The following is a 127,056-nucleotide window of genomic DNA, read 5'->3' as shown; positions in this document are numbered from 1 at the left end:
AAAAATTATTTTTATAATGATTTCTATGTGCTCCGCAGGTGGACCATGGATTTCAGCTAACTTTTTATTCACCAAACCAAAAAGGGGGACTTAGAGAAGCCAACAATAAGCTTAGGAGATTAAACCAAACCAACTGTTACTGAGAATAATAACTATGTTAGGAATTAAAATGCGGGAGAGCTTCTACAGGAGGTCCTCATAGCCACCTCATCAGCCAAAATGCAATGCAGTATTAATTTTGCAGGAGCCAGTTCACTGTGACTGGACTTTCCGTTATTCATGAAAGCGTATCAACATTGTATGCTTCACAAGAGTTGGCCTCTTGTTTTAAAATAATTTCTGTTAAATATCATTTCTGTCAAAAGAAGTTGTAATAAATATTGACATATGATAGGTGAGGACGCTCTGTTTAACAAAATATATTTCAAGACACATGTAGCCTAATTGCGTGAGTCTCAACTTGTATGAGCCCCTCCAGTGCGATCTGGCTCTTCCTCCTTCACCAAACTTTATTTCTATAATGCATTTTAGTGGATCTAATTTTTTTTTTTTTTTTTTTTTTTTTGGTGGTGGTGGTACTGGGGCTGGAACCCAGAGGCTTTCTACCTCCGGGCTATACTCCCAGACCTTTTTTATATTTTATTTGGAAACAGGGTCTTGCTAAGTTGCTGAGAGCCTCACTAAGCAGCTGAGGCTGGCTTCGAACCCATGCAATACTCCTGTCTCAGCCTCCCAAGCGCGAGGATTACAAATGTGCGCCACCATGCCCGGCTCTAGTGGACCTAATTTTTATAAAAGATCTTTTAAAATATTACTTCTACCCACATAAAAATGATAACTATTGGTGGTATCTCAGCTAGTATCTGGAGTCCAGCACCTTTCACGGTGGTCATTTTGGTTATACGCTGATACTTATCATGCACGTGGTGGGGATCCTGCCCTTTTGTGGCCCTGAGACTGAACAGAACATCTTTCTCTGAGGAAGGTCATCCTATCTTCCCAGAATTCAAGCCCAAGGAAACTCAGTCTGGGGCCAGGACATTTTTTAGGAAATTATTTTGAATCTGTTCCACATTAAAAAAAAAATGCCGGATTGAGGCCCCAAATTGCTACTGCTTTTAGCATGGCTCAAAGAGTTTACTAAAAAAAAGTAATTTTACAATACTTGGGATGCTGAGGATCACGGGTTCATGGCCAGCCTCAGCACCTTAGTGAGACCTTGTTTCAACTGAACATAGGTATGAGGGACATGGGCCTGAGACGGAAGGTCCAGTTACAGGTAGACCCTGAGTGCTGCCTGCCTGCCCAGCACAGATCACACTTCCCTCGCAAACACAAGGTTCAGTTTTGAAAGATATGCGTGTCATGAGAGTAAGGCCTTTTCTGTTGAATACTGTTGAGGAAGACCCTCACCTCCCTCCCCTTACCCAGGGTGCTTTGGTGCGGTACCACCACCCTCGAGCAGCCACTCTTCTGAAACTGTTCTCTCTCAAGACGAGCATGTCATCCTTATCCTCCTGAAAGGGAGGGCCTTACCTAAGAGGGTCTGTCTCTCTCTCTGCCCTATCCTACTGTCTGGGTTAAGGGCAAGGAATAGCCTGCTGTCTTGAGCACACCTGGCAAGACTGCACAACATCTCCCATTGCTGGGTCTGCATCAAGCTACTGGTAGAAGCAGCCAAAGGTCTCCCATGGTGAGTCCCCTCCACCACTGCAGACGACTGGACTGCCTTTCGAACCTGAAGCCACAGCAGCACAGAATGGGGTGAACGACGTCATGCCATAGAGGACTTGTGCTAAGACCATTGCTGTCCCCCCTGCCGGAGTATGCTATAGAAAATGGGTGGGGCTGGCTAACAGGAGAACATGGAGAGCTTGTAACATAGCATCGTTTTACAGAGGACAGGCAAACCAGTCTGACCAAGAGAAACACTGCATGTTGGCCCCAAGAAATATGTCAGAACTGTAAAGATTGGAAAGGTTTGGGAGATTACGAAGGAGGCAAACCACCAGCGTGGTAGCAGAATCTACTTTTTTTTTTTTTTTTGGTGGTACTGGGGTTCCTGGAAGCCCTTCTATCTCTGGGCTACACTTCCAGACCTGTTTTATACTTTTTATTTGGAAACAGGGTCTCTTAAGCCAGCGAGGCTGGCTCTGAACCAGCGAGATCCTCCTGTCTCCGCCTCCTAAGCGTGGGGATTACAAGCGTGTGCCACCACGCCCGGCCAGAATCTACTTTTAATCAGAAGAATCACCTCAGCACCTTCGGGGTTCAGAGCAAAGTCAGCAGGTCGTGGCCAGGGGGCAGGGAGGGACCGAGGAGCCATTTGCTTGGAGAGTCCTGCCCAGTAGTCCCTGATCTGCCCGCTGAGTCGTCCACGTGGTGGGCCAGAAATGATCTTGCTTTAAGCGGGTATTTTGGGGGGTGGGACTAAGTGTGGGAATGCAGATTCTCTCACGATATCAGTGGACTCGCAATCTCAACTATGTCTGGGGCACCTGGACTCTCCCAGTATCTCCGCTTCCAGGGCTCCATTTCCTGTCCCTGCAGTGGTCACTTCTGGAGACCCGACCAATCAAGGACATTACTCATTTATCAGATACTAACGGATGGTGGCATGGGTAGAAACGAATAGGGCCCAACCCACTGATTTTCTCCCACATGGTTCTCTCCGGGTTTGCAGACATTATGGCTGGCCAAACCTCTCTGCCCATTGGACAGGAAGGTGAAGCTGAGGAAGGCTGTATATAGGGGACAAATACTCCTCCCGCCTCCAATAAGCCTAATAATTGGGGCCCTGTATGTCACTGCTGGCACTGTGTGCCCTGGACCACATGGTGGTTTCACCCTTTAGCCTTGTTCATTCCAGGAGGTGGAAGCCTCAATCAGCATAATTTCTGAAGCTTTATATATGTCCCATCCGGCTCTGTCCCTTCTGATGGACAAAACCACCCAAATGTGGAAGGGGGTTTTGCAGAGTAGAATGGATTTAGGCGCGCTCACTGCTGCCCAGGGGAGCATGTGCTCTTCTTCATGTGCAGTGGTGTGTGTAAGTTACAGATCACCAGCGGTGGGTACGTAAGCCTAGTGGAGGTAGAGGCGATACAAGCCTGCTAGGAGAGCCCACTTGACAACTTAGTGAAACTCACGGGACGACTCCTAGAGATCGGCATTGACCATCTTCCTGTGTGGCTGGAGGGCTAGCAGCCTCCTCCTGTGCCCTCTATTGTGGTAGTGGTCTTTGGGCCCAGTGTATCGCTCTCTGGGTCAAGGTGTGCACCACCACCCCGTAGGGGGTAGAGTGAGGGGCCCAGGAAAGTGCCGGCCAGGAGTGAAGACCTGACCCTGCTCACCCCACACAGCCCCAGATCAGCCTGTCCATCCTGCACAGCCGCGGATGGGAACTTAGATATGTACAGAGGAGCAGGCAGACAATGCCATGCAGCCGCAGATGTGTATATAATTACATAAGCATGACTTACAACACGCATATGCAGGGGACACTGACATAACATGCGCCTCCTCGTCTGGAGTCCCACAGAAGGGGCAGGTCTGTAAAACAAAGCTGCTGTTCTTTTCTTCTGGATGGCAACTCCTCTTGTTTTCTTTTCTTTTTTTTCTGTTTCTATAGATTTATTATTTTTTTTTAAATTGGTGCATTGTAGTTCTCACTGGGATCTCACCACCAAAACCTCCCTTGCAAACACAGCTGGATTGCACGAGCCCAGAAGTCCAGGGGTAGGAATGGCAGTAACACTCACCAAGACCCTTAAGGACCCATTAGCAAAATATTTGCTTCCAGTTCCCATGCCTCTGTGTACCATGAGGAAACACACCGCGATTCTGCTGAACCGGACATTAAGATGCCACCTGACTCCTCTGGGTTCTTCATCTCTGAGCCAACAGGCTAGGAAGGGCGTTATGGCGCTGGCTGAAGTGTGAGACCAGATCACCAGCTGGGAATTGCAGAGAAGAAAGGGCGTGCCTAGAGTTCAGGAGATTCCTTGGGGCATGTCTTAGCATCACCACGCCTTCTAATCAAAGTCACTGGGAAATTACAACCCAGCCTGGGCCAGACCTGAAGTGGCCCAGACCTTTCAGGAAACTGGTTTGGGTTAACTCACCGGGTAATGAGCCATCCCCAGCTGGCATTCTTGTTGACGGAAAGGAAACATGGAAGGGGCAGCTGAATTGCTCAGAGCCGCCAGAAGAAGCAGTTCTGCTGCACTCCTCCAACCAAATGGGCCCTGGTCCATGGCCTGACCACCCCACCCCGCCCACCCTGACTCTCACCACCCTAAGCAGTACAGCACAGTAAAGCTACTCCACAGGGGACACTTTCAGCTGACCAGTGATGGGTCGTGAGAGAGGCCTGTGGCTGCCGTGGGCCTCAGCTCCCCATCTACTTGAAAGCCGCTGCTGGGATCTGCCCTTTGGAGATTTCACACCAGGAGCCTGTGAGCACCTGCTACACACCAGGCACTGGAATTCAGACAAAGAAGTGCTGCTCTCCTAGAGGGCATGATCCCAAAGCAGACAGGAGGACTGCTCGGCCCTGGTAACTGAAGCCATAAGTGAGCAAGGCCAGAGGGCTGGGAGCCGGGTGATGAGCTTCCCCACCCAAACCTGGCCTCAGCCATTGGCCTAACAAACTGCAGCCGCCCTTCTCTGCCACCTACAGGGCCCAGTGGACAACATGGACTTCTCACTCCAACATGGGTGACCAGCCCACACCCTGTCACCACCTGGTCTTCACTGCACAGCAACCCACTCTGCTTCTTAGAAGACTCGACCAGCCACCAGGCCATAGGCCTCACCATGATGGAGGGCTGCTCATGGCCCTGGGGAAGGCCTCCCAGAAGCCTGCCTTTGCTGTGCATGGCTTCCCTATGTGGCTGGCATCGGAATGCTCAGCTCCAAGGACAGGCAGTCATGGAGGGCTGGGTGAAGGCTCTGTCGGGCCAGGTGAAGGCCAGCTCCGCGTATCTGTGGTAAGGCCTGAGGGGGCTCAGGTGGAGTTTGTGACCACTTGTGGGCAGGAAAGCTGTCATAGCTCCAGGCTGGCCCTATGGCCTCTCTAAGAGTAGCTGGGGAAGGCAGCTCAGAGGCAGCAGAAGAGGAGAGAGGCGGGCCTTAGAGTGTGCCCATCAGTGAGTCATCTGGCCCCAGGGGTCCAGGCAGGGAGTGGGACAAGGCAGAACACTGACCAGCACCCTGCCAGGCCTTGGGGTACTTCACTGGGCTCAGCCCTCGCACGGGCTCTCCTGACACCCTTTCATTACATCCATCAGTAACCTTGTCCTAGAGCAAGCCCTTCAGCCCCAGTGAGGGGCAGGACTTCATGGGAGCTCATCTGACCTCCCAGGCTAGGCATCCGTGTCTTACGCTCACATCCAACAGGTTTGTACAGGAAGGGGAAGCCATGACCTGACTCCCTGCCATCTAAGTGCCCTGGTACTGACTTTATTGTCTTAGATATTTTATTGTGGTGATAGAAACTAAGGGGACTTGGCAGCCCTGGCCACTGTTGCTTGGCTAATTGCGATGGGCAGTAAAATGCCTCCCCAGCTTGGCTCCATGGGGGGCTGCTAGAAGCATTCCTTTCCAATGTCTACATCATTTCTTTCTTTTTTTAGTTGATTTTGTATTATTTTTATCATTTGAGACTGGACACAGAGGCATTTTGCTTCCTAGCCAACCCCAGTCCTATATTTATTTATTTATTTATTTATTTACTTATATAAAATCATTTTGTTATTATTTTTAATTGGTGTACTGCAGTCATACATCTTAAATGGGATACAAGATGGTAGAGGCATACATACACGCATCATTGAATTCGCCCTTTCCCATTTCTGACCCCATTCTTTCCCCTCTCCCTCCTTCTCATGTTTGGTTTAGTGACTGACCTTGATATGTTTGTGAATTGCATCATGTACATTAGGAAATTTTCCTCCCCCCTCCCATCACTCTCAGTTAGGTCACCTTATTTGCTCATCTATGAAAAGCTTCTCATTTTAGACTCTTGCTTACAGTTGTTCTACATTTCTGGTGCTTCTAAATCTTAGAGTTTTTTTTTTTTTTGCAATGTTGCTCTAATATGTAGAAACTAGAAAGAAAATGGATCATAGGAGGAAGTCTAGACTAAGAAGAATAAATCATAGAGGAGCAAATAAGGCAACCTAACTGAGGACACAGAGACTTCTAAGGGGAAGCCTCTATGGCCCCCTTTTTCTAGAAAAGCCAGCATTATGTGGGCTTCAAGATGGGCCAACAACAGAAAAGGTAGACACGCCCTTCTTAATAACTTCGGCCTTTCAGCCACTACGGCCTTTCAGCCACCCTTGGGCCCAATCCATCCAGAGGTCACTGGTCCCAAGTCCATCTACTGCCTCCATCACAGCCATCACTGTCCCTATCCCGTCACAGACACCACTTCATCCTTCCCTTCAACCATCTCCCTTCCCTTCGCAACATCAGATATGCCTTTCTGGCCAAACTTCACATACAGTCAGCTCTACTTCCCACTCCCAAAATTTGGTGTACAGTTCACAAAACATAGACACCAATATCCATAATGCAGTCTGGATATTTTTGCTGTTTTCAGATTTCCTCCACCAGTTTGTTAGTCAATCTATCATTAAATTCATACTCACACAATATTTTAGGACATGGGTAAAATACAATAAGTTCTTTGCCAAACTACGCAAGTGGCTCTGCTCCATTTTCCCATGGAGTCCTTGTTGCCCTTCCAAATCTCCTGAGCACAGTCTCTACCATCTGTCACATTCTGGCTTTTCCAATTTCCTCTCACAAACCAATTCCAAAGGGTCCCAATCCACATGTTCAGACTTAGATAAAGCCATGACCCCACTTTCCTGGCACCAAATTCTGTCCTGGTCAACATTCTCCACAGCTTCAAAGACTTGACCACATAACTTAGAGAAAATAAGATGTATTTTCTTACGGTTTGGGATTCAGTCAATGTGAGGCTGGGGAACATGGGTCTCAGGACATGGTGGCAGGCGGTAGAGAGCACATGCATGAACTGTGCTACTGATATCATGGAGTCTAGGAGAGAGAGAGAGAGAGAGGGAGAGGGAGAGGGAGAGAGAGAGAGAGAGAGAGAGAGAGAGAGAGAGAGAGGGAGAGAAAGGGAAGAGGAGAAGAGAAAAGAAGAGAGGCAGGCACTGAGAGACTGATAGTGGCCTATACAGATAGGCCACAAATTTTAGCTTAAATTTCATTAATCAAGCCAAAGAGGGAAACTCAGATAAGCAAATTACAGGACTTATTCAAGGAAAGCACATCAACTGCTAAGGAGAAAAATAACTGTGTTAAGTACTGAAACAAGACCGGATCTACAGTGATGCTTATAGGCAGGGACACTCTATTAAAAAAAAAAAAAAAAAAAAAACATCTTTTGAAACACGGGTAGCCTAATTGTGTAAGTCCCAAGATGCACATGCCCATTCACTGTGATCTGACTCCCCATCTTTGACCAAACTTTATTACTAAGAAATGTTTGAAAATAATGGACCTAATATCAACAATCTTTCAGAAATATTACTTCTATCCACATAAAATCTGATCAGTATTGGTAGTGTGGTCTCCGCCAGTGTCTTGAATCAAGCACTTGTTAGAAGGGCCATTGTGATGGCAGGTTCTGATACCCTAGCATGCATGGAGTGGGGCTCCTGCTCTTTTGTGGCCCTGAGGGAGCTCTTCTTACCTGCCCAGGATCTGAGCCCCAGGGGACTCAATCTGGGGCCAAGACAATTTTAATAAGTTATTTCAAATCTGTTCTGCTCAGAAAATGGCTTTGAGACCATGAAACTCTTCTGCATTGAACATGGCCAAAATTTTCATCTGAAATAATATATATCAAGGTTCCCAAAGACTTCATTTTTGTACATCCTATTGTACCATTTAAGGCAAACTATGAAATATACCCTACTGCCAGTCATATCCTACAGTTAGTGAGCTCATTTGTTGGGAAACATTACAACTCGCAAGAGAGTTGAAAGTGAGAAACTTCTATCAAAAGCTGGACTTGGTCACTTTTTTCATAATGAGACTCAACCTGCAGGGTCACATATATATTTAGTTCTCTCGAGTCTCAAGCTCTTTAAAACACATTGCCTATTTAAATAAAAAACAGATGATAAAAAGTAGAGAGGAGTGGAGATGTGGAATAACTCTAGTGGTCCAGGCTCAGGACACATTCTGGGAAAGACCGTGGCTTGGCTTGGCTGCTCTCACTCTGCCCTTTGACTTACACACTCAGAGGGCCAAAGCTTTAGAAGTTCACAAGGCCTGTATTTTTTCTTGAAAGGTAGAATTCATTTCTATAAAAAGCATCTTCAAAATCTGCCAGCCACAATGGTGTATGCCTGCAATCTCAGTACTTGGAAGGTTCAGACAGGAGGATCATGGGTTCAAGGCCAGCCTCAGCAGCTTAGCAAGGCCCTGTAGCTCAGAGGTAGAAATGCCCCTGAGTTCAATCTCCGGTACCTCCCATCACATTGACCCCCCAAATAGACTATTTCTGTGTGGACTAAAAGTTCGGCAGTAATAGCCCAGTCTTTCTCCAACGTGGATGCCATAATAATGACATCAAGGGAGAGCTACGTCCTATTGGCCCTGTGTTGCATTTGGAATCCTCAGTGGGCTTCATTCCAGGAAGGCAAGGCTGGTTCAGTACATAAATATCTACATATAATTCACCACTCAAATAGAACTAAGGACAAAATCACATGATCATCTCAATATAAGTTGAAAAAGCATTTGACAAAATCCAATACCTCTTCGTGTTAACAAAAATCACCGAAGAAAAAAGAATAGAAGAAACTTACCTCAACATCATAAAGGCAGTATACAATGACCCAATGCCAATATCACATTGAATGGGGAAATTGCAAGAATTCCCTTTAAAGTCAGCAACAAGACAAGCATCCACATTATCACCACTCCTTTTCAATACAGTACTCAAAAATTTAACCAGAGTGATGAGACAAGAGACAATAATCAATAGAATACAAATTGGAAAAGAAGGTTTGAAATTATCTCTATTTGCAGATGACATGATCCTATCATTAGAGGACTCAATGAACTCAGCCAAAAGACTTCTAGAGTTGATTAGAAATTCAGCCACGTAGCAGAATACAGAAATCATTACCTTTTCTATGAGCCTGCCAGCTGTGTACCAGCAGAGCACAGGATGACGAGATGAAAAAAAATGTTCTTGAGACTTTATTCCTGGTCTCCAAGAGGTGAGAGGACAGAAGGCAAGAAAGTCAAGCTCCCAAATAAAACTCAGCTCTTCTTTTTAACACAAATTAAAGGGTTAAAGCTGGATCATTAAATCACTAATTTTCTCTGCCTAAGGAGTAGAATTCTCATCAAGGATTCTTCTAGAATTCTTTAGAAGGTAAGTTCTTATATAGCAGGTTTGCAAGAGCAGAAGAGGTTGCTATCTTCAGATCTCTCCTTTGGGGTATTCAGCCCTTAAACAAAGCAAGCAAAAGGCATAATAAAACAGAAGGAAATATCCTAGATGGCAAGGGGGCATCAATCACTGTCATTAGCTCCCTCAGGAGAAGCAGTCTTCTGTTAAAGCAAGCAAGAGACTATAAGTCCTTAAGCCAATGGTTTTTACACTCAGAATAGATCCCCACATATGCCAACTGTGAATCCTCTAAAAATAAAATCTGGAAGCCTCCACTAGAGACTCACGTCTACTCTCCGGTCCCTTCTGGAGTGTGGGGAATGACACTCACTGGGCCACACTGTCCTGGATCCACAGCGCTTTAGAAAATTCATCCGAAATTAGAAGAACAGGGACCCTTCACTGCTAAATAAGAATTACTAGGATCTGGATGTGGGACCATCAATTCCCAATCATACTTCTCTATGAATTCTGCCAGCAACCCACCCTTGAAGGTAGGTGGTCAAGTTTACTAGACAGAAGTCTGTCATACTCTACTACCCTTAGGAATCCCAGGCCAGAAAAGGTAAGATTCCAGTGATTCTTCTTAAATACTTCAAAAATTAAGTTCATGGGTCCATGAAAACACATCGAATGTTTCCTTAGAAATCTGTGGGTGCAGGACAAGACTACAAGGTATCTGGCTCAAGGTCTCAGGCCACTGAAAGAGGATGCCTACAGCCCAAAAAAATCACAGCCTTTGAGCATGAAACAGAACTTAATGATCGATTCCTCCTAACATGAGACAGAGCTAGGGCACAGTACAAACACCTCAAGAGCGGCCCTCGCTGCAAGCCTTCTGGGGAGCAGCACGGCACCTCCAGAGAAAAGATAGATTAAAACCCGCCTGCAATGGTGGTGGCCTTGTAAGTGTGTCTCAAGCCCGAACAAAACTCCAACTTTTCCCATCAGCCCCTCTCACAAAGAGGTGGAAAGTCAGTCCTCTGCCATTGGCAGATATGGGGAGGGGTGGGTGAGTCTCCATCCCCATGACTAGGAGTGGGACAGGCTGCCCCAGAGTAAGGGAGGTGGGGATGAAGAGAAGTATCACGTTGAAACCACTGTGTGCTCATCCTCCAAGAACCCAAAGAAGACCAGTAGATGAAAAGATCTCCTAGTCCTCCACGAACAACCAGAAGGCCAGCAGAGTATGACCAGAATGTCACACATAGGATTGTCACTGGAGCAAAAGGTAGCATGAGTTGGGTTCTCTGGCAAGAACAAGGAGAAAAGATATATCTGTGTTTGGTGGAACAGCTTTGGAGAAGGTTGAAATCAGATACGCCCTCTAGAATAGCATTTGAAGCAGTGCACTACACCCGACTGCAGGCAGAGCCACTGAGCAACGCATGACTGTGCCGTGTGGACGGCCCTATGTGAAGGGGTAGAGGGCAGCCTATTGTGCAAGCCTCATCCACTCTAGTGCAGACTCCTTCTCTAACTAAGTGTCATGCATATTTACAACAGCATCGTCCCCCACGGCATATTGACTCCCGAGCCATAGATGGAGTAGGTCCAGTGGACATGGCTGCAGGTGGCATACCTGTCCTTCTGCACTGACCACTGGGCAGTACCAAGTCCGTGGGTCATAGATGGCACAGTGGCAAGGTGCCAGGCCTCACACAGTCTTTTCTAGCAAGGGTTAGCCACACTGCCACTGCTGAATGTGGAGGCAACGGTGTCCATACTGGGTTTCAGTGACCAGGCACCGACAATATAATATATGCTGTCCAGGAGCAAGCACAAACATACGTTGTTTTGTGCTACCTTCATCTGCCGTGAAGCATCAGAGTTGATGGAAAGGAAGATGGGTTCAATAGACCCTGTTGGCAAGCCTGGACCAAATAGACCCTGGGCTGGCTGGGCCAAACTCCCAGGAGAAGCATTAATAAATTCAAATACTTGAATGGATGGCAAGCCTCTACTGCCAGAGTGAAACTCGGACAGGGATCCAAGCCTTTCCACACACAACAAGTATTAACCCAGGGGAGGGAATGATTTCGGGGGTTCAAGGGCTCATTCCTCAGATTGGCCTGGTATTTATGGCTACAGGGTGAGGTTATTCCCGCCCTTATACTTTGATTTCCACTGATTTTGCTGGACTCCATACCTATGATCACAGCTTATGCTCAAGAGGAAGAAGGAAATGTCCTTGAAGTGCTACAGATATGTGGTTTCTAGCACAACACCTGACTGCAGGCAGAGCCACTGACCAACGCATGACCTGTGCCATGTGGACGGCCCTATTGTGATGTCGGTGCCTGGTCACTGAAACCCGGTATGGGCACCCTTGCTTCCACATTCAGCAGTGGCTAGAAATGTGGCTTTATCATCAGTTTGGGGAACTACACGTGTCCCCATCCTCTTGACAAACACACGTAGTTCTCCATCACACGGACCCAGCAACAGCTGTTTCACCATGACATCCCAGTACTGCTCTGCGGGATTCTGCAGGCTTTCAAAGCCTACTACACACATATTCTGTCTGTAGCTTTTTCTGGTTCTTTTCTAAATTTTTATTTCTGGAAATTTGCTGATTTTAAGTCCGCATTAATGTCTCAATAGATTTTGTTTCTTCTAGAGGAGAGACAGATGATCAGGGGTTGTGTTGTTTTTATTTGCATATGTTCTCTGCCTCCCTGGTCCAGGTGCCTCTAATTTTGCTGAGGACTCTGCTCTCAAGTCAAACAAACGGCCCCATAGCACACAGCCTGCGCGATGCTAAGACCCCACACAAGCTCAGAAAGGAAACACAAGAGATTGCAAGAACTGGTCTAAGGGGAACGATGGATTTAGCTCGAGCCACCTTTATACTTAACCACTGTGACTGCCCACAAGCAACACTGGTGGGTTTTCTCTGCACAATTTCCCAGCATGTGATCTACTATAAATAGGTGGTATGTAGAGCTTTGTGACTAGATCATGGCGCCCACCTCGTTGACATTGGCTTGAGATAAACCAGAGGCATTGAGTCTTGGATGAAGTCATTTCCCTCCTGATGACTTCCTAAACCTCTGTCTTAGTACCACGCTCACAGGGATTGGCTTGGTTTTGCTCCTGCTTCAGACCACGTTTCTGCCTATAAGTTCTCTAGGAATCATACTTGTGAGATCTCGGGTGTGTCTGCCTCTCATCCTCAGTCTCATGGAACACTGGGATAGTCTGTTCCAGAACGCACCACAACCTTGACCTCCTGGAAAACTGCCTTCAGGTGATGGCAGCTGTGCTCAGCCCTGGGTCCCTTCCTTCCTTCTACCTCTGGTGAGCCCAGGGCTTCGGGAAATATGGTTGGATGGTATCTGCAATCAGAGCTTTACCATCTCATGGAAACCAAGGCTTTGGTATGAAATTTATTTTTAAATATCTTTAGTGTTTTCCTCTAGTGGAAAAAAAATGGTAGTCCAAGAAAGTAGCTATAGATACCAACTCTAACCATGTAACCAGTTAAAATAGTACTGTGGTTTATGAATATTTATTCCTCGTTTTGTTAAGAATATGTTGGTTTGGCCGGGCGTGGTGGCGCACGCTTGTAATCCCCGCGCTTGGGAGGCAGAGACAGGAGGATCGTGCAGGTTCAAAGCCAGCCACGCGCGCTGGCTTAGGAGACCCTATTTCCAAATAAAAATGTAAAAATAGGTCTTGGAGTGTACCCTGGAGGTAGAAGGGCTTCCAAGAACTCCAGTACCACCAAAAAAAAAAAAAAAGAATATGTTGGTTTTGGAAACTAGAGAGGGGAAAGATGACATCATGAAAAGAAGGGAATCTGATGATGGTAGAAAAGGGAGATTGGGAGGAAGACGTGTTAGAAATAAAGTTGAACAAATATGTTATATTCATATATGAATGTGCCACTCTATATTTAATATGCACAGGAAAAAAGAATATGTTGCTACTGATGTTGTTTCTGGTGTGTGCATGTATGAATATATATATACATACATATAACATAGTAGTATACTTATTTTTATACGTCTTATAACATTATTGTATACTATAAGATTTGTTCTTTTTATACTTTTATGGATACATTATAAACTCACATCATAATGAATTTCATAATGACAATGACATCCATGCACACAGCACTTGGCGAGTTTTTCCTCAGCTCCCTCCCCACTCCGCCTCCATTTATCCATTTTTTGGTAATTGTCAATAATTCTTTTTTTTTTAATTTATTTTTTATTGGTGCAATGTATTCATACATCATAGTGGTATAAAGAAAATACTTTTGTAGACATACATGCACATCTCGTCCAGTCAGCCCCTACCACGATCCCCACCCCATTCCCTCCCCATCCCTCCTTCCCACGCTTGGCTTACTGGTTGACATCTAGTATTATAGCAATTTATACAATATTAACATTGATAATCTCACATACCAGTTTCATTTGTCTGGTACCAAACTTTTGATGACTTAAAGATAACATTTCAATATTTCTTTTTGCTTTCTTTCTTACCAGAGAATATTTTTTTCTTTTTTTTTAGGTGAAACTATCATACATTTATTTATTTATTTTTCAGAAAAAATCTATCCTGATATGGAATATGGACTCTAGATACCCAAAACAGTCTCAAAGAAGAACAAAGCTAGAAGATGTATATTTTCTGATTTCAAACCATATAAAGCTACAATAATTGAAACAGTGAAGTACTGTTCTAAAGGCAGATATATAAACCATTGGAGCTAAATAAAAGCCTAGAGATAAATTCTTCCATACATTGTCAAGTTATTTTTGACAAGGTTTCCATGAACTTTTGGTGGAGGAAATACTAGTCTTTTAACTAAATATTGTTGAAAAATAATAATAAATGAAAAAGAATAAAATTGGACCCTTACCTAACACATATACAATATTAACTCAAAATAGATAAAAGACCTAAATATAAATCTTAATACTATAAGCTTTTAGAAGAAAATCTGGGTCATAAAACCTCACAACATTGAAATTGGAAGTGATTTCTTGGATATGATTTCAATGGCACAGGCAACAAAAGAGTAAATAAACTCCCTAAAAAATAAAAAAAAAATATTGTATATCCAAAGACAATGTAAACAGAGTTAAAAGTTACTGATCCTCTTCCAAGAGTTCCTCCTATGACCCATTTCTCCCTAACTCTCACATATTAGGGAAAGCATCTGATTTCTTATTTTTTGTGCCTGACTAATCTCACTTAGCATAATGTCCTCCAGTTCCATCCATTTCCCTGAAAATGATGTAATTGAGGTTTTTTTGATAGCTGAGTAAAATTCCATTGTGTACATATCCCACAGTTTTGTAATCCATTCATCTGTTGATGGACATCTTGGCTGGTTCCATAGTTTGGCTATGGTGAATTGTGCAGCTATGAACATAGATACACATGCATTAGTTTGGTAGTTTGGTTTCTTTTCTTTTGGGTAGATACCCAACAGTGGTACTGCTGGATCAAATGGAAGATTTGTTCCCATTCTTCTGAGGATTCTCCATACTGCTTTCCAAAGTGGTTGCACTAATTTGCAATCCCACCAACAATGTCTTAGAGTTCCCACTTCTCCACATCCTCACCAGCATCTGTTGTTGTTTGTGTTTTGAATGATGGCAATTCTAGTTGGAGTTAGGTGAAATCTCAGGGTAGTTTTGATTTGCATCTCTCTGATTGCCAGTGATGTTGAGCATTTTTTCATGCATTTATTGGCCATTTGAATTTCTTCTTTTGTGAAGTGTCTATTTAGTTCATTTGCCCATTTTGTTATTGGATGCTTTGTTTTCTTAGTGTTGAGTTTCTTGAGTTCTCTGTATATTCTAGATATTAGTCCTCTATCAGTGGTGTAGGTGGCAAAAATCTTCTCCCATTCTGTTGGCTCTCGATTGAGGTTCTTGATAGTTTCCTTTGCTGAACAGAAGCTCTTCAGTTTCATGCAATCCCATGTATTGATTCTCCTTTTAATTTGTTGTGCCTTTGGGGTCTTGTTGAGGAAATGTTTGTCTGTGCCTATGTGTTGTAGTGTTGGACCTATGTCCTCTTCAAGGAGCTTCAAGGTCTCTGGTTTAATTTCCAAGTCTTTGATCCATCGTGAGTTGACTTTTGTACAGGGTGAGAAAGTGAGATTAACATCCAATTTTCTGCATATGGTGAACCAGTTTTGCCAACACCATTTGTTGAAGAGGCTATCTTTTTTCCAGTGTATGTTTTTGGCCCCTTTGTCAAAAATCAATTGGCTGAAAGTGTGTGGACTTGTTTCTGGGTCTTCTATTCTGCTCCATTGGTCTATATATCTGTTCTTTTGCCAGTACCATGCTGTTTTTATTACAATGGCTTTGTAGTATAGTTTAAAGTCAGGTATTGTGATTCCTCCTGCGTGGTTTTTGTTGCTGAGAACTACCTTGGCTATTCTGGGCTTTTTGTTATTCCAGATAAATTTAAGGACTGATTTTTCTATGTCTGTGAGGAATGATCTTGGTAGTTTAATGGGCATTGCATTAAATCTGTAGATCACTTTTGGGAGGATGGCCATTTTAATGATATTAATTCTGCCAATCCATGAACATGGAAGGTCTTTCCATCTTCTAAGATCTTCTTCGATTTCTTTTTTCAGTGTTTTATAATTTTCTTTGTAGAGATCTTTTATTCCTTGGTCAAGTTTATTCCTAGGTATTTTATTTTTTTGTGGGAGATCCTAAGTGGAAGTGTTGTGCACTGCAGTGCTTGAGTTTGGGGACATCAGGAGATGAATAAAAATCACCAAGGATGTGGGCTCCTCTCATGAAGAGGGATTACTTGCTCCTCAGGTGTTTGCAAGATGGTATCAGGTTGGGTGGGATTACGATGTTTTTATTACCTGAAGAATAATTATGGCTTAGAGAGTCAGGCATAGGTGCCAAGCTGACAAGATGTGGATTTGTGATGTGTGGTTTTAGATGTCAGCTTGATAGGATTAATTCATATGCAGATATCTGACAAGGCATTAATTACCCTCGACGTTTAATGCATGTGGAACCCCATCCTCTTCTGCAGGAAAAGAACCATAGGTGGTTTGAACATCAGGCCTCCCAGGTGTGCAAGGTGTGTCTGGAAAGGTGTTTCCAGAGGAGACTTGCCTGTACTCAGGGGACAGGGTGGGGAAGATCCACCCTCAGTGTGGGTAAGCTCCTTCCAAAGGACTAGAGAATATAAATAGAACAAAAAGCAGAGGCAAGGAGTTTTCTCTCTGCGTCCAAGAGCAGGGGCACTCTCCTGTCCTTGGACCTCAGAACTCAGGCTTTCCAGCTTCAGACTCCAGGACTCGCACCAGAAATCCCGTGTTCTCAGGCCTTTAGCTCCAGACAGTTGCACCACCAGCTTCTTGGTGCTGAAGCCTCTGCACCTGGACGGAGCCACATAGCCAACATCCCAGGGTCTTGGGCTTGTACACAGCCTGCTGTGGGTCTTCTTGAGCTTCACATCAGGTGAGCCAGTTTCTCTACCCAAGCCCTCTCAGAGATCTGAGTCTCTGTGCATACTCATTTCCTGCTGAGTGCCTCTCTCTGGGGAACCCAACTAAGCATGAGGCCGTGGACGCATCGCTTTGGAAATGAGGGTGGTGCTCTGCCTTGGAGATTCTGAAAAGACTGGTGGAAAGTATTTCTCTTGCTCCCACAGCCACCAACGTAAGACCTCCAAAAACCTCATCTCAATTTACCAAAGGGAGAAGAGAAATTGTAGTTCAATGTTTCTGTTCTTTTTCCTGGATTAGTGCTAAGGTATACTCCATCTGAGTTTTTGGATAGAAATGTAGTAATGTCCGGGAAAGGTCAGCTCGCATTTTTTACCTGAAGACTGAACACAACATTTCTATGCACATTTCTGACAACCCTGAGTAACAACTTACGTTGTAGTCACCTTCATTATATAAATAACTATCCTGAAGTCAATTTTTAAATATATGAAAAGTCTAGAATTCTTCTATTTAGAGAAGTCTTTAATCATATGGAAAGTCTTGCAAATTTTGTTTTCTTTAAAAGAGGCAAATATTTTATAATTCTAATAAAATGACTAAAGATCTGGTTGTTAAGTGAATGTTTTGTGTTACACTTTTAATCATCTCTATATCACTTATAATACTTAATACACTCAAAATTCTAAGTAAATAGTTACACAGTGCTGGTGTTGTTGTTGTTGTTGTTGTTGTTGTTGTTCTTTGGGGGTTTTGTTTTGGTTTGGGTTTTGGTGGTACTGGGGTTCCTGGAAACCTTTCTACCTCCGGGCTACACTCACAAACCTATTTTTTATTTTTTTATTTAGAAACGGGGTCTCTTAAGCCAGTGAGGCTGACTGCGAACCTGCATGATCGTCCTGTCTCCGCCTCCCATGCATGGGGATTACAAATGTGCGCCTCCACGCCCGTCACACTGTGCTGTTTTAAGAATAGGAGAAAAAAAGTAATTTCCCATACAGTCTGTAGACTTATAATTCTTAAAGAATATTTTCAGCTGGACGTGGTGGCACACACTTGTAATCCCTGCGCTTAGGAGGTAGAGGCAGGAGGATTGGGCAGGTTTGAAGCCAGCCTACCTGGCTTGGGAGACCCTGTTTCCAAATAAAAAAATATAAAAAAATAGGTGTTCGGGAGTATAGCCCGGAGGTAGAAGGGTTTCTAGAAACCCCAGTACCACCAAAATAAAATATTTTCAATGTACTGATGCTTGACCATAGTACACGATCATCTGATAGAGGGCTGACTGTATATACATGTACAAGTGTGTCAATGTATGCTTGAGCCTGTGCATGTTTCAAGGTGAGATAACAGAAGTTACGATAGAAGAAAACAGTTTCGTCCAAAGGGAATGACAGGCACCAGGCGCGGTGGCAAATACCTATAATCCTGGTACTTGGGAGACTGACACAGGGGGACTCCAGGTGTAAAGCCAGCCCTGGCAACGTTGCAAGGCCCTCAGCAACTCTGGGACCTTTTTCAAAGTGAAATAAGGCTGGAGGTGTAGCTCAGAGGTAAAAGCCCCCTGAGCTCAAGCCCTGAGCTGACAAACAATAAAGAGATCTTTTTAAGGGTGGAATGCTAAGATAAAGGGGAGGCACCAACATGCCATGGTCCTTGACTTTGTTTCTCAAAACAAAACTGAAATAATTCTTCTTTATTCAAGAGACCATGACTGTAAAAACAGTGGCCGTGATTGGTGCCGGGGTCAGCGGACTGGGGGCCATTAAGAGCTGCTTGGAGGAGGGACTGGAGCCCACGTGTTTTGAGAAAAGCAGTGACATTGGAGGGCTGTGGAGATACCAGGTAATTTCACAGGCATCCCAGAGAGCGTGAGGTGATCACTGTCCAGAAGAGTTTTGTGCTTTCCACTAGGAAATAGAACTCTGATTACATATAAATTATTTATTCCTTAAGCATTCTTTCTGAAGGATATAAATTCAAATAAACATGAAACTTCTCAGGTACACTTACTGGGGTTTCGGCTTAACCTAATTCCCTTAAATAGGAGGTTGATTTTACACTTTGGAAGTTTCTCTTCCCAAACCCTTTTGCTTTTGATGCAAATCTTTGTTTGGTTTGATTTGTGCTATTGGGTTTGAGCATCTGGGGTCATTTTCCTGTAATGATGTCACTCCTGGCATTACTTGGGTCCATCCCCATGAACACGATTCCACCTAGAGATCCCTTCATAAGGAATGGAGTCCAGTAGCACCTTCCTATGCACCCTAATGTTGGAGCCCATGTTCTGTTTGTTTTCTGCAGGAGATACCTGAGATTGGAAGTCCAGGGATCTACAAGTCCTTGACCTGCAACACCTCCAAGGAGATGACGGCCTTCAGCGACTACCCCATCCCCGACCACTACCCCAACTACATGCACAACTCCAAGATGATGGAATACCTCAGGATGTATGCCAGGCACTTTGGTCTCAGGAAGCACATCCAGTTCCTGGTAAGGAGGAGAGCCTGCTCCTCACCTCACACAGGAAAAGGCAAGGTGTTCACAAGTCAGTGGGGGCAGGGCACAGTCCCAACGTGCATTTCCACCAGAGTCCTCAAAGAAATGTCATGTCTCCTCATTCTTCACGTTAACCAAGTATTTGTTTCTGTTTTATTTTTTTCCCTAAGAGGAAAGGCATTGTCTCATGATTTGTGCCTAAAATCTAGTTCTCACTTAGTTTTGTTAAATGTAGAAGATGGATTATAGGAGAAAATTCAATGTACTATGTTCTCCAACGTACCCTGATCCTTAGGAAGCAATGCTTTTAGGAAGTTATTATTCATAAAACACTAAAGAACCAGGAGCTATGAATGCAGAAGTCACCATAGCATCCTAGAGGAGAAAACAAGACCGAGAGCCCTGCGCTAGCTGAGGCTGACTCCGTCCCTTGTTTCCCAGTCAAAGGTGTGCAGTGTGAGGAGGCGCCCCGATTTTGCCTCCTCTGGCCAGTGGGATGTCGTGGTGGAGGCTGAAGGGAAGCAGAGCACCTACATCTTTGATGGAGTCATGGTCTGCAGTGGCCATTACACTGAGAAGTATCTGCCCTTGCAGGACTTTGCAGGTATTTAACTGAAGAGCGTGAAGGCACATCTCTGGATTTCAAGGATGCCAAAGCCTGTGCTCTCATGAGAATTGCAAGGTAGTTTATGTGACCTAGGGGATACAGAAAAGATGTGGTGGCCTTCCAGGGTGGTCAGGAAAGAGCTAATGATGAAAAGGTTGATGACAGAACGATCTGATGGTAGGTGATAAAGGTCTGATGATAGTTCCACTGGAACTGGAAATCAGGAGCTCTCGGGTGAATGAGGTTGGGCTCCAGCCTTCTAGGAAGAGAAGAAGTGTGGCCATGATGGGAGTGAGGCAAAGCTGGGGGAGGTCAGGAAGGACACATGCTTGATAAGGTCGGACCAGGTGAGTGGGTAGGAAGGCATGGAAATGCCAATGGGTGTGTGTGTGTGTGTGTGTGTGTGTGTAAGAGAGAGAGAGAGAGAGAGAGAGAGAGAGCATGTGATTTATCCAAGTTGTATTTTATCAAGATCGGTCTTGCAGAGGCGTGTAGCACTAATTGACGGGAAGAGACCAAAGCATGGCATGTTACATCATTGATGGGGAAGAGATGCAAAGCAGAGACGTCTATAGGAGGGTTTTTCACTAGTTCATTAAAGAGATGGTGGCAGAGACTTTGACTGGAAAATGACAGCAGGAAACAGAGGAGGAGGAGGAAATGCAGGAGTTGCCTCCATGGTCAGGACTCCACTCAGCAAGAAGAGCACATGCCAGACACAGGTCTACATCTGTGACAACACACGTGATGCCAGACACAGGTCTACATCAGTGACAACACGCGTGATGCCAGGCACAGGTCTACATATGTACAACACACGTGATGTTTTTATTGTTACCAACTTTTTGTTCAGTATGTTTTGAAACCTCTAATACTTGAGACTTGTACTATTAAACAGAGTAGGCAGGAGTCAAAATAAGTGGCTAATACAGACGATGATATGCTATTCCAAATACACACCCAATTGTAAGACATAGAAAAATGTATAAAGTGTCCCACTGGTACCTTTGTTTATTGATTATATGTTTACATTTAAGAATATATCATAGAAAGTACATTGTTGATATGATTACCACTTTTACACATTTTTGTATCACTACCATAATCTTCATAAGTTTCATACATGGTTTGCATCTAATCTCTTGAACACTATTGCTGTATATTGTTAAGAATCTTTACATATTTGTAAAACCTACTCACAGAGTCACAAACCAAGGAAGAGTTCCTCTTACATAGAGAATAAGACAATAACTTCCTACAGTGGTGGATCATCACACTAGGCAAAATTGGATTTTTTCTTTATTTTTTTTGGTGTTACTGGCGGTGGTACCCAGAGGCTTTCTACCTCCAGGCTACCCTCCCGTACTCCCAGACCTATTTTATATTTTACTTGGAAACAGGTTATCACTAAGGTGCCGCGAGCTTCCCTAACTAAGTAGCTGAGGCTGGCTTCAAACCTGCGTGATCCTCCTGTCTCAGCCTCCCAAGCGTGGGGATGACAAGCGTGCACCACCACGCCCAGCTTAGAATTGGATTTTTAAGAGAAGCACTAGTACGCTTTTACTTTAGTCTCAGCCATACTGTCACTGCCATGGGTGTTTTGTCCCCTGCATAATCGTCTTCTGTAGTATTGGCAGTCACTCACCAGCAAAGAAGAATAGGGCTTAAACGCATACATGTCAGGTTTAGAAATAAATTTTGCAAGCCTTTCCGATTTTGTTTGTGATTGGGGGATTTGGCCCTTTCCTCACAGGGATCGAGAAGTTCCGAGGCAGCTATCTGCACAGTTGGGAGTACAAGAACCCAGACAATTTCACGGGGAAGAGAGTGGTCGTGGTCGGCATTGGGAATTCTGGAGCAGATGTTGCCGGTGAGATCAGCAGAGTAGCTGAACAGGTTTGAGATTACGCACTGATTTTTTTCCTTGTTCTTTATATAGTGTAACTTTGACATCTGTGGAGTGTGGACCACGGTGAACCTAGACCTTGGCTATAGGTTTAGCAGTAGAATCCCAATTTTGACTGCCAGCGATATCAGAAAATTACATTTTTTTATTTCTGACTATATATAAATAAAAGAACAGAGAACACTAAAATAAATAATAGCCTCCTTTCATACCATAAAGCATCAGAGTTGTGAAAGAAGGCAGTCAAACTAGAGTCAGATAACACAGAATAATCTGGATGTGCCTACAATAGAGAGTGGGGAAAGCAAATTGAAGTGAATTTTACAAGCCAGGCGTGGTGGTGCATGTTGCAATCCCAGCATTGGGGAGACTGACGCAGGAGGATCGCGGTTCACAGACAGCCTCAGCTACTTAGTGAGGCCCTCTGCAACTCAGTGATTGCCTGTTTCAAAATAAAGAATAAAAAATTGGGCAGGGGCTGTACCTTGGAGGTCAACTGCATCTGGGTTCCATCCCCAGACCCACAAAGAAAAAGAAATGAATTTACATAAAATACCAACATTTTCATACTGGACATAAAGCTTCAATGGGGAACATCAGGCACGAGCATGAGTAAGAAATGTGAGGTTGATCTATAAATAAGTTACTCAAAGAAGAGAAGAGATCTGTGGGTCCCACTGTCACTGAGAGTAACATTTTCTGCAGACAGTGTTGTAGACTCCAAAGAGTACAGAACAATCACCTCCACAAAGCAAAATATTTTTAATTTTGATTCGGATTTCCCTCAAGAAAAACAAACCAAAACAATGTGTCTCTTGTTTCTTTTCTAAAAGAACTTCTTAAAGAGACAGGAGGATCACGCTGGTTCGGAGCCAGACTCGCTGGCCTAAGAGACTCTGTTTCCAAATATAAAATAGGTCTGGGAGTATAGCCTGGAGATAGAAAGGCTTCCAGGAACCACAGTACCACCAAAAAAAAAAAAAAAAAAGTTCTCTGTAGAGATGATTATCAGCCACCCAGGTCGGGTACTACCTACCCTTGTGGACATTCTATACTAGACACACGGACTTGAGTCATGGACCTCTGTCTCTAAGGACCACACAAGTGATTATTTTCATTAGGAAGTAATCTGAATTAAAATCTGAGGCTTCTTTCTTAGGTCTCAATCAATGGTATAAATTGAAATCTGAGGCCTTTCTTAGGTCTCAGTTCAATGCTATAAAATAGGAAAAATTTTTACATTTTCTCCAAAATATAACCTCTGATTTTCACGCGCTTTCACAGACTTCTAGCACAGCTAGAGGAAATGTTAAAGTGAAAGTAGGTCCATGACACAAACTAAGGATATTGAAAGGACGGCAGGTACCTGGGACTGTGTCCGGGGGAGCCAGAGGAGGGAGGCAGTGAGGCAGGGCGGCAAGGTGAGAGGGGAAAGCAGACCTATTCCCTGGACAAGTGACGCAGTGCTCTGAGTGTCTGAGATGAGAGTGATAGGACCAAGCCGGCGCTGACGCCCCGCTCCTCTCTCCCAGGTTTTCCTCAGCACGAGAAGAGGGGCCTGGATATGGAACCGGGTCTGGGATAACGGAGCGCCCATGGACGCCACACTCTTCACCCGTTACAATAGAACAATCCAAAAATTCTCCCCCACCTTCCTCATCAACAGATGGGCAGAGAATAAATTAAACGCAAGGTTTAACCATGCCAATTATGGGCTACAACCTGAACACAGGTAAGGCCTAGGATTTCAAACAGGCAACCATATTTTTAAGCTACTGGTCAGCAGAATCTATAAACTATATTCATGGAATAAGAATTAAAAAGCGCCATTTCTGTATCTTAGTAGAATTTGGGGGAGGGTGCCTGGGACTGAACCCGGGGACATTCTACCTCTGAGCTACAGCCCAGGTCTTTTAATTTTGAAATAAGGTATGGCAAAGTTGGCTGGCTGGCCTTAAACCTGCGATCCTCCTGAATCCACCTTCCATGTTCTGGGATTACAGGCATGCACCACCACACCTGGCTTGGTAGAAACTTTTTATTGGGAATGGCCACATACTTTCTTCCTACTGCTAGGAACAGAGAACTTTTTTTTTTTATTCTCCATGTATGCATTCTTGGTCCTCTATCCTTCTCAGCCTAAGAGCTCCCTGTATTTAAAAAAAAAAAAAAACTAGGTAAAAAAATCATACAGGCTTAAACTAGAGGCAACTAAGAGAATGAAAACAAAAAGTTAGTTTTCACAAATATCTGCAAGGAAAGTAGCTGAAGTTTCATAATAACTTTTATGATGTAGTTGTGTGATTCCAGGATCTTTCATAACAAAAAGTTATTCAGATATAGAAGGTCAACATATTAACAATGAAGTGCACCCTCCAATGTGGCTTTCTGCAGCTACCTTGCAGTTCAACCCTTATATTTGCAAAGGCTTGTGTGCCACTGACCATAGATGTCCCTGTTGGATTCACTTTTTCATTTTTCCCTTGCAACATTCTTAGTATGTCTTTTTTTTTTTTTTTGGCCTGGTGAGAAGTGTTCTTCAGCAAGAATGCATAAAAGAATATATATGTGTTAATAATTATAATGAAACAAGAAAAAAGAACAAGATTTGGGGAAGTTTCTGCTATTATTTCGCCGAATTTGTTTTTATTTTTCTTCTTTACTTCATTTTGTTTTATTTTGCTGTTGTTGGTGGTGGTGGTATGGTATGGGGATTGAACCCAGAGGCATTCCTCCTCTGAGCTGTGTCCCCAGCCATTTGTTGTTGTTGTCGTTTGTTTTGAAACGCTAATTTTCTGAGGATATCCTCAAACCTGTGATCCTCCTGTCTCAGCCTCCCAAGTACTGGGATTTCAGGCATGTGCCACCACACCCAGCTACTGAAGTTTTCTATGCCTGCAGCCCATGCCTCTTTTACCCTCCTCTATTTTTATTATACATACCATTCTTTCTTTAATGATCTCCAAGAGACTGTATATGTTTATTCTTTTTCTTTAATGTGATAATTCATCATCCTTGTCTTTATGCCCTGATATTCTCTGTTCTGCTTGATCTAGCCTATTGTTTAAGATTTCAATGGAGTTTTGTTTTGTTTTTTTGTTGGTTTCGGGGGGGGGGTGGTGGTACTGGGGTCCCGGGAAGCCCTTCTACCTCCGGACTATACTCCCAGACCTATTTTATACTTTTTATTTGGAAACAGGGTCTCTTAAGCCAGTGCGGCTGGCTTCGAACCTGTGCGATCCTCCTGTCTCCACCTCCCAAGCGCAGGATTACAAGTGTGTGCCACCAAGCCCAGCTCAATGGAGTGTTTTATCTGACATAATGAGCTATTTTTCCAGACCCTCTATTTGGCTCTTTCTCTCTTCTATAGATTTATAGAAACTCTTATGGAGATTTCTCAAAATTTCTCCTTATTGACGTCCTCATTCATGTCTGGCATGATCTTCCTTAATTCATTCAGTTACTTTTCTATATCCCTTGCACGTCATTGAACTTTTTAACACTGGTTCTTTTGCATTACCTACGCAATCCTTAACCCCTTCATGTCTTTGCTCTCTAACATTTGCACATATCTATGACTGTGGAGAGTGTCCTGCTGTCTTGCTTTCCTGCTTCTTGTGCTCCTGTGCTGAGGGATGTGCTCTGGTGAGGTGGGTCTTCTTCCCCTTAGTGAGGGCCTCCTGCTAAGTCGCCTTCTGTCGATGTGTCTTAGACTACTCATCTGTTGTGCAAATTGGGTTTAACTCCAATTTGACTTCACATCGCAATCCCTGTGGCTCCTTCAGCTGTGAGGAGAGCATTTCCACATGAGGTATTCTGGGTTTTTTGTTTTGTTTTGTTTTGTTTGTGGTACTGGGGGAGGAACCCGGGGGCTTTTTACCTCTGGGCTACACTCCCAGACCTATTTTATATTTTATTTGGAAACAGGGTCTCACTAAGTTGCTGAGAGCCTCACTAAGTAGCTGAGGCTGGCTTTGAACTTGTGTGATCCTCCTGTCTCAGCCTCTCACGCACAGTGATTACATGTGTGAGCCACCACGCCCGGCCACACAATGTATTCTGTATGAAAGCCTTGAGACTCTCTTTCTCTTTAGGTCTTGCTAGAGCCAGGTAATTTTTTTTAAGATTTAAAGAAGTTTCTTAAAAAGATAGAAATACAGAGGATAGAAATACAGCCCCATACCCGAGTGGCATGGAGGGGTGACTCGAATGAATACACCCAAGAGTCAGGTAATTCGTGATGGTGTGATACAGAACACAGAGGGCATGGGGTGCACCTCTATGGTTTACCTACACCAGGGGTGGAAGCCTTATTAGATGGTGGGGGTTTCCTTAGACACTATAGAAATTGACTCTTGTTTGGAGAGATTCTGATATTGGCTCTTTCAATCACCCTAAAGATCTGGGAGGGCTGGGGGTATTTATTCTCCTTTTATTTAAGTTCAAGCAGGATGGGGCTTTGGCCAGAGGGAAGCTTAATTACTATTGGTTGAGGTAGAATGGAGCTCAAAGGTGGAGCATCTACCCAGTGCATGTGAGGCTCTGGACTTAATCCCCCAACACTGAGGGGAAAGGAGACTGAGAAAGAGAAAAAAGTAATAATTACAAACAAAGAATAGAACTGGGCATTGTGGCACATGTTGGTAATTGCAGTGACCGAGGCTGAGACAGGAGGATCACAGGTTCAAGGACACCCTCAGCAAGTCCTGAGACTCTTGTCAACCTAGAGTGACCTTGTTTGAAAATGAAAATAAAATACAGCTCGGGGTGTAGCTTAGAAGTAGAATACCCTTGGGCTCAATCCCCACAACAATCAAAGAAAAAGAAATCTTAATAGAGAAATTAAAAAGAAGATATTAAAGGGAGAAAATGAAAAAGAATAAATGAGAGGGGGAAACCCAATTAAAGGATAGAAATAAAAGTAAAACTGAGAAATAAAAAATAATAACAAAAAATAGATGGAGAAAATAAGTGGAATAAATTAATGCTAATCTGTCTTACAGCTTTTCTGAGGTCTCACAGCTGGTAATAGGACCAATATAGAGGCCAATTTATGACTCTAAAAATAATTCTTTTTTTTTTCAGTACTAGGGATGGAACCCAGGAGCATTCCATCTCTGAACTACACCCCCAGCTCTATTTTTTTATTTTTTATTTTTTATTATTTTATTCCTTATTTATTTTGAAACAAGGTCTCACTAAGTTGTAGAGGACCTCACTAAGTATCTGAAGCTGTCTGCGAACCACGATCTTCCTGTCTCAGCCTCCCAAGTACTGGAATTATAAGCATGCACCACCATGCCCAACTGAAATATAAAATTTTAACCAAAAAAAAAAAACTATCGCCTTTCCAGGGATGTCAATAAGAAATACTAAAATTAATAAAATAATGCAGTTAATTGCTCAGAATTTACTACCACAATTTCTTTATGAAAAACATCACGCTCATGTCTTGGTATTACACTCCCAATCACGCAGATTTCTCAGCCATCAGTCTACTTTGAGTGATGACCTGCCAAATCGCATCATTTCTGGAAGAGTGCTGGTGAAGCCCAATGTGAAGGAGTTCACCGAGACGGCCGCCATCTTTGAGGATGGGTCTGAGGAGAACGTTGATGCTGTGGTCTTTGCCACAGGCTACACCCTCTCTTTCCCCTTCTTGGATGATGACTCCGCCATCCTGGACACCCAGCACTCCATGTTTAAATTTGTCTTTCCTCCTCGCCTGCAGAAGCCAACGCTAGCTTTCATTGGTATCCTCCAGCCAGTGGGGGCCACCATTCCCACGTCAGAACTCCAGAGCCGATGGGCAGTACGTGTATTCATGGGTATGTACTGGTCTACATAAGTAATGTGGGCTCCTAACTCTGCACTGAGATGATAGGGTAGCCAGGGTCTTCTGTTCAATTTATCTGCTATCAAAGCACCTAAAATTTCTTCATGAGAAATCACTTGCTTTTGGACTCTCAAGAGTGTTCATATTTTTTTTATTTTTTTTATTTTTTTGGAGCCATTTGCATCTGAGAGGCCCTAATGCCTAACTAGGCTTTGGCTCAGAGTGCATGCTTAATAAATGTTTATTGAAAGAACAACCTAACATTTGCACAGTCAACAAAGCTCTTTGTTATACATTAGCTTGTCCTATCCTTAAAGAACCCCCGTGGTGGTCAGGGGCAAGCATTAACATTCTAACCTTGGAAAGTGAACTTAGCAAAGTGGCCTGCCTGGTAAAGTCTCCTGGAACTAGTGGTGGTGCTGGCATTCAAACCCTAAGTCTCTGGCTCCAAAGTCAGTGCTTGTATAACTATGACATTTTGCCTACCTTTATAGCCTCCGAGAAGGGAAAGGAGTAGGACCTTACAAATATTCTTCCCTCGTTTTTTAGGGTATTTATTACTAAAAATATCTAGGAACTGGACTACCAAGTCACTCAATCTTCCCCATGGCTCCTACACGGTGCTTGATAATTATTTGCTGACCAGCAACTGAGACCTATCTCGGGTGGCTGCTGGGTGACATGGTCCAGAGCCAAGCCTGGACAGCCTGCTGTGTGGCGCAGTGCTTACAAAGTGAGCCCTGTGGTGGTGACTCCCAGGAGCCTTTGCTGGATGCCCGGTGCCCTTGCATTCCAAGGGCATCATGTTGCAGAGCTTGGCAGTGGCTGGGCCACCTTGCCACTGACCCCTGCCAGGCTAGGAGTGACCTGTCTGCTGTGAGGCTGGACTTGGACCCCGGAAGTGGTGTGGATGATGGTGGAATGACATAGGCTTGCATTTCAATGCCCTCTGTCTCTGCTGCTTCTCCCTGTGGGATTGTGGGATGGTGCTTTAACATCCCTGAGCAAATGTCCATTGGTCTGCCAAAGGACACGGTACGGTCTCTGTCCTAGACCTAGTCAGTGTCTCATTCCCCATGACCACTGGATGATGATGATGATGATGACGACGATGATGATGATGGTGATGATGATGGGGATGGTGACGATGATGATGATGATGGTGACGATGATGATGATGATGGTGGTGGTGGTGGTGGTGGTGGTGATGATGGTGATAATGACAATGACGATGATGGTGATGATGATGATGATGGTGATGGTGATGACGACGGTGGTGATGATTGTGATGATGATGGTGATGACGATGATGATAATGATGACAGTGATGATGATGATGATGATGGTGGTGATGATGGTGATGATGATAACAATGATGGCGATGATGATGATGGTGACGATGATGATGATGATGGTGGTGGTGGTGGTGATGATGATGACCATGATGGCAATGATGATGATGATGATGGTGATGGTGATGACGATAGGGATGATGACGACGATGATAATGATGATGGTGGTGATGACGACGATGATGATGATGATGATGACAGTGATGATGATGATGATGGTGATGGTGATAATGACAATGATGGTGATGACGATGATGATGATGATGGTGGTGATGATGGTGATGATGATGATGATGATGGCAATGATGATGAGATGATGGTGATGGTGATGACGACGATGATGATTATGACGATGATGGTGATGGTGATGGTGATGATGGTGATAATGACAATGATGATGATGGTGATAACGATGATGACGATGATGACGATGATGATGATGACAGTGATGATATGACAATGATGGTGATGATGATGATGGTGGTGATGATGGTGATGATAATAACAATGATGGCGATGATGATGAGATGATGGTGATGGTGATGAGGATTTTTGCAGTACTGGGGATGGGACCCAGGGGCGTTCTACCTCCCAACTACACCCTCAGCCCTATTTTTTTCATATTTAATTTTGAAACAAGGTCTCATTTAGTTGCAGAAGGCTTTACTAGGTAGCTGAGGCTGGCTGTGAACCATAATCCTCCTGTCTCAGCCTCTCAAGTAGTGGGATTACAAGTGTGTGCCACCACGCCTGGATTTTGAGTTTTTCCTTTTTTAGGTACTGGGGATGGAACCCAGGGGCATTCTACCTCTGAGCTACACCCCCAGTCCTATTTTTTATTCTTTATTTTAAACAGAGTCTCACTGAGTTGCAAAGGGCCTCACTAAGAAGCTGAGGCTGTCTGCGAACTGCCATCCTCCTGTCTTAGCCTCCTAAATGCTGGGATTACAAGCCTTCACCACCATACCCTGCTTGGGTTTTATTTTTATTTAAAACTTAAAATGATGAAATGGGGTATGAACCATAAATTGTAATATTTTTGTTTATTAACTGTATAATTTAGTTTTTTAAATTTTTATTGGTGCATTATATTCATACATCATATTGGGGTAAAAAACTTGTGTGTACATACATGTAGACATCACTGATTTAACCCCTACCCAATTCCCACCCCATTCCCTCCCCATCCATCCTTCCCTTACTTGGATTAGTGGTTGACTTTAATATGTTTAAGTACATTTTGTGTTTTAGAGATTTTCCTCTTCCCCCCCTCCTTTCTCCTCCTTTAGGTTGTCTTGTTTGCTCCTCTATAGGATTTCCTTTTTCATCTAGAGTTCCTCCTATGACCCATTTCTCCCTAACTCTCACATATTAGGGAAAACATCTGATTCCTTTTTGTGTGTGTGACTGACTAATCTCACTTAGCATAATGTCCTCCAGTTCCATCCATTTCCCTGAAAATGATGTAATTGAGTTTTTTTAAATGGCTGAGTAAAATTCCATTGTGTTCATATCCCACAGTTTTGTAATCCGTCCATCTGTTGATGGACATCTTGCCTGGTTCCATAGTTTGGCTATGGTGAATTGTGCAGCTATGAACATAGATACACATGCATTAGTTTGGTAGTTTGGTTTCCTATCTTTTGGGTAGATACCCAGAAGTGGTATTGCTGGATCAAATGGTAGATTTGTTCCCATTCTTCTGAGGATTCTCCATACTGTTTTCCAAAGTGGTTGCACTAATTTGCAATCCCACCAACAATGTTTTAGAGTTCCTACTTCTCCACATCCTCGCCAGCATCTGTAGTTGTTTGTGTTTTGAATGATTGCCATTCTAGTTGGAGTTAGGTAAAATCTCAGGGTAGTTTTGATTTGCATCTCTCTGATTGCCAATGATGTTGAGAATTTTTTCATGTATTTATTGGCCATTTGAATTTCTTCTTTCATGAAGTGTCTATTTAGTTCGTTTACCCATTTTGTTATTGGATGCTTTGTTTTCTTAGTGTTGATTTTCTTGAGTTCTCTGTATATTCTAGATATTAGTCCTCTATTGGTGGTGTAGGTGGCAAAAAAACTTCTCCCATTCTGTTGGCTATTGATTGAGGTTCTGATAGTTTCCTTTGCTGAACAGAAGCTCTTCAGTTTCATGCAATCCCACATATTGATTCTCCTTTTAATTTGTTGTGCCTTTGGGGTCTTGTTGAGAAAGTGTTTATCTATTCCTATGTGTTGCAGTGTTGGACCTATGCCCTCTTCAAGGAGCTTAAAGGTCTCTGGTTTGATTTCCAAGTCTTGAATTGACTTTTGTACAGTGTGAGAAAGTGGGATTAATTTCCAATTTTCTGCATATGGTTAACCAGTTTTGCCAGCACCATTTGTTGAACAGGCTATCTTTTCTCCAGTGTAAGTTTTTGGCCCCTTTGTCAAAAGTCAATTGGCTGCAAGTGTGTGGACTTGTTTCTGGGTCTTCTATTCTGCTCCTTTTCCTTCTTCTAACAAGTACATATTTTCTTTACTAAATTCCACCATGAATTTATATCTAAAATATGAGCACAAACATACATCACTAGTGCAGATTTGACCAATGACCAGAAGGTGGTATGTGAGGCTAGCCAAGAGAATAGTTGAGCGATCCCTTATCATGCTTCCGCCTTCTCAGCTCTCCACTCTTCCTGTCAGTAAGGTGATTTTTCTAAATACTACAGTAGTATATATGCAAATAATATGCACATATCATGAACTTTCAAAAATTTAAAACATTCTCATACAACCGTCCTTTTGAATGAAAAACAAGAACACCGTCAGCACTAAGGAGCCTCCCTCGTACTGGTTTCAAGCCTCAATATCCCCAGCACCACCCAGGGCAACTACTATGCCTATTTCCAATTGCAGAACTCTTTGCATTTTCTTCTTTTCATAAATGGAATTGGAGAATGTACACTAAGTTGTGTTTGGCTTCTTCCTCTCATCCTGGAATTGAAATTCACCCCTATTTCGAAGCCATTTATTTTAACTACTGTATAATATTGCATACACTTTTCCATCGGATGTGTGGATCTAGATTTATATTTCCTCCACCTGCTCATTATGTGAAGAAGGGCACTTAGCGAGATTAAAGCAACGGGGCCACGAGCAACCTCGCACGCGTCATCTGTTGAACTGTACACACGCTATCTTGGGTGTGTACTTAGAGGATAACTGATACCTCAGCAGGTATGCACGTAGTGAAATGACATTTTAACCTTATACATGGCCCGTCTACTCTACAAGTCGGTTCCTTTCATGTTTTGTACACGTCATCCCCTAAAGCATGCTTTGAACGGCATCTCATAGTATTCATGAGTAGATCGTACTTTTGTCCAATGTGAAGCATCGTGACTGTTCTGAAGGCCCCCAGGTAAATTGGGGTTCCAGTACCAGAACAGCTAGCAACCTTGCTCTAACTAGAAATGATTAAGAGCTGGCCTGGGGATTGACTGTCTGCCTTCCACAGGACTCTTCTTTTACCTGAGGGATGTCTACTGACCAGGGAGTCCTCCCAGGAAACTTGTCCACATGGCAGATACCCTGTGGCTCTCACCACTGCCATCCACTGATGCTGGCCTGACCATCATGTGGGTGCTGAGAGCCCAACATCCTTTTCTCCCTGGAAACCCAGGGACTGATGATCAGGGCTGAGGTTGTCCCTCGTTCTCCAGATAGAAGTTCAAAGCATTACTGCTTACAGATGCTGGGTAGAGGGTGCCATGAGGGCGAAGGCAGTACTTGGTCTCCAGGTCACTGGAGGGGTCACCGGTCAGAGTTCATGAGAACTAGCAGTATATAGGAGAACAAATGGGCAGCAGGTCACATGAAGGTTTCAGAGCAGCTGCCTTGCAGGAGGGCAGGAAAGCAGGAGCCCAGTGTGCTGTGGGAGAGGTGTCTCTGCGTGTCCATGTATTTCTACATCTGAGTGCCTTCCTGACAAACCGAGAATTATGGGAAGGAAATCCTCCTCCCTAGGGCCTTGTGAAGGACTCCGAAGATGAGTTCCATAAACTGACTCTTAGAAATGTCATTTTTTAAAATCCACTCTTTTATTTGCATTTCCCTCTCTTTCAGTCTTCCCAACTGTCCTCACATTTCTGTCTTTCTTCCTTAGGACTGAAAAAATTACCTTCAGAGAGTGACATGGTCTCTGCCATCCACAAGAGGAAAAAGAAAATGGAGACAGAGTAAGAAGCCTAATTATTAGCTGAAGGAACTTAAGACAGGTCTTTCAACAGCCCTCACATATAAGGTTGCAACTGAACAATTCCTGCTAATTTTAGCTCAGTGATACCACAGCTAAAAATACGCATGGGGTTTGTGTGTAGAAAATGCCTGGCTGTGGAACACGCACCTCACTTACAGGAGAACAGTAGAATGTCAGGTTCAGACTGTCAGCAGTGTCCACAGAGAGGACCCCAGACACCCTGGAAGTCTGCCTGCACCCATCCTCAGACTGAGGTCAGAAAGCAGCTTGAGGCTGGGCGTGGTGGTGCACGCTTGTAATCCCCACACTTGAGAGGTGGAGACAGGAGGATCGTGCAGGTTCTAAGCCTGCCATGCTGGCTTAAGAGACCTTGTTTCAATATATACATATATATTAGGTCTGGGAGTGAAGCCCAGAGGTAGAAGAGTTTCCAGGAACCCCAGTACCACCAAATTAAAAAAAAAAAAAAGCATGAAAACGTGGCTAAATCTGAATCTAAGGGAAAGACAAACACTTTTCAAGTCTACAATCAAGTACAGAGCATCTTCTGAAGATGCTCATTTATTTCAGCTTGTTAAAGCCCTACCCTGTGCTCTTGTGCAATAAACCCACACTCAAGGGCACGCTTAGGGGAACTCGGTGGCCCCAAGCCTGGCATCGGTGGATTTTAAGTGTCTGTAATTCCAATTGTGTTTTGCTTGGCCCTAGTGTGATTCAGCAAAGTGCATGGAACAAAGGATGAGTATCTAGGGACTTCCAGGGACATACTCGATGTTCAGAATTAACACATGGAAAGTTATTTCACGAAGCTTGGAAGTGCGAGCTGAGAAATTCAGTTCAACACAACTGAAATGGGCTAACATTCCCCCCTGTTCCAGGTTTGTGAAAAGCCCAAGAGGCGCCCACCGCGTGCAGTACATCGACTACATGGACGAAATCGCCTCTGAGCTGGGCGTCAAACCCAACCTGCTCTCTCTCCTCCTCTGGGACACAAAGCTGGCCAAGGAGATCTTCTATGGGCCCTGCACCCCGTACCAGTTCCGCCTGCAGGGGCCAGGGAAGTGGGCCGGGGCGCGGGCAGCCATCCTCACTCAGAGGGCCCGGATCCTCAAGCCCCTGAGGACGCGCGTGCTCACACCCTCTGGGTCTCCTGCCTCTGCTCCGCTCGGGGTCAAGGGCGCCTGTGCCGCCCTTTTCCTCTTGGTTCTTGTGTTAGTCGTCATGCAAACGCTGTGACACTGAGCTCACGGTCACATAGATGTTCCTGGGACTACACATGAACAAGCCGTTGTGATGTAAATATACACCTTAGGATCAGTTGATTTGTGGGGAAAGAGGATGATTAGACTAGCTCACATATGAACACTTAAGTAAAAAAGTAGAATAACTCCCAGGTCATAATTTTCCCAAGTGCTTTGTGTGGAGAGAGGTTTACAAGTGCATAGCCTATTTCAAATTCATTGCAGAAGTTATTTGTAGTGTCCTAGATGTTTACGTAATATATATGTCAGTGGAGAGTAGTTAAACGTGGGGGCAATAAATAAACAAACGTAGAGGTAACCTGAAATGTTGCGACTCGTATAGGATGCAGTAAGAATATCACCTGTCTAGAATTGTATATGAGTGTTTAGTTTGGATTTAATCATGAGGAAGAATCAGAAAAATGAAGAAAGTGCGACCTGCACAAAACATCCTGCTTGTCCCTTAAAGGAAAGTCAAGGTCACTAAAAATAAACTGAAGACCGGGAAATGTGTCTACAATGACGAACACTAGAAAGACATAATGACTAAATGCAGTATTTAAACATGGATTCACGGTTTTCAGACAATTGAAGGAATTTCATATGCATTGATTATTACATGATCTTATTGAATTGATGATAATATTACCTGGTAGAATAAGGGTATTATGGTTATGTAATAAAACATCCTTTTTAGAACATGTGTGCAGAATGAGAAGTAACATGGTATTGTGATAGGTACAATTTATTTATAAGCGGTGCAAGAAGCAATGTGCATGGGCGTATGCATAGAAGCAAGAGAGCACCGGCAACCAGTGATTCTGTGTAAAGGCATAAAGGTGCTCCCTGTGCTACTCCTTCAGTGTTTTTGTGAATTTCAAAATAAAAATTTTAGGAACAATACTGGTCTCTATAATAATTTTTTTGTGGTACTGGGGATTGAAGGCAGGGACATTCTAAGTCCGAGCTACACTCCCAGGCCTATTTTTTAAAATTTATTTTGAAACAGGGTCTCACTAGTTGCAGAGGACCTCACTAAGTGGCTGAGGCTGGCCACACACCTGCGGCCCTATCTCAGCTTAACAAGTACTGGTATTACAAGCGTGCGCCACCACGCCCGGCCGGGAATGCTCAGTTTAACAAAACATCTTTCAAAACACGAATCGCCCAATGGCGTGAGTCTCAACTTGTATGAGCCCCTCCAGTGCGATTTGGCTCTTCCTCCTTCACCAAACTTTATTTCTATAATGCATTTTATTGGACCTAATTTTTATAAACAAACTTTTAAAATATTACTTCTATCCACATAAAAATGATAACTATTGGTGGTGTCTCAGCCAGTATCTGGAGTTTAGCATCTTTCACAGTGGTCATTTTGGTTATACGCTGATACTTATCATGCACGTGGTGGGGATCCTGCCCTTTTGTGGCCCTGAGATTAAACAGAACAGCTGTCTCTGAGGAAGGTCATCCTATCTTCCCAGAATTCAAGCCCAAGGAGACAGTCTGGGGACAGGACATTTTTAGGAAATTATTTTGAATATGTCCCACACATAAAAAATGCCTGATTGAGGCCCCAAATCGCTACTGCATTTAGCATGGCTCAAAGAGTTTTAAAATTGCTTTTTTTAGTAAAAAGTAATTTTACAATACTTGGGATGCTGAGGATCACGGGTTCATGGCCAGCCTCAGCACCTTAGTGAGACCTTGTTTCAACTGAACATAGGTATGAGGGACATGGGCCTGAGACGGAAGGTCCAGTTACAGGTAGACCCTGAGTGCTGCCTGCCTGCCCAGCACAGATCACACTTCCCTCGCAAACACAAGGTTCAGTTTTGAAAGATATGCGTGTCATGAGAGTAAGGCCTATTCTGTTGAATACTGTTGAGGAAGACCCTCACCTCCCTCCCCTTACCCAGGGTGCTTTGGTGCGGTACCACCACCCTCGAGCAGCCACTCTTCTGAAACTGTTCTCTCTCAAGACGAGCATGTCATCCTTATCCTCCTGAAAGGGAGGGCCTTACCTAAGAGGGTCTGTCTCTCTCTCTGCCCTATCCTACTGTCTGGGTTAAGGGCAAGGAATAGCCTGCTGTCTTGAGCACACCTGGCAAGACTGCACAACATCTCCCATTGCTGGGTCTGCATCAAGCTACTGGTAGAAGCAGCCAAAGGTCTCCCATGGTGAGTCCCCTCCACCACTGCAGACGACTGGACTGCCTTTCGAACCTGAAGCCACAGCAGCACAGAATGGGGTGAACGACGTCATGCCATAGAGGACTTGTGCTAAGACCATTGCTGTCCCCCCTGCCGGGGTATGCTATAGAAAATGGGTGGGGCTGGCTAACGGGAGAACATGGAGAGCTTGTAACATAGCATCTATTTACAGAGGACAGGCAAACCACTCTGACCAAGAGAAACACTGCATGTTGGCCCCAAGAAATATGTCAGAACTGTAAAGATTGGAAAGGTTTGGGAGATTACGAAGGAGGCAAGCCACCAGCGTGGTAGCAGAATCTACTTTTAATCAGAATCACCTCAGCACCTTCAGGGTTTGGGGTGAGGTCAGCAGGTTGCGGCGAGGGGGGGGTGACGGGGGAGGGACCGAGGAGCCATCTGCTTGGAGAGTCCTGCCCAGTAGTCCCTGATCTGCCCGCTGAGTCGTCCACGTGGTGGGCCAGAAATGATCTTGCTTTAAGCGGGTATTTTGGGGGGTGGGACTCAGCGTGGGAATGCAGATTCTCTCGCGACATCAGTGGACTCGCAATCTCAACTATGTCTGGGGCACCTGGACTCTCCCAGTATCTCCGCTTCCAGGGCTCCATTTCCTGTCCCTGCAGTGGTCACTTCTGGAGACCCGACCAATCAAGGACATTACTCATTTATCAGATACTAACGGATGGTGGCATGGGTAGAAACGAATAGGGCCCAACCCACTGATTTTCTCCCACATGGTTCTCTCCGGGTTTGCAGACATTATGGCTGGCCAAACCTCTCTGCCCATTGGACAGGAAGGTGAACCTGAGGAAGGCTGTATATAGGGGACAAATACTCCTCCCGCCTCCAATAAGCCTAATAATTGGGGCCCTGTATGTCACCGCTGGCACTGTGTGCCCTGGACCACATGGTGGTTTCACCCTTTAGCCTTGTTCATTCCAGGAGGTGGAAGCCTCAATCAGCATAATTTCTGAAGCTTTAAATATGTCCCATCCGGCTCTGTCCCTTCTGATGGACAAAACCACCCAAATGTGGAAGGGGGTTTTGCAGAGTAGAATGGATTTAGGCGCGCTCACTGCTGCCCAGGGGAGCATGTGCTCTTCTTCATGTGCAGTGGTGTGTGTAAGTTACAGATCACCAGCGGTGGGTACGTAAGCCTAGTGGAGGTAGAGGCGATACAAGCCTGCTAGGAGAGCCCACTTGACAACTTAGTAAACTCACGGGACGACTCCTAGAGATCGGCATTGACCATCTTCCTGTGTGGCTGGAGGGCTAGCAGCCTCCTCCTGTGCCCTCTATTGTGGTAGTGGTCTTTGGGCCCAGTGTATCGCTCTCTGGGTCAAGGTGTGCACCACCACCCCGTAGGGGGTAGAGTGAGGGGCCCAGGAAAGTGCCGGCCAGGAGTGAAGACCTGACCCTGCTCACCCCACACAGCCCCAGATCAGCCTGTCCATCCTGCACAGCCGCGGATGGGAACTTAGATATGTACAGAGGAGCAGGCAGACAATGCCATGCAGCCGCAGATGTGTATATAATTACATAAGCATGACTTACAACACGCATATGCAGGGGACACTGACATAACATGCGCCTCCTCGTCTGGAGTCCCACAGAAGGGGCAGGTCTGTAAAACAAAGCTGCTGTTCTTTTCTTCTGGATGGCAACTCCTCTTGTTTTCTTTTCTTTTTTTTCTGTTTCTATAGATTTATTATTTTTTTTTAAATTGGTGCATTGTAGTTCTCACTGGGATCTCACCACCAAAACCTCCCTTGCAAACACAGCTGGATTGCACGAGCCCAGAAGTCCAGGGGTAGGAATGGCAGTAACACTCACCAAGACCCTTAAGGACCCATTAGCAAAATATTTGCTTCCTGTTCCCATGCCTCTGTGTACCATGAGGAAACACACCGCGATTCTGCTGAACCGGACATTAAGATGCCACCTGACTCCTCTGGGTTCTTCATCTCTGAGCCAACAGGCTAGGAAGGGCGTTATGGCGCTGGCTGAAGTGTGAGACCAGATCACCAGCTGGGAATTGCAGAGAAGAAAGGGCATGCCTAGAGTTCAGGAGATTCCTTGGGGCATGTCTTAGCATCACCACGCCTTCTAATCAAAGTCACTGGGAAATTACAACCCAGCCTGGGCCAGACCTGAAATGGCCCAGACCTTTCAGGAAACTGGTTTGGGTTAACTCACCGGGTAATGAGCCATCCCCAGCTGGCATTCTTGTTGACGGAAAGGAAACATGGAAGGGGCAGCTGAATTGCTCAGAGCCGCCAGAAGAAGCAGTTCTGCTGCACTCCTCCAACCAAATGGGCCCTGGTCCATGGCCTGACCACCCCACCCCGCCCACCCTGACTCTCACCACCCTAAGCAGTACAGCACAGTAAAGCTACTCCACAGGGGACACTTTCAGCTGACCAGTGATGGGTCGTGAGAGAGGCCTGTGGCTGCCGTGGGCCTCAGCTCCCCATCTACTTGAAAGCCGCTGCTGGGATCTGCCCTTTGGAGATTTCACACCAGGATCCTGTGAGCACCTGCTACACGCCAGGCACTGGAATTCAGACAAAGAAGTGCTGCTCTCCTAGAGGGCATGATCCCAAAGCAGACAGGAGGACTGCTCGGCCCTGGTAACTGAAGCCATAAGTGAGCAAGGCCAGAGGGCTGGGAGCCGGGTGATGAGCTTCCCCACCCAAACCTGGCCTCAGCCATTGGCCTAACAAACTGCAGCCGCCCTTCTCTGCCACCTACAGGGCCCAGTGGACAACATGGACTTCTCACTCCAACATGGGTGACCAGCCCACACCCTGTCACCACCTGGTCTTCACTGCACAGCAACCCACTCTGCTTCTTAGAAGACTCGACCAGCCACCAGGCCATAGGCCTCACCATGATGGAGGGCTGCTCATGGCCCTGGGGAAGGCCTCCCAGAAGCCTGCCTTTGCTGTGCATGGCTTCCCTATGTGGCTGGCATCGGAATGCTCAGCTCCAAGGACAGGCAGTCATGGAGGGCTGGGTGAAGGCTCTGTCGGGCCAGGTGAAGGCCAGCTCCGCGTATCTGTGGTAAGGCCTGAGGGGGCTCAGGTGGAGTTTGTGACCACTTGTGGGCAGGAAAGCTGTCATAGCTCCAGGCTGGCCCTATGGCCTCTCTAAGAGTAGCTGGGGAAGGCAGCTCAGAGGCAGCAGAAGAGGAGAGAGGCGGGCCTTAGAGTGTGCCCAGCAGTGAGTCATCTGGCCCCAGGGGTCCAGGCAGGGAGTGGGACAAGGCAGAACACTGACCAGCACCCTGCCAGGCCTTGGGGTACTTCACTGGGCTCAGCCCTCGCACGGGCTCTCCTGACACCCTTTCATTACATCCATCAGTAACCTTGTCCTAGAGCAAGCCCTTCAGCCCCAGTGAGGGGCAGGACTTCATGGGAGCTCATCTGACCTCCCAGGCTAGGCATCCGTGTCTTACGCTCACATCCAACAGGTTTGTACAGGAAGGGGAAGCCATGACCTGACTCCCTGCCATCTAAGTGCCCTGGTACTGACTTTATTGTCTTAGATATTTTATTGTGGTGATAGAAACTAAGGGGACTTGGCAGCCCTGGCCACTGTTGCTTGGCTGATTGCGATGGGCAGTAAAATGCCTCCCCAGCCTGGCTCCATGGGGGGCTGCTAGAAGCATTCCTTTCCAATGTCTACATCATTTCTTTCTTTTATTTAGCTGACTTTGTTTTATTTTTTATCATTTGAGACTGGACACAGAGGCATTTTGCCTCCTAGCCAACCCCAGTCCTATATTTATTTATTTATTTATTTATTTATTTATTTATTTATTTACTTATATAAAATCATTTTGTTATTATTTTTAATTGGTGCACTGCAGTCATACATCTTAAATGGGATACAAGATGGTAGAGGCATACATACACGCATCATTGAATTCGCCCTTTCCCATTTCTGACCCCATTCTTTCCCCTCTCCCTCCTTCTCATGTTTGGTTTAGTGACTGACCTTGATATGTTTGTGAATTGCATCATGTACATTAGGAAATTTTCCTCCCCCCTCCCATCACTCTCAGTTAGGTCACCTTATTTGCTCATCTATGAAAAGCTTCTCATTTTAGACTTTTGCTTACAGTTGTTCTACATTTCTGGTGCTTCTAAATCTTAGAGGTTTTTTTTTTTTTTTTTGCAATGTTGCTCTAATATGTAGAAACTAGAAAGAAAATGGATCATAGGAGGAAGTCTAGACTAAGAAGAATAAATCATAGAGGAGCAAATAAGGCAACCTAACTGAGGACACAGAGGCTTCTAAGGGGAAGCCTCTATGGCCCCCTTTTTCTAGAAAAGCCAGCATTATGTGGGCTTCAAGATGGGCCAACAACAGAAAAGGTAGACACGCCCTTCTTAATAACTTCCACTACGGCCTTTCAGCCACCCTTGGGCCCAATCCATCCAGAGGTCACTGGTCCCAAGTCCATCTACTGCCTCCATCACAGCCATCACTGTCCCTATCCCGTCACAGACACCACTTCATCCTTCCCTTCAACCATCTCCCTTCCCTTCGCAACATCAGATATGCCTTTCTGGCCAAACTTCACATACAGTCAGCTCTACTTCCCACTCCCAAAATTTGGTGTACAGTTCACAAAACATAGACACCAATATCCATAATGCAGTCTGGATATTTTTGCTGTTTTCAGATTTCCTCCACCAGTTTGTTAGTCAATCTATCATTAAATTCATACTCACACAATATTTTAGGACATGGGTAAAATACAATAAGTTCTTTGCCAAACTACGCAAGTGGCTCTGCTCCGTTTTCCCATGGAGTCCTTGTTGCCCTTCCAAATCTCCTGAGCACAGTCTCTACCATCTGTCACATTCTGGCTTTTCCAATTTCCTCTCACAAACCAATTCCAAAGGGTCCCAATCCACATGTTCAGACTTAGATAAAGCCATGACCCCACTTTCCTGGCACCAAATTCTGTCCTGGTCAACATTCTCCACAGCTTCAAAGACTTGACCACATAACTTAGAGAAAATAAGATGTATTTTCTTACGGTTTGGGATTCAGTCAATGTGAGGCTGGGGAACATGGGTCTCAGGACATGGTGGCAGGCGGTAGAGAGCACATGCATGAGCTGTGCTACTGATATCATGGAGGCTAGGAGAGAGAGAGAGAGAGAGAGAGAGAGAGAGAGAGAGAGAGAGAGAGAGAGGGAGAGAAAGGGAAGAGGAGAAGAGAAAAGAAGAGAGGCAGGCACTGAGAGACTGATAGTGGCCTATACAGATAGGCCACAAATTTTAGCTTAAATTTCATTAATCAAGCCAAAGAGGGAAACTCAGATAAGCAAATTACAGGACTTATTCAAGGAAAGCACATCAACTGCTAAGGAGAAAAATAACTGTGTTAAGTACTGAAACAAGACTGGATCTACAGTGATGCTTATAGGCAGGGACACTCTATTAAAAAAAAAAAAAAAAAAACATCTTTTGAAACACGGGTAGCCTAATTGTGTAAGTCCCAAGATGCACATGCCCATGCACTGTGATCTGACTCCCCATCTTTGACCAAACTTTATTACTAAGAAATGTTTGAAAATAATGGACCTAATATCAACAATCTTTCAGAAATATTACTTCTATCCACATAAAATCTGATCAGTATTGGTAGTGTGGTCTCCGCCAGTGTCTTGAATCAAGCACTTGTTAGAAGGGCCATTGTGATGGCAGGTTCTGATACCCTAGCATGCATGGAGTGGGGCTCCTGCTCTTTTGTGGCCCTGAGGGAGCTCTTCTTACCTGCCCAGGATCTGAGCCCCAGGGGACTCAATCTGGGGCCAAGACAATTTTAATAAGTTATTTCAAATCTGTTCTGCTCAGAAAATGGCTTTGAGACCATGAAACTCTTCTGCATTGAACATGGCCAAAATTTTCATCTGAAATAATATATATCAAGGTTCCCAAAGACTTCATTTTTGTACATCCTATTGTACCATTTAAGGCAAACTATGAAATATACCCTACTGCCAGTCATATCCTACAGTTAGTGAGCTCATTTGTTGGGAAACATTACAACTCGCAAGAGAGTTGAAAGTGAGAAACTTCTATCAAAAGCTGGACTTGGTCACTTTTTTCATAATGAGACTCAACCTGCAGGGACACATATATGTTTAGTTCTCTCGAGTCTCAAGCTCTTTAAAACACATTGCCTATTTAAATAAAAAACAGATGATAAAAAGTAGAGAGGAGTGGAGATGTGGAATAACTCTAGTGGTCCAGGCTCAGGACACATTCTGGGAAAGACCGTGGCTTGGCTTGGCTGCTCTCACTCTGCCCTTTGACTTACACACTCAGAGGGCCAAAGCTTTAGAAGTTCACAAGGCCTGTATTTTTTCTTGAAAGGTAGAATTCATTTCTATAAAAAGCATCTTCAAAATCTGCCAGCCACAATGGTGTATGCCTGCAATCTCAGTACTTGGAAGGTTCAGACAGGAGGATCATGGGTTCAAGGCCAGCCTCAGCAGCTTAGCAAGGCCCTGTAGCTCAGAGGTAGAAATGCCCCTGAGTTCAATCTCCGGTACCTCCCATCACATTGACCCCCCAAATAGACTATTTCTGTGTGGACTAAAAGTTCGGCAGTAATAGCCCAGTCTTTCTCCAACGTGGATGCCATAATAATGACATCAAGGGAGAGCTACGTCCTATTGGCCCTGTGTTGCATTTGGAATCCTCAGTGGGCTTCATTCCAGGAAGGCAAGGCTGGTTCAGTACATACAAATCTACATATAATTCACCACTCAAATAGAACTAAGGACAAAATCACATGATCATCTCAATATAAGTTGAAAAAGCATTTGACAAAATCCAATACCTCTTCGTGTTAACAAAAATCACCGAAGAAAAAAGAATAGAAGAAACTTACCTCAACATCATAAAGGCAGTATACAATGACCCAATGCCAATATCACATTGAATGGGGAAATTGCAAGAATTCCCTTTAAAGTCAGCAACAAGACAAGCATCCACATTATCACCACTCCTTTTCAATACAGTACTCAAAAATTTAACCAGAGTGATGAGACAAGAGACAATAATCAATAGAATACAAATTGGAAAAGAAGGTTTGAAATTATCTCTATTTGCAGATGACATGATCCTATCATTAGAGGACTCAATGAACTCAGCCAAAAGACTTCTAGAGTTGATTAGAAATTCAGCCACGTAGCAGAATACAGAAATCATTACCTTTTCTATGAGCCTGCCAGCTGTGTACCAGCAGAGCACAGGATAACGAGATGAAAAAAAATGTTCTTGAGACTTTATTCCTGGTCTCCAAGAGGTGAGAGGACAGAAGGCAAGAAAGTCAAGCTCCCAAATAAAACTCAGCTCTTCTTTTTAACACAAATTAAAGGGTTAAAGCTGGATCATTAAATCACTAATTTTCTCTGCCTAAGGAGTAGAATTCTCATCAAGGATTCTTCTAGAATTCTTTAGAAAGGTAAGTTCTTATATAGCAGGTTTGCAAGAGCAGAAGAGGTTGCTATCTTCAGATCTCTCCTTTGGGGTCTTCAGCCCTTAAACAAAGCAAGCAAAAGGCATAATAAAACAGAAGGAAATATCCTAGATGGCAAGGGGGCATCAATCACTGTCATTAGCTCCCTCAGGAGAAGCAGTCTTCTGTTAAAGCAAGCAAGAGACTATAAGTCCTTAAGCCAATGGTTTTTAGACTCAGAATAGATCCCCACATATGCCAACTGTGAATCCTCTAAAAATAAAATCTGGAAGCCTCCACTAGAGACTCACGTCTACTCTCCGGTCCCTTCTGGAGTGTGGGGAATGACACTCACTGGGCCACACTGTCCTGGATCCACAGCGCTTTAGAAAATTCATCCGAAATTAGAAGAACAGGGACCCTTCACTGCTAAATAAGAATTACTAGGATCTGGATGTGGGACCATCAATTCCCAATCATACTTCTCTATGAATTCTGCCAGCAACCCACCCTTGAAGGTAGGTGGTCAAGTTTACTAGACAGAAGTCTGTCATACTCTACTACCCTTAGGAATCCCAGGCCAGAAAAGGTAAGATTCCAGTGATTCTTCTTAAATACTTCAAAAATTAAGTTCATGGGTCTATGAAAACACATCGAATGTTTCCTTAGAAATCTGTGGGTGCAGGACAAGACTACAAGGTATCTGGCTCAAGGTCTCAGGCCACTGAAAGAGGATGCCTACAGCCCCAAAAAATCACAGCCTTTGAGCATGAAACAGAACTTAATGATCGATTCCTCCTAACATGAGACAGAGCTAGGGCACAGTACAAACACCTCAAGAGCGGCCCTCGCTGCAAGCCTTCTGGGGAGCAGCACGGCACCTCCAGAGAAAAGATAGATTAAAACCCGCCTGCAATGGTGGTGGCCTTGTAAGTGTGTCTCAAGCCCGAACAAAACTCCAACTTTTCCCATCAGCCCCTCTCACAAAGAGGTGGAAAGTCAGTCCTCTGCCATTGGCAGATATGGGGAGGGGTGGGTGAGTCTCCATCCCCATGACTAGGAGTGGGACAGGCTGCCCCAGAGTAAGGGAGGTGGGGATGAAGAGAAGTATCACGTTGAAACCACTGTGTGCTCATCCTCCAAGAACCCAAAGAAGACCAGTAGATGAAAAGATCTCCTAGTCCTCCACGAACAACCAGAAGGCCAGCAGAGTATGACCAGAATGTCACACATAGGATTGTCACTGGAGCAAAAGGTAGCATGAGTTGGGTTCTCTGGCAAGAACAAGGAGAAAAGATATATCTGTGTTTGGTGGAACAGCTTTGGAGAAGGTTGAAATCAGATACGCCCTCTAGAATAGCATTTGAAGCAGTGCACTACACCCGACTGCAGGCAGAGCCACTGAGCAACGCATGACTGTGCCGTGTGGACGGCCCTATGTGAAGGGGTAGAGGGCAGCCTATTGTGCAAGCCTCATCCACTCTAGTGCAGACTCCTTCTCTAACTAAGTGTCATGCATATTTACAACAGCATCGTCCCCCACGGCATATTGACTCCCTAGCCATAGATGGAGTAGGTCCAGTGGACATGGCTGCAGGTGGCATACCTGTCCTTCTGCACTGACCACTGGGCAGTACCAAGTCCGTGGGTCATAGATGGCACAGTGGCAAGGTGCCAGGCCTCACACAGTCTTTTCTAGCAAGGGTTAGCCACACTGCCACTGCTGAATGTGGAGGCAACGGTGTCCATACTGGGTTTCAGTGACCAGGCACCGACAATATAATATATGCTGTCCAGGAGCAAGCACAAACATACGTTGTTTTGTGCTACCTTCATCTGCCGTGAAGCATCAGAGTTGATGGAAAGGAAGATGGGTTCAATAGACCCTGTTGGCAAGCCTGGACCAAATAGACCCTGGGCTGGCTGGGCCAAACTCCCAGGAGAAGCATTAATAAATTCAAATACTTGAATGGATGGCAAGCCTCTACTGCCAGAGTGAAACTCGGACAGGGATCCAAGCCTTTCCACACACAACAAGTATTAACCCAGGGGAGGGAATGATTTCGGGGGTTCAAGGGCTCATTCCTCAGATTGGCCTGGTATTTATGGCTACAGGGTGAGGTTATTCCCGCCCTTATACTTTGATTTCCACTGATTTTGCTGGACTCCATACCTATGATCACAGCTTATGCTCAAGAGGAAGAAGGAAATGTCCTTGAAGTGCTACAGATATGTGGTTTCTAGCACAACACCTGACTGCAGGCAGAGCCACTGACCAACGCATGACCTGTGCCATGTGGACGGCCCTATTGTGATGTCGGTGCCTGGTCACTGAAACCCGGTATGGGCACCCTTGCTTCCACATTCAGCAGTGGCTAGAAATGTGGCTTTATCATCAGTTTGGGGAACTACACGTGTCCCCATCCTCTTGACAAACACACGTAGTTCTCCATCACACGGACCCAGCAACAGCTGTTTCACCATGACATCCCAGTACTGCTCTGCGGGATTCTGCAGGCTTTCAAAGCCTACTACACACATATTCTGTCTGTAGCTTTTTCTGGTTCTTTTCTAAATTTTTATTTCTGGAAATTTGCTGATTTTAAGTCCGCATTAATGTCTCAATAGATTTTGTTTCTTCTAGAGGAGAGACAGATGATCAGGGGTTGTGTTGTTTTTATTTGCATATGTTCTCTGCCTCCCTGGTCCAGGTGCCTCTAATTTTGCTGAGGACTCTGCTCTCAAGTCAAACAAACGGCCCCATAGCACACAGCCTGCGCGATGCTAAGACCCCACACAAGCTCAGAAAGGAAACACAAGAGATTGCAAGAACTGGTCTAAGGGGAACGATGGATTTAGCTCGAGCCACCTTTATACTTAACCACTGTGACTGCCCACAAGCAACACTGGTGGGTTTTCTCTGCACAATTTCCCAGCATGTGATCTACTATAAATAGGTGGTATGTAGAGCTTTGTGACTAGATCATGGCGCCCACCTCGTTGACATTGGCTTGAGATAAACCAGAGGCATTGAGTCTTGGATGAAGTCATTTCCCTCCTGATGACTTCCTAAACCTCTGTCTTAGTACCACGCTCACAGGGATTGGCTTGGTTTTGCTCCTGCTTCAGACCACGTTTCTGCCTATAAGTTCTCTAGGAATCATACTTGTGAGATCTCGGGTGTGTCTGCCTCTCATCCTCAGTCTCATGGAACACTGGGATAGTCTGTTCCAGAACGCACCACAACCTTGACCTCCTGGAAAACTGCCTTCAGGTGATGGCAGCTGTGCTCAGCCCTGGGTCCCTTCCTTCCTTCTACCTCTGGTGAGCCCAGGGCTTCGGGAAATATGGTTGGATGGTATCTGCAATCAGAGCTTTACCATCTCATGGAAACCAAGGCTTTGGTATGAAATTTATTTTTAAATATCTTTAGTGTTTTCCTCTAGTGGAAAAAAAATGGTAGTCCAAGAAAGTAGCTATAGATACCAACTCTAACCATGTAACCAGTTAAAATAGTACTGTGGTTTATGAATATTTATTCCTCGTTTTGTTAAGAATATGTTGGTTTGGCCGGGCGTGGTGGCGCACGCTTGTAATCCCCGCGCTTGGGAGGCAGAGACAGGAGGATCGTGCAGGTTCAAAGCCAGCCACGCGCGGCTTAGGAGACCCTATTTCCAAATAAAAATGTAAAAATAGGTCTTGGAGTGTACCCTGGAGGTAGAAGGGCTTCCAGGAACTCCAGTACCACCAAAAAAAAAAAAAAGAATATGTTGGTTTTGGAAACTAGAGAGGGGAAAGATGACATCATGAAAAGAAGGGAATCTGATGATGGTAGAAAAGGGGGATTGGGAGGAAGACGTGTTAGAAATAAAGTTGAACAAATATGTTATATTCATATATGAATGTGCCACTCTATATTTAATATGCACAGGAAAAAAGAATATGTTGCTACTGATGTTGTTTCTGGTGTGTGCATGTATGAATATATATATACATACATATAACATAGTAGTATACTTATTTTTATACGTCTTATAACATTATTGTATACTATAAGATTTGTTCTTTTTATACTTTTATGGATACATTATAAACTCACATCATAATGAATTTCATAATGACAATGACATCCATGCACACAGCACTTGGCGAGTTTTTCCTCAGCTCCCTCCCCACTCCGCCTCCATTTATCCATTTTTTGGTAATTGTCAATAATTCTTTTTTTTTAATTTATTTTTTATTGGTGCAATGTATTCATACATCATAGTGGTATAAAGAAAATACTTTTGTAGACATACATGCACATCTCGTCCAGTCAGCCCCTACCACGATCCCCACCCCATTCCCTCCCCATCCCTCCTTCCCACGCTTGGCTTACTGGTTGACATCTAGTATTATAGCAATTTATACAATATTAACATTGATAATCTCACATACCAGTTTCATTTGTCTGGTACCAAACTTTTGATGACTTAAAGATAACATTTCAATATTTCTTTTTGCTTTCTTTCTTACCAGAGAATATTTTTTTCTTTTTTTTTAGGTGAAACTATCATACATTTATTTATTTATTTTTCAGAAAAAATCTATCCTGATATGGAATATGGACTCTAGATACCCAAAACAGTCTCAAAGAAGAACAAAGCTAGAAGATGTATATTTTCTGATTTCAAACCATATAAAGCTACAATAATTGAAACAGTGTAGTACTGTTCTAAAGGCAGATATATAAACCATTGGAGCTAAATAAAAGCCTAGAGATAAATTCTTCCATACATTGTCAAGTTATTTTTGACAAGGTTTCCATGAACTTTTGGTGGAGGAAATACTAGTCTTTTAACTAAATATTGTTGAAAAATAATAATAAATGAAAAAGAATAAAATTGGACCCTTACCTAACACATATACAATATTAACTCAAAATAGATAAAAGACCTAAATATAAATCTTAATACTATAAGCTTTTAGAAGAAAATCTGGGTCATAAAACCTCACAACATTGAAATTGGAAGTGATTTCTTGGATATGATTTCAATGGCACAGGCAACAAAAGAGTAAATAAACTCCCTAAAAAATAAAAAAAAATATTGTATATCCAAAGACAATGTAAACAGAGTTAAAAGTTACTGATCCTCTTCCAAGAGTTCCTCCTATGACCCATTTCTCCCTAACTCTCACATATTAGGGAAAGCATCTGATTTCTTATTTTTTGTGCCTGACTAATCTCACTTAGCATAATGTCCTCCAGTTCCATCCATTTCCCTGAAAATGATGTAATTGAGGTTTTTTTGATAGCTGAGTAAAATTCCATTGTGTACATATCCCACAGTTTTGTAATCCATTCATCTGTTGATGGACATCTTGGCTGGTTCCATAGTTTGGCTATGGTGAATTGTGCAGCTATGAACATAGATACACATGTATTAGTTTGGTAGTTTGGTTTCTTTTCTTTTGGGTAGATACCCAACAGTGGTACTGCTGGATCAAATGGAAGATTTGTTCCCATTCTTCTGAGGATTCTCCATACTGCTTTCCAAAGTGGTTGCACTAATTTGCAATCCCACCAACAATGTCTTAGAGTTCCCACTTCTCCACATCCTCACCAGCATCTGTTGTTGTTTGTGTTTTGAATGATGGCAATTCTAGTTGGAGTTAGGTGAAATCTCAGGGTAGTTTTGATTTGCATCTCTCTGATTGCCAGTGATGTTGAGCATTTTTTCATGCATTTATTGGCCATTTGAATTTCTTCTTTTGTGAAGTGTCTATTTAGTTCATTTGCCCATTTTGTTATTGGATGCTTTGTTTTCTTAGTGTTGAGTTTCTTGAGTTCTCTGTATATTCTAGATATTAGTCCTCTATCAGTGGTGTAGGTGGCAAAAATCTTCTCCCATTCTGTTGGCTCTCGATTGAGGTTCTTGATAGTTTCCTTTGCTGAACAGAAGCTCTTCAGTTTCATGCAATCCCATGTATTGATTCTCCTTTTAATTTGTTGTGCCTTTGGGGTCTTGTTGAGGAAATGTTTGTCTGTGCCTATGTGTTGTAGTGTTGGACCTATGTCCTCTTCAAGGAGCTTCAAGGTCTCTGGTTTAATTTCCAAGTCTTTGATCCATCGTGAGTTGACTTTTGTACAGGGTGAGAAAGGGGGATTAACATCCAATTTTCTGCATATGGTGAACCAGTTTTGCCAACACCATTTGTTGAAGAGGCTATCTTTTTTCCAGTGTATGTTTTTGGCCCCTTTGTCAAAAATCAATTGGCTGAAAGTGTGTGGACTTGTTTCTGGGTCTTCTATTCTGCTCCATTGGTCTATATATCTGTTCTTTTGCCAGTACCATGCTGTTTTTATTACAATGGCTTTGTAGTATAGTTTAAAGTCAGGTATTGTGATTCCTCCTGCGTGGTTTTTGTTGCTGAGAACTACCTTGGCTATTCTGGGCTTTTTGTTATTCCAGATAAATTTAAGGACTGATTTTTCTATGTCTGTGAGGAATGATCTTGGTAGTTTAATGGGCATTGCATTAAATCTGTAGATCACTTTTGGGAGGATGGCCATTTTAATGATATTAATTCTGCCAATCCATGAACATGGAAGGTCTTTCCATCTTCTAAGATCTTCTTCGATTTCTTTTTTCAGTGTTTTATAATTTTCTTTGTAGAGATCTTTTATTCCTTGGTCAAGTTTATTCCTAGGTATTTTATTTTTTTGTGGGAGATCCTAAGTGGAAGTGTTGTGCACTGCAGTGCTTGAGTTTGGGGACATCAGGAGATGAATAAAAATCACCAAGGATGTGGGCTCCTCTCATGAAGAGGGATTACTTGCTCCTCAGGTGTTTGCAAGATGGTATCAGGTTGGGTGGGATTACGATGTTTTTATTACCTGAAGAATAATTATGGCTTAGAGAGTCAGGCATAGGTGCCAAGCTGACAAGATGTGGATTTGTGATGTGTGGTTTTAGATGTCAGCTTGATAGGATTAATTCATATGCAGATATCTGACAAGGCATTAATTACCCTCAACATTTAATGCATGGGGCACCCCTTCCTCTTCTGCAGGAAAAGAACCATAGGTGGTTTGAGTATCAGGCCTCCCAGGTGTGCAAGGTGTGTCTGGAAAGGTGTTTCCAGAGGAGACTTGCCTGTACTCAGGGGACAGGGTGGGGAAGATCCACCCTCAGTGTGGGTAAGCTCCTTCCAAAGGACTAGAGAATATAAATAGAACAAAAAGCAGAGGCAAGGAGTTTTCTCTCTGCGTCCAAGAGCAGGGGCACTCTCCTGTCCTTGGACCTCAGAACTCAGGCTTTCCAGCTTCAGACTCCAGGACTCGCACCAGAAATCCCGTGTTCTCAGGCCTTTAGCTCCAGACAGTTGCACCACCAGCTTCTTGGTGCTGAAGCCTCTGCACCTGGACGGAGCCACATAGCCAACATCCCAGGGTCTTGGGCTTGTACACAGCCTGCTTGTGGGTCTTCTTGAGCTTCACATCAGGTGAGCCAGTTTCTCTACCCAAGCCCTCTCAGAGATCTGGGTCTCTGTGCATACTCATTTCCTGCTGAGTGCCTCTCTCTGGGGAACCCAACTAAGCATGAGGCCGTGGACGCATCGCTTTGGAAATGAGGGTGGTGCTCTGCCTTGGAGATTCTGAAAAGACTGGTGGAAAGTATTTCTCTTGCTCCCACAGCCACCAACGTAAGACCTCCAAAAACCTCATCTCAATTTACCAAAGGGAGAAGAGAAATTGTAGTTCAATGTTTCTGTTCTTTTTCCTGGATTAGTGCTAAGGTATACTCCATCTGAGTTTTTGGATAGAAATGTAGTAATGTCCGGGAAAGGTGAGCTCGCATTTTTTACCTGAAGACTGAACACAACATTTCTATGCACATTTCTGACAACCCTGAGTAACAACTTACGTTGTAGTCACCTTCATTATATAAATAACTATCCTGAAGTCAATTTTTAAATATATGAAAAGACTAGAATTCTTCTATTTAGAGAAGTCTTTAATCATATGGAAAGTCTTGCAAATTTTGTTTTCTTTAAAAGAGGCAAATATTTTATAATTCTAATAAAATGACTAAAGATCTGGTTGTTAAGTGAATGTCTTGTCTTACACTTTTAATCATCTCTATATCACTTATAATACTTAATACACTCAAAATTCTAAGTAAATAGTTACACAGTGCTGGTGTTGTTGTTGTTGTTCTTTGGGGGATTTGTTTTGGTTTGGGTTTTGGTGGTACTGGGGTTCCTGGAAACCTTTCTACCTCCGGGCTACACTCACAAACCTATTTTTTATTTTTTTATTTAGAAACGGGGTCTCTTAAGCCAGTGAGGCTGACTGCGAACCTGCATGATCGTCCTGTCTCCGCCTCCCATGCATGGGGATTACAAATGTGCGCCTCCACGCCCGTCACACTGTGCTGTTTTAAGAATAGGAGAAAAAAAGTAATTTCCCATACAGTCTGTAGACTTATAATTCTTAAAGAATATTTTCAGCTGGACGTGGTGGCACACACTTGTAATCCCCGCGCTTAGGAGGTAGAGGCAGGAGGATTGGGCAGGTTTGAAGCCAGCCTACCTGGCTTGGGAGACCCTGCTTCCAAATAAAAAAATATAAAAAAATAGGTGTTCGGGAGTATAGCCCGGAGGTAGAAGGGTTTCTAGAAACCCCAGTACCACCAAAATAAAATATTTTCAATGTACTGGTGCTTGACCATAGTACACGATCATCTGATAGAGGGCTGACTGTATATACATGTACAGTGTGTCAATGTATGCTTGAGCCTGTGCATGTTTCAAGGTGAGATAACAGAAGTTACGATAGAAGAAAACAGTTTCGTCCAAAGGGAATGACAGGCACCAGGCGCGGTGGCAAATACCTATAATCCTGGTACTTGGGAGACTGACACAGGGGGACTCCAGGTGTAAAGCCAGCCCTGGCAACATTGCAAGGCCCTCAGCAACTCTGGGACCTTTTTCAAAGTGAAATAAGGCTGGAGGTGTAGCTCAGAGGTAAAAGCCCCCTGAGCTCAAGCCCTGAGCTGACAAACAATAAAGAGATCTTTTTAAGGGTGGAATGCTAAGATAAAGGGGAGGCACCAACATGCCATGGTCCTTGACTTTGTTTCTCAAAACAAAACTGAAATAATTCTTCTTTATTCAAGAGACCATGACTGTAAAAACAGTGGCCGTGATTGGTGCCGGGGTCAGCGGATTGGGGGCCATTAAGAGCTGCTTGGAGGAGGGACTGGAGCCCACGTGTTTTGAGAAAAGCAGTGACATTGGAGGGCTGTGGAGATACCAGGTAATTTCACAGGCATCCCAGAGAGCGTGAGGTGATCACTGTCCAGAAGAGTTTTGTGCTTTCCACTAGGAAATAGAACTCTGATGACATATAAATTATTTATTCCTTAAGCATTCTTTCTGAAGGATATAAATTCAAATAAACATGAAACTTCTCAGGTACCCTTACTGGGGTTTCGGCTTAACCTAATTCCCTTAAATAGGAGGTTGATTTTACACTTTGGAAGTTTCTCTTCCCAAACCCTTTTGCTTTTGATGCAAATCTTTGTTTGGTTTGATTTGTGCTATTGGGTTTGAGCATCTGGGGTCATTTTCCTGTAATGATGTCACTCCTGGCATTACTTGGGTCCATCCCCATGAACACGATTCCACCTAGAGATCCCTTCATAAGGAATGGAGTCCAGTAGCACCTTCCTATGCACCCTAATGTTGGAGCCCATGTTCTGTTTGTTTTCTGCAGGAGATACCTGAGATTGGAAGTCCAGGGATCTACAAGTCCTTGACCTGCAACACCTCCAAGGAGATGACGGCCTTCAGCGACTACCCCATCCCCGACCACTACCCCAACTACATGCACAACTCCAAGATGATGGAATACCTCAGGATGTATGCCAGGCACTTTGGTCTCAGGAAGCACATCCAGTTCCTGGTAAGGAGGAGAGCCTGCTCCTCACCTCACACAGGAAAAGGCAAGGTGTTCACAAGCCAGTGGGGGCAGGGCACAGTCCCAACGTGCATTTCCACCAGAGTCCTCAAAGAAATGTCATGTCTCCTCATTCTTCACGTTAACCAAGTATTTGTTTCTGTTTTATTTTTTTCCCTAAGAGGAAAGGCATTGTCTCATGATTTGTGCCTAAAATCTAGTTCTCACTTAGTTTTGTTAAATGTAGAAGATGGATTATAGGAGAAAATTCAATGTACTATGTTCTCCAACGTACCCTGATCCTTAGGAAGCAATGCTTTTAGGAAGTTATTATTCATAAAACACTAAAGAACCAGGAGCTATGAATGCAGAAGTCACCATAGCATCCTAGAGGAGAAAACAAGACCGAGAGCCCTGCGCTAGCTGAGGCTGACTCCGTCCCTTGTTTCCCAGTCAAAGGTGTGCAGTGTGAGGAGGCGCCCCGATTTTGCCTCCTCTGGCCAGTGGGATGTCGTGGTGGAGGCTGAAGGGAAGCAGAGCACCTACATCTTTGATGGAGTCATGGTCTGCAGTGGCCATTACACTGAGAAGTATCTGCCCTTGCAGGACTTTGCAGGTATTTAACTGAAGAGCGTGAAGGCACATCTCTGGATTTCAAGGATGCCAAAGCCTGTGCTCTCATGAGAATTGCAAGGTAGTTTATGTGACCTAGGGGATACAGAAAAGATGTGGTGGCCTTCCAGGGTGGTCAGGAAAGAGCTAATGATTAAAAGGTTGATGACAGAACGATCTGATGGTAGGTGATAAAGGTCTGATGATAGTTCCACTGGAACTGGAAATCAGGAGCTCTCGGGTGAATGAGGCCGGGCTCCAGCCTTCTAGGAAGAGAAGAAGTGTGGCCATCATGGGAGTGAGGCAAAGCTGGAGGAGGTCAGGAAGGACACATGCTTGATAAGGTCGGACCAGGTGAGTGGGTAGGAAGGCATGGAAATGCCAATGGGTGTGTGTGTGTGTGTGTGTGTGTGTGTGTGTGTGTGTGTGTGTAAGAGAGAGAGAGAGAGAGAGAGAGAGAGAGCATGTGATTTATCCAAGTTGTATTTTATCAAGATCGGTCTTGCAGAGGCGTGTAGCACTAATTGACGGGAAGAGACCAAAGCATGGCATGTTACATCATTGATGGGGAAGAGATGCAAAGCAGAGACGTCTATAGGAGGGTTTTTCACTAGTTCATTAAAGAGATGGTGGCAGAGACTTTGACTGGAAAATGACAGCAGGAAACAGAGGAGGAGGAGGAAATGCAGGAGTTGCCTCCATGGTCAGGACTCCACTCAGCAAGAAGAGCACATGCCAGACACAGGTCTACATCTGTGACAACACACGTGATGCCAGACACAGGTCTACATCAGTGACAACACGCGTGATGCCAGGCACAGGTCTACATCTGTACAACACACGTGATGTTTTTATTGTTACCAACTTTTTGTTCAGTAAGTTTTGAAACCTCTAATACTTGAGACTTGTACTATTAAACAGAGTAGGCAGGAGTCAAAATAAGTGGCTAATACAGACGATGATATGCTATTCCAAATACACACCCAATTGTAAGACATAGAAAAATGTATAAAGTGTCCCACTGGTACCTTTGTTTATTGATTATATGTTTACATTTAAGAATATATCATAGAAAGTACATTGTTGATATGATTACCACTTTTACACATTTTTGTATCACTACCATAATCTTCATAAGTTTCATACATGGTTTGCATCTAATCTCTTGAACACTATTGCTGTATATTGTTAAGAATCTTTACATATTTGTAAAACCTACTCACAGAGTCACAAACCAAGGAAGAGTTCCTCTTACATAAATAGAGAATAAGACAATAACTTCCTACAGTGGTGCATCATCACACTAGGCAAAATTGGATTTTTTCTTTATTTTTTTTGGTGTTACTGGCGGTGGCACCCAGAGGCTTTCTACCTCCAGGCTACACTCCCGTACTCCCAGACCTATTTTATATTTTATTTGGAAACAGGTTATCACTAAGGTGCTGCGAGCTTCCCTAACTAAGTAGCTGAGGCTGGCTTCAAACCTGTGTGATCCTCCTGTCTCAGCCTCCCAAGCGCGGGGATGACAAGCGTGCACCACCACGCCCAGCTTAGAATTGGATTTTTAAGAGAAGCACTAGTACGCTTTTACTTTAGTCTCAGCCATACTGTCACTGCCATGGGTGTTTTGTCCCCTGCATAATCGTCTTCTGTAGTATTGGCAGTCACTCACCAGCAAAGAAGAATAGGGCTTAAACGCATACATGTCAGGTTTAGAAATAAATTTTGCAAGCCTTTCCGATTTTGTTTGTGATTGGGGGATTTGGCCCTTTCCTCACAGGGATCGAGAAGTTCCGAGGCAGCTATCTGCACAGTTGGGAGTACAAGAACCCAGACAATTTCACGGGGAAGAGAGTGGTCGTGGTCGGCATTGGGAATTCTGGAGCAGATGTTGCCGGTGAGATCAGCAGAGTAGCTGAACAGGTTTGAGATTACGCACTGATTTTTTTCCTTGTTCTTTATATAGTGTAACCTTGACATCTGTGGAGTGTGGACCACGGTGAACCTAGACCTTGGCTATAGGTTTAGCAGTAGAATCCCGATTTTGACTGCCAGCGATATCAGAAAATTACATTTTTTTTATTTCTGACTATATATAAATAAAAGAACAGAGAACACTAAAATAAATAATAGCCTCCTTTCATACCATAAAGCATCAGAGTTGTGAAAGAAGGCAGTCAAACTAGAGTCAGATAACACAGAATAATCTGGATGTGCCTACAATAGAGAGTGGGGAAAGCAAATTGAAGTGAATTTTACAAGCCAGGCATGGTGGTGCACGTTGCAATCCCAGCATTGGGGAGACTGACGCAGGAGGATCGCGGTTCACAGACAGCCTCAGCTACTTAGTGAGGCCCTCTGCAACTCTGTGATTGCCTGTTTCAAAATAAAGAATAAAAAATTGGGCAGGGGCTGTACCTTGGAGGTCAACTGCATCTGGGTTCCATCCCCAGACCCACAAAGAAAAAGAAATGAATTTACATAAAATACCAACATTTTCATACTGGACATAAAGCTTCAATGGGGAACATCAGGCACGAGCATGAGTAAGAAATGTGAGGTTGATCTATAAATAAGTTACTCAAAGAAGAGAAGAGATCTGTGGGTCCCACTGTCACTGAGAGTAACATTTTCTGCAGACAGTGTTATAGACTCCAAAGAGTACAGAACAATCACCTCCACAAAGCAAAATATTTTTAATTTTGATTCGGATTTCCCTCAAGAAAAACAAACCAAAACAATGTGTCTCTTGTTTCTTTTCTAAAAGAACTTCTTAAAGAGACAGGAGGATCACGCTGGTTCGGAGCCAGACTCGCTGGCCTAAGAGACTCTGTTTCCAAATATAAAATAGGTCTGGGAGTATAGCCTGGAGATAGAAAGGCTTCCAGGAACCACAGTACCACCAAAAAAAAAAAAAAAAAAGTTCTCTGTAGAGATGATTATCAGCCACCCAGGTCGGGTACTACCTACCCTTGTGGACATTCTATACTAGACACACGGACTTGAGTCATGGACCTCTGTCTCTAAGGACCACACAAGTGATTATTTTCATTAGGAAGTAATCTGAATTAAAATCTGAGGCTTCTTTCTTAGGTCTCAATCAATGGTATAAATTGAAATCTGAGGCCTTTCTTAGGTCTCAGTTCAATGCTATAAAATAGGAAAAATTTTTACATTTTCTCCAAAATATAACCTCTGATTTTCACGCGCTTTCACAGACTTCTAGCACAGCTAGAGGAAATGTTAAAGTGAAAATAGGTCCATGACACAAACTAAGGATATTGAAAGGACGGCAGGTACCTGGGACTGTGTCCGGGGGAGCCAGAGGAGGGAGGCAGTGAGGCAGGGCGGCAAGGTGAGAGGGGAAAGCAGACCTATTCCCTGGACAAGTGACGCAGTGCTCTGAGTGTCTGAGATGAGAGTGATAGGACCAAGCCGGCGCTGACGCCCCGCTCCTCTCTCCCAGGTTTTCCTCAGCACGAGAAGAGGGGCCTGGATATGGAACCGGGTCTGGGATAACGGAGCGCCCATGGACGCCACACTCTTCACCCGTTACAATAGAACAATCCAAAAATTCTCCCCCACCTTCCTCATCAACAGATGGGCAGAGAATAAATTAAACGCAAGGTTTAACCATGCCAATTATGGGCTACAACCTGAACACAGGTAAGGCCTAGGATTTCAAACAGGCAACCATATTTTTAAGCTACTGGTCAGCAGAATCTATAAACTATATTCATGGAATAAGAATTAAAAAGCGCCATTTCTGTATCTTAGTAGAATTTGGGGGAGGGTGCCTGGGACTGAACCCGGGGACATTCTACCTCTGAGCTACAGCCCAGGTCTTTTAATTTTGAAATAAGGTATGGCAAAGTTGGCTGGCTGGCCTTAAACCTGCGATCCTCCTGAATCCACCTTCCATGTTCTGGGATTACAGGCATGCACCACCACACCTGGCTTGGTAGAAACTTTTTATTGGGAATGGCCACATACTTTCTTCCTACTGCTAGGAACAGAGAACTTTTTTTTTTTATTCTCCATGTATGCATTCTTGGTCCTCTATCCTTCTCAGCCTAAGAGCTCCCTGTATTTAAAAAAAAAAAAAACTAGGTAAAAAAATCATACAGGCTTAAACTAGAGGCAACTAAGAGAATGAAAACAAAAAGTTAGTTTTCACAAATATCTGCAAGGAAAGTAGCTGAAGTTTCATAATAACTTTTATGATGTAGTTGTGTGATTCCAGGATCTTTCATAACAAAAAGTTATTCAGATATAGAAGGTCAACATATTAACAATGAAGTGCACCCTCCAATGTGGCTTTCTGCAGCTACCTTGTAGTTCAACCCTTATATTTGCAAAGGCTTGTGTGCCACTGACCATAGATGTCCCTGTTGGATTCACTTTTTCATTTTTCCCTTGCAACATTCTTAGTATGTCTTTTTTTTTTTTTTTTTGGCCTGGTGAGAAGTGTTCTTCAGCAAGAATGCATAAAAGAATATATATGTGTTAATAATTATAATGAAACAAGAAAAAAGAACAAGATTTGGGGAAGTTTCTGCTATTATTTCGCCGAATTTGTTTTTATTTTTCTTCTTTACTTCATTTTGTTTTATTTTGCTGTTGTTGGTGGTGGTGGTATGGTATGGGGATTGAACCCAGAGGCATTCCTCCTCTGAGCTGTGTCCCCAGCCATTTGTTGTTGTTGTCGTTTGTTTTGAAACGCTAATTTTCTGAGGATATCCTCAAACCTGTGATCCTCCTGTCTCAGCCTCCCAAGTACTGGGATTTCAGGCATGTGCCACCACACCCAGCTACTGAAGTTTTCTATGCCTGCAGCCCATGCCTCTTTTACCCTCCTCTATTTTTATTATACATACCATTCTTTCTTTAATGATCTCCAAGAGACTGTATATGTTTATTCTTTTTCTTTAATGTGATAATTCATCATCCTTGTCTTTATGCCCTGATATTCTCTGTTCTGCTTGATCTAGCCTATTGTTTAAGATTTCAATGGAGTTTTGTTTTGTTTTTTTGTTGGTTTCGGGGGGGGGGGTGGTGGTACTGGGGTCCCGGGAAGCCCTTCTACCTCCGGACTATACTCCCAGACCTATTTTATACTTTTTATTTGGAAACAGGGTCTCTTAAGCCAGTGCGGCTGGCTTCGAACCTGTGCGATCCTCCTGTCTCCACCTCCCAAGCGCAGGATTACAAGTGTGTGCCACCAAGCCCAGCTCAATGGAGTGTTTTATCTGACATAATGAGCTATTTTTCCAGACCCTCTATTTGGCTCTTTCTCTCTTCTATAGATTTATAGAAACTCTTATGGAGATTTCTCAAAATTTCTCCTTATTGACGTCCTCATTCATGTCTGGCATGATCTTCCTTAATTCATTCAGTTACTTTTCTATATCCCTTGCACGTCATTGAACTTTTTAACACTGGTTCTTTTGCATTACCTACGCAATCCTTAACCCCTTCATGTCTTTGCTCTCTAACATTTGCACATATCTATGACTGTGGAGAGTGTCCTGCTGTCTTGCTTTCCTGCTTCTTGTGCTCCTGTGCTGAGGGATGTGCTCTGGTGAGGTGGGTCTTCTTCCCCTTAGTGAGGGCCTCCTGCTAAGTCGCCTTCTGTCGATGTGTCTTAGACTACTCATCTGTTGTGCAAATTGGGTTTAACTCCAATTTGACTTCACATCGCAATCCCTGTGGCTCCTTCAGCTGTGAGGAGAGCATTTCCACATGAGGTATTCTGGGTTTTTTGTTTTGTTTTGTTTTGTTTGTGGTACTGGGGGAGGAACCCGGGGGCTTTTTACCTCTGGGCTACACTCCCAGACCTATTTTATATTTTATTTGGAAACAGGGTCTCACTAAGTTGCTGAGAGCCTCACTAAGTAGCTGAGGCTGGCTTTGAACTTGTGTGATCCTCCTGTCTCAGCCTCTCACGCACAGTGATTACATGTGTGAGCCACCACGCCCGGCCACACAATGTATTCTGTATGAAAGCCTTGAGACTCTCTTTCTCTTTAGGTCTTGCTAGAGCCAGGTAATTTTTTTTAAGATTTAAAGAAGTTTCTTAAAAAGATAGAAATACAGAGGATAGAAATACAGCCCCATACCCGAGTGGCATGGAGGGGTGACTCGAATGAATACACCCAAGAGTCAGGTAATTCGTGATGGTGTGATACAGAACACAGAGGGCATGGGGTGCACCTCTATGGTTTACCTACACCAGGGGTGGAAGCCTTATTAGATGGTGGGGGTTTCCTTAGACACTATAGAAATTGACTCTTGTTTGGAGAGATTCTGATATTGGCTCTTTCAATCACCCTAAAGATCTGGGAGGGCTGGGGGTATTTATTCTCCTTTTATTTAAGTTCAAGCAGGATGGGGCTTTGGCCAGAGGGAAGCTTAATTACTATTGGTTGAGGTAGAATGGAGCTCAAAGGTGGAGCATCTACCCAGTGCATGTGAGGCTCTGGACTTAATCCCCCAACACTGAGGGGAAAGGAGACTGAGAAAGAGAAAAAAGTAATAATTACAAACAAAGAATAGAACTGGGCATTGTGGCACATGTTGGTAATTGCAGTGACCGAGGCTGAGACAGGAGGATCACAGGTTCAAGGACACCCTCAGCAAGTCCTGAGACTCTTGTCAACCTAGAGTGACCTTGTTTGAAAATGAAAATAAAATACAGCTCGGGGTGTAGCTTAGAAGTAGAATACCCTTGGGCTCAATCCCCACAACAATCAAAGAAAAAGAAATCTTAATAGAGAAATTAAAAAGAAGATATTAAAGGGAGAAAATGAAAAAGAATAAATGAGAGGGGGAAACCCAATTAAAGGATAGAAATAAAAGTAAAACTGAGAAATAAAAAATAATAACAAAAAATAGATGGAGAAAATAAGTGGAATAAATTAATGCTAATCTGTCTTACAGCTTTTCTGAGGTCTCACAGCTGGTAATAGGACCAATATAGAGGCCAATTTATGACTCTAAAAATAATTCTTTTTTTTTCAGTACTAGGGATGGAACCCAGGAGCATTCCATCTCTGAACTACACCCCCAGCTCTATTTTTTTATTTTTTATTTTTTATTATTTTATTCCTTATTTATTTTGAAACAAGGTCTCACTAAGTTGTAGAGGACCTCACTAAGTATCTGAAGCTGTCTGCGAACCACGATCTTCCTGTCTCAGCCTCCCAAGTACTGGAATTATAAGCATGCACCACCATGCCCAACTGAAATATAAAATTTTAACCAAAAAAAAAAACTATCGCCTTTCCAGGGATGTCAATAAGAAATACTAAAATTAATAAAATAATGCAGTTAATTGCTCAGAATTTACTACCACAATTTCTTTATGAAAAACATCACGCTCATGTCTTGGTATTACACTCCCAATCACGCAGATTTCTCAGCCATCAGTCTACTTTGAGTGATGACCTGCCAAATCGCATCATTTCTGGAAGAGTGCTGGTGAAGCCCAATGTGAAGGAGTTCACCGAGACGGCCGCCATCTTTGAGGATGGGTCTGAGGAGAACGTTGATGCTGTGGTCTTTGCCACAGGCTACACCCTCTCTTTCCCCTTCTTGGATGATGACTCCGCCATCCTGGACACCCAGCACTCCATGTTTAAATTTGTCTTTCCTCCTCGCCTGCAAAAGCCAACGCTAGCTTTCATTGGTATCCTCCAGCCAGTGGGGGCCACCATTCCCACGTCAGAACTCCAGAGCCGATGGGCAGTACGTGTATTCATGGGTATGTACTGGTCTACATAAGTAATGTGGGCTCCTAACTCTGCACTGAGATGATAGGGTAGCCAGGGTCTTCTGTTCAATTTATCTGCTATCAAAGCACCTAAAATTTCTTCATGAGAAATCACTTGCTTTTGGACTCTCAAGAGTGTTCATATTTTTTTTATTTTTTTTATTTTTTTGGAGCCATTTGCATCTGAGAGGCCCTAATGCCTAACTAGGCTTTGGCTCAGAGTGCATGCTTAATAAATGTTTATTGAAAGAACAACCTAACATTTGCACAGTCAACAAAGCTCTTTGTTATACATTAGCTTGTCCTATCCTTAAAGAACCCCCGTGGTGGTCAGGGGCAAGCATTAACATTCTAACCTTGGAAAGTGAACTTAGCAAAGTGGCCTGCCTGGTAAAGTCTCCTGGAACTAGTGGTGGTGCTGGCATTCAAACCCTAAGTCTCTGGCTCCAAAGTCAGTGCTTGTATAACTATGACATTTTGCCTACCTTTATAGCCTCCGAGAAGGGAAAGGAGTAGGACCTTACAAATATTCTTCCCTCGTTTTTTAGGGTATTTATTACTAAAAATATCTAGGAACTGGACTACCAAGTCACTCAATCTTCCCCATGGCTCCTACACGGTGCTTGATAATTATTTGCTGACCAGCAACTGAGACCTATCTCGGGTGGCTGCTGGGTGACATGGTCCAGAGCCAAGCCTGGACAGCCTGCTGTGTGGCGCAGTGCTTACAAAGTGAGCCCTGTGGTGGTGACTCCCAGGAGCCTTTGCTGGATGCCCGGTGCCCTTGCATTCCAAGGGCATCATGTTGCAGAGCTTGGCAGTGGCTGGGCCACCTTGCCACTGACCCCTGCCAGGCTAGGAGTGACCTGTCTGCTGTGAGGCTGGACTTGGACCCCGGAAGTGGTGTGGATGATGGTGGAATGACATAGGCTTGCATTTCAATGCCCTCTGTCTCTGCTGCTTCTCCCTGTGGGATTGTGGGATGGTGCTTTAACATCCCTGAGCAAATGTCCATTGGTCTGCCAAAGGACACGGTACGGTCTCTGTCCTAGACCTAGTCAGTGTCTCATTCCCCATGACCACTGGATGATGATGATGATGATGACGACGATGATGATGATGGTGATGATGATGGGGATGGTGACGATGATGATGATGATGGTGACGATGATGATGATGATGGTGGTGGTGGTGGTGGTGGTGGTGATGATGGTGATAATGACAATGACGATGATGGTGATGATGATGATGATGGTGATGGTGATGACGACGGTGGTGATGATTGTGATGATGATGGTGATGACGATGATGATAATGATGACAGTGATGATGATGATGATGATGGTGGTGATGATGGTGATGATGATAACAATGATGGCGATGATGATGATGGTGACGATGATGATGATGATGGTGGTGGTGGTGGTGATGATGATGACCATGATGGCAATGATGATGATGATGATGGTGATGGTGATGACGATAGGGATGATGACGACGATGATAATGATGATGGTGGTGATGACGATGATGATGATGATGATGATGACAGTGATGATGATGATGATGGTGATGGTGATAATGACAATGATGGTGATGACGACGATGATGATGATGGTGGTGATGATGGTGATGATGATGATGATGATGGCAATGATGATGAGATGATGGTGATGGTGATGACGACGATGATGATTATGACGATGATGGTGATGGTGATGGTGATGATGGTGATAATGACAATGATGATGATGGTGATAACGATGATGACGATGATGACGATGATGATGATGACAGTGATGATATGACAATGATGGTGATGATGATGATGGTGGTGATGATGGTGATGATAATAACAATGATGGCGATGATGATGAGATGATGGTGATGGTGATGAGGATTTTTGCAGTACTGGGGATGGGACCCAGGGGCGTTCTACCTCCCAACTACACCCTCAGCCCTATTTTTTTCATATTTAATTTTGAAACAAGGTCTCATTTAGTTGCAGAAGGCTTTACTAGGTAGCTGAGGCTGGCTGTGAACCATAATCCTCCTGTCTCAGCCTCTCAAGTAGTGGGATTACAAGTGTGTGCCACCACGCCTGGATTTTGAGTTTTTCCTTTTTTAGGTACTGGGGATGGAACCCAGGGGCATTCTACCTCTGAGCTACACCCCCAGTCCTATTTTTTATTCTTTATTTTAAACAGAGTCTCACTGAGTTGCAAAGGGCCTCACTAAGAAGCTGAGGCTGTCTGCGAACTGCCATCCTCCTGTCTTAGCCTCCTAAATGCTGGGATTACAAGCCTTCACCACCATACCCTGCTTGGGTTTTATTTTTATTTAAAACTTAAAATGATGAAATGGGGTATGAACCATAAATTGTAATATTTTTGTTTATTAACTGTATAATTTAGTTTTTTAAATTTTTATTGGTGCATTATATTCATACATCATATTGGGGTAAAAAACTTGTGTGTACATACATGTAGACATCACTGATTTAACCCCTACCCAATTCCCACCCCATTCCCTCCCCATCCATCCTTCCCTTACTTGGATTAGTGGTTGACTTTAATATGTTTAAGTACATTTTGTGTTTTAGAGATTTTCCTCTTCCCCCCCTCCTTTCTCCTCCTTTAGGTTGTCTTGTTTGCTCCTCTATAAGATTTCCTTTTTCATCTAGAGTTCCTCCTATGACCCATTTCTCCCTAACTCTCACATATTAGGGAAAACATCTGATTCCTTTTTGTGTGTGTGACTGACTAATCTCACTTAGCATAATGTCCTCCAGTTCCATCCATTTCCCTGAAAATGATGTAATTGAGTTTTTTTAAATGGCTGAGTAAAATTCCATTGTGTTCATATCCCACAGTTTTGTAATCCGTCCATCTGTTGATGGACATCTTGCCTGGTTCCATAGTTTGGCTATGGTGAATTGTGCAGCTATGAACATAGATACACATGCATTAGTTTGGTAGTTTGGTTTCCTATCTTTTGGGTAGATACCCAGAAGTGGTATTGCTGGATCAAATGGTAGATTTGTTCCCATTCTTCTGAGGATTCTCCATACTGTTTTCCAAAGTGGTTGCACTAATTTGCAATCCCACCAACAATGTTTTAGAGTTCCTACTTCTCCACATCCTCGCCAGCATCTGTAGTTGTTTGTGTTTTGAATGATTGCCATTCTAGTTGGAGTTAGGTAAAATCTCAGGGTAGTTTTGATTTGCATCTCTCTGATTGCCAATGATGTTGAGAATTTTTTCATGTATTTATTGGCCATTTGAATTTCTTCTTTCATGAAGTGTCTATTTAGTTCGTTTACCCATTTTGTTATTGGATGCTTTGTTTTCTTAGTGTTGATTTTCTTGAGTTCTCTGTATATTCTAGATATTAGTCCTCTATTGGTGGTGTAGGTGGCAAAAAAACTTCTCCCATTCTGTTGGCTATTGATTGAGGTTCTGATAGTTTCCTTTGCTGAACAGAAGCTCTTCAGTTTCATGCAATCCCACATATTGATTCTCCTTTTAATTTGTTGTGCCTTTGGGGTCTTGTTGAGAAAGTGTTTATCTATTCCTATGTGTTGCAGTGTTGGACCTATGCCCTCTTCAAGGAGCTTAAAGGTCTCTGGTTTGATTTCCAAGTCTTGAATTGACTTTTGTACAGTGTGAGAAAGTGGGATTAATTTCCAATTTTCTGCATATGGTTAACCAGTTTTGCCAGCACCATTTGTTGAACAGGCTATCTTTTCTCCAGTGTAAGTTTTTGGCCCCTCTGTCAAAAGTCAATTGGCTGCAAGTGTGTGGACTTGTTTCTGGGTCTTCTATTCTGCTCCTTTTCCTTCTTCTAACAAGTACATATTTTCTTTACTAAATTCCACCATGAATTTATATCTAAAATATGAGCACAAACATACATCACTAGTGCAGATTTGACCAATGACCAGAAGGTGGTATGTGAGGCTAGCCAAGAGAATAGTTGAGCGATCCCTTATCATGCTTCCGCCTTCTCAGCTCTCCACTCTTCCTGTCAGTAAGGTGATTTTTCTAAATACTACAGTAGTATATATGCAAATAATATGCACATATCATGAACTTTCAAAAATTTAAAACGTTCTCATACAACCGTTCTTTTGAATGAAAAAGAAGAACACCGTCAGCACTAAGGAGCCTCCCTCGTACTGGTTTCAAGCCTCAATATCCCCAGCACCACCCAGGGCAACTACTATGCCTATTTCCAATTGCAGAACTCTTTGCATTTTCTTCTTTTCATAAATGGAATTGGAGAATGTACACTAAGTTGTGTTTGGCTTCTTCCTCTCATCCTGGAATTGAAATTCACCCCTATTTCGAAGCCATTTATTTTAACTACTGTATAATATTGCATACACTTTTCCATCGGATGTGTGGATCTAGATTTATATTTCCTCCACCTGCTCATTATGTGAAGAAGGGCACTTAGCGAGATTAAAGCAACGGGGCCACGAGCAACCTCGCACGCGTCATCTGTTGAACTGTACACACGCTATCTTGGGTGTGTACTTAGAGGATAACTGATACCTCAGCAGGTATGCACGTAGTGAAATGACATTTTAACCTTATACATGGCCCGTCTACTCTACAAGTCGGTTCCTTTCATGTTTTGTACACATCATCCCCTAAAGCATGCTTTGAACGGCATCTCATAGTATTCATGAGTAGATCGTACTTTTGTCCAATGTGAAGCATCGTGACTGTTCTGAAGGCCCCCAGGTAAATTGGGGTTCCAGTACCAGAACAGCTAGCAACCTTGCTCTAACTAGAAATGATTAAGAGCTGGCCTGGGGATTGACTGTCTGCCTTCCACAGGACTCTTCTTTTACCTGAGGGATGTCTACTGACCAGGGAGTCCTCCCAGGAAACTTGTCCACATGGCAGATACCCTGTGGCTCTCACCACTGCCATCCACTGATGCTGGCCTGACCATCATGTGGGTGCTGAGAGCCCAACATCCTTTTCTCCCTGGAAACCCAGGGACTGATGATCAGGGCTGAGGTTGTCCCTCGTTCTTCAGATAGAAGTTCAAAGCATTACTGCTTACAGATGCTGGGTAGAGGGTGCCATGAGGGCGAAGGCAGTACTTGGTCTCCAGGTCACTGGAGGGGTCACCGGTCAGAGTTCATGAGAACTAGCAGTATATAGAAGAACGAATGGGCAGCAGGTCACATGAAGGTTTCAGAGCAGCTGCCGTGCAGGAGGGCAGGAGAGCAGAAGCCCAGTGTGCTGTGGGAGAGGTGTCTCTGCGTGTCCATGTATTTCTACATCTGAGTGCCCTCCCGACAAACCGAGAATGATAAGAAGGATATTCCTCCCTAGGGCCCTGTGAAGGGCTCTGAAGATGAGTTCCATAAACTGACTCTTAGAAATAATCATTTTTCAAATCCACTCTTTTATTTGCATTTCCCTCTCTTTCAGTCTTCCCAACTGTCCTCACATTTCTGTCTTTCTTTCTTAGGACTGAAAAAATTACCTTCAGAGAGTGACATGGTCTCTGCCATCCACAAGAGGAGAAAGAAAATGGAGACAGAGTAAGAAGCCTAATTATTAGCTGAAGGAACTTAAGACAGGTCTTTCAACAGCCCTCACATATAAGGTTGCAACTGAACAATTCCTGCTAATTTTAGCTCAGTGATACCACAGCTAAAAATACGCATGGGGTTTGTGTGTAGAAAATGCCTGGCTGTGGAACACGCACCTCACTTACAGAAGAACAGTAGAATGTCAGGTTCAGACTGTCAGCAGTGTCCACAGAGAGGACCCCAGACACCCTGGAAGTCTGCCTGCACCCATCCTCAGACTGAGGTCAGAAAGCAGCTTGAGGCTGGGCGTGGTGGTGCACGCTTGTAATCCCCACACTTGAGAGGTGGAGACAGGAGGATCGTGCAGGTTCTAAGCCTGCCATGCTGGCTTAAGAGACCTTGTTTCAATATATACATATATATTAGGTCTGGGAGTGAAGCCCAGAGGTAGAAGAGTTTCCAGGAACCCCAGTACCACCAAATTAAAAAAAAAAAAAAGCATGAAAACGTGGCTAAATCTGAATCTAAGGGAAAGACAAACACTTTTCAAGTCTACAATCAAGTACAGAGCATCTTCTGAAGATGCTCATTTATTTCAGCTTGTTAAAGCCCTACCCTGTGCTCTTGTGCAATAAACCCACACTCAAGGGCACGCTTAGGGGAACTCGGTGGCCCCAAGCCTGGCATCGGTGGATTTTAAGTGTCTGTAATTCCAATTGTGTTTTGCTTGGCCCTAGTGTGATTCAGCAAAGTGCATGGAACAAAGGATGAGTATCTAGGGACTTCCAGGGACATACTCGATGTTCAGAATTAACACATGGAAAGTTATTTCACGAAGCTTGGAAGTGCGAGCTGAGAAATTCAGTTCAACACAACTGAAATGGGCTAACATTCCCCCCTGTTCCAGGTTTGTGAAAAGCCCAAGAGGCGCCCACCGCGTGCAGTACATCGACTACATGGACGAAATCGCCTCTGAGCTGGGCGTCAAACCCAACCTGCTCTCTCTCCTCCTCTGGGACACAAAGCTGGCCAAGGAGATCTTCTATGGGCCCTGCACCCCGTACCAGTTCCGCCTGCAGGGGCCAGGGAAGTGGGCCGGGGCGCGGGCAGCCATCCTCACTCAGAGGGCCCGGATCCTCAAGCCCCTGAGGACGCGCGTGCTCACACCCTCTGGGTCTCCTGCCTCTGCTCCGCTCGGGGTCAAGGGCGCCTGTGCCGCCCTTTTCCTCTTGGTTCTTGTGTTAGTCGTCATGCAAACGCTGTGACACTGAGCTCACGGTCACATAGATGTTCCTGGGACTACACATGAACAAGCCGTTGTGATGTAAATATACACCTTAGGATCAGTTGATTTGTGGGGAAAGAGGATGATTAGACTAGCTCACATATGAACACTTAAGTAAAAAAGTAGAATAACTCCCAGGTCATAATTTTCCCAAGTGCTTTGTGTGGAGAGAGGTTTACAAGTGCATAGCCTATTTCAAATTCATTGCAGAAGTTATTTGTAGTGTCCTAGATGTTTACGTAATATATATGTCAGTGGAGAGTAGTTAAACGTGGGGGCAATAAATAAACAAACGTAGAGGTAACCTGAAATGTTGCGACTCGTATAGGATGCAGTAAGAATATCACCTGTCTAGAATTGTATATGAGTGTTTAGTTTGGATTTAATCATGAGGAAGAATCAGAAAAATGAAGAAAGTGCGACCTGCACAAAACATCCTGCTTGTCCCTTAAAGGAAAGTCAAGGTCACTAAAAATAAACTGAAGACCGGGAAATGTGTCTACAATGACGAACACTAGAAAGACATAATGACTAAATGCAGTATTTAAACATGGATTCACGGTTTTCAGACAATTGAAGGAATTTCATATGCATTGATTATTACATGATCTTATTGAATTGATGATAATATTACCTGGTAGAATAAGGGTATTATGGTTATGTAATAAAACATCCTTTTTAGAACATGTGTGCAGAATGAGAAGTAACATGGTATTGTGATAGGTACAATTTATTTATAAGCGGTGCAAGAAGCAATGTGCATGGGCGTATGCATAGAAGCAAGAGAGCACCGGCAACCAGTGATTCTGTGTAAAGGCATAAAGGTGCTCCCTGTGCTACTCCTTCAGTGTTTTTGTGAATTTCAAAATAAAAATTTTAGGAACAATACTGGTCTCTATAATAATTTTTTTGTGGTACTGGGGATTGAAGGCAGGGACATTCTAAGTCCGAGCTACACTCCCAGGCCTATTTTTTAAAATTTATTTTGAAACAGGGTCTCACTAGTTGCAGAGGACCTCACTAAGTGGCTGAGGCTGGCCACACACCTGCGGCCCTATCTCAGCTTAACAAGTACTGGTATTACAAGCGTGCGCCACCACGCCCGGCCGGGAATGCTCAGTTTAACAAAACATCTTTCAAAACACGAATCGCCCAATGGCGTGAGTCTCAACTTGTATGAGCCCCTCCAGTGCGATTTGGCTCTTCCTCCTTCACCAAACTTTATTTCTATAATGCATTTTATTGGACCTAATTTTTATAAACAAACTTTTAAAATATTACTTCTATCCACATAAAAATGATAACTATTGGTGGTGTCTCAGCCAGTATCTGGAGTTTAGCATCTTTCACAGTGGTCATTTTGGTTATACGCTGATACTTATCATGCACGTGGTGGGGATCCTGCCCTTTTGTGGCCCTGAGATTAAACAGAACAGCTGTCTCTGAGGAAGGTCATCCTATCTTCCCAGAATTCAAGCCCAAGGAGACAGTCTGGGGACAGGACATTTTTAGGAAATTATTTTGAATATGTCCCACACATAAAAAATGCCTGATTGAGGCCCCAAATCGCTACTGCATTTAGCATGGCTCAAAGAGTTTTAAAATTGCTTTTTTTAGTAAAAAGTAATTTTACAATACTTGGGATGCTGAGGATCACGGGTTCATGGCCAGCCTCAGCACCTTAGTGAGACCTTGTTTCAACTGAACATAGGTATGAGGGACATGGGCCTGAGACGGAAGGTCCAGTTACAGGTAGACCCTGAGTGCTGCCTGCCTGCCCAGCACAGATCACACTTCCCTCGCAAACACAAGGTTCAGTTTTGAAAGATATGCGTGTCATGAGAGTAAGGCCTATTCTGCTGAATACTGTTGAGGAAGACCCTCACCTCCCTCCCCTTACCCAGGGTGCTTTGGTGCGGTACCACCACCCTCGAGCAGCCACTCTTCTGAAACTGTTCTCTCTCAAGACGAGCATGTCATCCTTATCCTCCTGAAAGGGAGGGCCTTACCTAAGAGGGTCTGTCTCTCTCTCTGCCCTATCCTACTGTCTGGGTTAAGGGCAAGGAATAGCCTGCTGTCTTGAGCACACCTGGCAAGACTGCACAACATCTCCCATTGCTGGGTCTGCATCAAGCTACTGGTAGAAGCAGCCAAAGGTCTCCCATGGTGAGTCCCCTCCACCACTGCAGACGACTGGACTGCCTTTCGAACCTGAAGCCACAGCAGCACAGAATGGGGTGAACGACGTCATGCCATAGAGGACTTGTGCTAAGACCATTGCTGTCCCCCCTGCCGGGGTATGCTATAGAAAATGGGTGGGGCTGGCTAACGGGAGAACATGGAGAGCTTGTAACATAGCATCTATTTACAGAGGACAGGCAAACCACTCTGACCAAGAGAAACACTGCATGTTGGCCCCAAGAAATATGTCAGAACTGTAAAGATTGGAAAGGTTTGGGAGATTACGAAGGAGGCAAGCCACCAGCGTGGTAGCAGAATCTACTTTTAATCAGAATCACCTCAGCACCTTCAGGGTTTGGGGTGAGGTCAGCAGGTTGCGGCGAGGGGGGGGTGACGGGGGAGGGACCGAGGAGCCATTTGCTTGGAGAGTCCTGCCCAGTAGTCCCTGATCTGCCCGCTGAGTCGTCCACGTGGTGGGCCAGAAATGATCTTGCTTTAAGCGGGTATTTTGGGGGGTGGGACTCAGCGTGGGAATGCAGATTCTCTCGCGACATCAGTGGACTCGCAATCTCAACTATGTCTGGGGCACCTGGACTCTCCCAGTATCTCCGCTTCCAGGGCTCCATTTCCTGTCCCTGCAGTGGTCACTTCCGGAGACCCGACCAATCAAGGACATTACTCATTTATCAGATACTAACGGATGGTGGCATGGGTAGAAACGAATAGGGCCCAACCCACTGATTTTCTCCCACATGGTTCTCTCCGGGTTTGCAGACATTATGGCTGGCCAAACCTCTCTGCCCATTGGACAGGAAGGTGAAGCTGAGGAAGGCTGTATATAGGGGACAAATACTCCTCCCGCCTCCAATAAGCCTAATAATTGGGGCCCTGTATGTCACCGCTGGCACTGTGTGCCCTGGACCACATGGTGGTTTCACCCTTTAGCCTTGTTCATTCCAGGAGGTGGAAGCCTCAATCAGCATAATTTCTGAAGCTTTAAATATGTCCCATCCGGCTCTGTCCCTTCTGATGGACAAAACCACCCAAATGTGGAAGGGGGTTTTGCAGAGTAGAATGGATTTAGGCGCGCTCACTGCTGCCCAGGGGAGCATGTGCTCTTCTTCATGTGCAGTGGTGTGTGTAAGTTACAGATCACCAGCGGTGGGTACGTAAGCCTAGTGGAGGTAGAGGCGATACAAGCCTGCTAGGAGAGCCCACTTGACAACTTAGTGAAACTCACGGGACGACTCCTAGAGATCGGCATTGACCATCTTCCTGTGTGGCTGGAGGGCTAGCAGCCTCCTCCTGTGCCCTCTATTGTGGTAGTGGTCTTTGGGCCCAGTGTATCGCTCTCTGGGTCAAGGTGTGCACCACCACCCCGTAGGGGGTAGAGTGAGGGGCCCAGGAAAGTGCCGGCCAGGAGTGAAGACCTGACCCTGCTCACCCCACACAGCCCCAGATCAGCCTGTCCATCCTGCACAGCCGCGGATGGGAACTTAGATATGTACAGAGGAGCAGGCAGACAATGCCATGCAGCCGCAGATGTGTATATAATTACATAAGCATGACTTACAACACGCATATGCAGGGGACACTGACATAACATGCGCCTCCTCGTCTGGAGTCCCACAGAAGGGGCAGGTCTGTAAAACAAAGCTGCTGTTCTTTTCTTCTGGATGGCAACTCCTCTTGTTTTCTTTTCTTTTTTTTCTGTTTCTATAGATTTATTATTTTTTTTTAAATTGGTGCATTGTAGTTCTCACTGGGATCTCACCACCAAAACCTCCCTTGCAAACACAGCTGGATTGCACGAGCCCAGAAGTCCAGGGGTAGGAATGGCAGTAACACTCACCAAGACCCTTAAGGACCCATTAGCAAAATATTTGCTTCCTGTTCCCATGCCTCTGTGTACCATGAGGAAACACACCGCGATTCTGCTGAACCGGACATTAAGATGCCACCTGACTCCTCTGGGTTCTTCATCTCTGAGCCAACAGGCTAGGAAGGGCGTTATGGCGCTGGCTGAAGTGTGAGACCAGATCACCAGCTGGGAATTGCAGAGAAGAAAGGGCATGCCTAGAGTTCAGGAGATTCCTTGGGGCATGTCTTAGCATCACCACGCCTTCTAATCAAAGTCACTGGGAAATTACAACCCAGCCTGGGCCAGACCTGAAATGGCCCAGACCTTTCAGGAAACTGGTTTGGGTTAACTCACCGGGTAATGAGCCATCCCCAGCTGGCATTCTTGTTGACGGAAAGGAAACATGGAAGGGGCAGCTGAATTGCTCAGAGCCGCCAGAAGAAGCAGTTCTGCTGCACTCCTCCAACCAAATGGGCCCTGGTCCATGGCCTGACCACCCCACCCCGCCCACCCTGACTCTCACCACCCTAAGCAGTACAGCACAGTAAAGCTACTCCACAGGGGACACTTTCAGCTGACCAGTGATGGGTCGTGAGAGAGGCCTGTGGCTGCCGTGGGCCTCAGCTCCCCATCTACTTGAAAGCCGCTGCTGGGATCTGCCCTTTGGAGATTTCACACCAGGATCCTGTGAGCACCTGCTACACGCCAGGCACTGGAATTCAGACAAAGAAGTGCTGCTCTCCTAGAGGGCATGATCCCAAAGCAGACAGGAGGACTGCTCGGCCCTGGTAACTGAAGCCATAAGTGAGCAAGGCCAGAGGGCTGGGAGCCGGGTGATGAGCTTCCCCACCCAAACCTGGCCTCAGCCATTGGCCTAACAAACTGCAGCCGCCCTTCTCTGCCACCTACAGGGCCCAGTGGACAACATGGACTTCTCACTCCAACATGGGTGACCAGCCCACACCCTGTCACCACCTGGTCTTCACTGCACAGCAACCCACTCTGCTTCTTAGAAGACTCGACCAGCCACCAGGCCATAGGCCTCACCATGATGGAGGGCTGCTCATGGCCCTGGGGAAGGCCTCCCAGAAGCCTGCCTTTGCTGTGCATGGCTTCCCTATGTGGCTGGCATCGGAATGCTCAGCTCCAAGGACAGGCAGTCATGGAGGGCTGGGTGAAGGCTCTGTCGGGCCAGGTGAAGGCCAGCTCCGCGTATCTGTGGTAAGGCCTGAGGGGGCTCAGGTGGAGTTTGTGACCACTTGTGGGCAGGAAAGCTGTCATAGCTCCAGGCTGGCCCTATGGCCTCTCTAAGAGTAGCTGGGGAAGGCAGCTCAGAGGCAGCAGAAGAGGAGAGAGGCAGGCCTTAGAGTGTGCCCAGCAGTGAGTCATCTGGCCCCAGGGGTCCAGGCAGGGAGTGGGACAAGGCAGAACACTGACCAGCACCCTGCCAGGCCTTGGGGTACTTCACTGGGCTCAGCCCTCGCACGGGCTCTCCTGACACCCTTTCATTACATCCATCAGTAACCTTGTCCTAGAGCAAGCCCTTCAGCCCCAGTGAGGGGCAGGACTTCATGGGAGCTCATCTGACCTCCCAGGCTAGGCATCCGTGTCTTACGCTCACATCCAACAGGTTTGTACAGGAAGGGGAAGCCATGACCTGACTCCCTGCCATCTAAGTGCCCTGGTACTGACTTTATTGTCTTAGATATTTTATTGTGGTGATAGAAACTAAGGGGACTTGGCAGCCCTGGCCACTGTTGCTTGGCTGATTGCGATGGGCAGTAAAATGCCTCCCCAGCCTGGCTCCATGGGGGGCTGCTAGAAGCATTCCTTTCCAATGTCTACATCATTTCTTTCTTTTATTTAGCTGACTTTGTTTTATTTTTTATCATTTGAGACTGGACACAGAGGCATTTTGCCTCCTAGCCAACCCCAGTCCTATATTTATTTATTTATTTATTTATTTATTTATTTATTTACTTATATAAAATCATTTTGTTATTATTTTTAATTGGTGCACTGCAGTCATACATCTTAAATGGGATACAAGATGGTAGAGGCATACATACACGCATCATTGAATTCGCCCTTTCCCATTTCTGACCCCATTCTTTCCCCTCTCCCTCCTTCTCATGTTTGGTTTAGTGACTGACCTTGATATGTTTGTGAATTGCATCATGTACATTAGGAAATTTTCCTCCCCCCTCCCATCACTCTCAGTTAGGTCACCTTATTTGCTCATCTATGAAAAGCTTCTCATTTTAGACTTTTGCTTACAGTTGTTCTACATTTCTGGTGCTTCTAAATCTTAGAGGTTTTTTTTTTTTTTTTGCAATGTTGCTCTAATATGTAGAAACTAGAAAGAAAATGGATCATAGGAGGAAGTCTAGACTAAGAAGAATAAATCATAGAGGAGCAAATAAGGCAACCTAACTGAGGACACAGAGGCTTCTAAGGGGAAGCCTCTATGGCCCCCTTTTTCTAGAAAAGCCAGCATTATGTGGGCTTCAAGATGGGCCAACAACAGAAAAGGTAGACACGCCCTTCTTAATAACTTCCACTACGGCCTTTCAGCCACCCTTGGGCCCAATCCATCCAGAGGTCACTGGTCCCAAGTCCATCTACTGCCTCCATCACAGCCATCACTGTCCCTATCCCGTCACAGACACCACTTCATCCTTCCCTTCAACCATCTCCCTTCCCTTCGCAACATCAGATATGCCTTTCTGGCCAAACTTCACATACAGTCAGCTCTACTTCCCACTCCCAAAATTTGGTGTACAGTTCACAAAACATAGACACCAATATCCATAATGCAGTCTGGATATTTTTGCTGTTTTCAGATTTCCTCCACCAGTTTGTTAGTCAATCTATCATTAAATTCATACTCACACAATATTTTAGGACATGGGTAAAATACAATAAGTTCTTTGCCAAACTACGCAAGTGGCTCTGCTCCGTTTTCCCATGGAGTCCTTGTTGCCCTTCCAAATCTCCTGAGCACAGTCTCTACCATCTGTCACATTCTGGCTTTTCCAATTTCCTCTCACAAACCAATTCCAAAGGGTCCCAATCCACATGTTCAGACTTAGATAAAGCCATGACCCCACTTTCCTGGCACCAAATTCTGTCCTGGTCAACATTCTCCACAGCTTCAAAGACTTGACCACATAACTTAGAGAAAATAAGATGTATTTTCTTACGGTTTGGGATTCAGTCAATGTGAGGCTGGGGAACATGGGTCTCAGGACATGGCGGCAGGCGGTAGAGAGCACATGCATGAACTGTGCTACTGATATCATGGAGGCTAGGAGAGAGAGAGAGAGAGAGGGAGAGGGAGAGAGAGAGAGAGAGAGAGAGAAAGGGAAGAGGAGAAGAGAAAAGAAGAGAGAGAGGCAGGCACTGAGAGACTGATAGTGGCCTATACAGATAGGCCACAAATTTTAGCTTAAATTTCATTAATCAAGCCAAAGAGGGAAACTCAGATAAGCAAATTACAGGACTTATTCAAGGAAAGCACATCAACTGCTAAGGAGAAAAATAACTGTGTTAAGTACTGAAACAAGACCGGATCTACAGTGATGCTTATAGGCAGGGACACTCTATTAAAAAAAAAAAAAAAAAAAAACATCTTTTGAAACACGGGTAGCCTAATTGTGTAAGTCCCAAGATGCACATGCCCATTCACTGTGATCTGACTCCCCATCTTTGACCAAACTTTATTACTAAGAAATGTTTGAAAATAATGGACCTAATATCAACAATCTTTCAGAAATATTACTTCTATCCACATAAAATCTGATCAGTATTGGTAGTGTGGTCTCCGCCAGTGTCTTGAATCAAGCACTTGTTAGAAGGGCCATTGTGATGGCAGGTTCTGATACCCTAGCATGCATGGAGTGGGGCTCCTGCTCTTTTGTGGCCCTGAGGGAGCTCTTCTTACCTGCCCAGGATCTGAGCCCCAGGGGACTCAATCTGGGGCCAAGACAATTTTAATAAGTTATTTCAAATCTGTTCTGCTCAGAAAATGGCTTTGAGACCATGAAACTCTTCTGCATTGAACATGGCCAAAATTTTCATCTGAAATAATATATATCAAGGTTCCCAAAGACTTCATTTTTGTACATCCTATTGTACCATTTAAGGCAAAGTATGAAATATACCCTACTGCCAGTCATATCCTACAGTCAGTGAGCTCATTTGTTGGGAAACATTACAACTCGCAAGAGAGTTGAAAGTGAGAAACTTCTATCAAAAGCTGGACTTGGTCACTTTTTTCATAATGAGACTCAACCTGCAGGGTCACATATATATTTAGTTCTCTCGAGTCTCAAGCTCTTTAAAACACATTGCCTATTTAAATAAAAAACAGATGATAAAAAGTAGAGAGGAGTGGAGATGTGGAATAATTCTAGTGGTCCAGGCTCAGGACACATTCTGGGAAAGACCGTGGCTTGGCTTGGCTGCTCTCACTCTGCCCTTTGACTTACACACTCAGAGGGCCAAAGCTTTAGAAGTTCACAAGGCCTGTATTTTTTCTTGAAAGGTAGAATTCATTTCTATAAAAAGCATCTTCAAAATCTGCCAGCCACAATGGTGTATGCCTGCAATCTCAGTACTTGGAAGGTTCAGACAGGAGGATCTCGGGTTCAAGGCCAGCCTCAGCAGCTTAGCAAGGCCCTGTAGCTCAGAGGTAGAAATGCCCCTGAGTTCAATCTCCGGTACCTCCCATCACATTGACCCCCCAAATAGACTATTTCTGTGTGGACTAAAAGTTCGGCAGTAATAGCCCAGTCTTTCTCCAACGTGGATGCCATAATAATGACATCAAGGGAGAGCTACGTCCTATTGGCCCTGTGTTGCATTTGGAATCCTCAGTGGGCTTCATTCCAGGAAGGCAAGGCTGGTTCAGTACATAAATATCTACATATAATTCACCACTCAAATAGAACTAAGGACAAAATCACATGATCATCTCAATATAAGTTGAAAAAGCATTTGACAAAATCCAATACCTCTTCGTGTTAACAAAAATCACCGAAGAAAAAAGAATAGAAGAAACTTACCTCAACATCATAAAGGCAGTATACAATGACCCAATGCCAATATCACATTGAATGGGGAAATTGCAAGAATTCCCTTTAAAGTCAGCAACAAGACAAGCATCCACATTATCACCACTCCTTTTCAATACAGTACTCAAAAATTTAACCAGAGTGATGAGACAAGAGACAATAATCAATAGAATACAAATTGGAAAAGAAGGTTTGAAATTATCTCTATTTGCAGATGACATGATCCTATCATTAGAGGACTCAATGAACTCAGCCAAAAGACTTCTAGAGTTGATTAACAAATTCAGCCACGTAGCAGAATACAGAAATCATTACCTTTTCTATGAGCCTGCCAGCTGTGTACCAGCAGAGCACAGGATGACGAGATGGAAAAAAATGTTCTTGAGACTTTATTCCTGGTCTCCAAGAGGTGAGAGGACAGAAGGCAAGAAAGTCAAGCTCCCAAATAAAACTCAGCTCTTGGACTGAGGGGCACAGTACTCCTCAGTAGCTGAAGCAAATAAAACTTCAGATACTTAGAAAGCTGTGTCTTAATCAACAAAATAAATACATACCAGGAACCAAAACAAATCCTGGTACCTCGGGGGAACTCTGAACTTGAAGAAGAAGAAGAACATAGACCCGACACAGGACCAGCTGCAAACGCTGATCGGCGGCCGCGGGCTGCTTTTGCGGGCCCGCGGAGCTGCCTACCCGATAGTCCCGCAGCAAGATAATCCGGGACTGAAAACAGCGAGCAGCTCCCACGTCAGAATTCTGTGTGCTCACCAGCGACTGGATCACAACAGCATAGAGACTCCCACGAATCCTGAACCAAGGAAGACAGGTACCTGCGGGCGCCCAGGGAAGCGCGGACCCTAGCGTGCGCTGCACTCCAACCCCCCAGCACACCCAAGCCTCAGACCCGAGCACTCCCCTCTGCGCACCTGGTCTGCGCCCTGGTTCCCTGCTAGCAGTCATTGCCTGTCCCACTCTCTCCACTAAATTGGAGCCTACCTGGGTGTCTAGCCCCCCCGCCACCTTGCCAGAGACTGCATTCAAGGCTGCGAAAGCCCTGTGTAAACTGGAAATCTCCTTGGGGCACCCCCAGTTTCTACATCCCGCGGGAGGCAGAGACCATTACTGGGCACCACGCACTGGATCCTTGAGCACCTATCCTGCACTCCTGGCCCACCGCTGGGTGCTCCCACCCTCCTGCTAGCCAGAGGCTTAGTGCTAAGCGAGAACTCAGCTCAATACACCTTGGAAGAGCATACCAGCAGCAACAGACAGCTGCATCCACTCACTCCTGGGTCCAGTAAAAGCAGCACACCCAGCCTGCACCCTTGGAATAGGCAGAGCTCTAGCAGCAAGCGTGGGCACCCAGGAACCAGCACCCATTTGCCCAGGGTACATCTTGGGACCACACCGGCCAACCCAGCTGGAATTTCCAGAGACACAGGAAAATCCATCGGGTCACAATATCTGCACAGGACCTCAGGGGGAGGTTCCAATTATACTTTGGTCATTCTCCACCCCTGCTGTAGGGAAGCACAGGCTGGAGTCTAGGGTGGTGAGTGCAGAGGTGCTGACCACAGGTTAGAATTTCGCAAAACCTGTGAATTGTACAGAATCAAATAAAAGTGAAACCAGATATCCGGACACATAAACCTAAAGCAGCTAAAGGAGAGAAGGTGTCCAAACACCCAGAGTGACCTAAGAAGATAAAAAATAGAGTACAAAGAAAACTAAGAGACATTGGATGGTATTCTGAAAGTTACCAAAGCAATCAGATACGCACATATTATATAGACCTGACCCCATATGCATAAATAAGGAGGACTGTTTATTTTACTTTTAATGTGGATGTTTTGTTTTATATTGCTTTTACAGTGCTTTTGTTTTGGTATGGTTATTGCTGTTATTTTTTTTTCTTTCAACCCACACTTCTCTTACTTTCACATGTTGTTTTTTTTATATATATATTGGATAGTTTGCCTTATTTTTTTATTTCACACAGATGCTAGCTCCTTTTATTTTATTCTTGTTCTTTTGTCCTCTTTCTTCCTCTTTCCTTCCTTTATTTTCATTCTCCTCCTTTGATTGGTCTTCCTCCCTTTTTCTTGGATTACATAATAGTGTTGGTATCTTGTGTGGATTTATTTTTCTATTCTTTTTCTATGTCTGTCTGCTCCTTCCATCACCCCTATTTACAAACCTTCCCACACTAACCCTACATACTTTTCTCCCCCAAAACTTTTCCACATAATATACCTCCTGGTCTAATACTCTAAGTATTTCTTACATTCATAATTACTCCACGAACGACAAGAGTCCTAGTAGTTAACTCTCTCTCATTCCTAGCAAGATTTCACCTTACCATACTTAAAGTCTTTCTCAACCTAAACATATCCTCTACCTAATCTGACTCCTTTACTAATCACCCCAGCTCCTCCCACATCACCCACCCTCAACACTGGAAAGGCTCTGCTGACTAGCCGATACCCCAACTCCTAATATTAAGATTTGACTAAGCATAATACTCACGAACAATGGGTAGAAACCAGAAAAACAGGACAGAGAACGCTACAAATATGAGAACCAGGAATTATGAAGAGACAGCAGAAATCACAAATACTGACCTACTAGAAATGCAAGAAGGGGAGTTCAGAATCTTGTTGTTCAATATGATGAAAGGATTCAAAACAAGTATAGAGGAGGTTAAAGGTGAATTAGAAACACTAAAAAAGAATCAGAAAGAGGTCTGGAATGAAATGAAAGAGGCAATAAGTGAAATGAAGACAGCAATTGAAAGAAACTCTGGAAGATTAGATGAAATGGAAAACAGAATATCAATATTAGAAGACAGTACATCCCAAACTGAAAACACAGTCAGCGATATACAGAAATCTTTACAGCAACAAAACCTAAACATCCAGCAATTATAGGATAATATGAAGCGCCCTAATTTACGGATAATAGGCATTGAGGAAGGGATAGAGGTACAGACCAAGGGCAACTGTAATATCTTCAAGGAAATAATCTCAGAGAATTTTCCAAATATGGAAAGAGACTTCGATCTTCAAGTCCAGGAGGCATACAGAACTCCACTGAGACAAAACCAAAGAAAGACCACTCCACGCCACATAATAACCAAAATGACCAATATAGAGGCTAAGGAAGGAATCTTAAAAGCAGCGAGAACAAAAGGACGGGTGACATATAGAGGCAAAACAATAAGAATCACCCCAGACTATACAACCCAGGTCATGAATGCTAGGAGAGACTGGTACGACGTGATTCAGACCCTGGAAGAAAATAACTTCCAGCCCAAACTAATCTATCCAGCAAAACTACTATTCAAGATCAATGGTGAATCCAAAATCTTTCACGATAAACAGAATCTCAAAAAATTCATGAATTCAAAGCCAACACTAGAGAAAATTCTTAAAGAAATAAACCATAAGGAAGAAAAAAGAAGCAGACTTCAGAATCAGAGAAGAGAGGAAGTTAATAAGTGGGCCACTTAAGTAAAGAAGAAAGATCACACCACCCAAGAGTAGACAGAACACAAAATGGCAGAAAACAAAAATCATATTTCAATAATATCTCTTAATGTCAAAGGACTTAACTCACCAATCAAAAGACATAGATTGGCAATGTGGATTAGGAAACATAATCCAAATATATGCTGTCTGCAAGAAACACACCTCACAGCCAAAGACATTCACAGGCTGAAGGTGAAAGGATGGAAAAAGATATACCATGCCACCAGTGACCAAAAAAGAGCAGGGGTAGCAACCCTAATATCCAACAAAACAGACTTTAAACTAAAACACATCAAAAGAGACAAATCAGGGCACCTCCTTTTACTAAAAGGAACACTATACCAAGAAGATATAATGATAGTAAATATTTATGCCCCAAATATGGGTACAACCACATTTGTAAAACAAACTCTTCTGGACATAAGATCCCAAGTAGACCCAAATACAATAATTCTGGGAGACTTTAATACGCCTCTCACACCACTGGATCGATCTTCAAGGCAAAAGATGAGTAAAGACGTTTTAGAACTAAAGGAAACCATAAACCAAATGGACCTAATAGACATTTTCAGAGTATTTCAACCAGGAACTATAGAATACACTTTCTTCTCAGCAGCCCATGGAACCTTCTCCAAAATTGATCACATCCTGGGACACAAAGAAAATACCAGCAAATTCAAAAAATGTAATATAATTCCTTGCATCTTTTCAGACCACAACGGAATAAAAGTAGAAATCAACAACAGGAAACTCGAAAGAAAGTATTCAAATTCATGGAGAATGAATGATACACTATTGAATGACGAATGGGTAAGAGCAGAAATTAGGGAAGAAATAAAGAAATTTATGGAAACAAACGAAAACAGAGACACAACCTACCAAAACCTATGGGACACCATGAAGGCAGTACTAAGAGGAAAGTTTATTGCATTGAGTGCCCACATAAAAAGGACAGAGAACCACCAAGTAAAGAACCTAATGACACAACTCAAGGATCTAGAAATTCTGCAACAGTCTATTTCCAAAGCCAGCAGAAGGCAAGAAATCATCAAAATTAGAGCAGAAATAAATGAAATAGAGAACAAAAAAACAATTCAGAGAATCAATAAAACAAAAAGTTGGTTCTTTGAAAAGATTAATAGAATTGATAAACCCCTGGCCAACCTAACCAAAAGAAAAAGAGAATCAACTCAAATTATCAAAATTAGAAATGAGAAAGGAAATATCACCACAGATAGTGAAGAAATTCAAAATATTATCAGAAACTACTTTAAAAATTTATACTCCAATAGACTTGAAAACCTGGAAGAAATTGATAGATTTCTAAGCACAGTTAACCTTCCTACACTTAGCCAAGAGGACATAGCAAGCCTAAACCAACCAATAACAACCAAAGAAATAGAAATGGCAATAAGAATTCTTCCACCAAAGAAAATCCCAGGCCCAGATGGGTTCCCAGCTGAATTCTACAAAACCTTCAGTGAACAACTAATACCAATACTGCATAACATGTTCCGGGAAATTGAAAGAGATGGAACTCTTCCAAATTCCTTCTATGAGGCCAGTATCACATTAATCCCCAAACCAAATAAAGATACCTCAAGAAAGGAAAACTACAGACCAATATCCTTAATGAACATAGATGCAAAAATTCTAAACAAAATACTAGCTATACGCATTCAAAACTATATCAAGAGAATAATACATCATGACCAAGTCGGTTTCATCCCAGAAAAACAAGGCTGGTTCAACATACGAAAATCAATACATGTTATTCACCACATAAATAGAACCAAGAACAAAAACCACATCATCATAGCAATAGATACTGAAAAAGCATTCGACAAAATCCAACACCCATTTATGTTAAAAACACTGCAAAAAATTGGGATAGAAGGAAAGTACTTCAACATCATTAAGGCAATATACTGAAAACCCAAAGCCAACATTATATTGAATGGGGAAAAACTGCAAGAATTTCCGCTACAGTCAGGAACAAGACAAGGATGCCCACTTTCACCACTCCTTTTCAATATAGTCCTTGAGACTCTTGCTGCAGCAATCAGACAAGAGAAGGAAATCAAAGGAATTCACATAGGAAGAGAGGAATTAAAATTATCCTTATTCGCAGATGACATGATCCTTTATCTGGAAGACCCAAAGAACTCAACCAAAAGACTTCTGGACCTGACTGACAAATTCAGCAAAGTCGCAGGTTACAAAATCAACCTAAAGAAATCAGTGGCTTTTCTTTATGCCAACAACGAATCCACAATGAAAGAAATAAAAACAACAATTCCATTCACTATAACCTCAAAACCAATAAAATACCTAGGAATAAACCTAACCCAAGATGTAAAAGACCTCTACAACAAAAACTATAAAACATTAAAGAAAGAAATTGAAGAAGACCTTGGAAGATGGAAAGATCTCCCGTGCTCATGGATAGGCAGAATAAATATCATCAAAATGGCCATTCTGCCAAAACTGATCTATAGGTTCAATGCAATTCCCATTAAAATACCAGTGACATTCTTCAGAGACCTAGAAAAATCAATCATGAATTTCATATGGAGAAAGAAAAGACCTAGAATAGCCAAAGCAATTCTCAATAACAAGAAACACGCAGGAGGCATTACAATCCCAGACTTCAAACTATACTATAGAGCAATAGTAGTAAAAACAGCATGGTACTGGCACAAAAACAGATATACTGACCAGTGGATTAGAATAGAAGATACAGAAACAAACCCACACATCTTTAGTCAATTAATCTTTGACAAAGGGGCCAAACACATACGCTGGAGAAAAGACAGCCTTTTCAACAAGTGGTGCTGGGAGAACTGGCTAACCATTTGTAGAAAGATGAATCTAAACCCCTATATCTCACCAAACACAGGAATCAACTCAAGATGGATCAAAGACTTAGAAATTAGACCTGAGACTGTGAAGCTAGTAGAGGAAAGCATAGGTTCAATACTACAACATATTGGCACAGGCAGTAACTTTCTCAACAAAACCTCCAAAGCTCAGGAAATTAAGGCAAGAATAAACAAGTGGGATAACATCAAACTAAAAAGTTTCTTCTCATCAAAGGAAACTATCAATAACCTAAAGAGTAAGCCTACAGAATGGGAAAGGATCTTTACCAGCCACCACTCTGATAGGGAGCTAATATCCAGAATATACAAAGAGTTCAAAAGACTCTACACTAGCAAAACAAACAACCCAATCAAGAAATGGGCAAATGAACTAAATAGACACTTCACAAAAGAAGAGATACAAAGGGCTAATAGATACATGAAAAGATGTTCTTCATCACTGGCCATCAGGGAGATGCAAATCAAAACTACACTGAGATTCCATCTAACCCCAGTCAGAGTAGCAAGCATAAAGAAATCAAATAACAACAAATGCTGGCGAGGATGTGGGGAGAGAGGAACTCTTTTACACTGTTGGTGGGAATGCAAACTAGTTCAACCACTATGGAGATCTGTGTGGAGATTCCTAAGAAAGGTGGGAATAGATCCACCATATGATCCAGCTATACCACTCCTGGGTATCTTTCCAAAGGAGTTGAATTCAGAGAACTACAGCAACATATGCATACCTATGTTCATAGCAGCACAATTTGTAATAGCCAAAATATGGAACCAACCCAGATCACCATCAACAGATGAATGGATAGCAAAACTATGGGAAATACACACAATGGAATTCTATTCAGCCATAAAGAAGAACAAAATTATATCATTTGAAAGAAGATGGAAAGCCCTGGAGAACATTATGTTAAGTGAGATCAGCCAAGCACAGAAGAAGAAGATACATATGTTTCCTCTAATATTCCCAAACTAGGAAACACAAAGAATACCAGAGGGACTCCAGATATTGAAGGGGAAATACTAGCTAAGTTTGGATGGTAAGATAGGAGAGGAGGAAGGCCGGTCTTGATTAATAAGGGTCTACACTTGAACATGTGTAAAATTATGAATAAGACATGGTTAACCTGGACAACCATTGGTGGGGGGGGGAGGGAAAATGGGGGCGGGGGGGAGAGGGCACCAAATATAGTGTAAATGTATACTATTTATGTTCAATAAAAAATTGTTATAATAAAAAAAATAAAAAAAGCCTTTATGAAAATAAAAAAAACTCAACTCTTCTTTTTAACACAAATTAAAGGGTTAAAGCTGGATCATTAAATCACTCATTTTCTCTGCCTAAGGAGTAGAATTCTCATCAAGGATTCTTCTAGAATTCTTTAGAAGGTAAGTTCTTATCTAGCAGGTTTGCAAGAGCAGAAGAGGTTGCTATCTTCAGATCTCTCCTTTGGGGTCTTCAGCCCTTAAACAAAGCAAGAAAAAGGCATAATAAAACAGAAGGAAATATCCTAGATGGCAAGGGGGCATCAATCACTGTCATTAGCTCCCTCAGGAGAAGCAGTCTTCTGTTAAAGCAAGCAAGAGACTATAAGTCCTTAAGCCAATGGTTTTTAGACTCAGAATAGATCCCCACATATGCCAACTGTGAATCCTCTAAAAATAAAATCTGGAAGCCTCCACTAGAGACTCACGTCTACTCTCCGGTCCCTTCTGGAGTGTGGGGAATGACACTCACTGGGCCACACTGTCCTGGATCCACAGCGCTTTAGAAAATTCATCCGAAATTAGAAGAACAGGGACCCTTCACTGCTAAATAAGAATTACTAGGATCTGGATGTGGGACCATCAATTCCCAATCATACTTCTCTATGAATTCTGCCAGCAACCCACCCTTGAAGGTAGGTGGTCAAGTTTACTAGACAGAAGTCTGTCATACTCTACTACCCTTAGGAATCCCAGGCCAGAAAAGGTAAGATTCCAGTGATTCTTCTTAAATACTTCAAAAATTAAGTTCATGGGTCCATGAAAACACATCGAATGTTTCCTTAGAAATCTGTGGGTGCAGGACAAGACTACAAGGTATCTGGCTCAAGGTCTCAGGCCACTGAAAGAGGATGCCTACAGCCCCAAAAAATCACAGCCTTTGAGCATGAAACAGAACTTAATGATCGATTCCTCCTAACATGAGACAGAGCTAGGGCACAGTACAAACACCTCAAGAGCGGCCCTCGCTGCAAGCCTTCTGGGGAGCAGCACGGCACCTCCAGAGAAAAGATAGATTAAAACCCGCCTGCAATGGTGGTGGCCTTGTAAGTGTGTCTCAAGCCCGAACAAAACTCCAACTTTTCCCATCAGCCCCTCTCACAAAGAGGTGGAAAGTCAGTCCTCTGCCATTGGCAGATATGGGGAGGGGTGGGTGAGTCTCCATCCCCATGACTAGGAGTGGGACAGGCTGCCCCAGAGTAAGGGAGGTGGGGATGGAGAGAGGTATCACGTTGAAACCACTGTGTGCTCATCCTCCAAGAACCCAAAGAAGACCAGTAGATGAAAAGATCTCCTAGTCCTCCACGAACAACCAGAAGGCCAGCAGAGTATGACCAGAATGTCACACCTAGGATTGGAAAAGCATATCAGCTTTAGATTGGGTCCTAACCTCCTGGTTCTTGAAAAATTCTTGGGATGGCTATTCTATTAAGAAATACACTACAGTTCTCTGCAGCAGGGATTTATTCTCAAAGTTGGGGTAGTGAAGTTTGTCTTGAGGGAGAAGATAATAGGATCTTAAAAGTCTTCCCGCCACAAGGTGGGTTGTAAATTCCAGGGACCTAGGTTTTTAGGTGCACATGCTGGGACTGAAACCTTGAAAAGAACGAGAGGGGCTGGGATATGGGACCTTCCACCGTGTGCACAGCACCTTCAACAGCCTGACTGGCAGTGAAGAAGCCAGGTGGGACGTGGGGATATCCACCAGCTACAGAGAGCCAGAGAAGGCAGTATCTCCCATGGTGCCCTGCTGCCTGAGGCCTCTCAGGCTGGGGAAGTCATGCCCCCCTGGCCCTGCACATGCTCCTCTGGGCTCAGCTGATGCCTGTTCAGCAATTCCTGATGACTAGACTCAAATGCCAGTTCCCTGCACATGGAGGGAAGACAGGAGACACCCCGGGTAGTGCAGCAGGTCCATCTGCACAGCCCTGGCCCCTGTCACAATACAGAAGCTCTGGGCCTCGCTCTCTCCTCATTCCCTGCTGATATTATCTGGTCTCATCATTTCAGTGATGTCACACTGAGTGGTGAAGATTACACTCTCTGACAAGACACAGCAAAACTGTACAGTAGTTTATGCAAGAGTCTTTCTGTCCACTACAGAAAGACTCAGGGCTGTGGACTCTCCATACAATTCCTAGGGGTGGTCTGCTTGGTTAAGAGTCATTTGAGTCCAAGAATGGTGTGAAATAAAATGCAAATCATTCCCACTCCCCTCCATAAGGTAAATAATGCATGTAGATTTTAGGGCTGCTGAGTTACTAAGTGGTGGGCTTCTGCTCATAGGTCGGCTTGGTACACTGAGTAGTTAGGAAGGGAGCCAGCTGAGGCTGGGATATTTCCAGAAGAGTACATGTGAAGTCACAAGGATTCTGACAGCCCAGGAAAGGCTGGGGAACATCTACCAGGGCATCCTTGGATGCCGACAGCCCAGGGACAACCTAGGGTACCTCTACCAGGTCATCCATGGATGCCGACAACCCAGGGACAGCCTAGGGTACCTCTAACAGATCATCTATGGATGCTGATAGCCCCGGCAAGGCTGGGGAACATCTACCAGGTCATCCATGGATGCCGACAATCCAGGGACAGGCTGAGGCACCTCTACCAGGTCATCCATGGATGTCAACAGCCCAGGCAAGGCTGGGAGCACCTCGACCAAGTCATCCTTAGATGTTGACAGCCCAGGAACAGGCTGGCATGCCTCTACTGGATCCTCATCCATGGATCCCAACAGCCCAGATAAGGCTGGGGCACTTCTACCAGGTCATCCATGGATACTGACAGCCTAGGCAAAGCTGGGACACCTCTACCAGGTCATCCATGGATGCCAACAGCCCAGCAAAGGCTAGGGCACATCTACCTGGTTATCATTGGACCGACAGCCTGGGCAAGGCTGGGGCACCTCTACCAGGTCATCCTCAGATGCCAACAGTCTAGGCACAGGCTAGGGCACCTCTACGAAGTACATTCATGCAGTGAGATGTCATTAGAGCAAAAGGTAGCATGAGTTGGGTTCTCTGGCAAGAACAAGAAAAAAAAAGACATATCTGTGTTTGGTGGAACAGCTTTGGAGAAGGTTGAAATCAGATACACCCTCTAGAATAGCATTGGAAGCAGTGCACTACACCCGACTGTAGGCAGAGCCACTGAGCAACGCATGACCTGTGCCGTGTGGATGGCCCTATGTGAAGGGGTAGAGGGCAGCCTATTGTGCAAGCCTCATCCACTCTAGTGCAGACTCCTTCTCTAACTACGTGTCATGCATATTTACAACAGCATCGTCTCCCACAGCATATTGACTCCTGAGCATAGATGGAGTAGGTCCAGTGGACATGGCTACAGGTGGCATAACTGTCCTTCTGCCCTGACCACTGGGCAGTACCAAGTGCGTGGGACATGGATGGCACAGTGGCAATGGGCCGGGCCTCACACCATCTTTCCTAGCAAGGGTTAGCCACACTGCCACTGCTGAATGTGGAGGCAATGGTGTCCATACTGGGTTTCAGTGACCAGGCACCGACATCACAATACATGCTGTCCAGGAGCAAACACAAACATACGTTGTGTTGTGGTAACTTTTCTGCCATGAAGCATCAGAGTTGATGGAAAGAAAGATGGTTTCAATAGACCCTGTTGGCAAGTCTGCCTGGGCTGGCTGGACCAAAGTCCCAGGAGAAGCATCAATAAATTCAACTACCTGCATGGATGGCAAGCCTCTGCTGCCAGGATGACACTCGGACAGAGATCCAAGCCTTTTCACACATGACAAGTATTAACCCAGGGGAGGGGATGATTGTGGGGGCTCAAGGGCTCATTCCTCAGATTGGCCTGGTATTTATGGCCATAGGGTGAGGTCGCTCCCGCCCTTATACTTTGATCTCCACTGATCTTGCTGGACTCCATACCTATGATCACAGCTTATACTCAAGAGGAAGAAGGAAATGTCCTCGAAGTGCTACAGATAGGCTCTTGGCTAGAAATGTGGCTTTATCATCAGTTTGGGGAACTACACGTGTCCCCATCCTCTTGACAAACACACGTAGTTCTCCATCACACGGACCCAGCAACAGCTGTTTCACCATGACACCTCAGGACACTTATTTTTATACGTCTTATAACATTATTGTATACTATAAGATTTGTTCTTTTTATACTTTTACAGATACATTATAGACTCACATCATAATGAATTTCATAGTGATAATGACATCCATGCACACAGCACTTGGCGAGTTTTTCCTCAGCTCCCTCCCCACTCCTCCTCCCTTTACCCATTTTTTTGTTAATTGTCAATAATTCTTAGTTGTACACTGCAGTGCTTGAGTTTGGGGACATCAGGAGATGAATAAAAATCACCAAGGATGTGGGCTCCTCTCATGAAGAGGGATTACTTGCTCCTCAGGTGTTTGCAAGATGGTATCAGGTTGGGTGGGATTATGATGTTTTATTACCTGGAGAATAATTATGGCTTAGAGAGTCAGGCATAGGTGCCAAGCTGACAAGATGTGGATTTGTGATGTGTGGTTTTAGATGTCAGCTTGATAGGATTAATTCATATGCAGATACGTGGCAAGGCATTAATTACCCTCAACATTTAATGCATGGGGCACCCCTTCCTCTTCTGCAGGAAAAGAACCATAGGTGGTTTGAGTATCAGGCCTCCCAGGTGTGCAAGGTGTGTCTGGAAAGGTGTTTCCAGAGGAGACTTGCCTGTACTCAGGGGACAGGGTGGGGAAGATCCACCCTCAGTGTGGGTAAGCTCCTTCCAAAGGACTAGAGAATATAAATAGAACAAAAAGCAGAGGCAAGGAGTTTTCTCTCTGCGTCCAAGAGCAGGGGCACTCTCCTGTCCTTGGACCTCAGAACTCAGGCTTTCCAGCTTCAGACTCCAGGACTCGCACCAGAAATCCCGTGTTCTCAGGCCTTTAGCTCCAGACAGTTGCACCACCAGCTTCTTGGTGCTGAAGCCTCTGCACCTGGACGGAGCCACATAGCCAACATCCCAGGGTCTTGGGCTTGTACACAGCCTGCCGTGGGTCTTCTTGAGCTTCACATCAGGTGAGCCAGTTTCTCTACCCAAGCCCTCTCAGAGATCTGAGTCTCTGTGCATACTCATTTCCTGCTGAGTGCCTCTCTCTGGGGAACCCAACTAAGCATGAGGCCGTGGACGCATCGCTTTGGAAATGAGGGTGGTGCTCTGCCTTGGAGATTCTGAAAAGACTGGTGGAAAGTATTTCTCTTGCTCCCACAGCCACCAACGTAAGACCTCCAAAAACCTCATCTCAATTTACCAAAGGGAGAAGAGAAATTGTAGTTCAATGTTTCTGTTCTTTTTCCTGGATTAGTGCTAAGGTATACTCCATCTGAGTTTTTGGATAGAAATGTAGTAATGTCCGGGAAAGGTCAGCTCGCATTTTTTACCTGAAGACTGAACACAACATTTCTATGCACATTTCTGACAACCCTGAGTAACAACTTATGTTGTAGTCACCTTCATTATATAAATAACTATCCTGAAGTCAATTTTTAAATATATGAAAAGTCTAGAATTCTTCTATTTAGAGAAGTCTTTAATCATATGGAAAGTCTTGCAAATTTTGTTTTCTTTAAAAGAGGCAAATATTTTATAATTCTAATAAAATGACTAAAGATCTGATTGTTAAGTGTATGTCTTGTCTTACACTTTTAATCATCTCTATATCACTTATAATACTTAATACACTCAAAATTCTAAGTAAATAGTTACACAGTGCTGGTGTTGTTGTTGTTGTTCTTTGGGGGTTTTGTTTTGGTTTGGGTTTTGGTGGTACTGAGGTTCCTGGAAACCTTTCTACCTCCGGGCTACACTCACAAACCTATTTTTTATTTTTTTATTTAGAAACGGGGTCTCTTAAGCCAGTGAGGCTGACTGCGAACCTGCATGATCGTCCTGTCTCCGCCTCCCATGCATGGGGATTACAAATGTGCGCCTCCACGCCCGTCACACTGTGCTGTTTTAAGAATAGGAGAAAAAAAGTAATTTCCCATACATTCTGTAGACTTATAATTCTTAAAGAATATTTTCAGCTGGACGTGGTGGCACACACTTGTAATCCCCGCGCTTAGGAGGTAGAGGCAGGAGGATTGGGCAGGTTTGAAGCCAGCCTACCTGGCTTGGGAGACCCTGTTTCCAAATAAAAAAATATAAAAAAATAGGTGTTCGGGAGTATAGCCCGGAGGTAGAAGGGTTTCTAGAAACCTCAGTACCACCAAAATAAAATATTTTCAATGTACTGGTGCTTGACCATAGTACACGATCATCTGATAGAGGGTTGACTGTATATACATGTACAAGTGTGTCAACGTATGCTTGAGCCTGTGCATGTTTCAAGGTGAGATAACAGAAGTTACGATAAAGAAACCAGAGTTTCGTCCAAAGGGAATGACAGGCACCAGGCGTGGTGGCAAATACCTATAATCCTGGTACTTGGGAGACTGACACAGGGGGACTCCAGGTGTAAAGCCAGCCCTGGCAACGTTGCAAGGCCCTCAGCAACTCTGGGACCTTTTTCAAAGTGAAATAAGGCTGGAGGTGTAGCTCAGAGGTAAAAGCCCCCTGAGCTCAAGCCCTGAGCTGACAAACAATAAAGAGATCTTTTTAAGGGTGGAATGCTAAGATAAAGGGGAGGCACCAACATGCCATGGTCCTTGACTTTGTTTCTCAAAACAAAACTGAAATAATTCTTCTTTATTCAAGAGACCATGACTGTAAAAACAGTGGCCGTGATTGGTGCCGGGGTCAGCGGATTGGGGGCCATTAAGAGCTGCTTGGAGGAGGGACTGGAGCCCACGTGTTTTGAGAAAAGCAGTGACATTGGAGGGCTGTGGAGATACCAGGTAATTTCACAGGCATCCCAGAGAGCGTGAGGTGATCACTGTCCAGAAGAGTTTTGTGCTTTCCACTAGGAAATAGAACTCTGATTACATATAAATTATTTATTCCTTAAGCATTCTTTCTGAAGGATATAAATTCAAATAAACATGAAACTTCTCAGGTACCCTTACTGGGGTTTTGGCTTAACCTAATTCCCTTAAATAGGAGGTTGATTTTACACTTTGGAAGTTTCTCTTCCCAAACCCTTTTGCTTTTGATGCAAATCTTTGTTTGGTTTGATTTGTGCTATTGGGTTTGGGCATCTGGGGTCATTTTCCTGTAATGATGTCACTCCTGGCATTACTCTGGGTCCATCACCATGAACACGATTCCACCTAGAGATCCCTTCATAAGGAATGGAGACCAGTAGCACCTTCCTATGCACCCTAATGTTGGAGCCCATGCTCTGTTTGTTTTCCGCAGGAGATACCCGAGATTGGAAGTCCAGGGATCTACAAGTCCTTGACCTGCAACACCTCCAAGGAGATGACGGCCTTCAGCGACTACCCCATCCCCGACCACTACCCCAACTACATGCACAACTCCAAGATGATGGAATACCTCAGGATGTACGCCAGGCACTTTGGTCTCAGGAAGCACATCCAGTTCCTGGTAAGGAGGAGAGCCTGCTCCTCACCTCACACAGGAAAAGGCAAGGTGTTCACAAGCCAGTGGGGGCAGGGCACAGTCCCAACGTGCATTTCCACCAGAGTCCTCAAAGAAATGTCATGTCTCCTCATTCTTCACATTAACCAAGTATTTGTTTCTGTTTTATTTTTTTTCCCTAAGAGGAAAGGCATTGTCTCATGATATGTGTCTAAAATCTAGTTCTCACTTAGTTTTGTTAAATGTAGAAGATGGATTATAGGAGAAAATTCAATGTTCTATGTTCTCCAAAGTACCCTGATCCTTAGGAAGCAATGCTTTTAGGAAGTTATTATTCATAAAACACCAAAGAACCAGGAGCTATGAATGCAGAAGTCACCATAGCATCCTAGAGGAGAAAACAAGACCGAGAGCCCTGCGCTAGCTGAGGCTGACTCCGTCCCTTGTTTCCCAGTCAAAGGTGTGCAGTGTGAGGAGGCGCCCCGATTTTGCCTCCTCTGGCCAGTGGGATGTCGTGGTGGAGGCTGAAGGGAAGCAGAGCACCTACATCTTTGATGGAGTCATGGTCTGCAGTGGCCATTACACTGAGAAGTATCTGCCCTTGCAGGACTTTGCAGGTATTTAACTGAAGAGCGTGAAGGCACATCTCTGGATTTCAAGGATGCCAAAGCCTGTGCTCTCATGAGAATTGCAAGGTAGTTTATGTGACCTAGGGGATACAGAAAAGATGTGGTGGCCTTCCAGGGTGGTCAGGAAAGAGCTAATGATGAAAAGGTTGATGACAGAATGATCTGATGGTAGGTGATAAAGGTCTGATGATAGTTCCACTGGAACTGGAAATCAGGAGCTCTCGGGTGAATGAGGCCGGGCACCGGCCTTCTAGGAAGAGCACAAGTGAGTGTGCTCATGGGAGTGAGGCAAAGCTGGGGGAGGTCAGGAAGGACACGTGCTTGATAAGGTCGGACCAGGTGAGTGGGTAGGAAGGCATGTAAGTGCAATGTGTGTGTGTGTGTGTGTGTGTGTGTGTGTGTGTGAGAGTAAGAAGAGAGAGAGAGAGAGAGAGAGAGAGAGAGAGAGAGCGAGCATGTGATTTATCAAAGTTGTATTTTATCAAGATCGGTCTTGCAGAGGCGTGTAGCACTAATTGACGGGAAGAGACCAAAGCATGGCATGTTACATTCATTGATGGGGAAGAGATGCAAAGCAGAGACGTCTATAGGAGGGTTTTTCACTAGTTCATTAAAGAGATGGTGGCGGAGACTTTGACTGGAAAATGACAGCAGGAAACAGAGGAGGAGGAGGAAATGCAGGAGTTGCCTCCATGGTCAGGACTCCACTCAGCAAGAAGAGCACATGCCAGACACAGGTCTACATCTGTGACAACACACGTGATGCCAGACACAGGTCTACATCAGTGACAACACATGTGATGCCAGGCACAGGTCTACATCTGTACAACACACGTGATGTTTTTATTGTTACCAACTTTTTGTTCAGTATGTTTTGAAACCTCTAATACTTGAGACTTGTACTATTAAACAGAGTAGGCAGGAGTCAAAATAAGTGGCTAATACAAATGATGATATGCTATTCCAAATACACACCCAATTGTAAGACATAGAAAAATGTATAAAGTGTCCCACTGGTACCTTTGTTTATTGATTATATGTTTAGATTTAAGAATATATCATAGAAAGTACATTGTTGATATGATTATCACTTTTACACATTTTGTATCACTACTATAATCTTCATAAGTTTCATACATGGTTTGCATCTAATCTCTTGAACACTATTACTGTATATTGTTAAGAATCTTTACATATTTGTAAAACCTACTCACAGAGTCACAAACCAAGGAAGAGTTCCTCTTACATAAATAGAGAATAAGACAATAACTTCCTACAGCGGTGGATCATCACACTAGGCAAAATTGGATTTTTTCTTTATTTTTTTTGGTGTTACTGGTGGTGGCACCCAGAGGCTTTCTACCTCCAGGCTACCCTCCCGTACTCCCAGACCTATTTTATATTTTATTTGGAAACAGGTTATCACTAAGGTGCCGCGAGCTTCCCTAACTAAGTAGCTGAGGCTGGCTTCAAACCTGCGTGATCCTCCTGTCTCAGCCTCCCAAGCGTGGGGATGACAAGCGTGCACCACGCCCAGCTTAGAATTGGATTTTTAAGAGAAGCACTAGTACGCTTTTACTTTAGTCTCAGCCATACTGTCACTGCCATGGGTGTTTTGTCCCCTGCATAATCGTCTTCTGTAGTATTGGCAGTCACTCACCAGCAAAGAAGAATAGGGCTTAAACGCATACATGTCAGGTTTAGAAATAAATTTTGCAAGCCTTTCCGATTTTGTTTGTGATTGGGGGATTTGGCCCTTTCCTCACAGGGATCGAGAAGTTCCGAGGCAGCTATCTGCACAGTTGGGAGTACAAGAACCCAGACAATTTCACGGGGAAGAGAGTGGTCGTGGTCGGCATTGGGAATTCTGGAGCAGATGTTGCCGGTGAGATCAGCAGAGTAGCTGAACAGGTTTGAGATTACGCACTGATTTTTTTCCTTGTTCTTTATATAGTGTAACCTTGACATCTGTGGAGTGTGGACCACGGTGAACCTAGACCTTGGCTATAGGTTTAGCAGTAGAATCCCGATTTTGACTGCCAGCGATGCCAGAAAAGTATATTTTTTTACTTCTGATTATATATAAATAAAAGAACAGAGAACACTAAAATAAATAATAGCATACTTCCATACCATAAGGCATCAGAGTTGTGAAAGAAAGCAGTCAAACTAGAGTCAGATAACACAGAATAATCTGGATGTGCCTACAATAGAGAGTGGGGAAAGCAAATTGAAGTGAATTTTACAAGCCAGGCGTGGTGGTGCACGCTTGCAATCCCAGCATTCGAGAGGCTGAGACAGGAAAATCACTGTTCACAGACAGCCTCAGCTACTTAGTGAGGCCCTCTGCAACTCAGTGATTGCCTGTTTCAAAGTAAAGAATAAAAAATTGGGCAGGGGCTGTACCTTGGAGGTCAACTGCATCTGGGTTCCATCCCCAGACCCACAAAGAAAAAGAAATGAATTTACATAAAATACCAACATTTTCATACTGGACATAAAGTTTCAATGGGGAACATCAGGCACGAGCATGAGTAAGAAATGTGAGGTTGATCTATAAATAAGTTACTCAAAGAAGAGAAGAGATCTGTGGGTCCCACTGTCACTGAGAATAACATTTTCTGCAGACAGTGTTGTAGACTCCAAAGAGTACAGAACAATCACCTCCACAAAGCAAAATATTTTTAATTTTGATTCAGATTTCCCTCAAGAAAAACAAACCAAAACAATGTGTCTCTTGTTTCTTTTCTAAGAGAACTTCTTAGAGTTCTCTGTAGAGATGATTATCAGCCACCCAGGTCGGGTACTACCTACCCTTGTGGACGTTCTGTACTAGACACACGGACATGAGTCACAGACCTCTGTCTCTAAGGACCACACAAGTGATTGTTTTCATTAGGAAGTAATCTGAGTTAAAATCTGAGGCTTCTTTCTTAGGTCTCAGTTCAATGGTATAAATTGAAATCTGAGGCCTTTCTTAGGTCTCAGTTCAATGCCATAAAATAGGAAATAAAAGTTTTACATTTTCTCCAAAATGTACCCTCTGATTTTCACGCGCTTTCACAGACTTCTAGCACAGCTAGAGGAAATGTTACAGTGGAAGTAGGTCCATGACACAAACTAAGGGTATTGAAAGGACGTCGGGTACCTGGGACTGTGTCTGGGGGAGCCAGAGGAGGGAGGCGGTGAGGCGAGAGGGGAAGACAGACCTATTCCCTGGACAAGTGACGCAGTGCTCTGAGTGTCTGAGATGAGAGTGATAGGGCCAAGCCGGCGCTGACGCCCCGCTTCTCTCTCCCAGGTTTTCCTCAGCACGAGAAGAGGGGCCTGGATATGGAACCGGGTCTGGGATAACGGAGCGCCCATGGACGCCACACTCTTCACCCGTTACAATAGAACAATCCAAAAATTCTCCCCCACCTTCCTCATCAACAGATGGGCAGAGAATAAATTAAACGCAAGGTTTAACCATGCCAATTATGGGCTACAACCTGAACACAGGTAAGGCCTAGGATTTCAAACAGGCAACCATATTTTTAAGCTACTGGTCAGCAGATTCTATAAACTATATTCATGGAATAAGAATTTAAAAGCGCCATTTCTATTGAAATGAAAGTCCGGCGCAGAAAAAAACGCAAGGCCAGCCGTCAGAGATAAGCAAGCAAGCAAGCAAACAAAAGCTTTATTAAGACAGCCCAGCTCCCTTTTATATCAAGCAGCTGGGGATTTTTTGAAAATATGAGGGGGCTTCTGCTCACAGCGAAGATCGCACAAAGTACGGGGCATTTACTAATTGGGTGGCTCATACCCCAGTGAGTGTGTTATCAGGGGACTGGTTGTTGGGCATCCCGTGGCCCACTTTGGCTGGCTATGAGGTAACCAGCACAATCCAGAAGAAAAGCCGGAGAGACGCCATCTTTGGTGTGACTGGGCTTCTTATCCTAACATCCACCCTTTTTGGTTTTTCAGGGGCAGGGGGCATCAGATAATCATTTTGACTACTTCCTGCTGAGAAGGGGCAGCGATGGGAAGGGGCCGGGAGGAGTAGGGAAAGCAGCCCCCAAGTCCAGGCCATAAAAAGTAAATTTTGTCGGGGCCAAAGTTGACGAATGTTCCCTGAAGCTGCAGATCCCACAGGGACATGAGCCAGTCATCAGGATGATGGATAGTAGGTATCATCCAGCTGTCTTCCAGGAGGGCTTGTGTCATAAGTCTCCATCGCGAAGGGATCCATCTCTGTATGCTGTCAGTCATCCCTGGGAATCAGCATCTTCCAAGTTTAGAAGCTGGTAGTTTCTAAGGAGAAGCTGGTTAAAAGTCTGATTACATATTTTATTTACCTGGTTTTGTATGAGCTTAGTTATGCAGGGTAAGAACATGCAGGCAACAAATATAATAAAAAGTGGACCCAGGATGGGCCATATCCAAGTAAGTATTGGGGACTGAAACCATGTGGAAAGGGGTGCCTTTTTATTTTGTTTTGTTTTGTTGTGGTACTGGGGTTCCTGGAAGCCCTTCTACCTCTGGGCTACACTCACAGACCTATTTTTTAATATTTTTATTTGGAAACAGGGTCTCTTAAGCCAGCAAGGCTGGCTTTGAACCTGTGCCATCCTCCTGTCTCCACCTCCCAGGCGCAAGGATTACAAGCATGTGCCACCACGCCCGGCTGTTTTTTGAGATCCTATAATCTTATTGTTAGCTCATTAAGCCTGAGTATATTTTGTTCTACTATGCCTGATTCATTAACATAATAGCAACACTCTTCCCATAAGAAAACACAGGTTCCACCCTTTTCAGCTGTCAAGAGATCAAGGGCCCTATGGTTTTGAAGCATTACTTGGGCCAGGGATGCAACCTGTTTCTGTAATGGTGAGAGAGATTCAGCAGATGATGTGAGGGCACTTTCAACTTTATTGTCTAAATCATCAGTGGCCCATAAGGCATAGTCTAGAGTCCCTCCCGATAGTCCGGTTCCGATGAGGGAGGAGGTTAAGGATACCCCAACCAGAATAGGGAGAAAAGCAGCCCTTTTTGTAAGCTTGGGTGGGGTAATCAGATATTGTAGTTCGGCATAGCTGTAGAGAGTCAGTTATGGGACGACCGTGATCAAGAAACAGGGAGTGGTGGAGTTGGGATATAAGACGTTGCTGAGAGTCCCGTTGCACCAGAAGAAATGGCCTGATTGGGTATAACTGGGACTGGCAAGAGTGATATTGTACTGACAAGTGGGATCTCAGGAGGAAGGTAATGTCAAAAAAATGCAAACTTTATTTGGCTGGGTGATATTGTCTTCTTTGGGTTCCCATAAGGGAATATTTTGGAGAATACGAAATGAATTGGTTTGAGAGGCGAAAGCATACTGAGAAGCATTTATAGGTACTGCTGCCAACAAGGGCCGGGCTAGCGATGCACAAAGGAAACAGTTTGAGGGGCTCAAGGTGGGAGAGGTGAGATTTAGAACCAATAAGAGTTTATCATTTGAAACCACGTATATGCAGGGGAAGATGGGGCAGAGTAAAAGATTTTCAGAGGGAGTTAAGTATCACCTGAGCTGAATGTTGGATATCTGTGGAAACTTGTGAAATTTGGGTGTCAATGGATATAGATATTTATGGAAGAAATAAAGTGAACCACAAGGGGTAGAGGCGTATCCGTTACAGTAAACCTTGGCTGTGACTCCAGAAGCCCATTTTGGATCCCAAGGGTCAGGAATAGTATAGAGGTAGGTTTTAGTTTGGGGGTCAAATTTAAAATTTCCTGATCCTAGTTGTCCTAGATAGGCATTATGGATTTTGCATGACTGGTATCGGCATCCGCTATATACATTATCCCAATTTGGGTTGCAGTTTGGACAAAAATAAAGCAAAGATAAGGGTGGGTAGCTTGATGGAATAGCTTAATGGTAGGAGAGAAGGCTAATTGTATACTATGAGAACATCCCATCAGGGGGCAATTGGCCGTTGCGGCTAGTTCAATTGTAGTCTTCAGTGTAGGTTTGCTGAACCTTGAATCTCCAGACAAAAGGGGAGGAAAAGGTTACAGGAAAGCATATGAAACTAGTGAATACAAAAAAGTAGTTATTCATTTTCAGGTATGGGAGAATCCAAGCAAAGTCGAGATATTTGGAGTTTTAGAGGATTATGGGGGGAGATAGTGGACATATAAGCTGGTCTATTATCCTGAGGTGTTTGGTGCTTTTTGGGAGGCTGCTGAAGCAGGCAGTTGGATATGCTCTGGAGCCAGTTTGAGCCTAGAAATATTAATCCAGGGAGTATATTGATTATTATTTAATTTAAGTTTTGCAGCAGTTGGAGTACATAGGATAACCTGAGCCGGGCCATCCCATTTTGGTTCTGAAGTAGGTTTATCTCCCGGGGGGTTGAAATAGACCTGCTGTCCTATGGTTAAGGAGGAGAGGATGGGTGCCCGCTTGGGGTCAGGGAGTAGCCAGTCTTGATATTTCCAAAGTTCTGATCTGAGATGGGATAAGAGAGGAAAGGCTATTTGTGAAGGAAGGACATCGGAACAGGGAGAAATTCCTGGGGGACTAAGGGATGGCCGAACATGATTTCAAAGGGTGATAAAAGGGAGGGGTTTTTTTTGGTAAGGCCCAAATGCATAAAAGTGCCAGGGGAAGTAATTTTATCCAAAGTAAACGTGTTTCTAGAGACAGCTTTGTGAGGACTTCTTTGAGGGTGCGATTTGAACGTTTGGTATGGGCAATGAAAATGCCAAGGCAGAGGTAGAGCTTGGGCTATAGATTGAGTTATTTGGGAAGTAAACTCAGGGCCATTATCAGACTGTAAAGAGGAGGGCATGCCAAAGCGGGGTATAATTTGAGAAATTAGGAGATCAGAGACTGTAGAGGCCCTTTTATTGGAGATTGGGAAGGCCTCGATCCATCCCAAGGAAGTGTCGATGGAGATGAGAAGGTATTTGAATCTCTTAACCCTGGGCATATTGGTATAATCTACTTGCCAATCAGCAGCTGGAGTATGTCCCCTCGCCTGGTGGGCCGGAAAGGCCTGAGGTTTAAGGGGAGTGGTTGGGCTTGTTTTTTGGCAGATAATACAATTGGATGTAATCTGATGAAGGAATTTTTTATCTTTAGGTGTAAGAATGAAGAAAAACTGCAGGAATATCTCAAGGCTTTGTGGGTTGAATGAGATAAGGAATGTAGATATTGTAAAAGATCGGAATGGGAATGGTCAGAATCAGAAGGGGAGTCCAAATTATTATGGGCTGGTGAGGGAATGTCATCAGCATTGTGTGATAACAGTATGAAGGGAAGGGGTTGATAAGTTCTTTGGGCCGCCTCCCGTGCCGCCTGGTCAGCCCTAGAATTTCCCTGGGTTATTGGGGATGAGTCAGTCTGATGAGACGTTCAGTGAACAATGCCTAACTGCTGTGGGAAGATAGAAGCTGGGAGGAGTTTGGCCATCAGTTTAGAATTGATAATGGCGGATCCCTTGGAACTGAGAAGACCATGTTCCTTCCAAATTGCAGCATGTGAAACTAAGGTATGGTGAACAGATTTGGAGTCTGTGTACAGGGTCAGAGTTTTCTGTGCCGCTAATGTACAGGCTCTGATAGCCACCATTAGCTCAGCCTGTTGGTTGGTGGTATTAACAGGAAGAAGATGGCCTTCAATTGTCTCAGTGGATGAGACTATGGCATAACCTGCCCGCCGTGCTCCATCCAGAAGAAATGAGCTTCCATCAATGAACCAAGTAAAATCAGGATCCGTTAATGCCTCACTCAAGATGGTTGAGGGACAAGGGAGAAAAGCTTCCAGAACATCACAACAATTATGTATAGGAGAACGATGGTTAGTTGTGGTTTCCGGTAGCAAAAAGGCAGGATTTAGGGGTGGGCAGGCCTCAAAAGAAAGGGATGGATTTGGGAGGAATGAGACCAAGAGAGATAAGATTCTAGAGGGAGGTAGAGTCTGTAAGCCTTTGTAGGTAAGCAAATCTCAGAGATGATGTGGAGAGAAAATGGTTAAGGATGCTCTGAAATTAAGTTTGTGAGCTTCCTTTTGTAGAAGGTGGCCTGCTGTCAGGGCATGAAGGCAAGGCGCCCAAACCTTGACTGTGGAATCTAGTTGTTTGGATAGATATGCAACCGGGTCAAAGGTGTGCCCATACTGTTGACCAAGAACTCTGAGGCCCTGTCCTCCCCTTTCATGTATATATAGAATAAATGGTTTTGTTAGGTCTGGCAGGTGTAAAGCAGGGGCTAAAAGTAACACTTTTTGTAGGAGACGAAAAACATGGGATGGGGAGGAGTCCAGGGGTTCATGAAGGGGGCCCTTGGCCAGATCATATAAGTTTAAGACATTAAAAATTTATTTGGCCCTGGGGTGCTGTCAACTCCAGGTACAAAATAGGTCTCCATAGAAGAGAATTCTAGGAGAGACAAAGCAAGTAGAGAACTAAGCCCTGTATCAAAAAAAAAAAATCAATATTCTGCCTGTCACCTCAAGAGCCACCCAGGCTTTCTCTTGCTGGTTAGAGGGCTGATCAGAGGGGCCTTGCCGAGCCTCGGGCATTTTCAGTCTTCAGTCTTCGAGGGCAGCCACAATGGGAGCAGGCGACCTCACTTCCCTTCAGAGGTGAGGGCAACATGCTTCTTAGTATTTTTCTCTTTACAGAGATTGCACAGCTCAGATGTAGATGGACTCCACTCAGGGCAGCCCTTGACACAATACTCAGGCACCTTTGTAATACCAGCAGATACCAGGCTATTAGCCCCTTTCTCTATATATATAAGAAGCCTTTGGTATCTCTGAGGGGGCAAAGACTTATTACCCAATTCAGGGCTATTAAGTGGGCTTGTCCCTGTGTCTGCATTTGTCTCCTCTGATGCTTAATAACCAGCCAATAGATTAAACCATCATTTTAACAAAATAAATCCTCAGAATGACATTACAATTTAAACATCTATTATCAGGAAGCCAATGGTAGTTGTCTTAGCCTGAAGAAAACAAAGTGTATTAATCTTTAGTGACAATTTTGAAATTTTCAACAAACTTCAACCTTTAAAAATTTAAGCCACATGAACTAATATACAATAAGAGTAAACTTTTATACATAGGCAAAACAACGAAATCTTTTTCTGCCTCTAAGCTGATAGCCAAGAGCTTCAGCCAGTATTGACCTTGGTCAGCTCAAAGTTGGCTATTATCCCAGTTGAACTCCAAATGTTAAAAGACAAACACTGGAACTTCTAAGCTTTATGCCAAGTGAGGCTGTAGGCTTGAGTGATATAAAGGAATTCTCTGATATAGATATCAGGGTTGGAGGTATAGGAGCCTAACTTGGTGTGAATTTGGGACAAGTGTGTGCCACCAAGCCCAGCTCAATGGAGTGTTTTATCTGACATAATGAGCTATTTTTCCAGACCCTCTATTTGGCTCTTTCTCTCTTCTATAGATTTATAGAAACTCTTATGGAGATTTCTCAAAATTTCTCCTTATTGACTTCCTCATTCATGTCTGGCATAATCTTCTTTAATTCATTCAGTTACTTTTCTATATCCCTTGCATGTCATTGAACTTTTTAACACTGGTTTTTTTGCATTACCTACGCAATCCTTAACCCCTTCATGTCTTTGCTCTCTAACATTTGCACATATCTATGACTGTGGAGAGTGTCCTGCTGTCTTGCTTTCCTGCTTCTTGTGCTCCTGTGCTGAGGGATGTGCTCTGGTGAGGTGGGTCCTCTTCCCCTTAGTGAGGGCCTCCTGCTAAATCACCTTCTGTCGATGTGTCTTAGACTACTCATCTGTTGTGCAAATTGGGTTTAACTCCAATTTGACTTCACATCGCAATCCCTGTGGCTCCTTCAGCTGTGAGGAGAGCATTTCCACACGAGGTATTCTGGGTTTTTTGTTTTGTTTTGTTTTGTTTTGTTTTGTTTGTGGTACTGGGGGAGGAACCCGGGGGCTTTTTACCTCTGGGCTACACTCCCGGACCTATTTTATATTTTATTTGGAAACAGAGTCTAAGTTGCTGAGAGCCTCACTAAATAGCTGAGGCTGGATTTGAACATGTGTGATCCTCCTATCTCAGCCTCTCAAGCACGGGGATTACAGGCGTGTGCCACCACGCCCGGCCGCACAATGTATTCTGTATGAAAGCCTTGAGACTCTCTTTCTCTTTAGGTCTTGCTAGAGCCAGATAATTTTTTTAAGATTTAAAGAAGTTTCTTAAAAAGATAAAAATACAGAGGATAGAAATACAGCCCCATACCCAAGTGGCATGGAGGGGTGACTCGAATGAATACACCCAAGTGTCAGGTAATTCGTGATGGTGTGATACAGAACACAGAGGGCATGGGGTGCACCTCTATGGTTTACCTACACCAGGGGTGGAAGCCTTATTAGATGGTGGGGGTTTCCTTAGACACTATGGAAATTGACTCTTGTTTGGAGAGATTCTGATATTGGCTCTTTCAATCACCCTAAAGACCTGGGAGGGCTGGGGGTATTTATTCTCCTTTTATTTAAGTAGATGGGTGCCAGAGTTCAAGCAGGATGGGGCTTTGGCCAGAGGGAAGCTTAATTACTATTGGTTGAGCTAGAATGGAGCTCAAAGGTGGAGCACCTACCCAGTGCACATGAGGCTCTGGACTTAATCCCCCAACACTGAGGGGAAAGGAGACTGAGAAGGAGAAAAAAGTAATAATTACAAACAAGGAATAGAACTGGGTATAGGTGGTGCATATTTATAATTGCAGTGCCCCGAGGCTGAGACAGGAGGATCACAGGTTCAAGGACAGCCTCAGCAAGTCCCGAGACTCTTGTCAACCTAGAGTGACCTTGTTTGAAAATGAAAATAAAATACAGCTCGGGGTGTAGCTTAGAAGTAGAATACCCTTGGGTTTAATCCCCACCACCACCATCACAGACAAAGAAATATTAGTAGAGAAATTAAAAACAAGACATAAAGAAGAGAAACTAATAGAAATAAAAATTAAAGGGAGAAAAATGAAAAAGAATAAATGAGAGGGGAAATCCAATTAAAGGATAGAAATAAAAGTAAAACTAAGAAATAAAAAATAATAACAAAAGACGATAGATGGAGAAAATAAGTGGAATAAATTAATGCTAATCTGTCTTACAGCTTGTCTGAGGTCCAATATAGGACCAATATAGAGGCCAATTTATGACTCTAAAAAATAATTTTTTTCAGTACTAGGGATGGAACCCAGGAGAATTCTATCTCTGAACTACACCCCCAGCTCTACTTTTTTTTATTTTTTATTCCCTATTCTTTATTTTGAAACAAGGTCTCACTAAGTTGTAGAGGACCTCACTAAGTACCTGAGGCTGTCTGCAAACCATGAACTTCCTGTCTCAGCCTCCCAAGTACAGGGATTATAAGCATGCACCACCATGCCCAGCTGAAATATAAATTTTTAACCAAAAAACTATCACCTTTCCAGGGATGTCAATAAGGAATACTAAAATTAATAAAATAATGCAGTTAATTGCTCAGAATTTACTACAATTTCTTTATGAAAAACATCACGCTCATGTCTTGGTATTACACTCCCAATCACGCAGACTTCTCAGCCATCAGTATACTTTGAGTGATGATCTGCCAATTCGCATCATTTCTGGAAGACTGCTGGTGAAGCCCAATGTGAAGGAGTTCACCGAGACGGCCGCCATCTTTGAGGATGGGTCTGAGGAGAATGTTGATGCTGTGGTCTTTGCCACAGGCTACTATACCTTCTCCTTCCCCTTCTTGGATGATGACTCCGCCATCCTGGACAGCCAGAACTCCATGTTTAAATTTGTCTTCCCTCCTCGCCTGGAGAAGCCAACGCTAGCTTTCATTGGTATCCTCCAACCAATGGGGGCCATCATTCCCACGTCAGAACTCCAGAGCCGATGGGCAGTACGTGTATTCATGGGTATGTACTGGTCTACATAAGTAATGTGGGCTCCTAACTCTGCACTGAGATGATAGGGTAGCCAGGGTCTTCTGTTCAATTTATCTGCTATCAAAGCACCTAAAATTTCATTATGAGAAATCACTTGCTTTGGACTCTCAAGAGGATTCATATTTAATTTCTAAGAAAATGTTATTAAAATAAAAGCATCAAAGGAATTAAAACAGAAAACACATAAAATGGTAATCAGATTGCATTTGAGCACTGGGTACCTATTCACTTGGTCCTATCTGGCTCAAAGCTAATTTATTTTAATTTTTTTTTTTGTGTGTGTGTGTGTGTGTGTGGTGCTAAGGAACCCAGGGGCTTCCTACTATACTCCCAGGGGCTATACTCCCAGACCTATTTATATGTTATTTGGAAACAGAGTCTCACTAAGTTGCTGAGAGCCTCACTGAGTAACTGAGGCTGGCTTTGAACCTGTGCGATCCTCCTGTCCCAGCCTCCCAAGTGCGGGGATTACACACGTGCACAACCACGCTAACTTAAAGCTAATTTAGGGTGAGCCTTTATGGATACTGAAGTTGGTCAAAGTAGAAGACAAGCAAGAAATACCTACCTGGACCTAGAAACATATTTCAGAAACTTGGTGAAGTTGTTTCACTTTGTGGGTGAATTTCAAGTATGGCTCATATCCTGAATCATTTACCAAGTCTTTACACAACAAAATGCTTATTAGCAAAGCAAAATAGGTGCCAGTAAGAAATCAGGATCAAGTTTGATAAAGTTTGCACTGTAATTTCTGAGAACCAGAGGAAATGACTTGACGTGCATGAAATCTTTCCCTCGCATTCCCAAATGAGTTTGATCAAGTATTCCAGACTCTAATTAATGAGAATCCAGGATTCTACCTTCTCAGGACAAATCTTCCCAAATGAGTCACAATGGAATATAGGCAGTGGCTGTCCTCACTAATTCCTCTAATCGTGGCACATAACATTACCAGCCAGGAGAGTCAGGCAGGCAAGTGCTCTGCTTTCCACTAAGTGCAACTTGAATACATATCCAGGGGCTTCCCTGGCTTCCTTTTCAGGATGAATGGCTCTTCTCTCCAGGGAGTTACGTCAAGCAATAACTCATTTGATTCTGATTCAAAATTCTTTAGAGCACAGTTCTACCTAGATGGGCTGGTTTCCTTTCAAACCTTCCTTTTCCTTCTTCTAAAAAGTACATATTTTCTTTCCTAAATTCCACCATGAGTTTACATCTAAAATATGAGCACGGACAAACATCACTAGTGCAGATTTGACCAATGACCAGAAGGTGGTATGTGAGGCTAGCCAAGAGAATAAAGTTGAGCAATCCCTTATCATGCTTCTGCCTTCTCAGCTCTCCACTCTTCCTGTCAGTAAGGTGATTTTTCTAAATACTACAGTAGTATATATGCAAATAATATGCACATATCATGAACTTTCAAAAATTTAAAACATTCTCATACAACCGTCCTTTTGAATGAAAAACAAGAACACCGTCAGCACTAAGGAGCCTCCCTCGTACTGGTTTCAAGCCTCAATATCCCCAGCACCACCCAGGGCAACTACTATGCCTATTTCCAATTGCAAAACTCTTTGCATTTTCTTCTTTTCATAAATGGAATTGGAGAATGTACACTAAGTTGTGTTTGGCTTCTTCCTCTCATCCTGGAATTGAAATTCACCCCTATTTCGAAGCCATTTATTTTAACTACTGTATAATATTGCATACACTTTTCCATCGGATGTGTGGATCTAGATTTATATTTCCTCCACCTGCTCATTATGTGAAGAAGGGCACTTAGCGAGATTAAAGCAACGGGGCCACGAGCAACCTCGCACGCGTCATCTGTTGAACTGTACACACGCTATCTTGGGTGTGTACTTAGAGGATAACTGATACCTCAGCAGGTATGCACGTAGTGAAATGACATTTTAACCTTATACATGGCCCGTCTACTCTACAAGTCGGTTCCTTTCATGTTTTGTACACATCATCCCCTAAAGCATGCTTTGAACGGCATCTCATAGTATTCATGAGTAGATCGTACTTTTGTCTAATGTGAAGCATCGTGACTGTTCTGAAGGCCCCCAGGTAAATTGGGGTTCCAGTACCAGAACAGCTAGCAACCTTGCTCTAACGAGAAATGATTAAGAGCTGGCCTGGGGATTGACTGTCTGCCTTCCACAGGACTCTTCTTTTACCTGAGGGATGTCTACTGACCAGGGAGTCCTCCCAGGAAACTTGTCCACATGGCAGATACCCTGTGGCTCTCACCACTGCCATCCACTGATGCTGGCCTGACCATCATGTGGGTGCTGAGAGCCCAACATCCTTTTCTCCCTGGAAACCCAGGGACTGATGATCAGGGCTGAGGTTGTCCCTCGTTCTTCAGATAGAAGTTCAAAGCATTACTGCTTACAGATGCTGGGTAGAGGGTGCCATGAGGGCGAAGGCAGTACTTGGTCTCCAGGTCACTGGAGGGGTCACCGGTCAGAGTTCATGAGAACTAGCAGTATATAGGAGAACAAATGGGCAGCAGGTCACATGAAGGTTTCAGAGCAGCTGCCGTGCAGGAGGGCAGGAGAGCAGGAGCCCAGTGTGCTGTGGGAGAGGTGTCTCTGCGTGTCCATGTATTTCTACATCTGAGTGCCTTCCTGACAAACCGAGAATTATGGGAAGGAAATCCTCCTCCCTAGGGCCTTGTGAAGGACTCCGAAGATGAGTTCCATAAACTGACTCTTAGAAATAATCATTTTTCAAATCCACTCTTTTATTTGCATTTCCCTCTCTTTCAGTCTTCCCAACTGTCCTCACATTTCTGTCTTTCTTTCTTAGGACTGAAAAAATTACCTTCAGAGAGTGACATGGTCTCTGCCATCCACAAGAGGAGAAAGAAAATGGAGACAGAGTAAGAAGCCTAATTATTAGCTGAAGGAACTTAACTCGAGACAGGTCTTTCAACAGCCCTCACATATAAGGTTGCAACTGAACAATTCCTGCTAATTTTAGCTCATTGATAGCACAGCTAAAAATATGCACGGGGTTTGTGTGTAGAAAATGCCTGGCTGTGGAACATGCACCTCACTTACAGGAGAACAGTAGAATGTCAGGTCCAGACTGTCAGCAGTGTCCACAGAGAGGACCACAGACACCCTGGAAGTCGGCCTGCACCCATCCTCAGAGCTGAGGTCAGAAAGCAGCTTGAGGCCGGGCGTGGTGGCACAGGCTTGTAATCCCCACACTTGGGAGGCGGAGACTGGAGGATCGCGCAGGTTTGAAGCCAGCCATAATGGTTTTTAGAGACCATGTTTCCAAATAAAATAATATATAAAATAGGTCTGGGAGTGTAGCCCAGAGGTAGAAGAGTTTCCAGGAACCCCATTATCACCGAGAGAGAGAGAGAGAGAGAGAGAGAGAGAGACAGACAGACAGACAGACAGACAGACAGACAGCGACAGTATTATAAGAAAGCAGCTAAATTCAGAATCTAAGGGAAAGACAAACAGTTTTCAAGTCTACAATCAAGTACAGAGCATCTTCTGAAGATGCTCATTTATTTCAGCTTGTTAAAGCCCTACCCTGTGCTCTTGTGCAATAAACCCACACTCAAGGGCACGCTTAGGGGAACTCGGTGGCCCCAAGCCTGGCATCGGTGGGTTTTAAGTGTCTGTAATTCCAATTGTGTTTTGCTTGGCCCTAGTGTGATTCAGCAAAGTGCATGGAACAAAGGATGAGTATCTAGGGACTTCCAGGGACATACTCGATGTCCAGAATTAACACATGGAAAGTTATTTCACGAAGCTTGGAAGTGCGAGCTGAGAAATTCAGTTCAACACAACTGAAATGGGCTAACATTCCCCCCTGTTCCAGGTTTGTGAAAAGCCCAAGAGGCTCCCTCCGCGTGCAGTACATCGACTACATGGACGAAATCGCCTCTGAGCTGGGCGTCAAACCCAACCTGCTCTCTCTCCTCCTCTGGGACACAAAGCTGGCCAAGGAGATCTTCTATGGGCCCTGCACCCCGTACCAGTTCCGCCTGCAGGGGCCAGGGAAGTGGGCCGGGGCGCGGGCAGCCATCCTCACTCAGAGGGCCCGGATCCTCAAGCCCCTGAGGACGCGCGTGCTCACACCCTCTGGGTCTCCTGCCTCTGCTCCGCTCGGGGTCAAGGGCGCCTGTGCCGCCCTTTTCCTCTTGGTTCTTGTGTTAGTCGTCATGCAAACGCTGTGACACTGAGCTCACGGTCACATAGATGTTCCTGGGACTACACATGAACAAGCCGTTGTGATGTAAATATACACCTTAGGATCAGTTGATTTGTGGGGAAAGAAGATGATTAGACTAACTAGCTCACATATGTACACTTAAGTAAAAAAGTAGAATAACTCCCAGGTCATAATTTTCCCAAGTGCTTTGTGTGGAGAGAGGTTTACAAGTGCATAGCCTATTTCAAATTCATTGCAGAAGTTATTTGTAGTGTCCTAGATGTTTACGTAATATATATGTCAGTGGAGAGTAGTTAAACGTGGGGGCAATAAATAAACAAACGTAGAGGTAACCTGAAATGTTGCGACTCGTATAGGATGCAATAAGAATATCACCTGTCTAGAATTGTATACGAGTGTTTAGTTTGGATTTAATCATGAGGAAGAATCAGAAAAATGAAGAAAGTGCAACCTGCACAAAACATCCTGCTTGTCCCTTAAAGGAAAGTCAAGGTCACTAAAAATAAACTGAAGACCGGGAAATGTTTCTACAATGACGAACACTAGAAAGACATAATGACTAACTGCAGTATTTAAACATGGATTCACGGTTTTCAGACAATTGAAGGAATTTCATATGCATTGATTATTACATGATCTTATTGAATTGATGATAATATTACCTGGTAGAATAAGGGTATTATGGTTATGTAATAAAACATCCTTTTTAGAACATGTGTGCAGAATGAGAAGTAACATGGTATTGTGATAGGTACAATTTATTTATAAGTGGTGCAAGAAGCAATGTGCATGGGCGTATGCATAGCAGCAAGAGAGCATCGGCAACCAGTGATTCTGTGTAAAGGCATAAAGGTGCTCCCTGTGCTACTCCTTCAGTAATTTTGTGAATTTCAAAATAAAAATTTTAGGAACAATACTGGACTCTATAATAATTTTTTTGTGGTACTGGGGATTGAAGGCAGGGACATTCTAAGTCCGAGCTACACTCCCAGGCCTATTTTTTAAAATTTATTTTGAAACAAGGTCTCACTAGTTGCAGAGGACCTCACTAAGTAGCTGAGGCTGGCCACATACCTGCGGCCCTATCTCAGCTTAACAAGTACTGGTATTACAAGCGTGCGCCACCACGCCCGGCCGGGAATGCTCAGTTTAACAAAACATCTCTCAAGACACACGTAGCCCAATTGCATGAGTCTCAACTTGCATGAGCCCATTCAGTGTGATTTGGCTCCCTGTCCTTCCCCAAACTTTATTACTATATTTTACAATAATGGCCTAACATCTTATAAACATTCTTTTTAAATATTGCTTCTATCCACATAAAATCTGTAACTATTGGTGGTTGTGGTCTCAGCCAGTATCTGGAGTCCAGCACCTTTCCCAGTGGTCATTTTGATTACAGGCTGATACCTTAGCGTGCACGGTGTGGGGATCCTGCCCTTTTGTGGCCCTGAGAGACTGAACAAAACAGCTGTCTCTGAGGAAGGTCATCGTATCTTTCCAGAATTCAAGCCCAAGAACACTCAGTCTGGGGCCTGGACATTTTTAGCCAATTATCTTGAATCTACTCCACACAGAAAATGTCTGAGGGAGGCCCCAAAGCTCTACTGCACTTAGCATGGCCAAGAGAGCTTATTAAAGAAGCAATTTTTATCAATGTTTCTAAAAAACATTCATCTGAGCCGGGCGTGGTGGCGTAGGCTTGTAATCCCCACGCTTGGTAGGCAGAGACAAGAGGATTGCGCAGGTTCGATGGCAGCCGTGCTGGCTTAAGAGACCCTGTTTCCAAAAATAAAAAAGTATAAAATAGGTCTGGGAGTGTAGCCCAGAGGTAGAAGGGTTTCCAGGAACCCCAGTTCCACCAAAAAATTAAACAAATAAAAAATAAAAAACATTAATCTCTGAGCTTCCTGTTGACCCCATTAAGGCAAACTGGGAAATACCCCAATGTGAGTTCACTTAACGTGGGACATTACAATTTATAAGAAAGTTAAAAGTGAGAAACTTATTTTAAAAATAGTAAGTTAGAATAGCTTTACCGTATTTACCTAGTCACATTTGACTAACAGGGTTATTTATGTATTTAGTCCCCTCAAAGTCCTAAAATTTTAAAAACATCTTGCCTATATTTTTATTTATTTTATTTATCAATTTTATTTTTATCTTATTTTTTTGGCAATACTAGGGGTGGAACCCAGGAGCTTTTCTACCTCGGGGCTATCTATACTCCCAGACCTATTTTATACTTTATTTGGAAACAGGGTCTCACTAAGTTGCTGAGAGCCTCACTAAGTAGCTTAAGCTGGCTTCAAACCTGTGCAATCCTCTTGTCTCAGCTTCCCAAGAACTGGAATTACAAGCGTGCGCCACCACGCCCAGCCATACTACCTATTATTTTTTTTAATGATAAACTTTTAGAGAAGAGTTGTATGGGAAAAGAAGAGTGGGATGCTCTAGTGACCCTGGATAAAGCTCCAGTATCACCTTCTGGAAAAGCCCATGGCTTTGCTGTGCCGCCCTCACTCTGCTCCGTGGCTTAGACATCCAAGGCCAATGGTTTGAAAGGACACAAGGCCGATTCTTGTTTCCTCTTAAGGTAGAATATCTATCATATATATATATATATATATATATATATATATATATATATATATATATATATATACACAGAAAGAGAAAGGAAGAGGAAGAAAGGGAGGGAGGGAGAAGGGAAGAGAGAGAGAGGGAGGGAGGGGGAGAGGGAGAGGGAGAGGGAGAGAGAGAGAGAGAAAGAGATTGTCTGAATATGACTGAGAATGGAAGGCCAAGGCCAGGCATGGGGCCCACAAGTGTAGTCCTAGTTCTTGGGAGGCAGAGACAGGAGTATCACAGGGTCAAGACCAGATTTGAGGCTACCACATGGTAACTTAGCAAGACTCTGTTTCAAAATATAAAATAAAAATTGCTGGAGGTGCATATTAGTGGTGGAATGCCCCTGGGTTCAGTCCCTAGCACCACAAAAAATACATACATACATACATACATACATACATACATACATACCACATATATATCCATACACAAATATAATATATATATATAAATACATACAAATTTGTGAACTTTACTGGTGCCTTATAGCCTCACATCACAGTGCAGTTCCTAGGGAGAGTGGCACACAAGCACACAGCACGCGGTGGGCTTTCCCTGGGCTCCCTCCTACACCCACTCCCCCATACAGGACACCGAGTTGACACTGGTATTCTCACACACGTATGTAAGGTCAATGGAAGTGACTCCTTCATTGGGCCTCCCTCTCCCACCTTCTCTTTCCCTGGAGCATCTCCCTGGCTCCACGGAAGTCTCTCCCCACTATACAGAGCCTCTGCTAACCCTGATTACTCCCGAGCTTCTGCTCATGAGAGAAAACATATGCCCTTTCACTTTCTCTGACTAATCTCACTTAACATAATGTTCTCCAGGTCCATCCATTTCACACAATTGACATAATTTTGTTCTTGATTGCTGAGTAGAATTCCATTGTATGTATACCCCATAATTTTGCAATCTATTAATCTGTTGATGGACACCTAGGTTGGTTTCATAATGTGGTTATTAAAAAGTGTACTGTTATAAACATGGATATGCACATATTAGTATAATATTCTGATTTCAGTCCCTTTGGAAAGATATGCAGGGGTGGATAGCTGAATCATATGGTGGTGTCGCGACCCTAAGGCTCTGACCAGCAGAGCCTAGGGAAGAAACACACGAACGCCGACTTGCTGATGAAGCTACTTCCTCTTTATTCCCCGCAGCAGTTTCCTTATATATAGCATACCAAGCCTGCTCCCAAAATATCCACCAATCCCATTCCGCCCATGTCCATCCCATGCTCCCAAGAAGGTATCTCATAGGCGTACTGGCCTAACCACGAGGCATTACATCACAGTCCATGCATGAGGCACGTGATACTGACAACAGCGCATGCACCAGCCAAGACCACCATCACAAGCTCTCATGACTTGGCAGTCAGTCTGGGCACCATCTTGGGCTGCCGTGCCACACCCTGGCTTCCCACATGGTGGATCCATTCCAAGTTTTCTGAGGAGTCTCCACATTAGTCTTCATAGTGACCACACTAATTTCAATCCCATCAACAGTGGATATGAGCTCCTATTTCCCCACATTCTTGCCAGCATTTATTGTTGTTTATTGATGATTGCCATTCTAATTGGATTAGGTAGAATTTTAGTGTAATTTACATCTCCCTGAATGCTAATGATGTTGAATATTTTTATGTATTTATTGGTCATTTGTATTTCTTCTTCTATGAAGTGTCTATTTAGTTCAATTGCACATTTCTTCATTTTTTGAGGGATTTTATTTGGGGGGGTTGTTGTTTTTTGTGGTGCTGGGAATGGAACCTGGGGGCATTCTACCTCTGAGCAACACTCCAGCCCTATTTTTTTTTATTCTTTATTTTTAAATAGGGTCTCACTGAGTTGCAAATGGTCTAAGTAGCTGAGGCTGTCCTTTAACCACAATCCTCCTGTCTCAGCCTCCCAAATGCTGGGATTACAAGTGTGTGCCACCATGCCCAGCTCAATTGCCCATTTCTTGATTAGCTTTTTTTAGTATTAAGTATTTTAAGTACTTTGTGTGTTCTAAATATTAGTCCTCCAATGGGAGGCAAGGAGCTTCTCCCATTCTGTAGGCTCTCTTCAGACTCTTGATGGTTTACATTAGTGAGCAGAAACTTTTTAGTTTAATCCCAGCATATTTGATATTTCTTGTTTTAAACTTTTTGAGCTTTGGGGACCTTATTGAGGAAGTTGCTACCTCTGCCTATATGTTAGAGTGTTGGATCTATGCCCTCCTCTAGTAATTTCAAAGTCTTTGGTCTAATTTCAAGGCCTTTGATCCATCCCAAGTTGACTCCCATAGGGTGAGAGGCAGGAATTTAATTTCATTTTTCAACAAATAAATAACCAGTTTTCCCAACACAATTTGTTGAAAAGACTATCTTTTCTCCAATGCATGTGTTTGGCGCCATTGTCAAAAATCAGTTGGCTACAAGTATGTGGGTTTGTTTCTGTATCTTTTATTCTGTTCCATTGGTCTCTGTGTTTGTTTTTCTCCCAACATTATGCTGGGTTTTTTTTTTTTTTATCACTATAGCTCTGTAGTATAATTTGAAGTCAGAACTTGTGATGCCTTCTACATGATTCTTACTGATGAGAATTACTTTGGATATTCTGGGTCTTTTTTTCTCATATGAAATTTAGGACTGATTTTTCTAGATCCATGAAAAATGACATTGGAATTTTGTTTTGTTTGTTTCTACCTCTGGGCTACACTCTTAGACCTATTTTATACTTTTTATATTTGGAAACAGGGTCTCTTAAGCCAGCGTGGCTGGCTTCGAACCTGCGCGATCCTCCTGTCTCCGCCTCCCAAGTACGGGGATTACAGCGTGCACCACCATGCCCGGCTGACATTGGAATTTTGATAGAGATTGTATTGGCTCTAGAACACTTTTGATAGGGAGGTTTTTCTATCTTCGAAGATCTTTCTTATTTCTTTATTATTTTATCATTTTCACTATAGAGTTCTTTTACTGCCATGGTCAGATTTATTCCTAGGTATTTTATTGGTTTTTAGATTATTGTGAATGAAATTGTTTTCTGGATTTGTTTATCAGTGGATTTGTGATTGGCATATAGAAAAGGTACTGGTGTTTCTTAGATTTATTTTGTATTCTGAATCCTGAATTTTCCTTCTGGCATTTCCTGCAGCTCTGTATTGGTGGTCTCCCTTGTTGATGAGTTGTGGGAGTTTATTGCTTCCACATTGGTCTCATTCTCGTGGTTTCAGAATTCTCAAGTTTGTATCTCTGTTCTCTTGGCATCCTCCTCCTCTTTGTGTGAGAGTCCTGTGTCTATTTGTTGTGACTTTATAATAGGGGCTGTGCTGTGGGTATATAGTTACTTTAACAAACCTGACTCATGTAACCAAACTTTGTGTGTGTGTGTGTGTGTGTGTGTGTGTGTGTGTGTGTGTGTGGTGCTGGGGATTTAACCCAGGGGCATTTTACCTCTGAGCTACACCCCAGCCCAATTTCTTATTCTTTAATAGAATATAGTACTTAGTCAATAGCCGGGCGTGGTGGCGCACACTTGTAATCCCAGCATTCGGGAAGTTGAGACTGGAGGATCGCAGTTCGTGGACAGCCTCATCTACTTAGGCCCTCTGCAACTCAGTGAGACCAGGTTTCAAAATAAAGAATAAAAAATAGGGTAGGGGAGCGTAGCTCGGAGCTCAAATGCCCCTGGGTTCCATCCCCAGACCTGCAAAAAAAAAAAAAAAAAAAAAAAGAATATAGTACTTAGTCAAGCAGGAGTCTGGCTGGCTTGCAGGCCACCATGCTCCCCAGCTCTATACTCAGTAGGACCAGGTACTATGATGTCTCATTCAGAGCCTATGGCCTTCTGGCTGGGATTTAATGTCCCACGGATATCATTGCTACTCTGCTAGCTGCAAATCCATAAACCCCTTAGAGTGATGCTCTCCAGCCTCTGTTGCCACTGGGTCTAAGCTCTGCAGGACCAGAAATTACTATGGTCAAAGCTTGTGGCCTGGCTGACTGAGCTTTGATAGTGCAGGGACACACCACTGGCCTGCTGGTTGGAGAACTGTCTGTCATGGGCATGCATGATTACCAGGCACAAACTCTGCTGGCAGAGAGAGTGCTGCACTCAGCCCGTGGCTGTTCTTCTGTGAACCCTGCTGGCCCCTGGACTCTGCTTTCAGGGACCAAGCTCTGGCTGGGAGAGACCGTACTTTCTGAGCCTGGGGCTTGGTGGCTCGGTTATTTAGCTCCAAGGACTCCACTTCTGCTGTGGGCAGCTGATATTACATTAGACCTTGTTGGCCTCTGGCCTTGGTCCTGTGGCACTGCTGGGCATGAGTGTCCAGCCCTCTGAGCCTGCAGCACAGGTGGCTGAGTTATTTTACCCCATAGCCACCACTGCTGGTGGTCCTGTGGTTATTGCTAGAGACACTACAGGGCTGCAGCCAACTGCCAATCCTAGGTCCTACATACCCCATGTCCTTAAGGACTGAATGCTAATTCACGTTTCTGCTCTGTCAGACTGCAGTCCACCTTCACCGGGAATTTGCAAACTCACAGACTCCGCAGGTCCGTGTGTCGCCACGCAAGTCCTGAAGCCAAGCAGGATTTGAAAACTGATGGTCTTGGTGAATTCCACTCGGGTCCCTGAAGGAAGGGACGAGTTCAGTGGCAACCACGGGAGTTCAGAGGGTGGTTTGGCTGGTTCCTCTGTGGGTTCACAGTGGTCTTGATGAGGCAGTGTATAGCCACTGGGTCCCCCGCAGGAAGGTCCTGTCATTTCTTGGCCCACTGAGTTCAGCTGCAGTCGCAGGAGTTCACTGGGTGGCTTGGATGGGTGGTCTGGGGAGTCACCATCATGAGGTATTTGAGAAGAATGTGATTGCTTTTGATGGTGGCTTTCTGCAATCACTGGCTTGACAAGATTCTGCATCTTCTTTGCTGGGGTTGGTCTCTAAAGAGCTGTCAGGTTCTGACAGCCATCTGCCCTGGCACAGGCTCTCCAAGATGGCCTGTCTCTGTTTTCTGCTTACTATGAGCTGTGTGGAGCTCCTCTCAGTCTTCCGCTCTCTGCACTGCATCCAGTCCCACCGTGTTTCCATGGCCTTTCTTCTGTTGAGTTCTGGCTGCTTTTCTTTTCTTGCCAAGAAGCAGTCTTCTCACTGATTAAGTTCTGAGTCTCAGAGCAACCAAAATGAGCCGTCCTCCTTATTCCACTGTCTTTAATCCCCTCCGAATACATACAAATTTTGAAAGCAACTTCAAAGTCATATTAAAAGCATCTTCAAATTCAGGGTGAACTGAATAGTTTCATAATAATAACCATGGCCTTTCTTAAACATAGGCAAAGCTATAACTACCTCAAGAGAGACCAGTCTCCCGCTGGCCTCCTGCGTATTTGGAAGTCTCCACCTCCTCATCCTTCTGCTGCACCTCAGCCCATCTCTCCTCGGGAATGACTTCTTTCTTCTCACACAAAACTGCCAGCATATCTCCTGAGCTCTCTCCAGACCTCTGCACCCCAGAAGCTGTGTTCTTCTGTTCCCAGCACCCCAGGTATCCTCCTCCCACTGGACCTGAATTGGCCATGAGGCCTCCTCTGTGACAGCCACACGCTCCACAGTCAACCCACCCCTCACTCCATAAGCTGCGTGTACCGCAGACGCTGAGCAATATGAAGTTATAGGTCTCCCAAACGCTCAAGAACCTTCAGGTCAGGTTGGGAGTAAGCATAACAGTGTGGGATTGGCAGAGTTAGAGTTGAGCTCATAACATTTTGAACTTGGTTATTTATATGCTCTAAACTATAGAAATCTAGGAGCTGGGAAAGAGAACAACACTGTTTTATACAGACAGCAATTTCAGAATATTTTACTAAATTTTCCAATATGAATTGTCCTAAGAGTGACTACTTCCCCATCTAGTTGGCAAGAACTGGATAGCCGGGCGAAGCTCCCACCACCACTGCGAAGGTGTTCCTCCTCTCTGTGCCCTGTGGCTGCCCTCTTTAGAACTCCAGGACAAAGCCGGGCGTGGTGGCACACGCTTGTAATCCCCGCGCTTGGGAGGCGGAGACAGGAGGATCGCACAGGTTCGAAGCCAGCCGTGCGCTGGCTTAGGAGACCCTGTTTCCAAAATGAAAATGTAAAAATAGGTCTGGGAGTGTAGCCCCGAGGTAGAAGGGCTTCCAGGAACCCCAGTACCACCAAAAAAAAAAAAAAAAAAAAAGAACTCCAGGACAGCACTGCGCTCCATCTTGTCCTGTCTGGTTTTGCTGCCTATCCATTGGAGGGCAAAGACCATGATTATTCCTCTGTGTGTCCCCATTACCTAGAAAAGCAAGGCTCACATCGGAGGGGCTCTGTAAATATTTATTTGGTGTGAAAATAACGAGAAGAATTGTCCCACCAAGGAGTTGTAAAAGCAGCAGCATTACAAACACCCAGCAGGTGAAAGGAAGGTGGGTCCCGTGGAGTCAAGCTATGCTGGAGACACTTTTTTTTAAATGCGCTCCCAGCCCCGGGCACTTAAGAACAGTGAGCACTCTCCAGGCCAGAGAGGGCTCTGAAGTTCCAGAACAAAGGGGTGGCCTAGATGTTTTCATAATTTGGCAAGAATATTTCACTTTACAGCTGACGGTTTGCATTTTTCCACTGTGAGGTTAACCTGATCTGGGACTTGTCTTCTCTCTGCTGGAGAGGTAAATCCTGTCTATAAATGTATACAGCTGGGATCCTAGGAGCCTCATAAAGACTGCTTGACAGTCTTGAATGAGTCACCTGCAGTGCAGTAGTCCAAGGGTAGCTGACCAAGAACTAGCAAGCCTGTGGAGATTCTTCCTGTTGCACAGCTGGCCAACTCTGTAGGTGGGACCTACGTGTACAGATAAAGATCAGAGAAAACTAGTTCCTGAGCCCTCTGGAAAATATACTAAAAGAAATTCGAGCTTTAACTCACGGAATGCCATCAATGTCAGTTAAGTCTCTGTTTTATGCCCTAGTGGTGCACTGTACTGTCGATCACAGTGAGGGTCCAAGAGATGGAATCACACAGGCACACAGTGCACTCTCTCCACACCCACCACGCCCTCCCCTGCCCTCCTCATCATTCAGTGAGGTTGGAAGTGATAGCTTCATCAATGGGCATCGCTATGCCATCTGTTTCCTTCCTCGAGCCTCCTTTTCCCGTCCCCAGCGCCCCCCAGTCCCTCTCCCCTCTCTTGCCGAGCTCTATCTTCATTTGTCTGAAGTCTCTGTTGTCCCCTATCTTTGCTCTAGCTCCCATATGAGAGAAAACATAAAACCTTTCTGGGTCTTGCTGATTTTACTTGGCATAATATTCTCTAATTCCATCCATTTTCCTATTTTTATTCTTCTTTACATCTGAGTAAAATTTCATCATGTGTATATATATAAAACACTTCTTTTCTCTCATTTTTTTTTTGCAGCACTGGAGATTGAACCCAGGGGCATTCTACCTCTGAGCTACATCCCCAGCCCTATTTTTTAATTCTTTATTTTGAAACAGGGTCTCACTCAGTTGTACAGGCCTCACTAAGTAGCTGAGGCTGGCCGTAAATCTGTGACCCTTCTGTCTCAGCCTCCCAAGCACTGAGATCACAGGCTGCCCCACCACGCCCAGGGTACCATTTCCTTTGTCCATTCTTCTGTGGACCTACACTAGTTGTGGGTCTTCCAACTCTGGACACCTACACTAGTTGCATAATTTACTGTGAATTGTGCTGCTAAAAACATGAGTACGATGTATCACTATGGTGTTGATGTATCACTATGGAGTCGATATATCACTATGGCGTTCTGACTTTTAATTGTTTGGGAACACTGAGTAGCATATCTGGATCACGTGGTGGTTCCACTCCTAGTCTTTTGAGGAATCTCCAAATGGATCTACGAAGTAGTGGTACGAATTTACAATCCCACCAACACTCTTAGGTTTTTATAATTTTAGAAAACCTGGCATTAAAGAACAACCAGAAGATGCTAAAATTATGTTTAATGTCAAAGTATTGAATTCTTCCAATATATGCCATTGTGAGCTTGACACAAAGATTTATATGCAGGTGGCTAACCTGGAAGGCGATTCCCAGGAGCCAGAAGAGGGATGGAAGACAAGAAGTGAACGAGGGGGGAGGAAGAACAAACTGTAAGGTGTATATTATTGCTGCCAAAGCAACCAGAGTTTGGTCCTCCCGTTCTGCATAGCTACCTGCACAAAGGACAGCGGGCAAGGGGACTGTGAGAAATAGGATTTTAGTTGTATCTTGAGAATTTCTATGTTGTTTTAAATTTTCAACAAGTTCACTCCCGTGTATAAACTACACAAAGAAGCACACTTCCAAGTTGAGGACAGCTGTTGAGGGTCCTGGCTCCTCCTGCACTCTGAATGAAACATGACCATCAGTTTTCTGCTGGAGAGTGAGGATTTCAATCAGTAATTGCTCTAATATAAAGCAAGGTCAGCCACAACTGGCGTCATCTAAATTATCACACAAGCTGTGTTGCTCCCCTTCATCTGATCAGAAGGTCAGTGTCACGCCACTTTTACCAGAGATGACTTGCATCTTCAAACACATTCAAAATGAGACGCTTCTCTTTTGGGAACATGAGTTCTCAAAGGTATAAAAGATCATTTTCCTAGGTATCTCAGTTTTTCTCTAGGACTTGAAACCTCTGCTAATTTACAAAACATAATATATAAATGTTCAAAGATACCAGGCACGGGTAATCATTATGCAAACCTAGGACACAGATAGCCAGCAGACTGAAGACTGCAGACTTGGAAGGCCAAGCTTGGCTTCCACTGATGCCAAACGTCCTGCATTGTATTCTTACAGCAGAGAGGAGAGAGCTCTGTCTGAGCAGAAATAATGGGAAGGACTGCTTGATTGCGAAATCAAAACATTAAAGTAAGCCGGGCATTAAAGTAAGCGTGGTGGTGCACGCTTGTAGTCCCAGCATTCGGGAGCTTGAGACAGGAGGGTCCAAGTTCAAGGCCAGCCTCAGCTACTTAGTGGGACCCTTTGCAACTCAGTGAGACCTTGTTTCCAAATAAAGAATAAAAAAATAGGGCTGGGGGTGTAGCTCAGAGGTAGAATGCCCCTGGGTTCCATCTCCAGTACCGCCAAAAAAAAAAAAAGGCATTAAATTAAACAGAAAACTGTGCCGTGGGTGTGCATGCTTATGGGATGCATTTGTATGTGTGGCCCATCAGAGAATTTTTTTCTGAAAATAGCTCTACTTCACATTATCGCTATGGAAGTAAGATGTCACTTGCCTAAATTCGATAGGATTCAAACTATTTTTATGGCACAGACAAAAAGAAAAATTTTTAAATCTAGAAGCACTTTTTCTCTGAAGTCTACAACACCAGCAAATAATCTCAGCATCAACCAGCAATGATATATCCATTGCGTGAATGCTATATTTTCAGGTAGGTTGCCTGCTCTTCAGTTCTGGAAGGATCAAGAAAACAGGCAAAGCTGAGATCACAGCCCCTGGCTTCTTACCTAAGGGGGCCGCAAAAGTCACTCAAAGCTTTTCATAAAAAATATGAAACAATTGCCGGGCGTGGTGGCGCATGCTTGTAATCCCCGCGCTTGGGAGGCGGAGACAGGAGGATCGCGCAGGTTCGAAGCCAGCCGCGCACGCTGGCTTAGGAGACCCTGTTTCCAAATAAAAATATAAAAATAGGTCTGGGAGTGTAGCCCGGAGGTAGAAGGGCTTCCAGGAACCCCAGTACCACCAAAAAAAAAAAATGAAACAAATAGACACACATTTATGAGAAACTACACAAAATGCAAATATCTACAACTGAGAAGGTTTGTGAAAGAAAGCCTGCCTTGGATTTTAGCCACAGAGATTCAGATGTTGAATGAACAAGAAGGACTGATCATAATCAATACCTCTACTTAATATCTTGTCATTAATATCTTGTCATTAATGAGCATTTGCGGTCTCAATTTGTTCATGGAGTGGCTATTATGAAGAAGAGAAATATCCTTTGTAGAAGTCATGGCCTTTTAAGAACTAAAAGCACAATTTTTTAAAGGTAAAAATGTACCCTAGCCAGGTAAGGTGGCATAAGCCAGTAATCCCAGTATTTGGGTAAGACAGGAGGACTGTAGGTTCAAGGCTAGCCTTATCAACTTAGTGAGGCCCTCAGCAACTCAGCAAGACCCTGTTTCTAAATAAAATAGGATTGGAGGTATAGCTCAGCAGAAGGACATACTTGAATTAAATTCCCAGTACCAACAACAACAACAAAAAAAACACAATGTCTACCCTAGCCTGAAGTAATTTCTGAAAGGTTCTCCTTGTGTAGACATGTACATCCTTTGACAAGACAGAATTTGAAGTCTAGCTCAATTCTTTCACCTGAACTTAACACAGTCCTAAGAAATCCTACCTGCAGCACAGCATTGTGCAATCTTTTCCCAAGTCCAGTCCCTCCTAACACAACCCTGAACAGCTCATATCCTGTTCAGAGGGTGTGGGTGTAGACAGGGCAGAGAAAGAAAAGAACATGGCGGGGAAAGACGAGTGGATGTTATATGCATCCTTCTCACAAGCTGTGTTGTTCCTGATGCTGTTAAGTGATATTTTACCATCACAATGTAATTCTACTTTGTTCTATTTTCTAACTTTGAATTTCTAATTTTTTCTGTCTTGTATTTTTGTGATTAGTACATCATATTTTTTAATTTATGGGTTTTTGTTCACCAACATTATTTTTATTTATTGCAGTTGAAACTGTTTCATTCTTTCTACCAGACTGTCTAAATTTTTTCTTGCTTTAATCAATTAATTTCTACTGATTTTAGTCTCCTCACTTATTTTAAAGCTGAAAGCATGCATGTAAAGAGGGGTCTAAAGAGAGTCTGAAGAGTTAGATCCCGGGCACTGCCCTGGGCACTTGGGTACCGCCATGGATGGAAGATTTAAATGTAGGCTCTGAGATATTCAATAAAGTGTTAGATGTTTTAGGAGTAATGTTCCTCTACACAGTGTAGGAGAAAACACAAACAAAACTGAGAGGGAAAGGGTGTAAGGATAGGTACGGAAACATCAAAAAGTTATCTGACTACTCTTATGCTTTAATCAATTCACCTAAAATCCAACTTAGGCTGATAATGTTCAGAAAAACATGAGTGAGAAGACCAAACACTGTAACCAAGCCAATAAACAATAATTAAGTTTGAAAAGAAATCAAAGAATTACTCGTAGCAATCTGTGGGTCAAGCCCTGTAATTCCAGTCCTTGGGAGGCTGAGACCGGACGATGGCAAGATCAAGGCCAGTGTACAGTAACTTAGTGAGACCATGCTTCAAAAAAATAAATAAAATGGGTATGGGTGTAGCCCAGAGGCAGAATACCCCTGGATCCAATCTTAGGAAGGAAAAAAAAAAAGAAATGAAGGAAGGAAATGTGGGAAGGAAGGAGGAAGGAAGGAATCTCTGGGGTCAGGTGGCCACACAACTGCTAAGTTCTCTTAATGCTAATTTCAACACCAGTCATGACTAAATATATTTAGAATGTACAACTATGTGGCCCTAAATAAAGAAAATAATATAACTTCCTCACAAAACCTAAAGAAGCCAAAAATTCAAAGGTGAGGATCTATTTTAATACATGTCTGAAACTGAAGATTGAGTGTGCTTATGTCGAGATAGAAACCTGAATTTTTGTTGTTACTGTTGCATGCATTTTGATAGTGTGTGAGCTAGAAAGATATCTCCACCTCACTTTTATTGTATGTCTCGTAATTAAAATATCGAGAACCATTGCTCCTCAAAAATCAGGTAGTTTCCAATATCTGTAGCATATCTGTGTGCACAGCACTGCCTCAAGCATGGCAAAAGGCCACCAGAGTCAGTATGAAATTGTAATCTATGGAGCTGAGCAGTGACCCATTAGCTGCATACATAACTACAAGCTCTGGCACTGCTGACAGAAATTTCATTAACACCAGGACATGCCCCATTGCCAGACACAGTGCCGAGAATAAAATGACCACTTGAGAAAATATTCATTGACCAGGTATATATGAAGATGATTCAACATTTGAAAATCAACTAATACAATTAATCACCTCAATAGTCTAAAAGATGAAAAATCACATGATAATATCAATAGGTTCAGAAAAAGCATTTGCCAAGCCCCAACCCATCCTTGATACAAATTATCAGTAAACTGGGAATAAAGAGGAAAAGAGGAATTGCCTCAACCTGATAGAGAATATCTACCCCCCCAAAAAAAAAGTCCTTAACATCATGCTTAAAGGTGGGAAACCAGATGCCTTCCTACTAAAATAAGAAACAAAGCAAAGGTTTCCCCTCTCGCCACTCCTTTTCGACATCAACTGGAAGTCCTAGTGCACTAAAAAAAGAAAAGGAAATAAGAGGGATACTAATTGGGAAGGAAGAAATAAGACTGCCTTTGATCACAGGCAACATAATTACGTATGTGTAAAATCTGAATAAATAGACAAAAACACACTAGAACTGACAAGTGGTTATGCCAAGGCAGCAACAGAGAAAGTTAATATGCAAATCAACTGCTCTCCTATATACCACCAAAGAACAAGTAGAATTTGACATTAAAAACCCACGCTGGGCGTGGTGGGCACGCTTGTAATCCCCACGCTTTGGGAGGTGGAAACTGGAGGATCGCGCAGGTTCGAAGCCAGCCGCGCTGGCTTAAGAGACCCTGTTTCCAAATAAAAATATAAAAATAGGTCTGGGAGTGTAGCCCAGAGGTAGAAGGGCTTCCAGGAACCCCAGTACCACAAACAACAACAACAACAACAACAACAACAACACAATTCCACTTATATTAGCACACTACAAAATGAAACATTCAGGTATAAGCCTAACAAACTATCTATGGGAATTGTATGAGTAAAACTATAAAGCTCTCATAAAAGAAAGCAAAATACTGATTAAATGGGAAATATTCATGTTCTGTGGGTAGGAAGATGCAATATTGTCAAAATGTCAGTTCTTTGACGTTTGATCTTTGTTTGATCTATAGATTCAACACAACCTCAATGAAAATTCCAGAAAGTTATTTTGTGGGTATTGACAAACTGATTCCAAAGCTCACATGGAGAAGCAAAAGACACAGAATAAACAACACGATATTGAAGGAGAACAACGTTGGTGGACAGATACCACCCATCTTCAAGACTCTGCGAGCAATAATAGTCAAAACAGTGTGGTTTTGGTAAAAAAGAACAAAGGGTCAGAACAGAGATGGCCCAGAGGGGACCCCTGTGAACGCAGCCAACTGGTCTTTAGCACAAGAGCAAAGGGACACACGAGGCAGGAAGCCCTCCCAGTCAAGGTGCCGGACAACCAGGCATCCCCACGCAACAAAGCCAAGACGCATCTAGACACAGACCTTCCAACCTTCCTAAAAACTCACTCAAAGTGGATCATGGACCTCAATATAAAGGCCAAAACTAGAAAATAAGCAAGTTTCCTGATCACCTTTAGCTTTTACTTTTTGCCTTTTCTCTGCTGCTCTCAGCAATGTGCAGCGTCCATAAATGCAGATTCACCTCTGAGCCCAAACCACATCTGCAGGACGGTCTACTGGTACACTCGTGCCAGACTGTATGAATAATCCCACTGAGCTTTAATTTATATATTCATGTGCTCATATATACACCGATTAAAATATTTCTGTGTTAATGGTGTCTCCTGCTGGGACCATTAATTATATTTGCATTCCCAGATACCAATGATCATTTTAAATTTATAAAGTCCTATTAAAATCCAGGACATGAGTGTCATTCTGCCCTCCTTGGTCTCAGAGATTAAAATTGGGAAAGCTGTTTGTTCATTTTCTACATTGGCGGTGGTAGTGAAATTAATTAGGAAGA

General features: G+C 43.8%; 3 protein-coding genes across 3 annotated transcripts; all 3 read left to right on the top strand.

Moving 5' to 3' along the window:
- Positions 1-18,611: 18,611 nt before the first annotated feature.
- On the top strand, positions 18,612-34,571 carry LOC308265214 (flavin-containing monooxygenase 5-like; the record flags this gene model as incomplete). Its single annotated transcript, XM_080698804.1, has 8 exons — positions 18,612-18,746; positions 19,206-19,394; positions 19,842-20,004; positions 21,761-21,903; positions 23,446-23,645; positions 27,392-27,741; positions 33,243-33,315; positions 34,214-34,571. 8 exons carry the CDS (start codon positions 18,612-18,614, stop codon positions 34,569-34,571), a joined length of 1,611 nt encoding a protein of 536 aa, XP_080554930.1.
- Positions 34,572-53,441: 18,870 nt separating this feature from the next.
- On the top strand, positions 53,442-69,420 carry LOC308265212 (flavin-containing monooxygenase 5-like; the record flags this gene model as incomplete). The annotated part of the gene is made up of 8 exons (XM_080698802.1): positions 53,442-53,576; positions 54,036-54,224; positions 54,672-54,834; positions 56,611-56,753; positions 58,297-58,496; positions 62,243-62,592; positions 68,092-68,164; positions 69,063-69,420. 8 exons carry the CDS (start codon positions 53,442-53,444, stop codon positions 69,418-69,420), a joined length of 1,611 nt encoding a protein of 536 aa, XP_080554928.1.
- Positions 69,421-92,973: 23,553 nt separating this feature from the next.
- Positions 92,974-110,547, top strand: LOC308265211 (flavin-containing monooxygenase 5-like; the record flags this gene model as incomplete). The annotated part of the gene is made up of 8 exons (XM_080698801.1): positions 92,974-93,108; positions 93,569-93,757; positions 94,206-94,368; positions 96,149-96,291; positions 97,682-97,881; positions 105,952-106,304; positions 109,155-109,227; positions 110,190-110,547. The coding sequence occupies 8 exons, from the start codon at positions 92,974-92,976 to the stop codon at positions 110,545-110,547; spliced, it is 1,614 nt and encodes a 537-aa protein (XP_080554927.1).
- Between the last annotated feature and the right edge of the window lie 16,509 nt (positions 110,548-127,056).

The sequence above is a fragment of the Muscardinus avellanarius genome, assembly GCF_963383645.1.
Source record: "Muscardinus avellanarius genome assembly, chromosome: 7".
NCBI classification, from domain to species: Eukaryota; Metazoa; Chordata; class Mammalia; order Rodentia; family Gliridae; genus Muscardinus; species Muscardinus avellanarius.
This window is presented reverse-complemented; position numbering and strand designations above follow the sequence as displayed.